We start from the raw sequence: 127,585 nt of genomic DNA, 5'->3' as shown, positions 1-127,585 counted from the left end.
TTTACAGGCTTACTTGGCAAAATAGTCACAACGTTCTAGAGATTATACTAATAAGAGGTGCTTGTTTAACTATAGGGAGTTTTAGTCATGCCTTAGTGTCTAGGATTATGTGACAATGTGTGTGTCACATAGGTGAATGTGTTATGTATGTGTGTCTTTTTTTGAAGCATAAGCATAGTAAAGCCATTGGAAATCTTTTATTGGCTTCAGGACCACTGAGAAACTGGAGTTAACTTTGTGGGGCTTCTTGGTTGTGTTTTCTTGATGAGGACATGGTCTCACTTTGTACTTGTGTTCTTACCATTTTTCACTCTGTTGCCCAAAATGTGTGGAGGAAGATATTTCACTTTTCAGACCTCCCTCTCACCACAGTTAGTGAAGCCTCGGGCTACTGCTAGGTTGAAGATACGCTTTTTGGTGTGCTGCTCTTGCTCTGTCCCTACCTACAAATTGGTCACAAGTTTAAAATTTTAAAACAAATTCAATTACCTCTTTATTAAACAGTGTAATTTGGTATATTATCATTTTGAGGGCTAGAAGCAAGTTAATTGCTGCATAGCCCCCTAGAAAATCTCTGCTCATCTAAAGCTGTTGTTCAGTCCAAGAAGGATTGCAACGATGGGACACTTCAGAGACAGGTTGTTGTTTGAAGCATAGATATTAGTCAAGCTGCCATCCTCTTAAGTGGTATTTTCTAAGTGTTCAGAGGGAAAGCAAACTTCATTGGTGCATTTATTCTCATTTATAGTCCTCAGAAATTTCTAATGATGCTAGCAGTCTTGGGAACAGCAGAATAGTGAGCAAGGCAGGAGTGAATTAATTAAATTACTCTGTTTAAAAAGTTCATCAAACTGGTGCAACTGTCATATTTCTCTAACATAACAAAACACAGTTCTGGTCTGAATTCAGAATTCTGAACAGCATTGCAGTCCATTTATGTGGTAGCTATAATACTCAGCCTTTGCAATAACTTAAGAATGTGTTTTGTTTCTTAGTGCAAATTTTTGTTTGAAATCAGAGGAAGGGGGGTGTATTTTTAACCATTATTGTCTGCTTAAGAAAATATCTGTAAAGGAAAAAGGAAAAGCAGATGTACGAGCAAACTCTAGCTATAAAAGCAGGGAGCAGGGCAAACAGTGACTGCACTGCTAAGTACTAAAACTGCTCAATTACAGTCTATCTTTACTGGGCAGCAAGCCGTCTTCAGATTACTTGCTAACTTCTGGTGACCTGACCCATTTGTATGTGGAGCTGATCTCTAGATTAGTTCTCTGTATACCTGACACTGACAAGAGAGTACTCATTAAGCAAACAGAAACTAATCCTTACCTTTCTCTGTGTCTGAGGTTCTTCTGACAGTTCTCTGTCATAATTACATATAAAAGCATTTGTTTAAATGATGAGGAATAATAAGGGTGCCCAGGTATTTATTTGCAGTTCAGTATATTCACAGACAACAGTTACTGTAGTTTTTGAGTGAAGGAGTTGTGTGACTACAGCTCACTCAAAGTATAACTACATCTGATAATTAAGCCACTCTCTTACCTGTCAGCAAGCTTCTGCACAGCATGATTCAGTCAACTACTTTTCCTCTCAGCTACGTGGTATTCTTGCATCATACTAGAATTTAAGTATTTACAATACTGAGGATATGACTCCCAGCCTTAGTACTATTCCAAGCATACTTCTCTGTCCATAATAACTCTCTATTTCAAGAGATCAACTGAGAAAACTGAGAAACTTCGGTTTGCTCCATTCACAGAACTGTGAAATACCTCTCTCTCTACCTCTGTGTGTACATGAATACCAGAGAGAGTTTTATAACCAGAGATCTATAGCATCTATCCTGATCTGTGTAACAGGTTCACAAAACTGGTACAATTGGTCTTGTGTCAATCCCACTAGCTTGTGGCCACCCAAAGCATTCACTGTTCTTATTGTGAGTTTGCTCAGTGGTCAGGTTTCTCACTGCTATATATCTCCCACTGGATTTTGTTACGTCTATTCCTGTATTATATCAAGAGTAATTGATGATATTGTAAAACAGAAGGAAAGAAGCAGGTGGATCAAGAGGACATTGCTCCAAATTAAAAAAAAATGATGTTTTTTTTTTTCCCCTGCCATCTTTGAATGTCTTTCTAAAACGTAACATATTGGAACAAAGCAAAATACCTACATTATAATTTCAGCCTAATGTGAGTACCTCAGAGGGACAGAACAATGGGAATGTGATAAATTTTGAAACGCCAGCAGTCTGGCAAGTACCCATGTCATAAGCTACACACTGGCAAAAAATACACATGCTGGGGAAAAATGTGCGTGTACTGTAGTTGTTTTCATTAGGATGTAGGACAGTGTGATTGTGGAGGTTTATAAACAACGGGGGGATGAAAATTATTTGTGGTTTGGAATAAGTAGGAGGTAAGTCTCATTGTAAAGCATTTAAGCTATAGACTGTTCCACAGACATCTGAGCATATGAGTTCGCTTTTACCATTTTTGTTAAGAAGCCAGGGGAGGAGGTACTTAATGATGCAATTCACACAAACTGCTTGCTTGAGGAACACAGGAATAGTTAACTCAACCCATATATCCTCGCTTGCTGGGTAAGACTGTCCTTGGGAGAAATACTGTTGCCTTTGAGGAGTCACAGAATCATCTTGCTAGAGGGACTGCAGAAATCTTCCAGCTATACCTTACACAGATTAATAAGAAATAGGGAGGAAAAAATATCTTATGGCCACATACTCCTGATCCAAGAGCAGGCTATTTCTATCCCATTTCTAACAGGTACTTGCCTAAGTTGATCCACTTGCTAGCCATTCCCTCTCCGTTGCAATGGCAAATTGAGAACATCCCATGTTGATTCATTCCTGTGCTGCCGGTGCTGAACTCTCTCTACCAGCAGACAGACAGTTGATGGGTTTTTTTCTTAGTTTACAAACTCTCTTTTGCAATTCAAGCCTGCTTTTTCTTGCCTGTCACCAGTGGATATGGAGAACTGCAAAGAGAAGAGTAGTCAGCAAAATCGTCTCACATAGCTTAAGGCTGTTATAACTTCTTTCAGTGTCTGGATTGAAGATTCCCAGTTCCACTCTTTCATTGTAAGTGATGTTTTCCAGCTCTCCCATCAGCTTTATTGCTCTCTTCTTATTTCAAGAGATGCACTATAATATTACACCCCTGGGCTACGGTGTATTTTTTTTCCACCAAATAGTTCACCTTGTAAAGATGGGGACTTGTGTTGTGCAGCACCTTGCGTAGCAATCTGACTGAGGGCCCACAACCAGCAAACCAGAGCTTCATCCTGCACTTTCAGAAATAATGAAAATTTTGAGAACAACTTAGGAAAGGATCAAACCCTTAAGGATATTTGCATCGTTTTTGCAACAGTTCAGGCAACCCAGTAACATGCTGAGTCTGCAAAGCAGAGACTGGCTTGCATAATGTATTATTGCGGTTAGGAATAGATGTAATAATTTTTGAACACAGAATAGCTGACAGGAAAACGCCTGGATTGTAAATGTTCTTTGAGAAATTAACTGACTCCGGTCCAACTTAGAATGTATGTTGTGGCTGTATCTGGAAGCACTCTCAGAGGTGCTCTTAATTCTCACTTTCCTAGCCTCGAAGACATTAACCTGCATATCATTGCCAAGTATTGTATATGGAAGACAACATAAAGCACTATTCATTCATTTCATCTGTCAGCACAGCTTTAATGTGAGCCCTGAAGCAAGATTTAGAGTCATCCTTTCTGGAAATATAACAGAGGAATTTAACATTTAAAGCTTTTCATTTAAGATATACAATTTTTTAGAGTGAATGCGAGTTAAAACCCACAGAAGGCTTCAGAAATTAGGAAATGGAGATTCATGCAAATAACTTTTGTAGATGTCACTCTGCATCAAGCACTTAACACACATTTTAGTCCTTTCAGTTTATTAAAAGAAATAGGACTTACACGCTAGATAGGAAACTTAGAAACATAGAGTTACTATTACTATGTCACCCTACTACAGTATTTTATATTTTAAGTGTAACATTTTTGAGGAATAAGATATATCTCCTAATACCTTTGTTATTTGCAGGAAAATAAATTATTGTTTCCAAATGTAAACATTGTACTGCCTCCAGCAGTCAGTGGTAGGTATGACCAGTTCACACGTAGAATAGGACATGGTTTCCTAGAGAAAGCAAATGCTTCAATGGACTGAAGTTGTAAGTTAAATGCAAGGTGAAAGATAGCAATACAGAGCATAAACCCCAATGAAAGTCCTGCCTTGCAAAGTTGAGCCACTTCATGAGATTTTACCCAGATATCTCAGCATCTTTATAAAGATCCCACCTGGTCCCTGCTATGTGGACAGAAAGATACAACATGAGAGCAACTTTTTATCTGATTCTTGTTAATTTTAGGCCCATGAGTTGAAAACTGTGGAAATGTGTGTGCTTCCTGTAATATATCAGAAACCAAGTTATTTGCACAGTACGTGGGAAATAGAGACATTTTTGCTTGATCATGGAATAAACAAGTGCAGACAGAATTTTAGGGGTTTTTTTTCTTCAGAGGTGTTGAAAGGTTTTGTGAAAAAACTGTTACTGATCAGAGCTGCTAAATCACAAAGCTAAGGCAGCACTGAATTTGTTTTTCTGGGTTTTTTTTATTTCAGTAATCTGAAAGTTAGGAGAAATTTTGGCTGTAGGCCTCTATTTAATGAGAGGTACCAACGCATGAAAATCTTGACAGCTGATTGCTTCTCTAGATATTATTTCTTTGTGTATATACCTATCTACAGCTTTTCATCTAGGCCTATAGATGGCAAGAAGCCCATAGCATCTCTTTATATATTTACTATTATTTATTGCTACTTGTGTAATCCCAGTTCTTCGTATAGAACTAGTTGATTATTTTGTCATTGTTCAGCAGAATGTGTCCACTCATCGCCAGTGCTGATGGAAATATCCTTTAGTATTAACTTAAAAATATGTGATCCTATCATAATCTCCACAGAACAGAAACTTTCATCCTTCTGTTGTCTGCTGCATCATGATAGTTTTTTGTATCTTTCTACTATTTCCTCTCCATTTTAAGTATGAGTAGCAGCGCACATGGCAACCAGAAAGAGCCTGACTGTCTCCAGTAAAATGACAGTCACCTAATAAAGCTAATAAAAAGCTCAATACCTCACTTTTCCTGCATTGCACTTTCCATCTTGCACGTCAGGAGAATGTACGTCCAAGGCTGTAGGACTGGCCATCTGTTCTGCTTGCACAGTGCTAGTACTTGGGAGCACTGAATTACTCAGATGCTCTAATTTTTATAGACATCTGGAACTGGTGGCTATCTTTAAAAACAAAAAAATGCAACAGCACAGAAAAAATGAAATTGTGCTGAGTGCCCTCCGCATGGCATCACAGAAATTGCAGCACCAGCATTTCCTGGTACCACCTATTCGCCTGGTGATATATGTGCAGCAGAATCACTGTGGTGTTTTTTATAATAAAGAAATATTTTCGTCCCTCAGTATTGAAACTATAGGAAGTTTTTTGTGATTCTCTCTTCTGTGCTTGAAGCAATGATCAAAATAATCTCCAATTGCTTTTCTTTCTAATACAGAATTTGTTTTAGTTTGATTGTGTAGGCAAGTAGAGCAGGGAATTTTGTTAGAGAAGTTTGGAGATCAGTTAAGTTAAAATTCAATCTTATTGGGATATTTCCTGCCAGCAGCCCTGGTTTAGGAATGCACTTGTTCACCTACTTAAATTTAAGTCAGGAAGTCAAATGAGCCAACAGGACTTCATATGGATGGAGCAGGTGCATAACAATAGCAGCCAACACCTGCCATTAAATCACTAATTAAATTTGTGAAATTATTTCTGGTTTATAAAATAATGAAATTATTCTCTTACTTGTACCTCCTGTTTAGTTATGAAAGGCATATTTAAGCTATGTTTTTAGTCTTTTCATTGCAACCATGAAGTCTTAATGTTGAATTTCATTTTTTTTTTACTATTTTTTATTTAATATGGGCTAAAACTCTCAGAACCACGACCTTGCTGGACCTGAAACTGAAAGAAAGAGAGGAAAGCATCATAAACAGAAAATAAAATTGAAAATACTGGCTACACAGCTTAATATTGTGTATTGCTGTTATCTATGCAATGATGCTGCAGAGTGGGCAAGTAGTTTTACACCTGTGGAGCTGGTGATTTCTGGCTTTTTCCTTTCTTTACCAGTAATGGCTTCAGCTGAAACATTTTCACACAAAGTTACCTCCCATGGAGAGAATGTGAACACTTGGGTTGTAACCTGTGAGACCTCAGGAAGTGGGAATTTATGTTTCAGAACTGACAATTCTTTAGCTATATTGCTGTGCAGAGAAATTGTTTACAAGTGAGCTTGTGGACCTCAGAAACATGAAATCAACCTTTAAGAAAAACATTGTAACATTGTTTGCAGGGTCTGCTAAAATAATCGCATAAGAAGTTATATCCAATCTTTTCTCTGAATTATCATAATTTTATTGCTTCAGGTTTAAGTATTAACTGTTGTGAAATAGTGCAGGCTATTATCTACTGCAGGATATTATTCCTAATAGTGCAAATCTGAAGTGACTCATCACTTGCTTTACAAAAGAGGTGTTTGTTCACAGATGTATTAAATGTTCATGAACACGTTAAGTGATCAGTTGGAATTTCTGGCTTTATTGTAGCAAAGTTGTTAAATGCAGGCTTAATATTCATTACATGAGTTGTTTCTTGGGCTTCGATGCTACTATATGAGTCTATAACCATTCCTTCACTGGCTTTGCTGGATCTGGGCTGAGACACTGGGTGCCTTTGGAGACAGAACCCTCCGTGAGCAAGCCACAGATGGCAATTTATGCCAGAATACATGGGTTTATTAGTTAACATCTCAGATGGCTATTTAATTTGTTACCACTTTTGGCTGGAACACTAGCTATTAATGTAATCAAACGCCTGCTTTCTGTCAGACCCAAGGCATTTATTTTCATTACTGGGGTTGCCTCAAACAAACTAGAGGACGGGTGTTGAAATTAACATCTTTGGAGATCTGTATGTCCATCTGGTGTGTCAGTGTGGAATAAATCATTTCTCTATAGTGGAAAGAGGGCCCCATGCATCGTTCAGGAGGTGAGCAAGCAGAATACTTAATAATAGGGCAAACGTTGCCTGTCAGAGGACCACAAGATTTAACTCCATTTGGAAGGATCTTAAGGGAGTGAGGAGTCCAGCAGGCACTGAAATTAAATGGAATTTTTCACTCTCAGCCCCCTCATTTTCTCTGGTTATCATTTTTAGCTATGTTTTCAAATTACGTTCAGTGTGTTTGTTTCTCAAGGCTAGTGTCCCTCACAGTCCTTGGTTGGATTGCCCACCTGTGGCTCCTGGCTTCCATTTTGCTTTCCAGCACACAACCACAGGACTCTGAACCCTCCTGCATTCTTGCTGGCTGCAGCTGCAGGGATTTGAAAAACAAAAGCAGCTGGAAGGAGTAGGGGTATTGCAGAGCACCTGCAGCTCAATACAAAGGAGAAAGAGAAAGAAGACAGAAAATCAAAGAAAATAGAGCAAAATGAGAGGAGGAAAAAATCATGTGAGATAGAGAGAAAGGGGGTAAAAAAACCCCTTAATATTGAAAGTGTCTGAGGGATTCAGTAACCTTTCTGCAACATCTTTTCCAGAGGCAATAGGTAAGGTCCTGCTGATCAGGGAATAAAAGACAAGACAAGGGAGAAAAATCCTGTTAAAGTATGTGTTATTTCTTAGATGAAAATGTAATTCTGACATTATGCTAAGTAACCCAATTAAAAAGTATTAAAAAATACTTTGGATAGAAACAGGGGACAAATCTGTTAATGTTTGCCTAAGGCTGCCAAAGCCTATAGCCATCCAGTTTCCGCAAGGCAGCGATACAAAATAAAAACCAAAAAGCAGGCAAGATGTGGGGAGGAAGGTAGATGTTAACACAAAGCCAATTGTGGCTGGAAGAAAAGTTTTCAACTAATTTCTTTAGGAAACAGTGTCTGTCAGGTGCCAGGTATGTGCTGCACAGGCACTGACATCCCTCTCTTCTCCTGCACGATAGCTGGAGCCCGTGATTTGTCACAAGATATTAAAGGCCACACCTGTATCAACACGTCCCAAACCCTTGCATTAAAGTTAAGTTGCTTTTTCTAAATTATTTTTCTTCCATCCAAACATGCTGGAGGCTTTAGACTAATGAACATGCTTTTCTCACTTAGACCCCTTAGGAAGGGGATCTGAACAGGCTGGACCACTGGGCAGAGTCCAATGGCAGGAGGTTTAACAAGGCCAAATGCCGGGTCCTGTGCTTGGGGCACAACAACCCTATGCAGTGCTACAGACTAGGAGAAGTCTGTCTGGAGAGCTGCCTGGAGGAGAGGGACCTGGGGGTGTTGGTTGACAGCGACTGAACATGAGCCAGCAGTGGCCCAGGTGGCCAAGAAGGCCAATGGCATCTTGGCTTGTATCAGAAACGGCGTGACCAGCAGGTCCAGGGAGGTTCTTCTCCCTCTGTACTCGGCACTGGTGAGACCGCTCCTCGAATCCTGTGTTCAGTTCTGGGCCCCTCACCACAAGAAGGATGTTGAGGGTCTGGAGCGAGTCCAGAGAAGAGCAACAAAGCTGGTGAAGGGGCTGGAGAACAGGCCTTATGGGGAACGGCTGAGAGAGCTCGGGGTGTTTAGCCTGGGGAAGAGGAGGCTGAGGGGAGACCTCATTGCTCTCTACAACTACCTGAAAGGAGGTTGTGGAGAGGAGGGAGCTGGGCTCTTCTCCCAAGTGACAGGGGACAGGACAAGAGGGAATGACCTCATGCTCAACCAGGGGAGATTTAGGCTGAACATTAGGCAAAAAATCTTCACAGAAAGGGTCACTGGGCACTGGCACAGGCTGCCCAGGGAGGGGGTTGATTCACCTTCCCTGGAGGTGTTTAAGGCACGGGTGGACGAGGTGCTAAGGGACATGGTTTAGTGTTTGGTAGGAATGGTTGGACTCGATGATCCGGTGGGTCTCTTCCAACCTGGTTATTCTATGATTCTATGATCAGTGAGTATAAGGCAGGGGTGGACAACATGACAAATGCCAGTTTATTTGTAAATGCGAACAGCAGAAATATTTGCTCATCTATTATATCACAAGCTTATCTAGAAGTGAAGGAAAGTTACCTGGGTAAGTCCAGTCTCTTGGCCCTATTGGCTGAACGTTTTATCTGTTGGAAACTGTCTCTTTTTTACAAGTATCATGAACGGATGTAATAGCCCTAGTCTTGGATAACCCTGAACTCGGCTGAAAGTTGGCTTCATTAAGCTCTTGAGAGCTTTGTAACCCCTTGCAATCATTGAAACATGATAATGACAAAGCCTGAACTTTCAACTAGAACCACAGGATTTATGAAAAAATATTTCAGATTATTCATCTATAGAAAGGTTGAAGCACTGGTCTAGAAGGTCAATAGATCAAAGGTCAATATCCAGTCCTGCCAGCAGTCTTTGTTGTCTCTTTGCCCAAGACCTATGAACTATCTGTGATGTAGTTTTAAAAATGTGGACAAAAGTAAACTGAGGACTTTTTTTACTTAAAGTATCAAAATGAAAAAACATGTGTCATTGAGACCAAATTAAATCTAAAGGAAGTAGTTAAATCACTGAATGAACTATTTTCATCAAGCATTATTACATTTTCAGAATTTTCTGGTTTCCTAGGAAACACATTTTTATAGTCATCCAGTCAGTCTGTGTCCCCAAGCTGGTATGTGAATCAACTGACCGAGCCATGAACCTTTCACAGCAACTCTGGATGGGCACGGCACGCGTCAAACTTCTGCAGGCTCTTGTCTGAGGCTGGAATCAGCAATGTTGCAGGTCACTGCAGAAATACTCGCTAGGACAGAATGGGAAGGAAGACATGAAAGAAGGACATAGTATAGATATAGTTAAGAAATCACAGAAATACTTTCTGATTTCAATTGCAAAAGTCAATAATGCTTTTATTTAAAAGAGTCATTAGTGCTTTTATTTGTGAAATCCTTTCATTCTCACACTTGGCTGTCTTACACTATCTATTAAGTTGGCGTTTTAAAGAAATATTTTCTTTTAGAAGTACTGTAAAGAGAAGATTCCACTATTTTTAGATTGAGATTTTAGAGAGTAACAGGAAAAGCCAAAAACATAATAGTCAAAATTAGGACAGCTTTTATCCTTGTAAACTTCCAATTTTCATAAAATAAATTTATGTAGCAGTATTTTCCTTAAATGAAACATGAGAAATATTTAATATTTGTAAGGATCCTGGGTGGAAATGTATGTCTACTTCATTAAACAAATAGCAATGACAGCTGTCCTCCACTGTCCCCTATCTTCCCCTAGATATTGCATTGGTGACACAATGTCAAGGTGTAGCCATTCTCCTTGGCTCTTATTCAAGTTGACTATTTTAATTCAGACACTATAATAGAGGTAGATGAGTCTACACCCCTTTTGATTCCAAAAGAAATAGCTACCCTGATAAATTCTTGCCTGAAATTAATAGATATTTTCTTTAGACAAATGACAAAATTCTTAAGGATTTTTTGTCTTCATTTTTTAATGATTCCAAAAATAATTTTCAAAATTAAAAAATTGGTGTTCTCCTAGAAGGCATCAATTTTACAGATCAGTATTTTAGGTAATATCTTCAGCTCAAAAAATATAAATGGTTCAAATAAAAAAAATGCTTTCAAATTACAGGAGTGAAACTTTTCAGCTGCACAGAACTGATGGCAAGAAATCTGATATCTGTTCGTTGAAGATTCTTGAAGTGTTGATAGATTGTTCTGATGCACAACATGAAACATTTCCAAAATCTTACAGTTCTTCAGGGAGCAGGAAAAAATCTTCCCACTCAGTTCTTGTTGCAATGGAGGTATTTCATACAGAACTTTCAAAACAGTGACAGATTTCTTCCTTCAGTCAAAGGAAGGCAGTGTGAGTTTATATGTTTCAAAGAAAATTGATATTCTGGCAGACAACATTCATGTCTATGTGTGTATCTTTCAAAATGCTGTTGTCATCCGATGCAATTGTGCTGTGACTCATATCCTGAAGAGTTATATAAGGTTTGGGCTATGAATAAAATTTGGATTTTTTCCAGTCTAGTGAAAATTTAAATTATTTGAGTTTTAGTTGCAACAACTGTTGAAAAGCTGAAAGGAGCCTAGTTATATGAGTTCAGTTTATTGTATTTATAAATGGATAAATATCAGTGTGCAGTGGGTGAGTTTAGAGAACAGCTTTTCTGGCCCTAATTTAGAAAACACTCAATTCTGATGATAAATAAGAAAGGTCCCCTTGCTTATATAAGGAGAAAAAGGAAGCATCTCACTGAATAATCCTGATGGATTATACAGTCCCAGTGAAAGTCCAGTATTAGCCACCAGCCAATAGATTCACATCTGGCATCAGGAGCCCAAAGTCAGAGAGTGGGTGGCACTCATTAAAAATAGATCTGCTGAACAGTTAAGACGATTATTGGTCCTGATTTGCAGGATTAGATACAGGCAGCAGTCTGTCAGGATATTTCTTCACTTGACTGCACAAAAAAGCTGCTCCAGTGCTTGGACAGACATCGATTGTATGGCCAGACTTCTCTAGGGCAGGGAGAGGGCAGGGAGAGGGCAGCGTTTCGGAGGAGGCAAGGAAAGGCACCTTCCCTCAGCTCCTCTGGCTTTGTGCTCCCTTGCATAGCAATGTTTGAAGCCAGTGCTGAGCACATAATCAGTCCTGCAGAGATTTATGTGGCTTAAACACGGTAGATGTGAATTATTAACATGATCTCCCTGCCTGATGCTGTGAAATCTTTGCAGCTGGATTTATATTGAGTTTATTGAAACTGCAGGTGTAACAGGTAATTTGCAGGTTCATTTCTTGGACAATGAGGATGACTGAGGAGAAGAACAATCTGGATACATGAGATAGACTGAGAGTAGTGGATACAATTCATAGATTGAAATGAGAAATGTCAGCAGGACTACCTTTTGTAGTGGTTACCTGAACAGAAATAAAAGTATGCAATAATCTGATTGGGAAACCCTTGTCTTGTTTTTTTCTGTTTCTTCTTTATGTCTTAGGTTTTTTTTTTCTTTTTTTGCGAAAATTCTGTTTTGCAAGAATACACTTAGAAAATAATGGAGGGAAAGAATAGATTTCCACTCAGGAGCAGAAAATTATGCGCTTTTTGTGCCTAAACATACAGACTGAATAACCATGGGTGTTTATTTTCTGTGAGTCCATTTCCCTTCATTTTCTGGGACAGTGATAGAGTAAACAATTTAAAATAATAAGCACATTCAGAAAAACTATAATGTGTTCTCTCCACCAAGGTGGAAAAAGTTTCATTCATCAAAGAAATTATTACAGGTAGTCTGCTCAGATGTTGCTAATTTCAATAGGTACAAGGAATTTCTCATCTCACTCTCACTGTGTGTGTTAACCAATGGGCAATGAATAATCCGTTGAATTGTTTGAGCACTGAGCTTTCAAGTGGCCATTAATTTAACTGCCAGACAACCAGACCTGTACTTCAGAAAGGCAGATTCAGGTGGTTGATTTGGCAATTTTCTTACCATCACTTCCTGCTAAATTGCTACTTGAATTTTGCTTTACCTGAGGCTGTCATCCATACTTACAGTTCAGACCAAGCTTTCAGCTCCAGTGGTTATAAAAAAGTGTCCTTTTTTTAATGCCTCCATCTGTGGCTTGGCCAAAATATTTAAAGATCCTTTTCCACCTTCATTCACACACTCTCTCCTTATAGGTGAGTGTTACTTAAAAAAAAAATAGCCATAAACAGCTGTTGATTCCCCAGTTGCAGAATCAGGTGGAAGCGAAGGGAATCCACGTCTCAGCAGTACCAATAACAAAAGAGAAGCCCACAAACCCCAGTTATTGAAGCCATTCCTGGCAACTACACTTCCTAAGCCTAATGGCTGCACACAGCATGCGATTTGGAGACAATCTCACTCAGTGCTTTCCCTGTAAATAATAAGATACAATGGACTGTGGGAATTAAGTTCTTAGGAGGTGGTGATGTCATCTCTGCAGATTCAGGGCACTATTCACTTGCTTTTGGGAAACATTTTATAGTTATATAATATTCCTCAATCCACACTCTGGATCAGCTTTGTTCCATCAGGCTTGTCCCATTATTCTAATAACTTCTGTCCCCTGCTTCACAAGTTTATTTGAAATATGCAAATGGATTAAAAAAAAAAGTCAGGGAAGCCAGCATCTTCTAAACCATGATCGTTGCTCACATGGGTATAAATAATAGGGGCTGTTTAACTGAGGGCAGCTTATTTCTTATCTGCAGAAATATTAATGCCCTCCCTGTTATCTAATTCAGCATAATGTAAGGGGATTTAGTGGAGATTAAGAGAGAAAGTGGGAGAAGGATTTATATTCTTCTGGGCCATGCTTGTGCTCCCAGGAGTTTTGGCATCACTTCCATTAGAAGAGTTGATTGCTCTCCAAGGAGTTAGAAAGAATTGGAAAGAGAGGTGTGTTCTTATATTGGAGTGAAAAAGTCCTGCAGAAAAAAAGAAGTAATTGTTAAAGTTTCAGACTCCCTGCCCTGCTGCTGGAGGGAAACATCTTTGTTCTCAGAACTGGATCCTGAGAAAAGACTGGTATGCTGACAGCACTTAAATTTTAACAACTCTGTTCCTCTGCTTGGAACAGAAATAGACTCTGCAGAGATTCACTCCCTCTGGATTATATGGCCTGGCCAGACAGTGACAGTGCACCGTTCTATAATATAATATTATCCAATCAGTAAAATTATATATACAACTCCTTAGGGTGCTTCAGCTTCTGGGAAAGAGAAAAGCTGTAATACACACAGGCTATATATTCAACATTCCCTGAATGCATGGATTAAAGTTTATGAAGTGTATCAATTTTATGTGGGTAGAAACTCTCTATATATGTATATGAGGAAGCTTTCTCAGAAGCATGTTTCTATTATTCCTGAACATTTTTATGTGATTTGTGCTGTACCTAAGAATCAAGTCCATACATTTAACATTGCAGTCAAGAATTCAAGGAAGTCTGTGTACCAAAGTGCCTCTTTCTAGTAACAACCTGAAATATTAGAACATCTGCTTAGCTGCTTATCAGTCTCAAAGCATAAACTATCACCTTGTTTTCTAAAGGTTGCTTATTTCCAGAAGCATTTTGGAGAAGTGAGATGAGTCTTTTCACTGCAAACTTATTCTTGATAATCGCTTCTTAAGCAGAAAAATCTTATAAAAGGTCAACCGCTGTTCTGTAGGTTTAGTGAGATTTCAGCTGACACCAATAACAGACTCATGTAGATTGTATAGGAGCCTGATAGTGTTAAACAAGCTACACTGTTTTCTTTAGCATCACTGGCAGCATCTCAGATCGTGTTTAAAATGCAAAATCGACTTTTTTCCCTGCGGATGTGACATTGGTGGGTATGTACAATTATACCTTGATGAGGATGAAAATACAATACCTTCAGGGCAAAATAAAGGCACTGAGCTATTTATGACATTTGATCTTATCGTTATGCTGAACGTCATTACTCAGTTTTGGTTTTAACTGAGTAAAAGCTGGTTAGAAACTCAATACTTCTCATGGTAGGCTGTATAGAGAAACAAATACCACCTTTCTACAACCCCACAGATATAGCAAAGGATGTTTGAAGGGCAGGAACAATCTTAAAATGTGAATTTTCATGGAGGAAGACTACCTATACAGTCATCCTTTTGCATCCTCTGAACATGGAAGTCCATGAGAGTCTCTCCTTCCCAGGACTGCTGCAGACTTCTGGCCATGGCCCCTTAGCTCTGTTATTGATGACCAGGGATCATGAACACTAGGTGTTTTGAAGCAGATAGGGGGTGACTCCGTCCAGATCATTGGCTTTTACAGCACGCTTATTTTTATTGCTTATTATTTTAAGCAAAAGTAGTAATCCTCTGGGAAGTGAAATTAAAAATATAGTTCTGGATAAAATAAATATAGCTGTAACTATACTGTTCGCTTGTTTGCATTCACAAATGGAAACCATTGTATTTTATGAAAGTGACAGTTGCAGCCATTCTCTGGTCAGCTTAACCCAGACAGACATCCCATAATCCATGTTACATTTACTGGTTTCTCCTTCTAATCGGTTTGGATGAATTCTTCCAAATGTTAATGAAAAACAGGGAGCAATCACTCAGGAAAGCAAATGGAAATAAAATCCACATTTCCAGCCATTATTACAGCTAGTGTCTGACTTTGGTTTTATGACATGGTATTATGTTGAGATCAGCTTCCAGTCTGTGTTCTTTTCTGACCTGGAATATTAAAAGTGTTTGACATGACCCAGAAAGTACTTGCTTAGGAAATCAAAGAAACAGCCTCCTATGGAATCCTTGACTACAAAGAAACTTTTTTTATTATTTTATTTCCAAGAAACATGACAATTGGGTGCTATACTTCTGAGCTTCCTGTGTGTATGACCCTATTTTCCACCTTCTTCAAACATGTCCAGCCTTCTTGTTGGGCTTATCCCATGAGCATCTTTCATCTCAGTGTCAGAAAATGAGTGAGATGCTGTCCTCTATTCAATTTCTAATACCTTGAGGTACTCAGAGGGAGATCTGGCAGATCAAACCGGAATTAAATTTTGAGATAGATTAATATAAGACTCAACTAGCTCCACTACTAGGGCTAAACCAGTCCATGACTTGGGCTGAGCAGGCAGTGGCATGGCATGGCATTGTAGAATGTGTGTCACCACCTTGGCTTCTCTGGATCCTGTTTCAAGACCTTTTTGGTGTACTCACAGCTGGCATTTTCTGAGGGGTGCTCATTTCCCAGGAGCACAACATCATTTGATTCGGCTGAGGAGGCTTCTGGCAAGAAAAAATGGTCTATGTTCATTAACCTGATGGAAGAAAAGAGGAGTTTATTTTTTACTAATTTTCCCTTGATTTACTTTCCATCTGAGGGTGTGTTCTTGGATGACTTGTGCTTAATTTGTAATCTTTTGTGAATTAACATATGTGGAGTAATCTGACTTTCACCACATCTGAATTGTGAATCCTAAACCAGGCTTCAGTTTCAGTAGCCTGCAGCAGGTTGCTTCAACAGCAACTTACTTCAGTCCTTCCTGACCAAATTATTAAGCCAGGTACCCCCAGGCAATCCTGTCTGGAGTTACAGGGGTAGGTGCTACTCACACGTATGGATGTTGTGACAGGAGTGGGGACTTATGCAAGAGGGTCTGTAACAACATCCATGCAAGACACACGCAAGAAAGCAGTAAAGAATGTGGGGTCTAGACTGAGGAGCATGATCCACGCAGGCATCTCTAAAAACTCCTGCAAGCAATGTATGTGAAAATCCATTATATTGTTCTCTCAGATCTGTGATGTTTACAACTGTGTCCAAGCTTGAATGCAACTTTCCTAATTCCTTCCTAAAACTCATTTAAATTCCTCTCTGGTTTGTTTTTCTCTTCCCTATAGCACTCCTTGATCTATGTAGTTCAATTAAAAGGCAGCATGAGGGCAGTATCTACAAGAAGTTGTTTATTTCTGCACTTTGTTGGGAACAGAAGTGCTCTAAACGCTTAGCTTCTAAAGCAACGTATTATCCACTTATTTTTATTTCCTTCTCCCCTAAGCTGCTAAAACTTTGCTTTAAAGCTGCAGTGTGGGTTAACAAATGTGTGCCTGAATGCCTGCCTGCTGCTATAAACTGAATGTTCCATTAGTGACAACTCACATGATGTGTCAGGCTAATAGGCCAGATACAGAAAATATCAAATTTGGTTTCTTGATTTTCCACTATGCTCATGGTAGGACTCCAAAGAAGGAGATTTTGCTGGCTGTGTTTTACCTTTCTCTTTCATCCGCACTTCTGGACCAGATACCATTTTGTTTCAACTGAAAAGTATAGCTGCAGAAGAAAAAGCATATATTTAGGTCTCTTTTCATGGCACCATGGTGCATTCGCTGCCTGCTTCATTAGGTGTATGCAGGTTTCACCATGTTCCCATCAGCTGCACCCATGTTTTAATTGGAGGTTAAAGCCTCAGACAAAGCCTCCATGCTGGCTGTGCAGGGCAATGAGAGAAATTGAGAGAAGCAGATGAGCACTAGTTTAAAGAGCAGATACGTTAAGCTAGGGCTAACTTTAAGAATATTCTTGGAAAATCCCCACCAGGTCCAAGGAGTTTGTAATAGGGTATTTCCTTGGTGATGCTGGAAGTCAGACATCTCACATCAGTAGGTTTCTCTGAGACTTAATAAATATTTTGTTTCATATGAGCTCTTTATGAAGTGCTTTTCCCTTGCTTAGTGTACATCATGATTTTTTTCCAATTATGCTTCAAATATAATTGAGTGTTTGTTTACGTCATCAGTTGAAGGGATATGGGAGTCCTCAACCTGTAGTGCTTAGTTTGGCTAATTACTAACCCATTCAGTAATTCCCTTTCATATGTGCAGATTCTGAAGAAAGACTGTTTACTATCAAGATGTCTGCAGCACTCAGCTGTGGAAATCACTGTATGATCATCAGAACAGTCTTTTCATTTCAACTGTGGTGTGACTACTTCATGAGGGAGAGTAACGGGTATGGTAGAAATTTAAGTAGGATTTTTATGATATTGTGTTATTCACACTGCTGTAACTGCTATCAGTGTACTGCTTCTATCATTGAAATGTGAATAGATTTTTATTTTAATGTGAATTTCTGTGAGAAGTTCTTTGTCTTAGAAGGCCTTTGTATTAAGAGATCTCCCAATGTCTGTGTGGTGTCTTCTATTCTCAGATGGATATTCAGTGTTAAAAATGGCAGTATGTCAATATCAGGTTACACATTTAGAAGAATCAGTATATGCTAAAAAAAGATAATCCCATTGCCTTTCATCTTTCCTGTTTTCTTCTCTAGAAATATGGTTTATGTCTGTGGAGACAAATCAGAATCAGAGGTTGTCAATGGGGTGTGACAAAAGTTAGTGCAGATCTTTTAGCTGGCATAGATCGATGCTGTAAAAGGCAGGAAAAATAGATAGTGTCCCAGGTACCTTGCAGTATCTATGCTAGCAAGTAGTACAGGAAAACAGGAACCAATCACTAGAGCCGAGTTGTGGCTAAGGACACAGATATTGCTGGGACTTTATTTATCAATTGCCATTTGGAAGCAGGGCTTCTCAGATAGCTTCTCAGTCTTGAATTGCATAGCCAAATGTTTTCATAAGTCATTATGAGGACAACTGTATTCAAGCAGCAAAGGCTGTATCTTTTCCTATTAAGAAAGCACATACACATGTACATTGCAATATCTTCATTTAAAAAAAAACTTCTCTATTTCGATTGGAAGAGTCATATTCTTAAAAAAATTCTAATACTCTTAAATGTCTCAACAAAGATATCTCCCAATCTACTTCTAAAGTGGGTCTGAGCCCTAAGGCCAGTCCCAGTTTGCAGGGCTGGGCCATGGTTTCAGAAGGTGCAGGATCCTTGTATTCGGGAGCAAGGCTGTTTCTATTGTGACATTTTCTGCACAACAAAAGCACTCATCCTTTCAAGTTAAATCACCAGTTGTAGCAAAATGGCTAACAGGATTGCAGTCAGATTCTCAATTGCCTTTAAAAGAAGAGAAAATGCTATGACATTTGAGGATGACACTAAGAGCATCACTAAAATAAATTACATGAATGTTATCTATTTTTCTGAGTGGCTTTTAGAGTCTTTAGAATGCTTTTGGGATTGTTATTGTTGAGTATTATTAACAAAGTACCCAACATTTATTTCCCTGTAATTCATCTCTTGCAATACTTGATAGTCCTAAACTAATGGAAGAGTCTATTGTAACTGGAAATGAACAAAATGAAGCACCATAAAAGATAAGATGCTATCAAATATGAAAGTAAACAAGTTTCTGAAATTAAAAAATCTGAGTTTGTAGCTTTCATTACTTTACTCAAGCAGGTGTGATAATGTGTGTAGGGTGACAAGAGATTTAACCATGGCTGTTAAGCTAAAAAGAGCTTGTGTATAATAAATAGATTTAATTTCAAAACAAAATTTAATCTCGCTCAAAATGAACACTTCTCTCTGTATTCATCCCCAAATGGTGAATTTCTGTGGAAGGCTTGTGCCTTGCCTTCTAGACCTTCACTGCAGTAGCCTATGGTTCACACTGTCACCAAGCAAGCCTGGCTTTGAGTTTAAAACTAGAGCAGGTGGATTTCAGGGAATTCAAGGATTCTGAACTTTATCTAACGAACTTTGTCTTGGACACTCTGAGCAAAAGAGGAAAATATGTGTTTTGACGTACAGAAAGGATTAAAAGCTAGAGATGACATAAATTGTGTATGATTGTTTTGAGGAAGGGCTCAGTTCTCCAGGTGTGCTCTTCTCAGTTTGCAATGGCAGAGAGTTAAAGAATTTCAGTGACTCCCTTTGACTAAAAAGGTTACACAAGCCCTCGCCCTTGTTCATTTATCAGACTGTGACGCTGTGAGGATCCTACAGCATACAGCATCCCTGAGATGGTGTAGGCCACATTTGTATCTGTCTGGATGTACCTTTTATGTGTTCAACAGCAATATAATCAGGAGCTCAGGCAAAGAGTCCAGTGCTAAGATCCCGTTTCAGCTCACTAATCCAAACTGCACTCACTGTTCTTGCCCCATTTTATGCGTGATAGTATAATGCAACACTTTTCAGCTTTTGATGAGGTCCCAGAGGTCCCTGAATATAGTCCCAGTGAAGAACGAATTCCAGTTCTCATGATCATAGCACAAGAGTCCAGAAAAAAGAGCCTGTTTGTGGAATCACTGCATTACAATTAGTTCAGCACAATCCTTCCATGAGGAATTTGGGACCTTGTTTGCAGCATCTGTCAAAATAATTGCACTTCTCAGTGATTTTTATCCCTCTATTCCCTGTTTTAAGTATATTCATTAATTAAATGGCTCAGCTTATTTCAACATGGCCATGAACTGAAATGAGCAGTACATTGTGCTCATTATCCTCTTGGCATATTGCTTTGAACTCACGCAAACTAAAAGGCTTTCTCTCTGCTCATTCTCTTTCTTCATGCCTTTTCTATTTCTTCATTTGTTCTTGTTACAGAGACAATACTGTAATTTGAAAAGCTGAATGTTACCTGTTGAATTGTAGGTGACAGGAAATCACTGGCTCACCAGAGGGCCAGAATTGCAGGGGTGTGGGCACACAAGGTGTGCAAAGGATCAGGGTTTCTGAAATAGGTTGTTTTCCTTCTAGAGACAGAGGAATGGTGCAGACTGGGGTGAGTTAGGGGATGTAGGGCTGAGGATCTGAGATAGTAAATGGAGGTGTCACGCTGGGAGACAAGGGTTAGAAAGAGCACGGAGTGGTGTTACTTGCTGGAAGGGATGGTATGGAGAGGACAAGGATAGGAAGGGTGCGGGGCGTTTGGCCCAGGGAGATGTTGGCTTGCATGGCAGGACAGCAGGACTTGCAAATGTCACTTCTCTGTGCAGAAGTTTACCGTGTGCTGCTCCTCCAATGCCTCTGCTGAAACCACTCAATGGGAAAAGGCAGATGAACAAAGCTGAAATCATCTGCAAAGAAGCAATATTTAAGGAACGTTTTAATGTAGTAATTTTAATGGCTTCCAATTTCCTGCTAGGGAAATGTGTAACTAATTAAGTCTATGACATTCGTTTAACTCAAACAATAAAACGTGCTTCATGTCATCAGAGGTATTTACTAGACACAGATTTTCCTGGGGGGAGAATTTGTAAATGAAACATGAAAATACCTGTTTATTACCTTTCTGGATTTCTGATAATGCTGTTGTTGGCACTGATTAGTCATGTCGATAAGAATGAGTGTCCACAATAACAGGACTTCTTTGAGATTAGGAAATAATAGGGAAATAATAGTTATTTTAAGGTGACAACTCATGTTTAAAAGTAGTCAAGGGAATAAGTCTTGTAACTCAAATATCAGATCATGGATAAGTGTGTGTTTACATACTCTGTTGCTCATGAGTAGAGACCTCAATGTACGCCAGGATGAGTGAGAGGGTAGTTGGGACTACCCAGTGCTGTAAAGCAAGTAAACTATTACTTATTCCTACAGTGACATTTTACATGAGGGCTGTATACAAAATTACAGCCAAAAAAGCCCTGTAGTATGAAGTCCTGGAAGTCTCAGAATAAACAGTCTCAACTGGTAATCTGAAAATTACAGTAGAGTCTAGGATTAAGAAAGGATTGTCCCATCAAACACTCAGAATAGAAAAGGTCCTGCACAGCTCTGCAAACCAGCCTCAATTGTGACTGTATCATCCCTCTCTGTGTGCATTAAGCACTGCTTTGAGGCCCCTTTGTAGCCAAAATAACTCGCAGTGTCGTTTCTGTGCAGAGGAGCTGCTGACTCTCAGATCTTGTTTTGCTTTGAATGAGTAGATGCTTCTGTGCCACTTGTTGCCCTCTGGTACTGATAATGCCAGTGTCTCACTAATGCGAGAAAATTGTTGTGACTTTGCAGAAGGAGGCAGCTCTTTTCTGCTATGCCAGCAGAAAGCTGGGCGCTGCTGATGTTTGCCCTTAAGACAGTCCCTGCTTTTGTACAAAGCTGAGGAATTTGCTTGGTGTCTTCTCGTGTTGCAAGGCAAGTGTGCCGAGAATTTGACACCCGCACTTCACTGCTGGCCCACATCACGTACTTCCCAGCAAATCTCAGCAAGTACACTTCACTGCTGGCCCACATCACATACCTCCTGGGAAACCTCATCATGTCTAGTCATGCAGAGTAGCAGGGGACCCTTGAGCCTATGTTTTGTTTAGTCTGCCCATTTAGCTTCCATGCTCAGCACTACCTGATTTATGTCTGGTTTCCCAGTAGAATATGTTGTGTCTAATTGGAGATTATTCCAAGTGTCACAACAGTAACCAAATCTGACAGTTCAGCTGAGCACTGAAGTAATGAGTTAAATAATGCACCTTAGAAAAGTTAATCCTTAAAAATCCGTTAGACGTATCTAGTTTTCCAGGTCAAAGCAAAGCTATATTTAACCTTTTAAAGGAATTCACAAATTTGAGAATGGGGGACAAACACTAGACAGAGCAGTAATTCTGTGAAGTGTACAAGCTCATCTCATGGTGCAAACCAGATTTGCCTCTATCGTGATAAATGCAACTAAGATTGGATTTTGTTTCACTTCCCCCAGATCTTGTCCCAGCAGGTGACAGCCAGATACAGAAATAAAACAAAACACCATATTGGAGAGGTATTAAATCCTGCTGCCAACAATTGGCTTCATTTTTCTAGCTATTGATTGCTGTCAAGGTCCTGTCTGGGGAAGGATACAGAAGGTTTATGACAGCTTACAGAAAAAACAAATCTTTAACTTCTTGCTCTGAGCACATTTCAATCTTGCTACTTAAATTCTCTCACAAACACTGTCACTTTATTCCCTAGATCAAGTGCTGCAGGAAGGCACAAAGTTATAACCTATCTCCTCTGGGACAAGAAGGCAGATTGATGGAAATGTCCTGTGGGTCAGTCTGTGTCATCTGAAGTTATGCTACTGAGAGCATGTGTCTGTGACTCTTTCATGCAATGAGCAATGCAGCACATCACAGAGACACTCTAAACACATCAGAAGTCTCAAAACCAAGTTTTTTCTTTACTCTTTGATTTCAACAGCAGCCTCACAGGTTGCCACCTAACTCCCTAAATCCTTTGGATTTGTCCTATGCCATGTATGCCATACATGCCATATAGATCTTGTGAATACAGAAGCTGTCGCATTTCTCCCATCTGGAATCACTTCTGCCTAATCACTTCTCCCAGGAAACTAAAAGAACACATTTTCCCCAAGGAGGTGAAATAAGTTGGCAGAAAACTACTCAGGCCAAATGTTGTAGCAGTTGGGGGAAGGGTGTGTGTGCGAAGCAGTCACAAGACAGCAACAACATTCCTGCATTCCCCAGTTCTTGCAACTAGCCAACATGTACGATCCCTTTACCAGTTGTAGGGAATCCTTCATTCATTGTTTTATGATGTTTGTTCTGTTTTTCTCCATCTATTTCACACTTGGAGGCACAAGCTAGCCCAGTGTAAAACTTTCTTTGAACTGTGCCCCAGAAAATCTGTATCAAGTCAGCCGCACATTTCTAAGGAGATTAAATTTGCCCTTGTGGTTCATCTGAAGCCTGGCAGATCTCCTTTGTGTGTTCTGTGGTACAGCATCCCAAACCAGAAAAACCCTACAGCCCATGTGTAATTTTAAGCATATGAGCCCTCCTTCTATGGGAGTTACTAATTTAAAGTTAAACATGTTTAAAGCCTCATGCAAGTGAAATGCCCTGCATTTATACACTTAGATGTGACCTTTACTTGATGATTATTGAAATGCTCTGGGCTTGTAATTTTTGTTTTTTCTTAGACTGCTTTAAAAAAGTGAAAAGTGCTTGATGTCTTCATGTGAGGAGCTGGAATCTGTTTGGTGTTTTTATGCAATGGCAACAAAAGAACCTAAGTTAGGACATTAGTTCCAAAGGCAAGACAAGGACATAGCTAAGATTTTTTGAGAAAGTTGTACAACACTGTATGTGACACAATATCTCCTCTTTGTCTCCATGAGGTTACAGGCTCAGCCTAAGCTCAAAGGAAGATCCATAGCCCAGGTAGGGACCCGAAGTGCAGGAAAGTGCGAGGACTTGAGGGACGACACTACCAAGGATTGAAGTGATGTGGGACTTGAGACTGTAAGCAAAACAGACTGATTTCCCCAACAGTAATTGGGGAAGGTGTGTTTTGGGGATCTAACACCTAGCCCTGGGTTCCAGGAGTCAGATTTACCACAAAACCAGTTTTTGAAAGAAATAAAGGCTGTGAACCAACTCTAGGTCTACTACACTCAGCTTGCTACCATAATTAACAACAGAAATGCAGTGTTTTCTTCCAAGTCTGAGATATTTGCCTAGCATGGCAAGGAAAAGAACCAAAGAGAGCGTGTAACGTTACAATCCAATGGCCAACATCATAAGAATGTGTTCGTCAGCTAATTTATCCAAACTTTTTCGTGATTGAAAAACAAATCTGAAAGACTGTCGTGCCTGGTGAATTTGGTGTCTTGGCACATTTTTATAAAAATGCCCTTTTTTTCTCTGGGTTGCTATATTTAGCTAAGTATATCCTGCAAGCTATATTTGAATGCCATTTATAGTTGAAAATAGTCTTGTGAGGTCAGTAGCCAAACATAGAAGGAAGCCACCCTCAAAAGTATTCTTCTGGACTGTGCATATCCTCTCTCATCAATGGAAATACTCCCATTGTGGTGCACATCATCCATCTACTAAATGGCAAGTGTCAAGGTAAAATGTTATGAAGGAAGAAAGAGCAAGAGGAAACTATGCCTTGTTTTCCTCTCCTGCACTGTTTTGCAGCCTTTTTGAAAGCTGAAAGTTTTTCAAAAATGTGTTGCCTCTGAATAAGCTGCATGTTTCTTTATGGTTTCTGATGAGAATCTAAGCCACAGATAGCTTTGATTTGCATATTTATTTGGGTTTTTTGCAAGAAAAGTAAAGATCAGTTTCTTGTGTGAATCTGAAATCTATTACAAGCATTCTTGTCTAGGAGGTATTCAGTGAAATACTTTATCTGAAAAATGAATTGCTTTTTCTAATCTTTTCAACATAACAGAAGAAAATAAGATAAGAAAACCCACCAAAACAAAGCAAAATGAAAAGCAACAAATCAGTTTGATTCAAATAGGACTGAGGAAAACCTAAGCTGATGGGGGGGGAAGAAACCCTCGTTGGTGTTATTTGTGGGACCTGCAGCATGGGAAAGCTGAGAGAGATAATCTTAAGGGGACATCTTGATATAGGTCCTAGGACTGAGGGAATAAAGGGATCTCTCTGCTAATATAAAGATAGGAATGAGCAAGTATTTTATACTATTTTGATGATATTGATAAAGCCATTTTGACTTCTTGTTTCAGTGACTTTAAGTGCTGGAATAAGACAGCCCAGAGGGCTGTGCTAACGTGTTATGTTCAATATCAATCCAGCCCTGATGCTTCAAAACCCAGGTCTAACCTCTCTGTCATCTCCTGTGCCTCCACTTCCATATTTATTCACTGCACAGAATTAAACGGCACTGTAGCTCTGAGGAATCAGGAGATTTGTGCTTGCTGCCATCAAGACTGCATTTGGTATTTAATCTTCAGCCTATAAAAGTTGCAACTCATACTACTAAAATACACTCACAGAAGCTGAACTGATTTAGCCATCACTACTGCACAGAGCTAGAAAGGAAGAGAGGCAAGTTGCCATGTTGTTTGAACCCTGCCTCATAAATACCCTTTGCTTTGATGTTTCAGATGGCCTTAACATCTATCATCAGTTACAGCCTTCCACAGCTTATTCAGTAAGCCGATGTTTGTAAATAAAGTGGTAGTTTTAATCCAAAGTAGTAAAAGGTCAGTTTGGAAAGGAAGAATGATTTACATATGGATCCCATCTCTGCTCGTGCAGAAGAACCAGGCAGCCCCTCAGGCTGACTGAGAAAAAATTAATTTAAGTAGATTGTGACATATTTATATGATATCAGGGAAGCAACGGTGAGAAGGAATTTCTGGCAATTTGTGTTCTCTTTTTAGTAAAGCATCTTGTGTAAACTATTCCCATGGTTTTTATTCACAATCCTTTAAAACTCCGGGAGCCCTTCTCATCCCCAGACATCTCTGCCGTTGCTCTCAGTGACCTCCACATGGGAGCTAGCTCATGCACTGAAATACCACTCTCTCTCAATGATTCTCTGTCAGAGGTGGAGGTCACGGCAGGGGCCCTGCAGGGAGAGGTGCTCCCAGCTGCTGCCTTTTCTTTCCCTCTTTCCTTGAGCCACAAGCACTTTGCTGACAGTTTTCTAGCTTTTGTGATGTCTGGAATTCATCACTTGACATAAAAAACGCAGCATTTTTGCAGGAAATGTGTCCTTGGTAGCTCAGCATTGAAGGACTGTGTGTGTGTAAACCATGGATAACCACAGTAAGCAACTCAGAATTTTCCTCCAGGTTTAACACTGATGACAGGAAAGGGAAATCTCCTGTATATTACAGTTCTGCTTTTAAAAGTTTGCCAGCAAACAGCCATGAATCTCCTTTGTTCCTCACAAGGGTCTGGTTGCACAGGGTGCTGGCTAGCTGCTGTGTGGGGAAGGCAGCCCACGAGCAAGGGGGGATGCCTACATTGAAGGTCAGTTGTGTCTCCTCCAATGCAAAATGAACATAACGTCCTCAAAGCCCATGTGATTGCTCATGCAATTGGTACCCAGCATTGCCCTGTTGTTTCTTTCTTCTTGTACCTCTTGTCAGCAATTGTTTCACTCGTGGTCATGAACAGTGAGGAGCAGCACAGAGCTGTCTTACTCCTACAGGCTTCTGTCAATGTGATTTAGCCAAGCATGGGAATCATGGGAACTGAAGGGCCAGATCCACACCAGACTGCCTGTGTGGATCTCAATAACAAATCCCTGTAGCTCTTTTCACTGTCAAAGAGCAAGCTTCTCTATCACTGGCTGTTAAGCCCATTAAAAAAAATAAATAGCATTATTTTAAGCAGTGGTTATTTCATTACTGTGGTGAAAGAGATTGTGGCCATTTAGAGGACCATGATACTATCTGTAATATAATTAGATGATCCTGAAAAAGCAGGACTGGAATTCAATCACTTTGAGCAATCTGCCTGCACTTCCTGAAGGTTATCAATCTCTGTGTCAGGGACAGGCTATTGTTCTCCATCCCCAGAGACTCCTCCTACAACATACAAAGGGCTTTTCTTGTCAGGACCAACAAATCTACTTCCCCAGCTTAGCTAAAGATAAGAAAACAATGCCTGGACTATCCAAACAATTTGTCTTTCTTTAAGCCCTTTGCTTTTCTCTTTCTAGGTTTCACTGTTACCCCAGTTTGGATATTGCTGATGTACAACTGAAAACACTTTCCCTGGGGTAAGACTCTGCTGATCTTTACACCAGTGTAAAAGTGAAAATAAGTGAAAATCGTTCTGAGTTTGGAACAGGATACTGAACGGTAGCATTCACATCTCTCACTCAATAGCTCATATGGATTCGATAAAAAGTTATTAAAAATGTAACGTAGCATCCAAGTTCCTCCTTTGATGGCTGTAATGCAGAATTAGGCTTTTTATTGCCCCTTCCCAGCTGTGTACTGTGAGATTTGATTTGTAAACACTGACCCAAGATTCAACATTCATTCATTAATTCTACCAAGAATGTTCTGTTTTGTAACCAGAAAACTGAATTACTTCCTCTGCTTAATTTTAGTGCTTTCCACCTTTTGGCTAGAAAATTGAATTATCCAGGTTGGTTTTCTTTTTCCACTGTGGCAAAATATATAACTCTTCTCTGTTAAATTTTATACAATGTCCTTCCAGCAGGTAAAATTCCACCTAATTCATACCTGTCCAAGCTTGCTGAGGTTAATAGGAGTTACATTAGTGAAACTGAAGCCAGAATGGAGTTGGTATCTATATTCTGTGGAAGGCCTCCAGGGTTCAGACAACCTGGGAGAATTAAAATGAAGTGTCTGACTCAACGAGGCTACCACTAGCAAATGGTTCTCAATTGCAATTGTTGCAGCTTTTCTAAAGAGAAAACTTTCCTTAAGAATCACATCTCCCCAGCAGCAGTGAAAACTCCAGTAGGCACCCTCCATAAACATGCGATGCCACAGCAGTCAGAGGAGATTAACGGCATTTCCCCAAGGCTTCCCGGTGGAATCAATGCTTGCTAATCTTTAGAAAATTACACTAACAAGCTCCAGGCCTGAACTGCAGGAGTTTGGCACACCAGTCTCTGAAATCATGCACAGGCCATTAATGTATCAAGGTTTTAATGAACCAGAAAATCTCTACTAAGCAGAAGCCAGAGGGATGCTTTAAGGTTCCCACCTCTCCTAAGCTGGTCTTGTGACAGACGGTCAACTTCAAAAGCAAAAAGGTTACATTTGGTACTGATCTAATTTGGGGAGCAGCCCCCCAGTCCTCACAGGTATTTAGGCTTTGAAGTCCATGCAGGTGATGATCAGCAGCCCTTGAGAAATCCTCCCATACATTTCTCTGCATGTGTTGGCACTGATAATGAATGGCCCAACAGAGGGTTTTGCAGGGCATCAATAGGCAGACAACTGTGTCTTATCATCAGGAAAGCCATGCGTATCTGCATCTTTATATGTGGTCCTTATATTTGCAGCAATTAAAAAAAATAACATAACATCTTTTTGTTTGTTCTTTGGGGTCAAGTATTTGACTTTCAAATCCCTAGGGGTCAATTCCTCCAGAACAAAAGGCACTCGATTTCTCCACTGCCCTGAGGTGGAGTCTCAGTTCCATTTTTGTTCTCAGATGTGGGGCTTTTCTTCATCTCTATCAGCATCTATTGTTTCCATTCTGCAAACCCTGTCAATTAAAAGGCTCAAACAACTTTTCATTCAGACAGAAACAACCAGGCATACATCTTAAGAATTTCTGTTTTCCAGAGCTACTTAACCTCTGTGACCTCATTTCTCAGATTTTAACAAGAAAACTTTTATCATTTTTTTCCATATTGCTGATTCTGACAAAGGGGAAGGGTAAGTATTAACTTAAATTTGGCTCTGACTTAAAAATGTTGCAGAACCAGCATTTTCTTTAATGCAGTCTTTGAACAATTGAAATGTTTCCTTGCATAAAACCCTCAATGAAAACTACGTCTGAAGTCAATATTTAACCCCCCTGCAGGGTGTGAAACCTACATATTTCAGCACGGATGCTGCAGCAATCCATGTGCCATGAGAATCAATATCAATTTTACTTGCAATGGGAACAGGATTTCATACTAATACAATGATCACGAAGCAGTTTACTCCAGCTGAGGATCTACTATTAAATGGGAAATTTAACACAGGAGGCAAATAACTTGAAAACTTGCTACTTGAAAAAATGACTTAGAAATAGATTCAGGTTCTTCTCTCCCTGCTGTCAGTTTTCTGACTTTACACTCCCTGGTTTCCTGCTTTATAGGGTCAGGGTTCTCATTTTCTCTGTTGTTTTCTGCAACACACACCCAAGCAGGAGGGCAGTCAGTCATAAATGAGAATCAAGCCCAAAATATTTCCAGGTACAGAGAAGCCAGACAGCTGGATATAGAACCCTCTGATGATGTTCAGGTTTTGTGAACTAGAATTTCACTTATGCTCCACTGTAAATGCTTTCTGCCTATCCTGGGTGGGATGGGGTGGGATTGTTTTACATTTCAGAGTGCCATGACCCAGGGAAACCATCAGAGCCTGTAAACACAAGCTCTGCTCAGTCCTTCCTCTTGGAAACACTCTTCTGCTGTCCACGCTGGTCTGCTGTCAACCATGACTACTCTTCTAGCTTTTCACTATTCACTTTCAATCAGTCCATGACCCCAGCCAGGGTCAAAACTTGCAGACTTCGGAACAGAGGATAATTGCAGTTCCGAGTGCTAATTGTGCTTTGGGGTGGGGACCATTGTTCTGTTCACTTTGCACAGTAGCTTGAACAACAAAGTCTTGCTCTGCAATGAGACCTCCCCGGTGTTACACCCATAGCTTGCAATGTCAGCCAATAAATTTTTTTCACATGGACACATTTTGGGATGTGATGTGGCACTGCTGACCATTAATTCTCAAGGTCCAGGCTGACTGAACCATAAAAACCATCTGCTCTGATTTTAACTGTTTACATTAATGTTTTTCCTTTTCTTGTTCTGGACCTAGTCATAAAGCCCTCTCTTAGTTTTTCTTCTTTCCTTAAATAAGAGTTTCATCCTCTCTGAGGAATTGCCATGGATTCCAGGATTTGCCCTCATCTCCCGACCTTGGGCTTGCAACGCCTTCCTTCGCAGTGAGAAGGAGACAACATGCACCATACAAGGACAAACAGCAGCAGCAACGGGGCTGGCCTACACCCATTTCACTTGGTGGAAAGGCTCCAGCTGGCTCCAGTGGGAGCTGGATCAGTCCCATACAGGGAAGGGTAATGATCTAGCCATCTAGCCTGGCATTTGTTAGACCAGAGCAGCAGCAGAAGTGCAGACATTACTCATGCCCCAAGATATGCAGGGCTAAGGCCAAGATTTCTTGTGGATCTGCAGGCTTAACAGTGTTCACTGGGGCCCTTTCCATGCCTCAGTGGTTTTGCCAGGAACCCAGTAACCCCTCATCTTCTGAGTCGTGCACCAGGGTACTTGCACTTCTCTGATCAGCAAGCCTTTCTTTTCATGGTGGCCCCAAACCTCAGATCTGGAAGGAACTAGTTTACAAACCCTTCAATTGAAAATATGCTGCTCTTGTTTCAGAGAAACTAGAATTCATTCTCTGCATCTGTTTTTCACTGGGTATGGAAATTTAAGCCACTTTGAGCTAGTATATAATGAGGAGAAGGTGAAACCAGCTGAAATGTCTCTTGATGAAACCAGTTGGCAGACTCTCTGCCTTTCTATTTGAAGTTACCATTCCAGGCAAACAGAGTTGAAGCTCATAGGATTTTTTTTTTTTATGAAAATTTGGAAACTGATGAAAAATATTGACATTTGGTTTGTGATATATCCAACAAAAAGATTTTTATTAAGAGTGAATATTATTATCTAAAGTATACTTGTTTCAGTGGTTGCTTTATAAGTAGTGACAGTAATTACTCCCCTTTTGGGGGGGAATGCCATTAGTTATTACTGTGTTTAACATGTATGTCTATGTTTTCAGAAGCTGCTTTTCTTAATTAATCACTGCTTCAGTAGATGTATTGTGTCTAATGTGTTTTCTTATGCATTCCTGAGACTTTGCATTTGTCTCAGCAGTCGCTTGGAAGTTGCTGACCGCAACTCTTACTAACGGGTTGAACTTGCAAATATTCACTTGCAGGAAGTTGCTTATCTTGTCAGTTATTATTCCAATATCTGTTCTAATCTCTTAGCAATTAATTACTTGCAAGGCAATCAGGATGAATCCACGTTACATGTAGTTCTAAATCTAGGTTGGTGTAGAGGAGGGAGAGCAGCGTGTTTTCTTCCTAGAAAGAGAGGAAGACTGTAGGAGTTCAGCTGCTCTGCTGGGTCATGTGTGACTTGTGTGTAAGTTATGGAATTTCTGACCTAAATTCCAATGCTTTCTCATGGGTATAATGGTGCCTTCCTATAGAATAGACTGTGGGAGTGGTTTATTAGTCTTCATTTTCCCTTAATTTGAGTAACTTCTTTCTATTGATTCAAACAATGTTTAAGTCTGTGTTCCTTGATAATTCTTTGAGAATGAGGAGTTGCTTTGAAATAATTAACAATTATTGTAAATAAGCTGATTATTTTAAATAATTATTTAAATAAGCTGATTATTATTTAAATATACCAGTTTAGGTTAATAACAGCAGTGTGAAAAACTGCCTGTATGGAATTCAACAGCATAGTTCCAAACCACCTCTCCTTTAGGCAGCTCAGCAATGAATCCTAAGCTGTTAATTGGCAAGAACCTACTTCAGCCACGTTTTGCAGCTTACGTATTGACACAGAGTTGACTGCAGAGAATGAAGGGTCTTCTGCTCAAGCAATTGTCAGAAAGACATTTGAAGGAGGTACAGAGCTGCCTTGAAGTTTCTAGAAGCAGAACTAACTATTTCCAGCTGGGAATCATCCAGTAAATAGCTATGCACAGGGCGCTTATTGTTACTACTCTTTAAAACCTTATGTTCAAATTAAGTAATGCTTTGCTTTGAAAAAGCTGCCTCAGACTAGCATACACATACACATACATGCTCAGCAAAATATGGATGTGGGGCTTGCAAACCTCAGTGCTCATTGCTCCAACACTGACTTTCAACATTACAATGCATCCTCCTTACAAGGACCCTTCCCGTGCCTACAGCTGCTCCAGAGAGCTGTGGGAGGCATCCTTTGCCTGTCAGCTGAATTAGCCTTACCATTTTGTCTCTGAAGGACTTGGTGGAATAAGAAATGCTTTGAATCTTCTGCTGCAGCTACTGAGCCACTACTTACTCCCAGCATATGGGCTTTAGCATGTATCACTGCTTTGACATAAAGTGTGAAGGGGAAAATGTACAGCAGAAGAGGTTTTCACTCTGAGTGGAAGAGGTGAAGTTCCAAGCACCCAAATGTATGTGGACAACAAAGGAGTTGGTATTTAACCACACAAAAAGCTATGATTAAAATAATCCTCCATTCTCCTTTTTGCAGCTCTTTGGGGGAATTAGATCAAGAAAGTAACAAAAGAATGCCACAGTCGGCCAATAATGTAATTAAGGAGTCAAGCCTCATCTGAGCTTTCTCTTGCCAAAAATCTTGCTGGATCTAAGTTGGAAAAAATAAAATTCAAGACTTTAAAGCGAAGATGAAGAGATATCGTGAAAAAATATTTGAATATTCAGCTATTCACTTCCTCCAGTTCCCTTAATGCTCTTGGGAAGATGAGGCAATAAACATTGATTTGTTAGGGCTGGTTACACTCAAGAACATGGTAATGGCTTTGAAAGAAAGGTAGACTTGGATGGGGATCTGGAACTCAAGCCAAATCAACAGCAAAAATTTATCCCACACTATGAAAATGTACTGAAAGAATGGTCCAAATGAACCAGATGATCTGGTTTGGCCTGGACATTTCTGGAGCCTAATACAGGGGTCAAGCCCCTCACCTTGATGCCTATGCCAGACCATTCAATGTAGACTGAAAATCTTTTTGCCCAGGGAGGTGGTTGAGTCACCATCCATGGAGGTATTTAAAAGAAGGTTTGACAAGGTGCTCAGGGACATAGTTTAGTGGCAGATAGGAATGGTTAGACTTGATGATCCAAGAGGTCTTTTCCAACATGGTGATTCTATGATTCTATGATAATTCTATGGTTCCACTGAAAAAAACCCGCAGTGTCCACCAAAACCTAATTGACCCATGAGATTAGTGTGTTCAGTGGTCTCTAAGATACTTTGAGAATGTTCTCTTGCTCCTAGTTACCTGTTCACAGAGGACTTAGGTTGCCATGTTTCAGGCTGGACAAAATATATAACTACTTTCTCTGTAGAAACTATTGGAACACTGAAATGTGTCCAGAATTGCTGGGCACTAGAAATCTCAGATAAATAAACCCTGAAGTAGCAAAAATGATGTTAATGTGGGCAAAATTTAAGTTCTGTGTAAATCTAAACTCAAACTCTGGCAAGCCGTACACTTACTCTGCAGGTATTAAGTATGCTTCCTGTATAAGGAAGAGCTATAATGAAGCCATCAGAGATTTGATGATGTTGCTCCATTACTTTTTGAAAGCACAGGCTAGAGGGGTGTGAACGAGCAAGAAACGTGCTAGAGATTAAATTTTTATGTAAGTATGTAAACATATATAATCTATAACATCTAAACATATATAATCTATAACATCTATAATTTATGTTTATATAACATGTAGAGTTATATAATAAGTACTATTTAATTAGAACATTGAACAAAAACTAAATAATCGTTTTCCAGCACATAAAATTCACATGGTGAATAGCAAAAGCAGCTGTGCCATGCAGACCTGGGAGTGTACTCTCATGAAAGTTAGAGATGCAACTATCTTCTGTAGCCACATTCAGCACTATGTAATGACAAATCCTAGGTCTGTAATACTGTCTTTTATTTAGCACTGCCTTTAATGTCTGCCTGGTGCTCCTAGGGTGTTTAGAAAGTTTTTGCTTTGCACTTAGCTAACAACATCCAGATTGTTTTGCTGGAGAAGTAGGGGCACCCATTTCTGAAGTCTCTGTGCAATATTCAAAGCATTGACTTTGTAATAGAGATGTCATCATTTCTCATGCTGTTTTTCTCCTGTAATGTAAACATCCTTCTCCGTTCTCCTTTGTCTGCCTTGCCCAAATGGTTTACTGCAGCTGCACAAGAGGGGAGCATGGAAGCAAACTGAACGTGGTAGTGAATGCAAAGCATCAATTGACTGCGGCTGAGGCATAGCACGTCCAAAGTACCTTTATGTTTCCCCTTTATGTCAGGAATGGGAAACGCTGTAATAGGCAGCATCTGTGGCAAAATGCAAGTTACTGTCATCCTAAAAATGAGTGGCTCAGTGGAGGACAATAACTTTCCCATTAAAGAGACTATTCAGATGGAAAGTTTTGTGCTTAGATAAAAGGTGGAAGTTCTCCATGTGCCTCTCCCAGACTCCTGAACAGTTCTGAACTAAATCAGCTGGATTACTAAACCTTGCTGTTCAAGACCTCACACAGAGACACAAGGGGAGGAAACCCCTTCTATTATACTTCTTTCAGCACCTCCAAAAAAATTAGGCTATGCCTGAAAAGAAGTCCCTATAAAAGAAGTACCTAGTTCAGCTGAGGAATTAAATTGGCCAAGATATAAGCTATGAGATGCATCTTCTTGATCAGGGCTGCATACATCAAAAAAAGTACATTACCTGAGGTTTCTTGTGTTTTCCTGCCACACCAAAGCTTTCAAAAAGCTATCTGTCTGCCCAGAGGCCTTTTGGAGAGGGCTTATCCAGCATGTGTGGATATCAGCAAGCAGTTTTCAGAACTTTCTTGCAGGATATTTTTGCTTTGCAATGCCAATTTTGAATCACTTGATTTCTGATTTTAGATGACATCTAATTATAGTTAATGCCCAAGGCAAGAGGGAATTCAAAACAATGCCTAGGGAGAGTGCAGGGATAGAAGCTAGAGCCTGAGCTCCATCTGGGCACCAGGAACTGGTGGTGAATGAGATCCAGACCATTTAGCTGAGCTGTTGGACAGGAAAAAGCCTGCCTGTACTCTTCAAACCAGGCAGATGATGGAAGCGTATGTACCAACATCCAGATGCTCTGCTGGAGGACGTTAAAAGGAACATGCCTAGATAAGCCCAGTCTACAACAGCTCAAAATACTGCTGTCTATCTTCAGCCAGCTTTAGATAAGACTTTTATCAAGAGGTCAAAGGCAAGTGGGATTTTCTGCAGCTTGTTTAACCCTGCTACCTGGACAGGAGAAGACAAAAAAAAAACTATCTGCCTTCTCATAGCAAACTCCTTAAGAGCAATGGGATGATACAGCAAATGTGACACTCAGGCTTCAAAATCCTTGGATCTCTTCTAAGAAATTATGAAGCAATACTCCCAACTGCAAGTCTTTATATCCCCATATGGCTGATGAGCTGCATGATGCTCACTGCCCTGCATGGCAGCTGGTTCCCACAGAGCACTGAGATGGTGGTGTGGTAGAACCAAAGCTCAAGGTTCACATCTATTCTGGAAAGCATTGACATCATCACAGCTGACATAAGGAAATGTAGTTTTTTCAGAGCCATTAAGACATCTGCCCTGTGGTTGGACTTGGGAAATCGCCTAGTGTCCTTGCCAAAGTACTCATTGCCTCAGATCAGCCACAGCAAAGAGTGAGGGAGTTCGGTTGTAATAGTATGTAGGAAGTGAGGTTAGAGGTTTCGGGAAGGAAGTCATATGCAAGCACAATGCTGATATACATCTGGTCCTTCATCTGCCTTGTTCAGTGTTTGCAAGCACCACTGACAGGCTTTTTATATATTAAGTAAGTTTGCTATTTGGGGATGTAGGCAGGACACTTTTGTTGTGGGAAACCATCTGCCTCTGGGGCTGCAGGCAGACAGTTTTCAAACTCTGGGAGACACCATCAAAACCAAAATGTTTGGCCCTGCCTAGTCTTTGTGGGTCAGTGCAGCAATTAGCCACCAAATAACCCATTTCAATCCTTTGTAAAATTGTGAATATTAAAAGGCTTATGCCTTTTACCTGGCTTCATTGGGGTTTGTGCTGACATGACTGCAAGGTCCGTGGCTCTGACTGATCTAAGACCATGGTCTAAGCGAGATATCATGTGCCCCATGCTGCTCCAGAGCCCCCAGTGCACAGCTCTGGGCTTTTTTAGGGCCCGGGGGGTCACTGAGTGTGATCTTGGTGCCCCCAGGGAATTCAGTCTGGCTGCTGTGCAGAACATGGTAAAGAGCTGCAATTTGCTGTAAAATCCATGTGAATCCACAGACCATATCTTTTATTTCAGGGTGAAATTGGTCCTTTGGGGAGATTTCTCTGAGTTTTCCAGTCTTTTACTCTGCTTCTCTCAGCAGCTGCAGAATGAAAACTTCACAGCATGTCCCACCTCATCCAAATATGCAGCAATCTCCACTGGACTGAAAGGAAAAGGGTTCCTGCTCCTCCCCAGTCCCTCCGACCTCCTCTCCCACCTCCCTGCAGGATGCTAACTGCTCACAGAGGCCTCTTTGGAGACAAAAGACTTTGGTACAATGATTCCCCAGAGGGAATTGGCTCAAGGGAGCGTGTGGGCAAGAACCACAGCCCTGGTGGTACACTCAGAGGAATTGTTTGGGATTCGCAGTAGTGTCTCTGTGGACGCCACATCACAGCAGAGGCACAGCCACACGCTGCACCCCAAAGGGGAGCCTCTCCCCCAGACCTTCCTGCCTTGTAATTAATCCAATGTTTTGACTGTAGATTTGAAGATTCCCTACTAATTTTGTTAGCAGGATGCAGCATTTGTGAGAGTGCTACTCTAATAACATTCATCTGCTTAATTTATATCTCATATCCAATAAAGCTTGTTAAAAGCAGACACACTTTATATTCTTCTCTATAGGCCTTTCCAAACAGTCAGGGGCCACTTAACATTGACCTCTGCCAGGCTTTGTGAGGGCTTGAGGCCAGATGCTTAAAGAGAATCACCTGTCTATGTTTTGAATTGCTTTTGATCTTTTATTTCATCCTATAAATTCCCAGTGGAGTTTGCTGGTAGCAAGCATCTGGCACAGACAAAACAGCCAGTTTTTCCTGCTCAGAGAAGGACTGAATCCACATCGAAACCCCAGATTTGGTGTCTTCCTGTAGAGCGGGCAGCAAAATAACTCCCTGGACGAGAGGTTGCATTGTCTGCATTCAGTGTCACCCCTCAAGAGATGTTGCAGTTTCTTTTCTATGTTGTTTATCACGGTCACCCATGTGGGTGGGTACATGTAAGGGACTCCTTTCGCTGCTGGTGCATACAGTGAGCAATCCCAGTCACTGGCTGGGCTGTTAGGCAAGAAAAAAAAGGTAGTGGTTATAATATTGCTGCTTTAGGATTTCTTATAAAAAGGACAGGTCAGAGCGTTGACCATACAGAAGAAAGTGATGCCATCTATAATTGCTGGCCAGCACTTCCTCTAGTTCTCCCTGAATTCACAAGGCAGATGTAGCTGAGGGAAGCTGAATCAGGACTATTTTTTTATTATGCTCATACTCACAACAAAACCACTCTGGATTTACATGTTTTTACCGATATCCTGAAACTGGGTGGAAGTCTGTCTGGTTACACGTCAGGGCTGAGCCTTCCCAAGGCAGCCAGGAATATCAGGGAGAAGCATTAGCTTGATGTTTTTGTCACTGTGATGAGCGGAGTTGTTCTCCTGATGCATCTGACCCATAAGAAGCCCTTGGAAGTGCTATATCACCTTTTGCTGATCCCAGCATGCACCTGCAGTTCTTCAGGCCACATAACCCAGTTCCTGAGGGGAACATCAGGCAGGACCCCCAGGCTGCCCACCAGCATCTGGGTTTGCAGGAGGTGGGAGGAGGCAGAGCAGCTGTAACGTTGCCTTCCCACTTGAACAATTAATATCAACAGTATCTAACCTACTTGACCTCCAAAAAACCAAATCACTCTAATTATTGCTCTTTGCTATTGGCCACAGAACCTAAACAGAGCTTGTGAGGAAACAGCAGGCCTGTAAGCTCCCTGGATAAGGAATTGCAGCATCCCTGGCATGAAGGTACTGCGATTGTATCAAGCTAAAATGAGTCACCTCATGCTGCTTGAAGTTGCGCTCTGAGGAAACGCTCTCTTTGACACAATCTTTCCTTAAAAGTCATATCTTTCCTCTGGGAAAGGGGAAGGCTTGGCTTAGGCTGGCCTACCTCACTTGTTTTTGGCTGGAAAAAGACATTTTTCCTTGGCTGCACAAACACCCCATGACTTTCACTCAGAACCTCCCTGAGAACATTTTTTTGAGCCCATTATTTAATTCACTCTAATCAGGCAGCACGAATCCTGGTTCCAAAAGTGATTTTATTCTCCTAGCCTGATAAAATGCCTGTCCTTTTATCCAGATACATCTTCCTCGCTGTAACAAATGATGCTGAATATTTCACAGGTCCTGGGGAGATGCTCCAGCCTCAGCCACATTCTTCCACTGCTGTCTGACTGCGATTTATGTTACTGCAGAATTTGCCTTATTGAAACCATTTGTGGAATGGAAATTTGCACAGATTCATGCACAGAAGATGACTCTCTGCCTAGTGATGATGTATGAAGCGATCTCATTTAACATCCTTGAAGGCAGCAGGAATTTTGTGTGCACCACAAATCTTGAAGCAGAAAAATCTTGACTTAGTGATGTTCTGCATATTCCCTGGACAAGGATAAGGAAAAATATCTTTTTATTATGAATGACACAACTGAACACACTGTAAATTTTAACTAGGAAAGAATGTGCTTACCTCTTTGTTCACACACATTTTGTGCCTGGCTAGATGTGCTTGTTGGGAGTGTGGCTTTTTGCTTTAATGTTTCTACTGGACTAATTGTTCAATGGATAAGTTATATACATTACTATATTTGTTGCTTTTCTCCACCTGCCAGTCTAACTGCCTGCCTGCTGAATGCCCAAGATTTCATACAAGCAGGAGCCAAATATAGCCAAGGCGTTATAATAACACAAGGAGATCTTATACCAGCATCACTTATACCAATTTTCATAGGATGGCTAAACAGCAACCTTATGTGGATGTAATCATCACCGAGCAAGTTGCTCTGCTTAAATAACAATGTCCCAACTGTTGTATGTAGATAAGTTGTATGTAGGTAAGATATAGTTTAACAATGGCGGTTAATGTTCTTTCTTTCTTGCAATGATAGCTTTAAGAACACCATATGTCATCAAATACCTAGCCTTTAAAGTAACACAACTCAGAAGTCTGCTTAGCAGTAAATTTGAATTTCTGATTATTGTCAATGGTTGCACTTGCTCAAGATTTATGCCTGATTCCTACAACTGCTTCACAAGCTGCTAAGAATGCTTTATACTAATAGCTGGAGTCATAAAAGCGCTGAAAAATGCTTTGTTAAACAAGAAATTGTTCTGACAGTCAAACTGCTTCTCTTCCCCCCACCCTTTTCTTTTCTGAATGAGCAATTTTAAACTGTTCTTGATCAGACACAAACTGCTCTGTAGTGGTAAGGAGGGGCCTCCCTAACTGAACGGACTAAAGTCTCTCTTGGTTTAGATGTGCACTGTGCTCCAGATGGAAGGATAATGTGGATATGAAATGGGCTGCAGCTGTCCTGCAGTTGTCCTGTGATGACACGGTCCTGCCAAGGACTACCAGGAAGAAGAATATCCAGAGAAGGTGAGAAATATATTCTTTCCAATGTTGCCACCTAGAGCAGTTTTTCTTAATCCTATAAAATATATAAAATCTTTTGCCTAGTTTCCAAGACAGATTTGAGGTAGAAGTATGTGAGGAACAGAAACTGGTGGCATGAAGAATTCCCTATTGAATATGAGTATAGAGCACCGAAGCACAGAGCCCTGGCCTAGGCTGAGCAGTTATAACTTAGCAGTTCAGTCGTGCAGGTGGAAGAAGGTCTTATTCTATCAAATCACCCACCCCCGTGCCTCAGTTTCCCCAGCTGATAGTAGGGATAATCCAGTCCAGGCATTGCATACAGTACTTCAGGAAGTTAAGTTGAAATGGTTGTGTGTGGGGGAGGCATGCAAGTTAGAACATCAACAATCATTTTTATGTGAAGACCATGACCAGATGTTGAAATTTGGTATTGCAGGAGAATTCTGCAACTATAATGCACAGACCCTAGTTTCTCCCAGGTAAATGTCAGAATTGTATATCTGCCAAAAGAAAGTCCAGTAAATGGCATCTGAAGTAACTATTAATCTTAAGAATTTGTTGCTCCAAGTCCAGATTGCAAGTACGTGAAACAAATAAAAAGCTGAAAATAAATTAGGGAGATTTATCGTGAACAGTTTGTTTCACACTGGTTTGGGTTTCAGCAAGAGCACAGTCAAATGAAATATCAGCACAAAGACATAAATTATGTAGGAATACTCTAAGAAAAAATGTTGTTTATTCTGTGCGACCAGCTGTGTCATTTGTTACCTTACAACACAGGAATCAGGACACTGATGGGAGCTCCTGGTTGTTCCTGAAAGGTGCTTTATCAAGGTGCAGATATTAATATTGCAACAAACCAGGGAGATTTGTTTTTAAAAAGAATTGGAGGCATCGTGTTGTGTCAGACAAAGTTCTCTGAGCAATAAAAAATAAAGCCACAAATTGAAGTCTTATGGTAGTGATATATTCCTCTCTGGCTGTACTGAAGATATCTGAGTGAGCCTTTCACTTACTGCAGCACAAAGGCTGATTTCAGATAACATTTGGATGAGCTTTGGATGGAGGTGGCAGTGACTTGTAAGGGCTGAGCTCTGCCTTCACCTAAAAGGAACACTACAGCCATCAAGGAGTCACTTTGTGTAGCAGGAGACTGACCCGTGGACCTGTTGTCCACAGTTGTCCTTATTAAATGCAGAAAGAGAAGACAGACTGAGTGAAATGACCAGTTTAAAGGAAAAGTGGGGTAAATATTGTTTAAATGGGTAACTGCAGCTCTGAGAGGGAGGAGAACCAGCAGGATAGTGCGAAGCAGGTGGCAGGGTCCTGGACTCATGCTTTCTGCTCAGATGGTCTTCTCAGCAGCCTGGTGGAGGGTGATGAAGCCTCTGCACCATGAAAGACTTTTCGGCCCAAATGCATGCTCCTGGTCTCTGTCTGTGCCTGAAAATAATGTGGCATGGGGTGCCCCCCCCAGTCCTGTCATCCCCCTAAAACCCTGCTCAGGCTTTATGGAGTAACTGCCATGTTGCATGGAGGAGCAACCTATGGATCAAGCACTGATGAAGATTATACAAATACAGAGCATTATATGGTCAACTCCATAGAGATCCCCTCTAAGAGACTTGCCATCAGATCTCCTTTGGGAGTCAATAGACTCCATGCAGAGGCAAGGCAGCTCCGTCAGGAGCACCTCTTTATATTGCTACAGCTGTGAGGGATGTGACCATCCCCAGTTTAACTCTTCATCCTCTACTTTTCTTCCATAATGTTAGTCTCTGCTTGGCTTTTCTTGCCAGCTAAATTCCATGGCATGAACTGAACAGCTTTTGCTACTAAGATTTCTACAGCAGTAGAAATACTGGCCAAAGAACAGTTATTGCTAGAAGCTCTGTAGACACCTTATCTCTAAATAAATCAAATATATTCCATTGAATACAGAACTTTTAAAACCCCCATCTCACTCATTCTTCATATTCCCATCGCCATATTCTGGCAAGCTTAGAGACAAAATCATTTGGCTACTACCTACATTCAGCCTGGGCACGGATCAAAGTGACTTGCTGCAGCTTTCAGATATAAGGAAGAACTGGGAGATATTTTTGTATTTGTCCACAGGGTCTAACACTCCTGTGCAGACCTATTTTACAGCAGATGTAAAATGAATTAAATGCAGCCAGCAAGCCTCCACTCTGCTCTGCCTGGGCTATAGTTGAAGGCAAGTAGGTCTTTGTGCTGGTATCTCCACTAGTTTTGTGGTTCCATTTCTTCCTTCAGTTCAGGAAGAGGCTCTACAAGCTGCTGGAGGAGAAATTCATGGGGGATTATAAAATAAACAGCCCTCACATTTGGCTCAGGAAGCCCTGAACAACATTATTGAAGGCTGTGAAAGTATCTGCAGGCATATGTATACCTAAGTATATATGTATCTATATGCATGTATTGTAACAGTTGCCCTGTTCTCATGCTTTTTCTTTGGCACTTGCCTCTGCCTCTGCCCCAGGCAGGATGCTGGGATGCTTTCAGCCTAATTTCATTAGTCCATTATTGTCCTTCAGGTACTTGGGTGCCTGAATATCCTTGTAGGTATCTAAAACACCACGTCCAGTCTCTCCGTTTCTTACACTGTCAGGCACAGCCTGACTCACTTCCTCTTCCTTGCTTTTTTCCATTTGGTCATATAATTTCTAAACCACCTTCCTTCCCTTTTCTCCACCCATGCATATGGATTTTTCCCCCCCAGTGGCCACATTGTCTTCCCCTTCTTTGAAATTATTTACAGAAAGCTAATGTCAACTCTGTTTAATTAAAGCTCCTGCTTGTTTATTATATCTTTAAATCATTTCCTTCAAGCAATCTTCATGTGAAGTTATCACTTTGTCAAAAGAAGATCCAAAAACACCGCTCAGGGCACAGTGGGAAGTACACAAAGGGAGAGCCAAGTAGCCTGGAAAGTTTGGGTGAGCTGTTTGCTAGAAGCTGCCGAGCCCACCCCTCCAAGACCTTTATTTCCCCCTGCGGCAGCTGTCATCTGATCCCACGCTATGGCTTTGAATGGGGCTCTCTAAGGATGCCAGATGTTAGGAACAAAGGTCTAAAAATAATCTTTCCAAATAGTCTTCCCATCTATCATTCAAGGAGAGCATGTGCTTTGTCCGAACATGTGAGCCGAGAACCTGATCTAACTTTGAGCAAAGAAGTTCAACAGCAGCTCCTGGCTTCTGCTTGCGAGCTCCTTGGTTTGGGTTTTTTTTTTTCCTCTCTTTCCTTTCCCAGAAGCTGCGCAGTGAAAAGCGGCTCTCACCAGCAATCAGTCCTCGTTTTCCCTCCCTCCCCATCTCCATCCCTCTTTGCCAAGACTCTGAATCGTCTGGATCCCAAAAGCCAGGCTTCTTACTTGATCTCTCCTTAGGAAAATGGATTCCAGGGTGCTGACAGAGATACATTTCTGTAAAAAGATCTTCACTGCAGCCTTGTGTGTCTTAATTTTGCTGCCAGATTTGGGCTGTGCAAGGAATCTGTGGAAGCGTTCTCTACATCTGAAAATGACAGAGAAATACGATGTGAGTAAACTGCGGTGGGGTGATTTTGGGGGAGCTGGGTATGCTCACCATGAAAAGGGAGTTTTCTTTACGTGTGTGTAACATTTTAGAATAACTATTTGAATCCACAGGCTGTCTCTTTATAAAACGATCCAATTAAGTTTCCCAGGCTGTATGAAACTTTTGCCACCTAGCTGCTGCAATGGGAAACTTGTAAAGCACGCTTGGAATGGTAAGAAGACATTGGTCACTGCTTTTCCTAGAGACTTCATAGGGCAGCAAGGAAAGTATGAATGGGGAGAAGGGGAATGCAAAACCTGCATGTCTGGGATAGATTTAATGAAAAGAAGATAATGTGATTTATTGCTTAGAGCAGGGATAGGATTCCCTGCCCAGTTCCTCCACTGCCTTTTGGGGTAACTTAGGGTTAATGTCTCCAGTTCCCATTGATGATGTGTACTAGAGGGATAGTAAAATTGCCTAGAGTTTTGTAAATCACTGGAGTAGAGACACCCCCAGATCCACAGTGTCAGAGTAACGTGCCAACCACCTTAACAGGTGTGAGGAGCCAATCAGGGAAATCCATTCTCATGGCCATGTCTTGCTTGGCATGTTCAGTGGGAGCAGAGGTCCCCTCTGCACCATCTGTCCCTGCCTGATTTTGGTAGACTTGCATGTGGTACTGAATGCAACCACCGTTTCCAAATCTGCAACAGTGCTTAGAGCAGTAATGCTGGAAATTAAACTGAAGCAGCAACAAGTTACCCTAAGCGGAGAAGATAATGGTGCTGGATCTTGTTCTGGTGTGTCTGAGCCAAAAAACTTCTAAAAATGGCTATGAAGGGAATTGATAAATTAAAAAAAAAAAAGCAAAATAATTTGGTAACTTGACTTTCAGAACATGCTGTTTAGAAAAAGGTTGGATTTGAAATTTTGACTTACTCCACTGAAGTCTACTTAGAAGCCATACTGACCCAAGGCTTCTGCCCCTTGAATCACCTAGGTGGAAGCCTCAGCCAGTCTGTTTTCTTATGCTTGGGTTTGATTGCCTCTTCCAGCCTCTGCATGTGCATAAATAGATCCTTGGTGTGACATGGGGATTCCTCCATCTGTTTTCTGCAGCCACATATAAAAACTTTTAAATTAAAAAGGATGCTTTTTTGCCCCTTACATCTAGAGTGACATTTGGGGACAGCTACATTTGGTCTGTGCAATCACTGACTCAGAAGCACGAGACATGTCTTTTGCCCATGCTGAATGAACTGAAATATGATGCTCTTGTCTCCTTGACATTTTACAGAAAACATTGTGCTACTGTTTGAAAGGTACCCCAGTATTTCACAAGACATTTTCTTCACTGTAGCCTCCCTTCGGACAGGACATCATCTGGTTTGAAATTTAATTGGAAAATGGTGACATGTAGAGCTGGATTCCCTGCAAAACCAATCCCTGGAAAGTGTATTTACTAGTATGTTCTTATGTCATATTTCAATGCAAAGCTCAAATTCAATAGGAGCTATGAAGTCAAAGACCCAGAGAGATAGGACAGGAGTCAAACAGGAATTTACATGTTAATCCTCAGATAATGTGCTCTGTAGAGACACAGAGCCTGCTCCCCTGAGGATATGTCCTCTTCTTTCAAGCTGCAGTTCTTCAAAGGACTGTTTTTTTTTCTGGCAGCCATGAATCCAGGTGCTGCTTATCTGGCAAGCTTAGCTAGCATTCTTCATATTGACAGAAACGTCTTATCTAGGGAAAATGGAAAAAGCTTTTCTTTTTCCTTCTCCTAAAAGCTTTGCAAGGAGGAGCATGTCCACTCTCCGACACCAAGAATCTGTTTTGGCAGTCACTCTTGTTTCTGAGAGAGATGCTTTCTTTTCTACCAAACGCTGTATGTTCCCTGCAGTTCAAAAATCAGAGGCTGTGGGTGGAACAGCTGATTTGTGAGTCACTTGGATTGAGGGGCAACAGATGGAGGTGCTCACAGCAACGTGCAGCCACACAGGAGATGGGCCAGAGACATCCCTGTGGCATCCCCACGACATGAGCAAGATCTTTAGGAGGGAAAGGCAGGGTGGGGTAGGGAGTTGACTGAGAGTTATGTTGTCTGAGTCCAAAATAAATGAGTCTACAGTAGGAGGAATGCATCCACAAAACTGCTGGCCACAGAATGATAAGCAGGTGTTTCAATAAGGAGCTGGCTTGAGGTCTTGCCAGGAGTTTCTGGTGAAGGTATCTGAAGAAAGGTGTTAGTTCACAAGGAGGGGTTAAGTGGGAATGGAGAAGGGAGAAAGAGTAGAGACAAAAAAACTGACAGTCACATGGAGGAGCTGGGCTTCCAGCTTTTAGCAAATCTATGTGTTTTACAGCCAGTGGGACACTTGTCAAGTTTAGTGATTTGCAGCTGGTGTTCTGCAGCCCCCACACAATCTGTGGACTCTTCTCTAGGGCAGAGCTAGGGAGCTACCTGACAGTGAGCTTCAATTCACTATTGAGACTCCCACATGCCTACTGGGAAAACCTAGGGCAGTCCTGATTTTATTCCAGTGTCAACTGCATCAAGCATTTTAGAAAAAAAACCCAGCTTTCTTTTAAAGATTTCCAGAAATGAAGAATTCCTCACAGCTGTTGTAATGTTCTTCCAACAATTCATTTACCCTCCAGCTTGCTGTCATAAATCAACACTGAGATACCCTCTTCATCTTCCAGACTGGCACACCTCCCATGCGATTTCTGTCTCTCATGTGCCTCAGGGTAATATATAAGCAGAGCAGCCCTCAGCTTCCCCTTTGAAACTTGCGTGCACACATGTAAGTCTTGCTCTGTATTCCCTGCTTTCCAGTTCTCTAATACACTTTGTGCATCTTCTCTGATCCTACCCTAATTCTGCAACAATCTTCCAGTACTGCAGATACCAGAACTGCTAATCCAGGATAAAGAGAATTGGAGGGCTCTAAATTCCTCCTGACTGTGTATTGTTGCAGAGAAAAGGTGGTTTATGGCTAGTGTTTGGAAATACCTGGCAGGCGCAGAACTGGTGACCAGAGGCTAGGAATAAACTCACGTGTGATCTCGGGGGTAGCCACACAGAATATAAATTAGCAGAGAATTTTTAGTTTGACACAAACCCAGGGTCCTTTTTCAGGAACAAATAAAAGAACAGATCTGGGATTTTTTGAAGTCAGACTGCATCCCACAATTAGTATTGAACATCTGGGTTAAGAGTGAATGATTGCATGTAGTTTTTTCCTAGTCATCTTTACTGACCTCCAGGGTTCCTCAGCTGAACTCTGAACTTTTCCCCTTACTTTTTTTCTGGATACCTCTAAGGCAGATACTGTCATTAAAGTGATTATTAAGTATCCATGGGAACAGCAATTTTTTTCCTGCATTGAAAAATATTCTTAAAGGAAAAAAATTTTACTATTATCAAAATCTATAAAAATAATACATCTGAGCTATGCTCAGGGCCAAACTGTGAATCTTGGGAGAGCTTTTAAAAAAACCTTGTAACCAATACCTGCAGACATCCTTAACCAGGCTGTCTGGGGAACGAGGGAATCCTATTTCCCACTGGGATGGTTTATGCACACATAAAGCAGTGGCAGTGGTTTTATTAGCTGAAATGTTAAAAATATTTTTTTGACCATGAGGTTTTGAAAGAAAGGGGTTCAGAACAATAAGTGAACAGAGAAAATGGGCAGGGAGGTCATGAGGTACAAAGTTATTTGGCTAAAAATATTGTATTGTTCCCAAACGGAAATCTCATTCATTGAGCCAACTGTTCATTGCAGTTTTGGCTTCTTGGTTTCTGAGTCATCCCTGAAGCAACAGCAGTAATTACTTGGGTGTTGGGGTTTTTTTTTTGGTTGTTGGTTTGGGTTTTTTTCTCATCTATCCATTATTTGCCAGTATTATTTTCATCACATTTCAGCCTGCAGCTGACCTTTCAAATAGTAAACTATGACTTTCTAGGATGAACACTCCCTCCACCAAGATGACTTGGTAATGTTTGAAACTGCATAGATTTACTGCTAAATGCTATCTTGTATCCCCAAATCCCCTTTTCTCTACTTAAAATCCAACAGCAGTAGAAAAAAGTTGAACTTGCAATATCTTCAATTCAAAAACATGTGATTTCAAAGCTGGAGTGTTTTCAGCTGTTAAGACATGGGATGATGTGATATCTTACACCTTATTTTACAATTTAACATTGAAAACATCATCAAAATTAGGAAATATATTTCTTCAAACCTATTTTGTGGTTGAAACAGTCTATCAATACATGGGAAAACAACCTCATAGAAGAGTTTTTAAGCAGTTTCTTGATCAGTGAATGGAAACAGCTAAGGAAAAGGTGGAAGAAAATAGTTTATTGCTATTGGGAACAGCGTAGGCTGATACTGAGAATAGGGCTGGAGGCTGTCATTTATGGAAATATTTAGGAGTTCTCCGTCTCTCACACACAGACACATGCACACACATTATTTAACCAGTTATGGATATAACCAGGATATAGATTCTCTTTAGCATACTTCTTGTAACTTAAATGAAAACTTCTAATCATCCTGACTTTCTCTGTACTTCTACATCGGCTGACACTGTGCAACCAGGCAGTGGAGAAATTTCACTGCTCTCCGTTTCCCCCTAGCCATCATTCAACGAACAGAAGTCAGCTTTGGAGTAAAAACACCACCGTATCAATACGATTCCATCCTGTGTAAAATGTGGAAGTAAAATTTGTCACGTCCAATATACTACAAACAATGTGCATCATTATTTCTTTCGGAGTCCCTTGAGTTTGCCTTCATTCTCTACATTGCAAATTCTCCAAGGAAGTGAAGATGATATTATTCTCACTATTACGGATAACTGATTGCTGATTGGTCAAACATAGCAGCAGAGGCCATGCAGGCCAGTGGTCACTCCTCAGGGCAATGGGCCTCCTGGGGCCTCTACTAGGAGATTTTTTTGGACAGTACATGTGGGGACATGCTCTTTTGCAAAGGTACAAATGCTCCACAGAAGCTGTTGGGAGGTTTCAGCATTGGGGACATGGCAGAGTGTAGATAAAGAGGTATATTAATCTCACCTCAAATTTCTCCATAGCCTGATGGTGAAATTTCCTAGAGACCCCCTCGGGGCAATTGCACCACATTGTTTCTGGGAATAACAGCTCCAGTTGTTCATCACTGATGTTGTAACATGACAGTGATTGGGCCAAGTATATCTAGAAACCTTAAACTCAACAGCCTGACAGCAAGTGCATTGCAGTGCGCACTTCATACCTCTCACTAGCTATGAAAATCCAGAATCCATCTTTTGCTTTGATTAGAGCTTATTAATGTTTGCTACTACATCTGAGAACTGATTGCCCTTTTTGAGTACTTAATGCTGTTCTGGGGAGCTGAGCTCAAGCCCACAGATGAGTAGGTTAGCCATAGGTGAGAAAGGAGTGGGTTTGGGTGATTCACTTCTCTGCTGAAGGAAGTTGGCTTCTTGCTAAAACGCTGCCAGCATGAATAATATCTGAATGCTACCACTTACAAATGTTTCTGGTAAAATCCTGTGCCTGTTAATCTACTTTAAATCTGCCTTGTCCTTTTGGTATGCAATGAGCAGCTGGGCTCCTTTCTGCTGTAGTCAAACAAAACCTCATGTTCTTTGGGATTAAACTGACATCACCCACAAGATCTCATCCAGATCATCTCATGTTTTAGAAATGGTCTCTAACCTAACAACCCAGAACGCCGCAGTGGATAAGCTTGGAAGAATTCCCTAGAAGTTCTGGTCCAGAAGAACATGATGAAGGTAGAAGGAGCTTATTGAGGAGACAGATGCTACCTAGGACATTAGTTCCATGTTCCATTTGGGGACATAACCTCAAAACAATAGTGTCATCGATTCCACAGTTTTACTGTTAAAGTGTTTTGATATGCTCATCATGAGGATGCCTGAAGTCTTTAAAGGATTTTTTTTTGTCCCTCCTCATTGTCATTACAGCAATCTTAATTACAAAATGAATTCCACACAATAATTTGGTGGTTTGGTGTTTCCAAAACAATGTGCTAAGGTAATCATATAGCACTTTCTTCAGTGAGCTGAAGACAGGGCTCAGGGATCTGAATGGTTAATTCTCCTCTCTAATGAATACTTGAAAACCATTTTGAAAATCCCTTTTCTGTTTCAACTGATGAGATGTTTGGTATCCACCTTATGCCAAACCTTTGTTTCCTTTTCTTTTCTTTGCAAGGATTATGAGTACCCTCTTCATTCTCACAGTTCCCACTACCAGAAGAACGACCGCTGCCCCCCACCACCCCAGACTTTGCCTGACCGAGCCTGTGAGGTGCCCAGCTGCCGGTCCGATTCAGAATGTGAAAGACACAAGCGCTGCTGCTACAATGGATGCATCTACGCCTGTCTGGAGTCCGTGCAGCCACCACCAGGTAGAGTGGCTCCAGCAATCAAACTGGTAGAGAGAAGTGTGCAGAAATGATAGTAGCCATCCCCATGCGCATTGGGTCTTGGGTGAGAGACGTGGTTGAGTGTGAGTTGAGGATAAAACTTCAGTTCCAGACTTCTGATTTCTGGGATGTCTGCTGAATCAAAAAATTATTTAAGGCTGGCTGATGCTGAGAAATTTCCACCAGCACAAATGGCAGAAATCACTTGAGTCCAGTTCTTTTCCGGGGATTATATATTCTGGAAAAGAAGTTATCCCAGTATGAATTAGTGCTCACAGAAGCGAGCCGGCCATCTCATCTGATCTGTGCCATGGGAATGAAGGATGGGAAGCAGCAGCTGCTTTTGCCTTTATGATGCCAGGTTCTTGTGGCCCTTGATAACACCCATGGCTCTCTCGCCACTGGGACAACAAGAGCTTGAATATAAGTATCTTGCTGGAAATTCAAGTATCTCTTTCAGTACCCTGTCAGCCTCGTCATTGGCTGTTAGAGGAAAATTGTGACTTTTCCAAAACTGTGCGCTCTACGGCTACTCCACCTTGACTGTATGGTTTCTTGTTTCTGTCTTTTACAGTTTTAGATTGGTTGGTTCAGCCAAAACCCCGCTGGCTGGGAGGAAATGGGTGGCTTTTGGATGGCCCAGAAGAGGTCTTACAAGGTACAGTATGTTTTACTGTCTTCTCTGCAACTATACAAAGGCACTAATTAATATGTTCATCATACACAGGGCTTGCCAGGGATGTTAGAATGCTAGGGCTGCTGGTATTAGTCTGGAATTTCCATAGGAATAACGTTGTGTGGTTCTGGGAACTAGTTTCTGGTAGAGTAAATCAGTTGCTTTTTATGCATGTCTTATCCAGCAGGGCACTAGGAATATTACATGAAAATGGATTTGTATCAGTTCATGAAATAAGTAGAAATAAATCATTTTTTTTAGAAAATGGCTTTGTCAGCAAACATATATTTTCTGCCAGATTCCTGAAAGGCTGTGGGTGGACTTGCATCATGAGATCTTTTAATCCATAGTGGCCTCATAACACAAATGCCTTGAACTGGGGCTGGGGCTCTTGGGTCTGAAAGCTGCTTCAAACAAGAGCTCTGGCAAACTGCTGCAGAGTTGTGTCAAGCTCACATGGACCTGGGAGCATCTAAGCTTGGGGACTGTTAATGAAGCTGGACTTCTCAGGTTAATTCCAGAGGGAAATGTGTTAGAATTAATTTTTTCCAATACCTCACATTGAAACAAGGAGGGAGTGGGAGGATAGGAAGAGTATTTTTGTTTCATGAGACGTTTCCAGGTAAATGTATGCTGAAGTTCTTCATTTCTTCATGGAAAGGCTAGTCCAGTTTTTGATCAGCTTTAGTCAGACTCAGGTAGTGCCAATAAATTACCCTCTTTGGTCTTAAATCGATGGTATCAGACTCACTGAACCTTCATTCTCATCTGTTATGGAAACTCCTAGCTCTTCAAGAGAAAGTTCTGGTTCCAGCTTATCAGAGTTGCACAACTAGAAATAGGATAAAATAGCTTCCTCCTCATCCATCCTTGTCATGCCTATATTATTTATTCTTTTCTTAACACCTTCATCTCAGTTTAGGGAGTAATTAGTGAAATAAGAACCATCAGTCATGGCATGAGAGTTACAGCAGACACCCAGGAAATTAAAATACTGGCAAATGAAAGGGTGGAGTGTCCCTGCATAATCTGTACATTTAATGGACTCAAATGCTGACTCTGAATCCTGCTTTACTTTCTTATTCTGCTGTACACTTACTGGATATCCAGGGTCAAGGTGGTTAAAGCCTCTGTTTGCAACAGGGAGTGGTACTGCCTTACTCCATAATGAGTCACATCTGATGTTTAAATTAACCACTGACTTAATGGGTGGGGAGCAAAGAACAAAGCAGCAAACTGTCGGCTTCCTGGTCACATTTCCCTGATTCCTCACCCATCCCTAAGCCCTGGCTTGGACAGACTTATGGATGCTTGGAGGGAATAGCCATGTGGAGGGACCATCCAGCGGTGCAAGCAGGCTGAGCAGTGGTGGTCTGTCTTCTCCGCTCTCCAGCCCTTGCACAGACCCTGCACAACAGGCTGTGGGGATAGTGTCACTACAGGTAACTGGGCCAACCGGCACTTCCCATATTGGACTGGCCTTGTTGGTTTTTTGTGAGGTGTGAACTGAATCATCTGCTCTGTCAGGCTTCTTTGGACGTGTTAGCTCCTTAGTATCCTTGTGTGGGAAGTAGCCTGAGACCCTGTTGGGGAGGAAATACAGAAGAAGGCAGCCGTGTTGTCCTATTTTGGTTGCCCATGAGTGTTAAAGCTGTGATTTGTGACCTGCAGCCTTCTTTTGCAGCGGAGGCCTGCAGTACCACTGAGGATGGAGATGAGCCTCTGCACTGCCCCACAGGCTATGAATGTCACATCATCAACCCAGGTAACACAGCTGAAGGAATCCCTAATAGGGGCCAGTGCATCAAGCTCCGTGGAAATCCAGGTCAGTTGATTGGAAATCTCCCTTCATTTCTCATTCTCTCATGCAAACATCAGCAAGGGGCAGTGCACACTCAACTGGCTTTGAAGGAGATCTGCTCTCATGGGCTTCCTGGGTTTTTTGGCCAGCTCAAGGCCCCATGGGAACATGTGACAGCTGGGCTGGGAGACAGTCCCCACTTTGAGGCAATCTCAAGTCTCTAATGCCCTTGATTTTGGCTGATCTATGTGGAATACCCAAAGCAGGGGAGCACTTCTTGTTTGCTCTGTACACCAGTGTTCTCTGGGATTGTGTAAGCAGAGCAGGTTATAACCTGCTTGTGCCATTGTTGTGCAACAGAAAAAGTAGAAATATTTCTATATTACTACACGCTTAACTAAGAAATATTAGTTTCAAATTCCAGTTTTGACTTCTGACTTTGCTTTCTGCACTCAAAACATTGTTTCCTTTATTCTGCTGACACATTTGCCCAATAAGGGAACTTATACAGGCCAAGCTATTTTCCAGAAAAGCTCATAACATGTCTAGGTATGTGTAACTTTCTTGAATAGTAGGGTATATGTGTCTGCACTGTGCTACAAATCATCTTAGTGTACAGACATGAGACAGCCAGGGGAAGCATCAGACCAGATTCCTGAACTGTTTCCATTAAAGACTAATATTTTTTCCAGAGCTTTTTGATAATTTCTTTTATTCTTTTATGACTTTTTCTTTAATAACACCCACAGTAGCTAATGTAATGTATAGCTGTATAGCTCTTAGACATGAGGTATTTCAAAGAGCTTAAATAATATATAAAGGGTAAATGGAAAAAACCTAGCTAGAACTTGAATTATGTAAAACACTACTAGCACTCTGAAATTTTACCCAAACTTTCTTTCATTTGAGAAAGTCTGTGATTTCTTGACTCATAGCTGCTGAAAAGAACAGAACATGCTACTGGCCAGCACTACACCACTCTCAGGGAAACTGAGTTGTGTCCACATAGTTCAATAATCTAAACAGTTTCATAAGAGATTTATAGCAGCCTGTACTATTTCACATACAAAAATCATCTACTTTGATGTTTGTGATGTTATTATTTCCATATCTATTCCTTCGTGATGTACACAGAAGGCTGGAGTTAAAACAAAGGACAAAGCCTGACTGGATATGTTCTCATTGCATACCTTCTTTTTCAGATGGACGCAACCTGAGACATAAGTATTACAAGGAATATTTTGGTAAGCTGCTGGAAGTGTTTGCCATCGTTAAGCTTTATATTTATTACATTGCTTACAAGGATTTTGCTGCTTATGAAATAAAGTTTTGAAAAAGCAAAATGAGATTCATTGCCTCAACCCCCTATGCCTTGGTCAAAAGATCTTATCTTAATGCCCAGACTGTGAATCTTGAGAATCTGTGTCTCCAGCTGGGACACAGTTTGTTAAGTGGTGGAGCCTTCTGGCAGGGCTTCGTGACTTCAAAACTCTTGGTTTCTGCTAACTCTTGGATCTAGTGGGAAACAGATCAGATTGGAAGTTATATTCAGATATAACTAGACAACAACTTTGATATGAAAGATTTACAAACAGCCAAATTTGGCCAGTTTTGCTGATAAAACTATGAAAGGATTTCCTTTCCTCTGTTCAGCAGGCTGACACAGCTCTCCCAGAGAACTGCTAAATTTTGAGACCAGTAAAATTGTACTGCTTAGAGGATCTTGAGAAAACATTTGCCACAGACTATCTTAAAATCTGTCTTTGCTGAACTTTGTTTTACAGGAAGCAATTCCAACAACGTGGTCGGCTATGTGAAAAATCAGCAGAAGCATTTGGGATAATCAAAGGTGAGTCTGGGTAAGTGTCCTGTGAATAAAGGAAAAGATGGGTGAAACTAGTTGGAGCTTAGCATGCAATTATTTAAAAAAATGTTTGTTTGAGGGTGGAATTACCTCTCATCAAAATGCCAGTATAAGCACAGCACCTTAAAACTATGTACGGGTGCGTACTCAGACTTCATGAAACTCCTATGCTAACAAACAGATGGCGCTGTATAAGTATTCTGAGAACCTTTGGCATTGGAGATTGAGCTCTGCAAATTGTCCATGGAGAAATTAATATCTTTCCCAGCTTTTACTCTTCCCCTCATGCTTTTTATTCTAATTTCATAAGATGCGCTTGATTTCTTTGAAGAGGATGAAGCAATTTTAAGGATGAAAAAGAGATGCTGCAAAACTTTATATCTTAAGACTTTAAGCTTTGTTTAATAGCTTCTTCTAATGCAGATGTAACTGCTCCTGCAAGATAAGCGAAAAAGCTCTCTACTCTGGACTGACTCAGTACAGATCAGTCTTGTAAATACTTAGGCACATGGGTGATTTTGTGGGGTAACTTTATGCGTGTGAACAGTTGCACTGAACAGTGTGACCCACTTATGTGAGTAAACATACTTGTGTTGGGTTATAACGAAGCCATCTAAAAAAAGTTCCAATCATATTATCAGGCTTTAAATTAGGCAGGAATGAAAATATTTATTATTCCAAAGGTTCTGTCCCAAGATAGTTTTCTCAACACTTTCAGCTTCGCTTTAAAACTAACTTGATCTTAGCTGGCAGTTGTGAAAACAAAGCAGTTCAGTGTGTCTTTTTATGTGCCTACGTCAGGCTGGCTGTTAAGATTACACAGCTACATAAGGACAAGTTCTGTGCAAACATTCTAGAAAGGACAAATATTTTAATTCCTCTTTTTTGTTTGATTTTCACCCAGCTGGACCACTCTGTTAAGCAGCTGTCAAGGAATGCATTACTCAACATTTTTCTCTTTTGGAAGAACTCTGGTCCCAAATCTCCACAAGCACATCTCCAGCATTACCCTGATCCCTGCCCTTAAGTGATAAAAAGACTTTGCTATTCAAGGGAGAGGATGAGTCTAGATTTTAAGCCTAGCAGTACAAGGAGAAACATCATCCCCTGAAAGAAACCACACCATTTATGAGCTGCTTTTCTGCCAATGAAATGCAAATACCTCCAAGCACATCCCTACAAGCCACAATGCCATTATCAGACTGCTGGAACAGAGCCTGCCCTTTATGTGCATGTTATATGACCGATTCAGATTTCATGACCGCGAACGTAATTCAGTATCATAAAAATGAGATGATGTCAGAATTTTACGTTAAAATAGGCAAGACTGTAAGACTAAAGGGGTTCTCTGGATGAAATCCAGTGCCTGCCTATGTCAAACTACTTTAAATAAGCCTTTTAATAACTTTAAAGTTCAAAGAAACCTCTAGGTTTCTTCTTTTCCTGATCGTTATTCCTAGGGCTCACCAGGTTTGATAACCCATCTACAAGTCTGAATCTGAAATCTTAAGAATTTGAGGAACCAATTTCTTTTTTTTTGCCAGAAGCAAAACATGTTTTGTAAATGTTATTTTTAGGTTACTTTCCTTTAGCTTCTCAGTCTGGCGAGACGCAGATCAAGAGCTAATGATGGAAGAGATTTCTCTCTGCGATATCAGGCATACATGCATGCCAGTCTTTTTAAGTTTGGGGATTTTTTTAGCCAGCACAATTAATACTCACAAAACGTACATCTGCATTTTTGTCCCTGCAAGACCTCAGCATAGAGGGCTGAACTCTAGATTATTTGTTGCACGTATTAGAAAAGCAAAAGTGGGATAAATTTGTGTGATTAAAAGGATTCTCTGGCAGATGGGAAACTGCTCTTTAGAAGTCATGTACCTTTATGTTGACTTCCGTAAGTCCTTACGGTCAGGTTATTTGTATTTGATTCTTACAATTTCTTTTAGCTGTTTAGCATTATAAAATAGAAAACACATTTTCTATGAATGTTTTCCCTTTCTGTGGCTGTCCTAGAGGGACAGTTGCATTTCATTTTGAGAAATCCGCCAGAATTGCTGGGCAAAAAAATCCATGTTTGCTCCCTTGTTCAGCATGTGTCCCCATCTGCATGTGTAAAATTAGCAGTTCAATATGCAAAGCAGTAGCACCATATATAAATACCCAATTCACTAATATGAGTGCCTGCTTCCACTCACAAACTATGGGAATTCTTTTTTCCGCTCACCAAATGGTTTAATCTGAAGCTAAAATGCCTATAAAACACTTGATACTTTGCATATGACATTTGCAGCTGGAGAGATGAAAGATGCCAAACTGCTTTTCAGATTCCTGTCATAACAGGCACAGTCCTTGATGCTTTACAGAGTAAAGAAACAGATGAAGGGCTCCATATTTTCCTAAATGTCTTGATTTGTTGCACTCCATTCACTTCTTTGTGTTTTTGTCCCAAGTTCTAGGTATTAAATGCAACACAGATCTGTTTCTAGAATTTCATCCTGTACAAGTTCATACAGTGATACCTTAACTCCTGCTGAGAGACAGGAGTCCATCCATATCCATTCTCTGAGTTCCAGACACAGAGATTACTTGACAACTTAAAGTTAGGCAGCTCATAATGGAAGTCTTAGTGCAAAAGTGAAATGGGATAACTTTTTTCAGCATTACTTTTTGCAGAAAAAACAAATTCTGATTAAATGAGCAACGCCTTTTGGTGGTGAGTACTTATCCCCAAAAAGTAAGTTCCAAATTGTTCTATTTTAAATAAAACATTTGGTGCCTAAAATCTGTGAGGACCTAGATGAAAAAAATGTGCTGAGCATTAACAAATTTGCAAGATTAAAGCTTCAGATCTCAGACTAACTTTGCACAGCATCCAAAAATACTCTTTATTTCAATGGATTCATTCACTTCAGTGTCTGCTTTTTTGTAGCTGCAAAAGCATATACCTGACTGCCTCACTGAATGGAATGGCAAAAATATTTTCTACTTGCAAAAGGAATTTTTAAAAGAGGAAATTGACAAATGAATAATTTGCTAATGAATTACTGTTTACTGGGTGTTATCAAAACAACACCCTACCTCATGGTGCTATAATGCTTGGGTTTTTTTCAAGTTAAATCTTTTCAAATTATTAATTGTCAAACTCAGAATCAAAAGCCACAGAAGGGACTTGTCTAAATGCTGTGTTTTTAACGCCGACATTCATCGTACATGAAAGAAAAGCACAGACCAATTAAGTTGTCCTCAGCTTGTCTTCTCTCCAAAGACAAATGCCTTAACAACAGTCTTGTGAAGCACAGTAGGAAATCACTAATGTAGGTTGTTTTTAATGTTACATGTACACTTTAAAGCATGTTTGGTGCTATAATAAACTTTACAAGTGTCACTGTATGCTACCCATGCTCATGGCCTTCCAGATCCTCAAGCACTGCCAGCTGTGCCAGTGGAGCTGCTCTGCCTCACAGCAGCTGAGGATCTGTGGCAGCCTGAGGCAGACCCTTCCCATTTTGTGCTCCTGGTGCTTGGATGTGTACAGGTTCTGCCACTTTGGTGCTCAATAAAAAGTGACCAGTATATTTTTCAACTCTGCCTAGTTTCAGTTGTATGTTCTTGACATATGCTTGGCTTTCAATTATGAAAAAAAAAGGCATTTTTTTTTTCTAATTTTAGTTGTTGGCAAAGCTCAGAAAACAGAGGCATAGGGAGACAAACTTCATTTTGCAGGAATTCATTTGGAAGATGACAGGCCCCCAAAACACACCTGCCACCCATGTCCCCTTTCAGAGGGGCCACCTTTGCGTGTCAGATGCTTACTCAGTTCTTGGTGCCTTCATTTCTATTGCTCAAAGAGAAGCTGATGGACAGTACTGTGAAGAGAATAGTGATGGTGACCCAAGTAGAAGTTGACCCTTTTCTTTGACCAGGTGTTTTCTTGTTGGTTCTGAGCTGTTGTTAGCTGCCAGATGGGTTTCAGCTGCCACGTCAGCCATTTGTGCTGGACAAGCAGCTGCTCATACAATTTTGCAGGAAGCCAAGGCTTGCTTGAAAGGTGAAAAAGTAAAACATGTCAGAGGCCAGTGATGGGCTGGTGCCCACTGCAGGACACTGGATCTGAAAGAGGAGCCTGGTACTAAGAGGTTGGGCTGCTGAGCGCTGCAGTTCCAGGAGCAGGTAAGACTCCACCCACGCCAGTCTCACTCTACCTGCTTATCAGGAGTGGGCAGGAGTCCCTCTGCATTGCTGCCCTTCTACCCTGAAATCATAACAGAGGAATCACAGGCAGAGAAACTGCCCATAATTTAGCCAGGGAGGGAATTGCAGTGAGTTTCATTGCTCTGGAAAGGTTTTCTGTGGGATCTGAGAGGATGCCAGCCAGCACTAGGTGTCAGGGTAGGTGGGCCAAGTGCCTTGGCTTTCAAGAGAAGGATCTATTTTGTGAACACCACAAACTTATGTTTTGATTTCAACTTGTTTCCATGTTAATGCAAGAAAATATAGTTTCTGTTGATGTAGCTGGCTAATGGTCATTGTGGAAAAAACTTTGTGTGACCTAAGACATCATCTGCAGATGACACCGAAGTGCTAATGGTGCATTCATGAACCCAACACCTGGGATAAACAGAAGGACAAACATTATGGTAGATCTTCAAGAAGTCAGGGGTTTGCATTAAAAGCACAGTGTGCATCTCCAGGTCAGCAATCTGAGTGCTAGATATGAGATTAAAAAAACACAGTGATTTTGACATGCCTAGATTAAAGTTCCATTAGGCTTCATAGCGCAGAAGTGTTTTGGTTACAGTCAGGAAGCTGTTCCATAGTTTAATGAGAGGCAAAGAAGCCTACAAGGGTGAGACAATCCATAGAAGAGTTTTTGGAGACCAACAATTTCTCTTTGCCCACTACACAGCAGGGATTTGTTCACACAGGTGGATTTTTACTTCCCCCACCTCACACTATCTATGCAGGGTAAATTTTTCTCTGGAGGTGGTGTCAGGTAAGCATCGATTGTCTTCAGCAGAAGGATTTAGAGCATTGCTTAGCACCCTTTCAAGATAAATAAAGAAGACATCTTTTGCTGGTAAGTCTACAGTGCTGTTTCCTATTTCTTACCATTATTTTCTCATTCTTGTTACCTTTCTATGTAGACAAGTCGCAAGACCCACAGTAGAAGCTATGCAAAACAACAAAAAACAACTTTTGACAGTTTTCCTGGTAGAGATGTGGACGGTGGGTCTCATTTCACCCAGCCTGAGCCACTGCATTTATCCATAGCAATGACAAGATGAAAACGAGCCTTGGCCCAAAACTTTGTTCTTTACCTTTATAACCAAGAGCAGAGGATGCTCTCCCCAGGGACCTGGGAGAAACTCAGCCTGAAAGCAGACTATTTGAATTTTCAGGTGTAGCAAACAGTAAATTCTACCCATGCACCATAGTATTTTTCCCTCAAGGTGGCACAAGAGGAACGAGTGTGATGTGTCCAAGTTATGGAGAGGGAAGCAGGTGAAGGAGCTGTAAGTTTTAAACTGAAAGCAGCCCCCTGTCCTCACAGCAGCAACCTTTTGAGCTCATGAAATCTCACATTACAGCTCCTTTGCTGTGTACATCTCCATAACAGATATTTTCTATTTAAAAAAAAAAAAAAGATAAAAAGGCCAAATAACCTACTTAGAACTGGAGTCTGACCCTGAGATTTATTATCCAATTAAATAGGAAATCCAATGAAAGTATTGTAATTGGGGTGTGTATTATGTTTTTATAGTGTAAAAAGTATGTCTTTCACCAGAATGAAGAAATATAGCTTGTATTAGTGCTATTTTCTTTACATTATAATCTTGATTTAATTTATTCCCAGGGTTTTCTAATTCATGAGATAGCAAAATACATGAGTTTTCCATTAGATTTCCTAACAGGCAGAAAGCAAAAGCAGCAAGAAAATGAAACTTCAGTCCATTCAGTGATTTTACTGAACATGTGGTCAACAACTACATTTTTTTCTGCATTTATTCAATTTCATTGTTGCTAAAGTGTAATTTCACGTTCTAGAACTGAATGAGCACAGAGATGACAGACAAGACCATGGTTCTGAGAACAGACTACACTGTTTCTCCCAAGCTGCAGGTCTGCTACATAACAAACCAGAATACTCAAATTATTATTGGGCATTATTATGCTCATAAACTCATATTTCTTCTTTTCTGTGTCCTGTTTGTCTTGGCATTTTTGTCATAATCCTCACTGTACCTTTCCCCCTTCCTAACCAGGGCTGGAAGGGAGTGTCTTCACACCAGCCTGAGATGTGGCATCTTAACCTCTCTCCGCATTGCGTAGGTTCTGGATTTTGTTCTCTGGATTGTGTAAACAGTACCAAGTTACATGGGTTTCCAGAAGCAGCAGGGTTTTTTTGGCAAGAGGAGAAAGTTAAATAAGGAAACCATCAGCAAAAGCCTGTTGCTCAATTAGCTGTATTGTCAGCAGCGCATGGCTAATAAGAGCCACACTTTGGGACTGCAGATTCCATGTACCCACAGCAGAGCCCCAGGACACCCAGGCTCTTCATGGGCAGCTGCTCCCCTTGCCGTATGCCAGTTGCATGGATGATGGGTGAGGTTTCAGGAGGAGAAAAGCAAGAACAAAACCAAGGAAGTCTTTTTTCCTAGCTGCATAGAGAGGGAGAAGATACGATATCAATATGATCCCAAGGCTATGACTATTACAAACACACGCAGATGAATAGTAGAATGTAATTCCTTGCCAGGCAGTGCCTGCTTTGCTTTATCAGGAGCATGGCAGAGCCAGATGGCTGTGCTCCACATCCTTACAAAGCCTACAGAAGGAGGGCACCAGTTCAAAAATATATGTGAGCTTGGAGATATTTTGTCACCTAATTGCCACACATTTCTATAATGTCTAAATCTCTATATACCTCTGGGAGCTTGAGCCTCCTTCAAGCCCTGGATAAACATCTTTCTTAAACCTGGGCAGGGCCTGGATGTGAGCTGCCTGAAAATCAGTGCCCAGCATAGTCCCTGGATATTTTCCCATGGGAAGGAGGGCTGTTCTAGTGATGCAGGAACTTCCTTCTTGTGCCTGACACATCCAGTTCAGCTCATTATGAAAGCATTTCTCAATCGGGAGCCAAGGGAGTTAGGAAGCCCCAGCTGTGTTTTACAAGCCCAGCTATTTGCAGGATGTTTCCCAATTGCTTCATTTGCTCCTCAGTCGGGAAAGAATCCTTCCCTTCACACTGCTTTGGTGGGACATTGTGTTATCTGTAGCTACATTGTGCTGGTAGGGTGTCCCGTGGGCTCATCAGCCTTTGCTAGAGCTGGTGGTACCTGGGAGATGCAAATAGGCAATACTGAAATGCTCCACAGGAAAACACTAGTTTGGTGAAAACTGGTCAGGCTTTGAGTGTCATGGGCTGTCACACAGGTGAGAGCCTGAGGTTTGGCCTTGTCACGGTCCAGGTGTCACCACCTGAACTGCTCCAGGGCTGTAAAAGAGGCACCTGGATGTCATGGGACAAAACTATTCTCCTGCAGAAATTTGCACATATGTTTTTATCTGACTGGGAATGCCATTTATTCCCTTAACACAGTTTTTACTGTCAAAGAGGATCTTAATCTCATAGTTTACACCTTAGAGACAATTTAAGAGTAAGTGAATCCTGTAGTCATGATGCCCAAGGGAGGATGTAAGTGTCCTACTGCAAACCAGAGCGTGATGCTCCCTGGCAGGCAGCTATAAATATTCAGAAAGCACATAAACAGTTAACTTTAGCCATATGTTGAGATCCACCATGAAAGCACTCCCCTCTAGTGAATGAAAGACTGGGTTTTTTTTATAAGTGAGCATCAGAAATTCACACATGATGTATTTATGCCCTCTCCCTCATGCAGACACTTACAAATACCAGCGTTATGCTGACTGGAGCATTTCTCTAGAAATGCCTGGAAGTATGCAAACAGGCTCGGCCGTGTGCGTAACCCGTCTTGCCTCTGCACACAGTAGCCTTGGCAAAAAAAACCTCCCTATCTCCCTGCCCGAGATGTGGCACCTGCCGATGCTCCTCCTGCAACAATTTTCAGAGGGCGGAGGTAAACACAGAGCTCAACCTGCTTTTCAGGTGCTAGCTGTGCACACATATAGAGGCCACCTCATTCCTTTATCAGCCACAGTCTTAAACACAGACAGGCTTCTCCTGGCAGGGTTTTATAGGTGAAACACCCTGCATTGCTGCTTGAAGGGTGTGCAGCCTCCCTCCAGCACCTGCGGCCGAAGGCGTGACTTGGCGGCAGGTAAATTCTGCCTCTCCCTGCCCGTAACCATAGCCCCGCGCTTGTAGGGGAATTGAAGCCAGCGCTGCCGGCAGCGGGTAGCACCATCCCGGGGGCCTCCGGGCGATTCCCACCGCTGCGCAGTGAAGATGGTAGAAGGAGGTTTCATCAAACCCTTCCAGAAAAGGTCGTTTTTTCGCTTCGTGCAGAAATATCAGCCCCTTGGAAGTGGCGAGCCGGAAGAGGAGGTGAGGATTGCCTATGCCTCTTGCCTGGACCTGCTGAAATAGTTTGTGTAATTGGGGTTGAATTTGTCTACTTTCTCTGCTTTGTCCCACCAATAACTTGATATTGCTGCTGCTGTGTTCTCCTCTCTCTTCACAGTGTGGTAAAACTGGGTACAAGATTAATAATGTTTGCCAGGCAGCAGGGGGAGATGGGGATACTTGTTTCTACGCGATACTCCCAGGACATATAGCTCAGGCCAAACTCCTGGCCAGGAACATTGTTCTCCACACTGTGAAGGATCAAATTTAACAAAACTTGTAGCAGAGACGCTGCTGTGAGGTCCATGGGCTTTCTGGACTTCTTGCACAGAATTCAAACCTTGTCTCAGCTGCAGGGTAAATGCAGAGCGAGGCTGACCCTGCCCCCAGGGGGACCCAGGTCATGGGTGGGTGGGCTGTGACCCCTCATCTGTCTCATCTGTTGCTACAGTTATTACTGGTGAATGTTAGAGAGCTTTAGCTCAGACCTGAGGAGTTCATGTTGAAGTAATACTTTATTTTCTTAAAAAATGCTGATGTATGAACACTGATTTCTTTTCCTCCACTCTTAGCTACCTGTCCTTGGTGCAGCTGGACGAAGGAGAGGCTATGGTGGTTTCAGTGTCACATTTGTTCTCCTTCTTTATTCACCTCAAAACCTTCAGGACTGGGATTATGTTATCATCACATTTACTCTGCACAGGAGCTTATTGCTCAAGCCCCATTTTTTTCTCCCACATGACAATTTGGTTGGATGCCCTCCCACAGAAACCTGATTTATCTAATTCCTTCAGTATACAGGCTTAGCCCTTAGTCTTGCCCCAGAAACCACCATCCACACACATTTGAGATACTCCTGTTCTTTTCCGTGACTGACTGAGGTCTTTTCTCAGATATTATTTCAGCTAATCCTCTGCTGCCTTCTGAGTCTCATCTTTCCAGTATGGGGGTTGGTCAGTACTACAGAGAAGAAAATAAGACATTGGGCAGCGCATTGTGTGATGCTGCTCTACTTAAACATAGCTCAAAATTCCAGGGAAGGAAGCTCTTGTTGAGGTTACAGGAAGTGTCTGTAATCTCACTTTGATGGGAAACAGCAGTTTCTGATATTACATAAGCAGGAGGCTGCCAGCAATTAGGCTGGTTTGTTCTTTGGCAGTACCATTCCTGTTGTGCCAAAGTAAATAATGATATATATTTCCTTCCACATAAAAACCCTTCAATCTTAGTTCTGGTCCATGTAGTGTGATACATTTATAATAGGACAGGGAAATGACCAGCATTTTGGTGCAGGTGGAGGATGTAGGCGGCAATGCAAAAGAACAACAGGAACTTGATAAATCAAGAATGTGTTCTCATGTTATAGTTCAGGCTGTTAAATGACTCACATTTGTACTAGGATGGTATTTTGCTTCTTTATTTCAAAATAGTTGCAGAGCGCTTTGATTCTTACAGATCTTAATTATTTTGATCAAAGGGATGTCCAGGGCCTCAGAGATGTGAGTCCAGGTGAGCTGATGGAGCTCTAGGCAGGATAAATACACAAATTGTGAGTTGTGAAGGAAAAGCCCCAGTGCTGGTAGCCACAAGGCAATGGCCAGCTTGCTGGCTCTGGTGATGGTGTTCTCTGGAGAGGGCAGAACAGTTAACTGTCACATCGAAGCACAAGCACAGCCTGTGTCTAGATGCTGTCGTATTCAGTTTCAACCTTTTTTCTACAGTGGCACATTCAGAACCACTGGGAATTTTTGTGGTGCCTGTTTCGGTTTATGAGATCCATGTGTTTCCTGTAGAAATCTGCAGAACATCCAAAGTTTTTTCTTCTGAGCATGTGTGTGTGTGCACATGCAAAAGCACGTGTACCTGTGTATATATGTGCAGTTGAAACTGAAAAAACCCCTGCGTACTGTGTGGGTGGCATCTCCTTTTCCCTTTGACCACATACACGGTCACCCTCCATGGCACCCAGTGTGCCCAATGGGAATGGTCAAGGACACATTTCCCAGGGACTACAGCCTTCCACTCCCAATAATTTTTAACCTGATGAGATAGGAGGAGTGGTTTTTCCCAGCCCTGTCCTAAATTCAGGGCTAAATCACTATTCCAGTTTGGGTCGTGGTGGGATGTGCAGGTCAGCGCAATGAGCCAGCAGTTTGGGCAGTGCTCACCCAGCCTGAGTCAAACCTCACACACCCCCGAAAGCAAAGCACCAATTTTAAACTTATATCTGCAGGCAGGGAGACCAGAGCCTTTATTTCACATTGAAGGTCTGCAATTCTGTGATGGGGGAATGAGAAACTGTATGAGAGGAGTTGAAACCACAGTGATGGGTGGGAAATGGCTGTGGGGCTCTGATAATGAAGCCCACCAGGGCAGTCCCTTGTTTGCAGGGCTCTATTTTGATCTAGGTTGGTTTCTGGATGATACCTTCACTCTTGAAATGCAGGTCCTCTGCCTGGCCTGTGCACTAAAAAAAAGCAGTTCAAAGGCTTTCTGAGGGAATGGCTTGATTTCTTCTTTTAGCAAGGATGAAAAACATAGAAGAAGAAGGTTTCTGCTTAATGTTTTAAAGGATGGCTAGTTAGACTAAATAACCCAGCCCACTTTTGACCCAATTACAATATTTTAGCTGGTCCAAAGTAATTTAAGATGGAGGAAAAAAATATGCAAAACCTTAGTAAAAGCAGGGGGGGGGGGGGGGAGAAAATGCTGAGAATTAATCTTTTGGGCTGTTTGCCAGACTGTACAGAGAGGGCTATGTACTCTGCAGAAAACCCCACGTTTTCTTCCTTCCCACACAGGCTACTCAGCCTTGACAATTGGTGGATTGTTCTGGGCTGAGGGATGCGGAGGCAGCGGTGCAGGTACCAGCAGCACAGAGCGTGCTCCAAGGTGTGCTGAAGCAGGCTGCTGCAGGGCTCCCAGCCACAACCAGCTGTACTTTACAGCCTTCAGTAGCTCCTGAACCTGCAAAGCAGTAGATAAACATTTTTTTTACTTCTTTCTGCCCTGTTGCATGGATTCATGCACTCTTGTGCTTGAGTTATACCTAAAGGATAAATGGATAATGTTGATAGCCCACATCTGTTTTACAATGTAAATAGGAAACAAAAGTAATGGATAATCAGAGGCTATTTATGAAGAGGTTTGTTCAGGACACTGTCTAGTGCCTAACAGACATGGGGTGGGATGCGTTTGGGGGAAGCATTTTGCAGAGGATGAGGGAGACTGGGTTCTGCTGATGTATTTCCAGCTCGTGTATAGCTGGAGCTGTTTATCTGGTAGGAAAAGCTGTGCCACGTTCATCAAGGGGAAATCACTTACAGGCATGAGATAATCAATGCAAATTAACTCATCCCAGTAAAGCTGTTCATTTTATAACAGCCTCCAGCTGTAAGGAGCATGGAGCTACCAACATTTCTATTGATCTGCAGCCACGGCTGCCAGTGGGTGACTTGGGTGCATTCACATGCTTTTGTCATTCATTTCCTCCATGTTTTTAAAGGTAAATATTAGCAATAGAGCTGGGCTCTGGCTTCTCCCGTGGAATCTGGGGGACTGTAGGCATGCTACTCTTGTGCCTGAGTCTCATCTCACCTTCCATCTCCTTTAATGAAAATTTAAACTCCTTCAAGGCAAGGCTGTATCTTGATACCTGCATCTGTCATTGGCAGCACAGAGGAGCCTGTAGAAATTGTGTTAATCAAATGACACGGTAAATAATATAAGGTGTGTTTCTATATATGACAACCCTGTATTTACTTCCACACAAGTCCCGCTGTCTAAGATGTGGCTTTCAGTCTTGCAGGATCTAGGAGTGAACAAAGTTATAGTGAACTGATGAATGTGTACAAGTAAGACACAAAGTAGAAATAAATTGTTAGTTTTAAACGTGGAAGGACTTTATTACTTCCAGGGTGTCGGCTAAGGAAATGTCAAAATAAGAATGATGTGCAGTGCCAGTACAACCCAAAAGAGTGGAGAAATACTGCAGTTTCTTTGGGAAAAATGCGGTCATCAGCATGAGTGGCAGAGGGAAGCAGGAAAATCCTTGGAAATCTTGGGCAATTTACTGGGGTTTGGGAAAGGTAGGTTCTTGATAGGGAAAAATAGGTTTTAAATGAGCACTGCATAGCCCAAGGGATCACAGCAAACTCCTTTGCGTTTCTGCTGGGAGCAGCCACTGCTGATATCTCATGTGTTAGTGGCTGTACTGTGGGTCAATAAGCAGTGATTAAAAGGGAGATGCGACATATGGAAGCAGTAAAAGCCCTTTTAAGGAGCAGGGCTTGGAGATGTCACATCTGACATGAGCTCTCTAGAAGCCACAAGTTGGAAACCAGTTCCGTTTACCAACATGAGTGAACAGCCAAACAGATTTGATGCTTTTATCTCAGGCTTTAGACTGCAGAACACAGGATGTTCCTAGAATCCTCCTGGATATTCACAGCAGGGCTACTTCTCCAAATACCATTACAGGCACCTCTGAAGTTCCCCAAACCCTTGCTGCTATGAGATGAATGTTTTCCCTAGAAAACACCTCAGTGTGCAGGGAGCTGGTGCCGAATCCCTCCCACCCTGCCAACTTAGAGCTGGTTACCGGGTTGAGCTCTGCCAGGGAATGAGCACCACGTAGTCTCTGGATTCCTCTCTTAATGAACATGCACTTTTGTGTTTTATGAATGAAGTTAAATGGGAATGGATTTTCCTGTCCCTTGGGAAGACTGAAATTTCTCCCTCTCTGTATTTACCTTGCAATAGTGCCCACACCACCTCCATAGTGTGCCTGGATAATATTTCAGAAGACACTGCTACTCTGGAAAGAGTATTTTGGAAAAGGAGGCAGGGGATCTGGAACTGGAAGAGAGTTCAGGGTGCTGAGCCCCTCTATGCTGGGAGGTTGGTGCAGCCCTCGAGCTGCCTGGATGAGGCAGGAAGGGTTTATCCTGCTTGGAGGCGTTTGCAGAGCCAATGGTGGAGGAAAACAGCTGTGGAGTCTGGAGAGAAGTTTTTTGCTTTCTCACACTGGCTCCAAGATTTTTCTGGCTCCTATTTTGTATTCATTTATTATGTCTTTAACAAGTGAAAAGGGTTTTAACTCGCTCTGAGCACTGAGTGTGCAGTGGGCTGTGAGACATTGGCACAGAAAAAAGGTCTTTTCAGGCAGGATACCTGCAAACAGCAGAGCCCTGCATGCTCCTCTGACCGCAGTAGTGGCACATGCTTCTCTTTTGGTAATTCAGCTCCTAAAAGGCTTTCTTCCACTACATGAACGTGCACCTGGCTTTGAGGCTTTAATAAGGCTTAATTAGTGAATGGTATAAAATGCTGTGATTTAGCAAGCATTTTAGCTAACTTTGAAGTCACTGGCTGGCAAGATGAGGGAAGGGAATGGGATTAAGGGAAGAAACAAAGAGATGATGAAATACTTCTATTAACTGTGCTTTCAATTAACAATTTCTTTATCTCGTTTACCCAGATCCATGAGGACTGTGAGTTGAAAATTATTGAGCAGGAGAAGGAGGTGACGGTTCTACCCCCAAAAGATGCATGTAAATGCCATAAAGAAGACTTGGCAAAAGCTTTAAATGTAAGGGTTTTTACAGGTTTTTGTGAACATAGCAAGGCAGTGCATGTAATCTGACTGTGGGAAGAGACTCAGCAGCAAAACTGGTCTTTGGTTTCACAAGCAAACTCCTGGAGTGCCCAATTCCCCTGCCTTTACACGGAATGTATCCTCACATTGGCTACGTTTGAGGCTCAGTGTTTGTGCTTCACTGAAGTGAGTGGCTCTGTGAGCTGTAGGTGAAAGAGTTCAATTGTGCAGCCTGGAAAATGAGATGCTCAAAGTGCTCTGCCAGGGCTGGCAGAGGAGCCCCAGGCACAGGCTGCGCAGCTCAGCCACTTGAATTATTGGCAGCTCCTTGGTGAATGTTGTGCAAATGCACACAGCCCTTTCTCCCCTGCTTTTTGTAGCAGGTTTCATTTCAGAGGCAAAATTCATCATACAGTTTTATTATCCTAGATGACTTCTCAAAGGCTTAGTCACTCACTGAATTGTCAGATATAAATTCACCTTGCCATGCTTACCCCAAGCAAACAGTGAAGCTGTAGCCATCACCCAATTCAGCTTGAGTGCTGAAACCTGTCTGCCCTCGCAGAGCAAACAAGTGGATGTTATTCATTCTCCATTTCTGGTCTTTGAAATTTGTCAGGGTATTTTTATTTTTACTTTTTCTTTAAAAGTACAGTGAAACTAAAAATCAATTATTTCTTTGTCTATCTATTTTAAATTTCTAATTTCTCATTTATTATATGGCTACTCATATGTGGAAAGAGTTTGGGAGGTTTTTTTAAATTAACTTGTGTTTACTTTATGGGTTTCCATGATAGCTTGTGGTGAAGTTTTATAGTTTATCAAAAATAAACAGAAAAACAGTGGATAGTTTTATTTTTATAGGGATCTCTACTGAGTATGGAGCAAAGCTTTGTACTTTGCCCAGTGACTTTAAAAAAACAAACTGTTCACAACTTGTCCAGTCTACTTACAATTTTATCATATAACTAGCTTTGCATTAAGTGTTTTTCTATAACTGTTCTGCAGTCTGTAATGTTTGTTTCTGGTTTGTTTTAATTCCCCTCTAGGTAGATTTACAAACTGGACTCTCTGAGTTTTCTGTACTACAGCGCAGGTTAAAACATGGCTGGAACGAATTTTCAGTAGAGAATACAGAGCCCATATGGAAGAAATATCTAGACCAGGTAAGGATTTTCTGCACAGATTCTCATTTCCTGGCAAAACGCTGCACGGGCAAGCTTTGACGGTGCAATGAAAGGAAAAGAGAGGAAAGCTGTGTCTTTTGGTTTAAGTTTTGTCCTGCTGATGCCATCCACCTCCTGTACAGGGTGTAAGATCCAGCATCAGCCTGACCACAGGTGCTGCACCCACTCCGTTCAGGCAGAGCAGTGCTGCTGGCACAAGTGAGGAGGCTTCCTGCAGCAAAACTGCACGTCCATTCCTTTCATAGGATCGTAGAATGTCCTGAGTTGGAAGAGACCCACAATGATCATTGGACTCGATGATCCGGTGGGTCTCTTCCAACCTGGTTATTCTGTGATTCTGTGTGATTCTGTGATCGAGTCCAGCTCCCGTCCCTGCATAGGGGTTGAACTCTGATGGCCAGCTCAGCTTCACAAACTCCAGATGTAGATTTATATTCCATTTTTTTTTTTTTTACAGTTTAAAAATCCCCTCATTCTCTTGTTGCTGGCTTCTGCTTTAGTAAGTGTCATCACAAAAGAGTATGAGGATGCCGCAAGCATCACCATGGTAAGTGTTACTTCTCCTGCAATCCAAACCTTGGCTCTCTGAAGCTCACGTGCCCATACCTGTAATGCCTCTTTGTTTGCAGGCAGTGCTCATCGTGGTCACCGTGGCCTTCATCCAGGTACGTCAAACAGAGCTCAGCTCTGCTGCCGGGGCTGTCACGAGTGAGGCCGCTCCTGTAACTTGGCTTTCTTCTCCTTTCTCATTTAAAAGGAATATCGCTCGGAAAAATCTCTGGAAGAGCTTAACAAGCTGGTGCCACCTGAGTGCAACTGGTGAGGAATGCCTGGCTCAGTGGGTTTTAGCAGGATGTGGGTTATGAGGGTAGAACGGACAGGTGAGGACAATTACTTCGGGCTGTCATGCATGTAATGAGAACACGGTGCCTGGAGAAGTGGAATCGTGGCAGCATAGCTGTAAGGCACAGTGAAAGGGGATAAAATAACTGAATTTTTAAGTAGGCACCCAGAGGAATTGAATAGATCCTGAGAGATAAGTGGGTCCCAGAAACGTCCTGCTTTCCCCTGCAGCTTCTTTTCTGTGACTCACTGTGCAGGAAAAACCTCACCTGCATTTTTTTTTTGCTTTGGATAGTTTTGCCTCCAGGAGACTGTCACGAAATGGCTCGTGGAAGGAGTTGTTTGTGGGCTGGGTGTCCTCACCCACCCCTCTCCATTGTTGTACATGCTGGGCACAGACACACCAACCCAGCATTTTGGTGCAGATCAGCCACACACAAGCACAATCACACCATTGCTTGTGGAGTAATTGTGGGCTCTGTCACATACCACTTCCTTGACTGCTTTGATATTCAGTGTCACTGCTTTAGAGTAAAAGAAACGCTTCTCCTATTTATGTCTTTGCAAATCAGTTTTGTCATGGCCAGCATAAGCTGTGAGGCTCACGGAAACTGAGAGAAAACTCAGAGAAACTGCCCTGTAAAAAGCAGGTTTTCTTGTTTTCCAGACTTCATCCAGGTTTGGATCTTACAAATGCCAGTGTTTGTTCTTTATTTATTTGTGATACGACACCATAAGCATCTAACCACCTGAAATGCTGTATTTCTAGTACAATAGGTGAAATGCTAGTAGTAAATCTAGCTGTAAAAAGCTTATTTTTTGGTTAATGATCTGCATTGCGTTATTTAAAGCATGAGCCACACGAAGAAACACTATCTTGTTACTCCTATCTACTATGTAAGTATTGTTTAAGTCACTTATTGCTGAGATGCAAGTCTTCCATAACCTGTCTATCGTTTATGAATTAAAACTGTGTCCTGACTGAACGTAATAATTTTTCCTGAGCATTATGAAGGTTTTATGTTCTTATTTACTTTGGAATTTCTTCGGCACGGGTCTCTTGCTTTCCTGCCAGTCACATTCCCAAGCCTGCAGAAGGAATAAAAGCCTCACAGTCTCATTTCCATTCTTCTTTTTCCATTTGTCTAATGTAGCCTAAGGGAAGGGAAACTGCAACATCTTCTAGCACGAGAGCTTGTTCCTGGGGATATCATATACCTCTCTGTTGGCGACAGGGTTCCTGCAGACCTTAGGCTGATAGAGGTAAATACACCTATGTGTACAAGAACCTGCTTGGGAAATATTTTGACTTAACAGTGCCAGAAATGTGCCTTTTTAATTAGGTTACAGACCTGCTGGTGGATGAATCCAGTTTTACTGGAGAAGCTGAGCCTTGCAACAAGACTGACAGTGTATTACAGGAAGCTGGAGACATAACCACGCTGAGCAACATTGTTTTTATGGGGACTCTGGTGCGATACGGGAAGGGAAAAGTGAGTCCTGTCATCTTCAACCTTTTCCTCAGTGTTACTTACAGAATCTCTAGATTTTTTCATCTCTTCTTTTTTAACTCCTTTTCAGGGCATAGTTACTGGGACAGGTGAAAATTCACAGTTTGGAGAGGTGTTCAAAATGATGCAAGCTGAAGAGGTAAAGAGGTCTCTGTGTCTGTTGAAATGGTGGGTATTCTGGATGAAAGTTCACGAGCAGGAGCAGCCCCAAGAAATAATGCTCTGGGTTCATTTCTGTTCCTGCGATGAGACACTGGTGTGACCAAAGTGCCGTGTCCAAAAAAGAAGGTTATAAGGAGGATTTAGGCTTCTAATTTCAGGCTTAGGGTGTTCAGTTTGTGTCTAACCTTGTAGTCACCTAAACATAATTGTTTCTTTTTTTCTCTCTTCCCCCCACTTTTTGCTAGGCACATAAAATTTTGCTTCTGCACATGCCAAATTTGCATGGGTCAGATCTCTGGGTCAGATGAGAGTCTAGAAAGTAGAAAACTCTTGACCCATTAATTTAAGAAGTGACAGCAAAGCAGAAGTGGACATTTCTGGATAATGTGTGTGCAAAGCCTCTGGGACAGGGATGAGGGTCTAGACTTTTTATCCCTTTTCCAGAGGCTCTGCACACACATTATCCAATCCTGGACTCAGTTGCTAAGGTCCTCTTCCAATTTATCCATTATCATGGAAGAAAATAGTTTGGGTTGGAAGGGACCTTAAAGATCATCTAATAATCATCATTAATCTGTCTCTACATTGGCTCCCCAGATGTCTAGGAATATAACTCTGCTCTTCCCCTACCTTTTGCCTGTCTTGACTCTATTGAGGCAGAGACTCTTTCCCTGTGGGACGGTATATGCCCAGCAGACCCAGTTGGGAGTTTCGGATATGTAAGAACTAGAGTATATTAGGTGGCTCTAGGGACCATAGTAATGATAACCAGGACTGTGTGGATTACTTGTTCTGGGCTGACCATCATTTTCTCAGGTCTTGTAACAAGCAAAGAAAACTAACTATTCTCTGATATTTCCAGACTCCCAAAACACCTCTCCAGAAAAGCATGGACAGGCTGGGGAAGCAACTGACTCTTTTCTCCTTTGGCATAATCGGTGAGTTGAACACCATGCTTATACTTGCATGGTCAGCTGTGAAATCCCTCTGTGTTCCAGGGCCACTTTTGTCAAAAGTATTTGTTGATGTGGGTTACCTGGACTTTGGGGATTCAAGCAGATACATCTCAGAAGGAGAGATTTGTGGGGTCTCATTGCATACCTGTTTCCCAACACGAGCTAGAGCAAGTCACACTTATATGAATTTCTTGATTTTTAATGAGATGATTTTCCCTCATCAGGTTTAATAATGCTCATTGGCTGGTTACAAGGGAAGCGTCTCCTCAGCATGTTCACTATTGGAGTTAGGTGAGAACTGGAGAACACTTTTCTCTCTGATTTCTAATGAAATGTGTCCCACAGAATTCCCTGTTCAAAACAACGTCCATTTCACAAAAGGCAACTTGAGTAAGACCCTCCACAAATTCATATTGATCTTGCACTGGTGAAATTTATGTGAGCTTTACAACAGAGTTTAGCATAAAAACCAAGTTTGAGGGTATATTTAATTTTGGAAATCAGTATTTTGAAAATCTTCACTGGCTTTTCCACCTCATCCTGCTGTGAATGTCCTTTCCGATCTGTACTATGAATTCAGTGGGAGTGTAGCAACAGCAAATATTAGTCTTCGCTGGTCTTACAGGATTTACGTCTAAACATAGGAATGTACATTTTATGCAGCATAAAAAGTGTGCACAACCTCTTAATCAAACATAATAAACCCTGTGTTTTTAGTAGTATCCATAAAACCTGTCATTTGGTGTTGTCATGGTGCTAAAATCAATCCTTTGGAAAAAAAAAAAGTATTCTATGGAAATAAAAACAAAAAACCACAGACGAGGAGATTACAGAGAAGCCAAACTGGTTTGGTGCCCACCTTCCTGTCTCCAGGGGGGACATGTGGTGCCAAAGAAGCATGGATAAGCCTGAGTTTTGGAGAGCAGCCTATGGTTTTGAAAGTCCCTCTTGATTACTTTTTGTACATACCTAAAAGTGTTCAGAGTTACCCAAGAAACAACTAAGGGACAGATGCAGACTGTGTCTGGATTCTTCTAGCATAATAGGTATTGCAGGTATTAATGCTGCTCCAATTCAGGGTGCGCAGTAGAGGGACATCTTGGGAGCTAATTCATTCCTGCCCTGGCTTGTGCCCACATGTAAGAGGGGAGACAAGGGGCTGCATATGGCCAGGAGCCAGTAGCTAATGTGCGTTCTGATGCCATGGAATATTGAACTACATCCTCAGAAAGTTAAATAAATGAAATGAAATCCAGCCCTTAAATCCCTCCTTAGCCAGAAATTAATGCTTATTGGCAATGTAAAGAAGAAAAGTAATTGCTCTGTCAAAATAATCCTTCAGAAGGTTGAAGGGTTGGATAAATATCCTGCTTTTGTATTTGCAGTGTGCCAGGAGTCCCAGTGGATAGCACTGCTTGCTCTCATTCAGATATGCACGTATAAGCAGCAAAACTCACTCTGTGGAAATGTCCCTTTGATGATTTTTGTTCAGCATTTGTAGTTTAACCCCAGTGTTGAAGCTGTTATGTCTCTGCTGTCCCCAGCCTGGCGGTGGCTGCCATTCCAGAGGGCCTTCCCATCGTGGTCACAGTAACGCTGGTACTGGGTGTTCTCCGGATGGCCAAGAAAAGGGTGATTGTGAAGAAGCTGCCCATTGTAGAAACCTTAGGTAAGGCTGCAAAGAGGTTTATTACACAGTTTGGTCGTCTGCCAGGCTTCAAAATCTGAGCTGAACAGTAATGGGCTGGCCAAATGAGTCTTGGTATGATTAAAAAAATTAAATTTGGAAAATGCTTACTGGGCCAGAGCAACCCACTCAGACTTAAATATGTTCTCTACCCTGTGTTTCTCACCCTTTTCCCTTATTTTAGTGATTTTAAGACATAGAGGTACTAGGAGTGGTGCAACCCAACCCATGGCACTGGTCCACAGGGACCAGAACACCCTTGCAGGCATGCACGCCTTGCTCGGGCTGAAAGGCTTGGTTTCTCCTTCCTCCCCGTTCTGTGGGATCATCCGGTCCACTTCTTCAGTATCTGGCTTAAAAAATTCTTGCAGACCCTCTGGCTGAGTCTGGTGGCATAAACAAAACCATTTGTCTTTCCACAACCTGTGTGGCCATCTCCCTGATATCCAGAGAGTCATGGAAAATAGGGACACTGAGGACCTTGAAAAGGCATTCTGCCCACCCTCACAACTGCAGGGCAGAATGAACTGTAATGAAATTGCTCTTCCACGTCCCATTATCTTCAAATTGGCCCTTATTCCCAGGTCACTGTGTTCTAGACTTTGCTGCTCTCACTTCGGTCAGTATGGCAGTTACGTGAAGAAGACATTGTGCTGTAGTACCACTCATTAAAAAACCACGCTAAGTGCCAAGCCTGGCCCATTCAGTCACAAATATCTGCTGCGTAGCCAGATTTGTCAGCTAAAATCTGTCCTCCTGGGAAATGCTCCCATTGTTTGAACTGCCCTTGTTTGTTCTGCAGTTGAGAAATCTTATCGCCCTTCTTTTATTGTACCTGCCCTGGCCCAGGACATCTGACATGGCCTTATCTCGTGAAGAATTTCGCTCTGGTAGGGCTGCACCTAGATAGGTGTAACCACCAGATGCCCGGCCACTCAGCAGTGTAGGCACTGTGAGCACAGCAAAACCTGTACCTTCCCATAAACTAATGGGATCATGTCTGTTAAAATTCAGAAAAGAAGAAAAATAATCCTTCTTCTTCATCTGATTCTTTAATTGTCAGTGCCTGAAAAGGAAATATTGCAGGCAATAGATTTGCTCTGGGCTAATTCTTCCAAACTGCAGTTAATTTAATTGCAGCCCAATCTGCTTTATTCTCTCCAGGCTTTTACCTGCTGGTCATCATGCTCGTGGGGTCTGTGCCTATGCAGCAAGGTCATCTCCAGAGACGGGACATATCTAGACTTAGAAGGGAGATGGAGTCTTGATTCTTTTTGCATTAGTCGTTTTTCCCTTCTTTCAGAGTGGAAGCCAGTCTGAATTTGGCAACTCAGCTAATCTACTTCTTTGCTGCATTGTGGTCTAAATGGGCCCTAGAAGAAATAAGCTTTACTGATGCAGTGTTGTCACAAGGCAGAGCACAAGCAGGGAAGCTTTTGCTCTTGGCTGTGGATTTTTACTTATTTTTTTGTAACAGTTTTTAACACATCTAACCTCACAGTCCCTTGGACAGGCAGGGAAAGGCTATTGTCCTTGATTCAGAGAAGTGAGGGTTAAACAGCCCATCTGAAGAAGCATGTGGCAGAGTGGGAATCTGATATGTCTTTTCAGAATATAACAGCTGTTCAGCTGTGTGGTATTGCAGCTTGGAAACATTGATCAACTCCCTGGAGATCAGTGTCTTCTCCGACTGCCCACAGTATGCTGCTGAAGACAACGTGGCCCTCTTCAGATGTCTCCTACCATATCTTGCATCCAAATTATGTGCACAATGCCCTGATGTATACTCAAATACTTTCCTTATAACACCCTTCTAGGAAACTCATCTATTCCTTGCTATTTTCTTCCATTTCTCACTGGTGCAGTTTAAGTAACATAACGGAAACACTTCCTCCCCCTCCTGAATCCCACTGAGCAGCTGCATTATTTATTAATTCTGATTAAAAACTTTCCTGCATCAGGTTGCTGCAACGTCATCTGCTCAGATAAGACGGGCACTCTGACAGCCAACGAGATGACGGTAACTCGGCTTGTGACCTCTGATGGATTTCAAGCAGAGGTATGGCTGAGGTGGTAGTACCCACTTTCTTGTTCAAGTCCAGCAGAGCCAACTTGCTTTTAGTTCACTGAGGCCCGAATGAGGGAGGCCGAGTGAGTCCCAAGCCGAGCAGTTGCTTGCCCATAACTGGTTCCATTAAAGAGAAGGGACTTTTATGGTGCTAGAGACAGGCAGAGGTGGGGCTGAGTATACAAAAGGTGCTCAGATGCCGTACACAAAGATGTTCATTGACATCACTTGCTGTTCTCTGCAATTATTGTAAATATAGAAACCTTCCACAGGCCCTTGTGGGTCCATCTTCTGCATGATTATTTATTATGTGAGTGACTTGATCCTTCTGCTTGGTTCATTTATCTGTGTACAAAGTGGGTGAAAAATGCTGGCATACAAAATATAAGACAGCAAAGAAACAGGCAAATCTCTAGAAGGGTAAAACCAGCGAACTCGCTGCTGCCATAGGGCTGGATCTCTCTCAATTGAGCTGCAAGAGAGTTCTGACCTCATGGTGAACAAGTTCTGCACAAGAAAAGATGATTCTTTCTGTACCTTTACAGCTACTGTAATATTATACTTCTGTTATCTGCCACCTTTCCTATAAGCATTGCTTTGTATTAGAAAGAATAATCACAGGAAGCTTTTAAAATCTGAAATTTGCTACAGTGCACCTTGCTGCAGTATGGTCTGTCCTGGCACTGGGTAATTTACTCTTTTTGTCTCTCCATTCTTCAGGTCAGTGGGGTGGGATACAATGGAGAAGGAAACGTTTATCTTCTGCCTTCAAAGGAGATTCTTAAAGAATTTTCCAATGTCTCAGTTGGGAAACTAGTAGAGGTAAGTATAAATTATCAACCAGTTTGTCCTATTTATATTAAGTCTTCAATTGCAGAGATCGCTTTGAGTAATGAGTGTGGAAAAACAAAACAAACCAAAACCCAAGCACGTTTGTAACCTAAACTGCATTGTCTTGCTAAAGCATTCCTATGGAAAGACTCTGAGCAATTGTGATATGATACCTGAGGCTTATGAGTGAAAAGTAGCAACCTTAAGACATATAAAGAAAGACCAGAGTCATTAGCTTAAAGTGTCAATGATATTCTGGATAAAAATACAGTAAGGAGAAATTGATTAATTTTACCACATTCAGGTTTTTTATGTGGACTGATTCTAGACTTCAGCTAGCTCTGTAGTCAATTAATACATGTGCTGTGATGGTCTCTGGGTTTCATATAAGCATTAAATAATTTTTTTCATTTTCAACTGTAGGCTAAAATAGAGCATTTCAGTAGTGAAATGACCTAAGCTGGTACCTCAAGTGGAGATTAGGTCTTATTTTATCTTTATTGCACGTTACAATAGTAGCAGAGACTGAGTTTTCATTTTCATTATTTATAAAGCTTGTTAGATATAGATTATATTATGCTTGATGTTAATTTATCCAAATTGTAACATTTTAGCAAAATATTGGTGTGTCCTGTGAATTAAATGGGTTTAGAAAGTACAAGAACTGATCTTAAGGGACGCTGGTATACAGAATAGCACATCTTTTGGGATGTGGCTGCTTTCATTCTCCAGTCTTTCAGTATTTCATTTAAAGAATTGAAAAAACTATGAAATTAAGTTATGAAAGAAAATATACACATAAATATGTCCCTTTCTCTAGGCTGGCTGTGTAGTCAATAATGCCATTATCAGGAAAAACAGTGTGATGGGACAGCCCACAGAAGGAGCTCTCATTGCTCTTGCAATGAAGGTAAGGTTGATAAGATTTAAAATTTTCCGTTTTTTTTTTTTTAAAAAAAAAGGAGCTGGAATTGCTCTATCTGACAGCAGTGATTAGACTGTCTTTAAAGGCCACAAACTGGTTTTAGTATCTTCTCCCCAGGGTCGTAGATGTACACCCATCCCATATAAACCTCTCATCATGTACAGATACCTTCCCTAAGCTTCTGTACTAAGAGTGATAATTGTTTTGCGTGGTTAATGTGAACAATTATGCTGCTTAATGGATTTCTTTCAGGCTCAGACTGGACCTACCTGTTAATGTTTTGTGTATATAACAATTAATAGTTCATGAGGAATACAAGAGAGCGAGAAATGAGAAAGAACAGGGTAGACTAGAAAGCATGGCAGAAGGTCATCCTTGATTTGGGTCATCTCCTAGCTTTTACAGCTTCTCTAGTCATGATTACGTAAAACAAGATTTTTCTTTAATAAATATTGTATTCGTACTCATAGGCTGATGACTGTAAAACACCTCAAGATATCACCTAACCAGTGTCACACAGCCTGGTGTCTACAGACCTCATGTGGGCTGTAAAGCACAGGAGGTGCCTGATGAAATGATGCACATGCAAACATCTGTTATTACCTCACATTTTTAAAGCTTGTAATGCTAACAGTGAAACCGTGTTTTTTTCTTTTATGGAACAATGACGTTTTATTTCCCTAAATGCTAAATTAAAATCTTCCTTCTGCTCTGCCATTCAGTAGCCAAGCAGTAGCAGAATACAGGGAGGGCTGTCTCTTCTATTTTCTTTTAATTGTTTTAGTTTGGGGGGAGCTGGGGGAGAAAGAGAGAGTGGAAGCTATTTTTGATCACTACTTCTCCCACAGCATTGTGCATGCTGCTAAAGCCGGCGTGTATTGGTTTGAAGTGTCATGCTTCATAGCTGAAGGGTCTTCTTGTGGTGAATTGCTTTTTGAGTTTAACTCATCAGGAAATAATTTGAAACCACATCCACAATTGACCATTCAGTTATTTGCAATTTTCCATTTCTTCCAAGGGTAGCTGGGAAATAACCTAAGCGGGGGAGGCTGAGCTGGGCTGGAAGAAACCTGCTCTGCCTATTGCTTTGCTGTAGGTTTAAGGAAAAGACTTGAGCTTCCTTTGACTCAAAGCCCCACCAAGACAACAGTGCAGCTCCCTAGTCCTTGTAAAAATGAACAGGGAGCAAGCTTCAAACTCCAGTTTAATTTGTCATATCGGGCACTAAACAGAAAAGATGAGCTTGAAATATGAGTTTTAATTTCCCCATGCTTTCACTTGAGCTCTGTGGTACACGACTGCATGGAAGTACATGGTCAACAGCCAATGTTTGTAAGACAGAAAATATATCTGTAAGCTTTGTTATTGTTCATTATTACAGTGCTCTTTTGTTTTACCTTTCTTTAGATGGAATTAGCTGATATAAAAGATATTTATGTAAGAAAGAAGGAAATTCCCTTTAGCTCTGAACAAAAGTGGATGGCTGTGAAATGCACGCTGAAAAATCAGGTAAAGCAAACAGTAGTGTTGACTGGTTTCATCTTTCTAATTGTGCACCTCAACAATGGGCATGAAATGGTATCTCTTTAGCAAATAATGTTTTCAGAAGTTAACTACGTAAGCAGAAAAAATGGAACAAACCTCAAAATTCCCAACTTGGGTGTAATTTTAGCTTGTAAAGGTGTGCTTGAATGGGAGAAGATAATACTTGTAAAATAGTGGTTTGAGCAGAAAACAAAAGCTTTTCAGAGATAACTGACAGGGGAAGAGAGATACAATATTTGGAAGAAAATGGAGGCCGTTTTTCCCTTACCAGGTTAAGGAGCTCATTTTGGTTGATATAGCACTCTAATTTAAAAACTTGCCAACCATTCTGTCTGTGATGGCTGAACATGAAATACGGCTAGAGCAAAAATATCGCATCCTATAAACAACACATGCACCTGGGCACTTTACAAAACAGGTAAAAAAGCAAACAAAAGATCTTTAAAGCATAAAGCCTTACGGATTATTAGTATTTTTAAAATGTCCTCTTCTCTTTTTTTTTTTTTTTGGATAAAGTATGTTATCTCCTTACTTTAAAGGATCAGGAAGATATTTACTTTATGAAAGGAGCATTTGAAGAAGTTATTCGATATTGCACTCAGTATAACAGCGGTGGCATCTCGTTATCACTCACACCCCAGCAGAAAGCCTACTACCAGCAGGAAGAAAAACGAATGGGCTCCTCGGGTCTACGGGGTCAGTCATTACTGCCTATGTCCCTTAAGCTCACAGGTTATCATACCCTAATATTTTCCTGCTCTGCTTTGGCCAGGATGGACACAGGCTCAATGCTCGGTGTCGCTTGCATGATCTCTTCATAATACTTGCGAGAGTTTGCCAAGGGCCTCGTCTCAGATCTGCTGATTCCTTGCTTTCCACTAATCTTTTTCTTGTGGGGTTTAAATTAGTGAGATTGAAAGGAGCTGAAAATAAACACTGTAAATGGTGAATGTTTTTCCTCCACGGAGCGTTGTGATTGCCTGGGATACAGTCTGAACGCTGCATTGAAAACCTTCACGCTGAATCCAATCTAAGTGCCGCTCTGCCAAGTGTTGCTTTTAAAGAAGTTGTTTCATAGAGCAACAAAAAGCAGATTTGAAAGAGGTTCAAAACATGGATTTGGGCACCAAGATTTTTGTTTGAAGTTTGGTTCAATCCTTTATTAGTACCAAATCTAACGATCTTGATCTCCTTTTGGTCCTGACTGCATGTCAGTGCACAGCCCACAGGAGTTATTATACGCGTGTCATTTCCTTCACCGCTAGAAACATCCTTTCAGAAACATCTTAGATCTCACGTAGTAACAAAGACATTGTTTCTTGTGTGTGTTCCCAAGATGTAGGAAGATGAGAACAAGTCTTGGCAGCTGGGTCTGGAAAATGGTATAGTTAATATACATATTCTCCAGCTCTGTGTCTTGTGGTTAGTAACTCATGTACGGAGCTTGCTTTACAATATCTGAATCATCCGCTGTTGTGAATGGAAATTACTCTTCTGAAGAAAAGCAATTAGCTCGGGCAGCTGTGCGCTTGTGATTCAATCATCAAAGCAACACTGACATGAACTCCTGGAAAAATATCCCTGGGTGATTTAGAAATGATTGTATGATACGGTTAGTAACCCAGAACAGAAACAAAATGTTCAGAACCTTGATGTTTACACAATTGAAGTTTCACTCGTTTAACTGAATTTACATTTCACATTTTTAGATTAAAAAAAATGTTTAAGATTTTACAAGAGCGCTATTGTTTAATCCAGTAGTTTTATAGTGTCTGGTCCAACATTGGACTGTCCTAATTTAATCCATCTGCTTTTAGGCAAGTCATGCTAGACAGGTTTAAGTTAGAAATAAATCTTAAAAGAAACATGAAACAGAAATGCTCTGATTCAGATAAACTGTTGTTATTTGAGTGGGAAAAAAGTCTGTGTCTATACAAGATCTGAATATAGCGAATAATGATCTGGGTTTAATTACTTTTTCTGCTGGAAGTACAGCAAGTTAAGATTTTCTCTATCTCTACATGGTTATTTTGATGTATGGAAACATGTTATTAATAATTTCATCTTGTCTTCTTTCTTCCCCCTCTGTTTCTAGTACTTGCTTTGGCTTCAGGTCCAGAACTTGGCAAACTAACATTTTTAGGTCTGGTTGGAATAATTGATCCCCCGAGGGCTGGAGTGAAAGAAGCTGTTCAAGTCCTTTCTGAGTCTGGTGTATCAGTAAAGATGATCACTGGAGATGCCCTGGAAACTGCTGTGGCTATAGGTAGCAAACTTATCTTCTCTCCTGTGGGTCTATATTATGTCTGTCAGATCAGTTACATGTTATGCCACTTAATAATCAATTTGATTATTCTTTTTGTGTGTGCAACAGAGGCTTTAAATGCCATTAACCGAGTTCTTGCTTTTCCATTGAAACAAATCATATTAAATGAAGTGATAGAGCAGCTATGAACAATTGGCCAAATTCCAGCAGCTTAATTCCACTATTTTAGCACCAGAAATGGCAAAATCTGAGTGTAAGATCCTTAAATGAGACAGATGGCATTGCTTGGATTATAGACTCTACTAAAGTTTGGAGTGCGAGTATCTCCATGGATACAGTCTGCCCAGGGAGGAGGTTGACTCGCCTTCCCTGGAGGTGTTTAAGGTGCGGGTGGATGAGGTACTGAGGGGCATGATTTAGAGACTGGTGGGAACAGTTGGACTCGATGATCTGGTGGGTCTCTTCCAACCTGGTGATTCTATGATTCCGTGCTTCCCATTTTTGCCGTTTGCCATTAGAAATACACAGAGCAATCAGCAGAGAGAGAAGAGACAGATTTAGTATCAGCACTAGCTCTAGGAGTTCTATTGCTTCCACAACTCCAGCTGGAGCATCTGACAGGGTGACCAGCCCAGCTCAGAACCAGAGAGCTGAGTCCCCTGTCAGATGCTCCAGGTTCAGGTATATTTTCCAGTAAATTCTTTTATTGCTGCCTCTGGTTTTTGAGTTATGAAATAGTTGGGGTTTTTTTCCAGAGCTGATGGACAGATCTCATTTTGGGTTTTTCTTTGCAGGACAGAATATTGGTCTCTGCAATGGGAAGCTGAAAGCCATGTCTGGTGAAGAGCTAGACCAACTGTCAGATGCAGAGCTATCATCCACTGTCAAAAATGTAATGGTTTTGATTAAAAAAACAAGGCCTATTTCCAATAGCATCCATCTAAAACAATATTGTATTTTTTGTTTTTCAGGTTTCCATTTTCTTCAGAACAAGTCCAAAGCACAAAGTAAAAATCATAAAGGTACTAAGAGTCTCTCAAATCCATTTTATGCCTCACAAAAGCAAGGTCATAGAATCATAGAATCACCAGGTTGGAAAAGACCCATGGGATGAAAAGAGGGAGGGTCAGTTCTCTAGACCACCTGCTTTTCCAAGGCAGGATCAGCTCAAACTAAAGTATCATAAGACACAAATTAGGGCACTGGCAATATTTACACTGAAGGTATTAGTGTTTCTCTTGCAGATCTTGCCTGGATAATTTGAAAGACATTAGTGAGATATTACCAAGTATTATATCACAACAATATCTGAGGACTTTCCTCTCTTCTTCTAACTGCTTTTACAGTTGTGAGGTTCTCTATACTCCTGAAAATCCAGTCTCTTAATTCTTGGTCTGGGTTTTGTCCTCAGTGGGCTGCTGAGTCTGCTTTACTCTCAAAGTCACACAGCACTTCTGCTCTTTCAATATTATGTGTAAATTCTGTGACTGCTAATAGGACTTGCTTGCCTTCTCCTGGCTTCAGAGCCTCTCATCTCTTCATTCTCACAGGCTTTGCAGAGGGGTGGTGCTGTTGTGTCGATGACAGGAGATGGTGTTAATGACGCCGTGGCCCTTAAATCTGCTGATATTGGGATTGCAATGGGACAAGCTGGCACAGATGTCAGCAAAGAGGCAGCCAACATGATTCTCGTGGATGATGACTTCTCAACAGTAATGTATGCTTTGCAACTTCCTTGCTATCAGACACTTTCTTACTTCAGATATTTTCTGGCTATCCATTGCAATGAGCGTGTTGTGTGACTAGCCCTGGAAATAATGCAAGACGCAGCACGTGTAAGTCAACAGGCAGTAAGTGGAGATACCTAGAGTGGGTCTGGCTCATTTGAACTTGCATATACAGCAATGACTTTTTTTCAAGTGATGGTGACAAAAGCTACCTTTCATCTAAAAGCACTGCATTCTCATTGCTGTAGCTAACTGGGGATTTGAAAGTGCCTTGAAGTCTCGGTAGACCGTAACTTGTGCTCTGTCTCATCCAGGAAGCTCAGAGGAAAGACATAATTTGCAGTGCTCTGTTGCTTCATAACAACATAAAGAATAGGCAGCATAGAGTGAGGATATAAATAGTTCACATGCCTGATTTATGAACTAAGACCTGGCTGTATAAACCAGGCTTTTCAGATCTACTAATCTTGATAATGTCATTTTAACTGAGAAGATGCATTGATGGTCTCCTCGAGCTGGAGTCTGAATTTCAACTGAAATAAGTGCTAGAGAAGACAATTTGTCTTTTAAGTGCTACAGGGAGCTCAGTGTAAAGTAATGTGACTACTAGTCATTTAATAAACTCTCCTTTCCCTTCCAGGAATGCAATAGAAGAGGGAAAGGGAATATTTTACAACATAAAAAATTTTGTCCGGTTCCAGCTGAGCACGTAAGTTCCTGTTTGCTTCAATTCCAGTGAAAGCACTTCTGGGGTGAGGCCATGCAGCGTAATGTTCCTCTGTGCCTTGCAGGAGCATTTCAGCTTTGAGCCTAATTACTCTGTCAACAGTGCTCAACCTACCAAATCCACTCAATGCTATGCAGATCTTATGGATCAACATCATCATGGACGGGCCACCAGCCCAGAGGTATGGAAGAGCTAAATCAGCAAAATACTCTTCATTTTAGATTTTCTGACTTTGGCTTAAGACCATAAGCAGTTATGATTTCTTATCAATGTGCCAATCACTTGGTGGTTAGATAAGACAAGTTTTAAGTTATACTTATGTTCCCTCCTGGTCCCTCCAAAAGCATTTACTACGGGTTTCTTGAGGTTTTACATATTCCTGTTTTATCATGGAATCACTTTAACTATTCTTTTGGACTAGGAATGGTCTCTTGTCCTGAGTGCATCACCTGCTAGCAGCTCTGCAGGTCTGATTGACAAGGGAATACTAGGCTAGAAGGGGGTATATGCCACAAAATTAGAATACGTAGGAACCTCATCCACCTCTGATTACAACTACTGCTAATTACAATTACTACTTCCACAATATGGGAGAGATGTTGGCCACAACCTCACAGCTAGCTCTCCCTCTGGGATACTGGTGTGATGTACCACGGTAACCTTATATATCGTTTTAGCAGCTTATTATGCAAAAAGAGATGTTTGGAGTACAACAGAGAACTTCGGAGCCTTATGTAGCCCTGCTAGAAGGCTAGTGCTGTATTTCAATGAATTTCATCCTCCTGATCCATCGTGGTTTATAAGCAGCATTGTTTCTGGACAATACGCATTATCTAAACATGTTCCTCTGCTTCTCTTTGAGGCAGCTTGGGAGTTGAACCTGTTGATAGGGACACTATCAAACAGCCACCCCGACGTATCACAGATACCATACTCAGCAAATCGTTGATCCTGAAAATCTTCATGTCAGCTATAATTATTATCAGTGGAACCCTCTTTGTCTTCTGGAAGGAGGTGAGAAAAATCTGCAACCGTGTCTTGTTTTCATCAGGGTGGAGAACAAAGTGAAGGGCAATTTCGGAAGTACATGTGAAGGGCTTTCTGAAACGCATCCAGTGGGGAAGGATCAGTGCAGGCAGCAGGTTGGGAAACCAGGGTCAGCTCCTAGCTTCACTTCTGCCTCTCTCTGTTGCTTCTAGTTTAGAGCTTCCTACCTAGAATGCAAAACCTATTACTTGATATGATATCAATGCTTTAAGGTACTTTTCACCTCTAGATTTCCATGTAAGTAGAAATGCCAAATACTATGGATTGCTGCTAGTAAACAGTGACTGTTACTATAACAGTTTAAGCTAGAATAGTCTACTTAAATTCCACATCAGTTTAAGAATTTAAAACACAGCTGATAAGATCATAAACTCAAGTTACTAGAGAGAAATTAATGCTATCTGTAATGGTTATAACCAGATTTATTCCTATTTTACTATCCTTTGAACTGACTGACGTCAATAAAGGGAAAATTTAATTCATATGTTGAACTGAAATATTTTTGTAAGGCTTAACTAACCCCTGAATTTTAATTTGTGCTTTCAGAACCCAAAAAGTGGCATAACTCCTCGAACCACAACAATGACTTTTACCTGTTTTGTGTTTTTTGACCTCTTCAATGCCCTGACGTGTCGCTCTCAGGTGAGAACGCTCTGTCAGCAAAACACTAACATAAACACCACAATACAAGTATTTTGCATAGGAAGGGGGTTTTTAAGTGTCATTTAAAGCAGTGCAATTTTTATCATTTTATTTATGAAGTTAACAACCATAGTTCAACTGTAACTACATTTTCAACTATGTAGCTCTGAGTTAATATTTATGTAACTTCAAAGAGAAATGGAGCATACATACAAAGAAACCAACAGGACAGTGGGAAATGTTACATGTATTTTTTTTTCCCCTTCTCTAGACAAAGCTAATATTTGAAATAGGCTTTTTTCGAAACCGCATGTTCTTGTACTCCGTGCTTGGGTCTTTTTTGGGACAGCTTGCTGTTATATACATCCCTCCATTACAAAAAGTCTTCCAGACGGAGAACTTGAGAGTGATAGGTAAGTTGCAAAATAAGTAATGTGGTTTGTACGTTTGGTTTTTTTGTTGGTTTTTTTTTCCTTTAAAGCTACTTTTAAAAAGCAGATGAGATTTCCAAATTGTTACATGATAGCTCCCACAGATTGCAGGCAGGGGAACTCAATCAACAGCTCATATACCTATATACATAAACAGTAGTGATACACTAACAGTAGTTTTATTTAATTATATCATCCCAGCCTAGGTTTTGAATTTTGATTTGCTGCACGTAAATGCAGACATGCCAAGACTTCCCACAAGCTCCGTGTGATGACACTTCTTTACAGAAATCTATCTAGAATCATTATGCAGTCAATCCGTTCTGAAAAAGCAGGGTGAATGTTTCCTAGCTGAAATGCAATGCGTGTTTTACCATTTGAATCAGTCTATGCAAACTCTCCCACACTACATCGCGTTACATCTACATTAGGAATGTTGTTAGAAGCAGGGTTCAATGACCCCAAATGATTAACGTAGAAGTTTCAACCCATCAAAGTGGACTACACCAACTCTGGGTATTCCTTGTCCATCACATCCACTTCTCTAATTCTACAGCTAGCAAAATCATAGCTAGGACAGACATCTACAGTTACACGAGTACAAATAGCTACAGCAGGAAGGCCCTTAACTGGGGATTCTGGCCCAGCACAAAACCCAGCTGCCCACCATGGTCATCTCTACTCTTTTTCCTCTTGGCAGACCTGCTGTTTCTCACTGGACTGGCTTCCTCAGTTTTCATTGTGTCTGAGCTCGTCAAACTCTGTGAAAAACGCTGCTGTCGACCAAACCACAGAAAGGGATGATGTACCTGATGCAAACTTCCTCTAAAGACATTCTTGGAACAGAGCTGTGATGTTGGATAATTCAAACACACCATTTTCTGATGCTGCAGCTGACATCCTTCCTGAAGATAGTCAAGTGAATCTGTACCAACAATTCTTCCTACTCCAGTGTCTGTTCCACCTACACACTCTATCTTGGCTGTTTGAGCTGTCTACAGAAACCTCCAGCGCTGATCCTGTTTTAAACCAAGATCAGGTATATTTTTATAACATTGATCCATGTGTCAAGAACACTGTGATAGCCCTAGACAAAAGAACAGTCTCACACCTGTACAGAAAAATCTATTATGCATAAACTGAAATTTTATTTATTTAAATCAAAATCATTTTTATTAATAAAAATCTACATTTTAAAATGTTAATAACAAGTATCTGGATGAGACTGTTGATTTAACCCCATGCTTTGGGGAAGAATGGAAAAAGATATGCCTTCTGTTGCACTTCTTTTCCTATAGTCAACCTCTAGTGTTTCCAGATTCCCAGATACCTAGTCTAGACTTTCAAGAAAACTGTGGGGAGATGTCAAACAAAAAGCAGAGAGCTAAAGTGCCAGCCCCCAGCTGTCAGCTTTTGCCAAACACTGTAGTGATTTTTTTTGTACCTATCTGACTAATGGAAGTGAAGCAGAAGGCTTATCTGATGCACAGTAGTGGATGGATTTAATGGGGAAAGGACTCACTTTCACAAGCACATGAGAATAAAGATGACTCACAAATTTAACAGGGATGTTAAGCTTTGCAGTTGGACCAACAGGTGCATAAAATGAGTGAGAGATGTTTAGGTCATAGCTAAGCCCACCGCTGACAAGGGCTTTCTGGACATTTTTAGATGCATGAACACGAAGCACAGACTGCTTAATCATTACGTTAAGAAAGAAAAACACAAACCCTGCTGAGTCTCTTCCAAGCCAATCTTTTACATTTAAAGAACAATTTTGAATAATCCCATCTGCTGGTTTGAACCATGTTCTAGTGAATAATGCTTCACTGATACATTTGCTGCAAGTGCCACCATGTCAGTTTTCTTTGCACCCCAGCCTTTAACACCTTCACTTCAAAGTGAAGATTAAGACTCTCAGATACGAACTTGTCAAAAAACACAATTTCAAAGTGCTTTGCTGATTTTCACAAGGTGATGTTTAAACAGGATTACATTTGGATTCATAGCCTAGAAAAGAATTAGTACAGCTGGTTCTATTTTAAAATCTAAGGAAACTTAGCCACTAAAATATTTTCGGTGAGTAGTAGCTTTCTGCAGTTCACCCTGCCCAGATATAGTCTACAAAGGTGTCCAAAGGTGTCTGCTCATTTTTCTTTTTTTTAAATCCTTGCAAATGCTTTCAGTCTTCAAGTAAAAGTCTCTGCCTTGTAGTGGAAGGAAAAGAAAATCTAGCTGTTTATTTTATGTGTAACTACAGAAATTCAGCTATGTCTCATTCCTGTACACCATCAAGTATTCAGTACACTTAGTGTCTAAGTGAAGAATACCTGAGACTTATGGTAGGAGTTTGAAAATGTTGAAACAAAAGCCAACATCACCACAATTACTGAGAAAGCATCATGTACATATATGTTGTTTATATAGCACTCCCTACTTTGTACCATTTCAAATTCTTATTAAAATATACAGAGAGGAAAAGCATCAGTGTAACTATTTTAATGCTTACATTTTTTTCTATGCACTACAAGCTTGGTATACTATCTGGTTTATTAAGCAAATACAAGATAAAAGAACATTAGCTCAGGCCTTTCACAGCAGGCTCTGTACTGGAACAAATAGCATATATGCCCCAATTATTGGTTCAGGTAGCATACAAAATGCACAGTTGAGTCCTTAGATGTCTGGCTGGAGTGATTTCTTCATGCTTTCGTTTCAAGGCTACATTAATATTTTTTAATTTATTTTTTTAAATGGGATTTATATTAAGGCACAAGTGCGGATTATTCAGAATATTCAAATCTCTCTCTCCCTGTGAAAAACACCAGGTGAAAAAAAAAATCACTTACAAGAAAATGCTAAGGGCAATAATTTGAAGGAAGGCCACAGGATCAGGAATCACAGTAATTTTACAAAATGTTACAGCACATCTTTTGCTCTAAGCTGCACGGAAGATGAACTCACGCTAGGAGTAAGGAGATGTGATACAGTCCTCCTTCTTAGGAGGAGAAAGACAAACACTCATACATACTAATAGCCAAATACAATTTGCTGAGTTAGAAATGACAGTTCCTGGCAGAAATTAGGCTTATTTTTGACAAGTTAATTACACATAGAATTAGCAGGGTCAAACAAATACCGATAGGATTCAAGTAGAAAAAGCCCTGAGTATAAGAGGTCTGACAAAACTGATGCTGACTGTTGAACAGCCAACAAAACAGGGCAAAACCCCCAACCCACCAGTTACATTTCACAATGTGGGCATCTTTTTCCATATACAGTCATGATTAATTGTGTGGAAATGAAGTGTATAGAAGTTTTCCTTAAACTTGTTACAGACATAACCCTGATTATTTTTTTTAGCAAGGTATCTGCAGATACCACTCCCAATTAAATGTGAATTGCTCTTACTTAATTCTTTTTGCAGCCTGATCTTTTACTCTAGTCTTAAGTGAGTACCTTCCCTAGAGAATTTCTGCTGGAGGTATGACCCAGTCTTAGGATAAATATGGCTGAGTGACCCCTGATGTTTCTATCTATTAGGTTTAAAAAGCAGTAAGCAAAATTTTGCAGAAACCTCTTAAGTGAAATACACTAAGCTGTTATAAAAATGGATACTGTATCCTTAGCATCCTGTAAATCTTGCAACCCATAGAGACAATGGCTGAAAATCTGACTTAAAAACCACAAAATACAATGTTTTAACTGGAGCAATGAAAAGTAATGGCATCCTTCATATGGAGTGGAGTATTCTATATAAGACATCATTTTAGTTTGCAAGCTTCACTGACTAATTTCAATGCATGCAAATAAATATATGCAGTTGAGGTATAAGAGCCTTACTTAGTGTCTTTATATAAATATATATCAACTCTCCAAGTCAGTATGTCGTACTGTCTCTAACTTCATTATCTGTTTTTAATTCTGTATGCAGACAGGATCTATCAGGAGCACTAGCAAATTCATATTCAGCTAGAGCTTAGAGATGGCTAATGATTAAATACCTAGTTAATTTTTCTGTCCTCCCCAAACAAGAACCTTTGGGTAGGATATTGTATTGGACTTAAATACTACGTAAGTATGAAGCTTAAGCTTCATCCTAGATAGTTAGGCAAATGTGAAGAAAAAAAAATGAGGAGAAAATATCCTGTCCAAGGAGCATTAACAATCAGAAGAAAAAAAAATTCATGTTACTGTGATACATTTAGTTATCGTCATCCTCCTCATCTTCAACCGGTTCTCGTAGACCTTCACTCTGACGAGTTTTTCCAGCCATTTCTAATAAGGCCTGAGCCTGAGGATCCACATCCAGGATACTCTTCTTGCCTTTTGTCTTGAAAACAAAGTAAAATACAGTCAATTTAAAATGCTATTGTGAATGAATCAATACCAGGCTATAAGAAATTGATGTACTCAAAAGTCCACAAATAATGTTGTTTGCAAGCTTATCACAATGATGTACACATATTTTCCAAGTGAAGCATTTAAGATTCATTGGTATATATCAAAAGATTTTTATTGCTGCGGTTATACAAAATAGTTATAAACTTTTCCTAAGATGGCAGTGAACTCTTTCAAGTTTATTCAAGTTACAAGCCAGCCAGAACATCCTGGTTAACCTGACCTCAGTTTGAAGTGCAGAGAACTTTTTTACAAAGATGATGTTCGTTTACAATTCAACATTTTTTCTACACTATTTGTTCTGTTTCTACTTACAGCTAAGTGTCCTCTGAACAGACAGAGCACATGAATTTAGTGTGAAAAGAAATGAAAAATTTAAAAAAACAAACAATACCAAAATGTGCAGACCAAAGAGTTTAATAAGGAAACAAATTACTGGGACACAGGAAACTGTGAAGAGGTCTCCTACTCACTCCCAGAAATAAAGTAGGTGCAAAAATACTATCATAAATCTACTGGTATAAATTTACTGTAAACCTATGGTAAAGGTAAAGCAATTGATAAAGAAATCTTTTGGGTTCTCTTCCTGAATTATAGCTTAGGCTTTACTTGAGAGCTTCCAGTGCTGCTTCCTGTATTACTAATACTGGGGTTTTGCTAGACCTGGATTCCATTCCTCAATATGAGAAAGGTCTTCTGAAATTCAGAATAAAGCACAGCTCTTCACAGCTCCCAGTGTTATTTCTTGTTGGCACCCTCAAGAATACCACTACTATTTTGCCATCTACTTGCAATAAAACATATGGCTCCATAGCACCAGTTAAAGAAAACATCATTCATTATAACAGAGTGACAGTGTTTAATCACAAAACTGTAACTGCAAGTTTTCCATTTGCACCTCCCCTTCCAATCAGGACACAACTTTACAGACTTCAGTTTTGTTCACCTACCCCTGTACTTTCAGGCGGGTCTCCCACTGCCCAAACTTCCATGGCATCCAGCGTAAAATCCTCTTTAGCTGACAGCTGGGGGCTGTTGTAGGTGGTGCATCGAGGTTTTGCTTTGCTGTGGCCCTTCCCGTAGTCACTGTCTATCCAGAGTCCGAAGTAATCATGTTGTCCACCCATACCCTATGAAACAAAGCAGCACGCTAAACACTTGCTGCACATGTAAAACATACTGGGCAAATTATGAAACCTAGTGTATAAATTGCTATTTTCAGTATTTATACCACATTTCTATGGGTATGTAATAAAGGCTTGAGGAAAAGGAGCTTCTGCCACTGTAAACAGTGTAATTACACAACACCAGCAGCCTACGAGCAACTCTGATACTCTAGTTCTGTTGGGCTTTCTCAGCTTCCATAGTTTAAAAAGCAGTTATTGTGGCAGTGAGAACAGCCAGAGGAGGGATCATCAATTACATAGATCAGGTAGCTTGTGCTGCTCCAATGATGTGGATACACGTAGCTAATTCTTCCAGACACCAGGGAAGGCTGCTAGGAAGGCTTCTGTGATAACCAGACTAGGAAAAAAGATTTCTTCCTAGAACCACCATAAATCTAACCTACATAAAGCCCACCTGCTTGGGTTAGAAACAAGTAACTCTCATCTTAGTTGGTTCAGCACTTCAATATACATATAAGCTTCAAGAAAAGCATAGACTCTGCCAGTGCTGTACGTGGTTCTCGTTATCCATAATTCACACTTCACCCTGATGCTTTAATGCAAAAAAAGAAAAAAGTTCCTACTAAAATTGTGGCACAAACATCACAGAGAAGGGATGAAAACTTCCTCGGAGAACAACAAATGAAACAAATCTGATCACAGCAACAGAAGCAAAAAAGCGTGAAACACTTCCTAACATCAGCCACAAATTCAATTTTCAAATTGTCCTTTCTTGATACTTACAAGTCCATTTGGCATTGTCTGTTGGCCGTGATTCAAATACATATAGTGGTCATTATACCCTGTGTATGTGTATACAGCAAGAGAGGGGAAAATAGAAAACAGGAAGCATCTGTTGTCACCTGTAAACAGAAAAGCATCTGAGGTCAGACAACTAGCCAAGCAATAACTTCCCTACAAACAGAATAGGAAAAAAAATATTGAAGAAGTGCAACTGAATAAATCAAAGACAGCAGGCGTGATCTCAGAAAGCCAATACCTATCTTCCACCAAAATCTAGACCTATTGTTTATTCTCAGTTAACTCTGTGCAGGGTCATAGAAATCAATGTGATTATACAGCTGTGACCAAGAGCAGAGTTAGAGGCATGACTAGTACATTACATTACCAGGTAAGGTTCACCTATCACAGGCTTGCATTGTATCATCTAAAACTGCCCAGCTGCTAGACCTGTTCAAACTGATATAAGTGCAGGCAGCCTTATTTCTGACTTTATTGACATACAGATCAGTTTATGGTTGATTTAGAATACAGTCATTATGCCCAGTTAGGTATTCAGTGCGGTGTGATCGTCTAGTACGCTACATGTGTTATTCCATCAGGAAAAGAAAACAAGGAAAGTGTTGTGTAATCAATGTAACATAACATTATATTAACTGACTGAAGTGGTAATTACCAAATACTAATTAAGTACAGGAATTGAATTTTTAATGTAGCAAAAACGAGGATTCCAAGCAGGACAGATTTTTGGAAAGCTATCACAAAAGTTCTTTCCAGAGAATTACAAAAAAAAATACAAAACTCTTCAAAGGAACAAAAAGTTTAGCTTGTCCAAAGAACCCTTTTGCTGCTGGATTTTGGAAAGGAAACAAAGACAGATGGTGTACAAACTAACAGGAGGCTTAACTTGATCTTTGACTGAGCTGTTCTGAGACAGAAGATTGCCATCTGCTGGACATCTTATTTAAACGCCAATTTATCTTCTATGCTGCATTTTCTTCACTGTCATTTCAATTTCAATCTATGCAACAATAAGGGTTAATAAATTTCACTGAGTGGAAAACTTGTTCCATGATCAGCAAGTCCTGCAATTTTAAAACTCCTATCAAATAAGAGACAAGCCATAAATGTTAATCAGTAATACACCTGCCTGGCTATAAAGCAAGAATAACTGAGCATCTATTTTATATTTTTCAAAAATTAGGGTTATTTTTGGCACAGCAAAACACACTTGTCTGCATGTCATGAAACTAAAATGACAGTATCAATTAAGTGGACAGCACTCTTGTATGTATAAAGAATAGGCAACATTTACCAGAGACATGAGATACTAGAAAAATTAAAATGAGTTTTACCTTGAAACTGTGGTTTCACCTCCCAGGAGTGAGATGCAAACCCACCAAAAATATAACCATCTAAGTCCTTTAAGATCACTATGCAAGGACCTTTGTTCACTATATGTCCACATAACTGTGAAAAGCTTTCTCCGTGAATTCTAGAAGAAAATAAAAGCTGCCACTTGTGCTGTAGCTCTGCAGGCAGATGGGAGTTGATGTACATGATAGATGGGATGTCAAAGAGACTGACAAGTCCTCTTCCTTTGATGCCTTTGCAGCCTGGAACCAGGTTGACTATGTCTTTGGTTTGGTCTGGGAGAGAATGCAGAACATGAAGGCCTTGCCTGATAACAACACTGAGGAAAATTGAGATCTGTGGAACTCGGTACACCCAGTCCTCAATGGCACTTTGATCAAAATTTGTCTCCATCAGCTGAGGACTCACAGGTTTTGTCCCATCTAAATGATAAGACACACAGGAACAGTAGTAAATAATCAGTTGGTTTTTAAGTGTAAACACATTATTCCGTTATTTTAATGAACATGAAACCACATATGAAAGGAGCCAGCAACAATAATGTGTCAACTGCATTATGCAGATGCATCCACAGAAACAAGAAGCAGTGACATCTATTGTTTGCACTGTCAGCTTCAAGAAACAGGGAGTCCCAGTTACATCGTATGAGATGTTCTTTGCAAGAGAGCAAAATCTATTATTACAAGAGTACAAAGATAAACCTATGCTTTGTAAAAGGACAGTCATAAATATGTGCACGTGCATCTGCATGCCCATCACCTGCAAGTCAGATATTTGTAAAATAGGCATGTTCCATGAGAAATAGTCTTGCATGTCCGCTTAAACTGGGACATCAAACCAAAGCTCTCCTGAATTGAAGGGAGAAAGCTGGTAAAGTAAAACAAATAAAATTCCCAAGTCATTTTGCAAAGCACTAGGTTTAAAATATTGGTCTCACCATTTCAATTCAAAGATGCGACCAGAGAGAAAAATTCTTGTGAGATCAGTGATTACGTGAGCTTTGTGCCATTCTGGGACACACTACATCAGTGCTGCTTACCTGCAAGCTTCAATTCTGAGAGCAGCTGAAAAGCCAGAGCCTTTACTCCACTGGCAGAATCCCTGGTGTTCTCCAAACTCCAACCTTTCAGTTCCTTCCTGTAGCTCAGTACATGGACTACAGACATGATTAGATCCTCTGTGAACTTAAAACGTTAAAAAAAAAAAAAATCACCATTTTGGCATTTCTTACATAAAATTGTCCAGACCTTCAAATAGCTTTCTGAAAATAAAGTCAAGTAGTACTAAAGCTGTGATCCCAATGGCAGAAATGTCTCTTCTCATGAAGAGACAGAAATAACAGGTGGTATGTCAGTCATAAGTCTTGAAAAGCATCCTTTTTCAAGACAATTTGTAAATGCTACTTCACAAACCATCTCCATAAAATAAGGTGGGGGGTGTGAGGGGTCGGTGTGCCTGTTCCAAATTTTGCAGTGCGAGGAGCTGCTAGTGAATTACTGTTTTGTGAGATCCCACTCTTTGACCTTGAAAGGTATGTATTTGATTCACACATCTTTCCCTGCAAACAAAGCTTTTGAAAGCATTTTGCTCAGTTACCAGAAGAACCAGCCACACCATAACCCTTTCTGGCTCTTAAACCTAGTCAGTCTCTGAACCCTTCAGAATGAGCCTAGGAGCAGTCAGTGTGCTTCCCAAAATCCAGATTCTGGTTCTCAAAGTAAGCAAGTCAGCATGGAGAAGCCCACAGCTGAAATGGTCATCCATGGTTTGTTTACACTGTTTGTCTCAGATCAGCAAGTCAGTGGTGAAGAGACTAAAAAAAATACAAGTCAGGAATCAGTGTTCTGAATATTGTGCTCTAAAGATTACCTTCAAATTACCCACTGCAGTCTGTGTTCTCTTACTGTCCCCCCAACACACATTTTAATGTTTACCTCTTGGACTTGTTTGCCTTTCACAGGCCCTTCTGTCTTGGAGATCATTCTCATTATTATGGTAATCTTCTCATCTGCATTTCCTTTTAAGAGGTTTGACATAAAAATTACAAACTGCTCCTTAGCGATCTTTTCACCCAGCCCAGATGATTTCCCAGTCAGGTCAATACTTTTCATTCCGTTGTATAACCGAACAGTCATTTGCTCTGGTAACGGCTCCCGCATATATGCCTACAATGAGAAAAAGAGCAAATATTAAAAATTAAGAATAACTAATACATTCCAGGTAATCTGTGCTGAGATATGTCACTATGAATTAAGGAGAAAAAGAAATATCTCTATAGTATATCCTTTCCAATATAATTTAGTGGTTTAAGTTGATGCTATTTTTCTACAAATGCCAGACTGTAAAAAAAAAAACAAACAAATATCGTAAAGCATTAACAGAATATTAGCAAAGGATTTCTACATAATAATTCCATTGTAAAGATTTACAACCCTGGCAGTCCAACATTTAAAACTGTCGTTTAATTCTGCTTTTGGTAGTTGAGCTCACAGATACTTAAAAACAAGAGAAAGTGTTTTCCATGTCTCAGTTTCGGCCTCAAGACAATGCAGGCAATGTGTTTAAACCTACAAGGCACATATAGAAACAATTCTGAGAATTTTCCCACTGCATAGCAACATCTGATTCAAGCGGGTAACAAAATTAAGATCGTGTGATTTTATAAGGCATCCCTGATGGGAATGCAGTTGAAGTAAAAAAAAAATTTCATTTAAATTGCATGACTTTGAATGGAAAGCTAACTGGTATACATCACCATACATCATAACACAGCGGGAAAAACTGACTCTGGATTCAAGAAACTTTCATAGCATTCAAGATAATTACATGGTTTAAAAATAAATAATGTAAAATACATCTACACACTAGGACACGATTACACAGTGCCTTTGGTACATAACGTGCTGAACACCTGACTTGGCTCCCACATACACGGGTGCAGCCCAGGGGGAACTGTGATGAAATCAATAGAGCCCCACCTGCATAAAAGCACCCCAGCCCTATTTGGTGGAGCTGCTACTACCAGTCTATGGCTGGCTCAATCCCACTCCAATTGAAGCCACCAGGACCGTTCCTATTTCACGTTCATGGCTATTGCTGCACATATAGGGTGAGATCCAATATGCCAAGCTCTACCCTGCTTTTGTTGACGTCAGTGGTAAAACTCCCATTGATTTCAGCAGAATTAGCAGCCATAGCCTTGCACATTAGAGTGCTCCACATTGAGGGAGGGATGGTCCTAGGGGGTACAGCTGTCATTAAGAGGCTTTCTAAAAGGGCTACATGAGCCTGAAGTGAGACAAACAGCAGGGAAAATAATTCAAACACTATACTCGAGGGCTTTTTACCTCACACTGCAGCATCTACTCTCCACCCTTCCCCACCCACCACTATCTTTGTTGTGAGTTTTGTTATGTTTATAGTTATTCCAACCAGCAGACCTGGGGTTCAATAAAGGAGGACTGTAAAAAGGTAACCTTTAATAAATATCTAACAAATTCATACCTCTGATAGTTTAGAATCCTTCAAAAAAGAATCTGAAGATACCTGCTCTACCTGTTTTCCAAGCTATGCGGTGCAGTCCAGAAGCTCTGTAGTTTCCTTCTAGTAAAGCACTGAGCTTAAGGTTACCACATGAGGTTATGCTTAGGGCCTTGTCAATATTACCAAACTGTTGCTAGACCAAATCTGCCAGGCATCAATCTAGCTCAGGCACAAGTATCAGCACCTACGAGGCAGGCATATGCCACTGCAATAGTCCCTGCACTAAGAAATTAGGCACCTACAGGCTTCAAATCTTCAAAAGATTTTAATTTAAGTTGGCAAATAAAAAGCAGGAAGGGAAAAGATAAATGTTCATCACGTCACACTAACCTAGAAGCAAAGCTAGGAGAGGAACTTCTTCTAGGACCCAATTTCAAGGACCAGTTTTAGGGCTGAAAAGCTGGGCAGCAGCAACACTGCTTCCAAACTGATGACAGCTCATAAAACAGCCAGGCTGGAGGATGGTTAAAGCTGGTCTGTTTGCATACCCGCTGCTGAATACCTTAGAATAACCTGCTTCTTTCATCAAGTTTTAATTTCATTCCATTAACTGTGTAACTTACATAAAAATGCACTTTTAATACTACATTCATTTGCCCACGTGGTTCCTGCCTAACTGAAATGACATATCAAGTATTGCAACAAATCATTTTCCTCTTCTTTCTTGATTAGAAAATGAATGCAAAGTTAATCAGAAAGCATAATATATTTTAATTAGCTAGACCAGGGAGCCACAGCTTAATCAAGCAAAATTGAATTATCTCCTTTTAATATGAGTGCAAAGATTAGACACAGTGATGCAATTGAGGGAGAAAGATATAACCATATACAAAACGACTTCTTGACAGCTACTCAAGAAAAATCTGTAAATAATCACACACTATAGACTCGAGGGAGAAAAGCATTCTTCCCATTTTTCAAGCTTCTGTACAAATATTTTCCTACATCCCATCTTACTTCAGAATCAGGAAAGCCGCAAATTGACCAAACAATGCAATTTAAGAGAGAAACACAAACCTGAAAGTCACTACTCATGTTAAACTGTAAGAAGAAGTTAAATATCCATTCTGTCCCAAAAGATAAAGTGTTAAACAGAGACGACAAGCATCCCTTAAAAGGTATTTATTGCCACACCTTTAGCTTCTTTCTGGAATTACATTCAATGCACTAAATCTCAGATATATCCGGAATAATAGATCATCTTGCCTGTAGTGCTGACAGAGTCATAGTTTTCTTTGTAGCTTTGCCATTTTTTGCTCCAGCTGAGCCACTTGATCCTGATAAGGTATCAAATATTCCATCTATGTCAGACTGCTCCTCAGGAAGAAATCTGGAAAGGTGATTCTGATAGGCATTGCTTTCTGCATTTCCCATATTTTCAACCTGAAGCAAATGAAAAAGAATAATAAACAAACAAACAGTAAACACAGAAATTTATCACAATGGCTATCAAAGACATGAAACAGACCAACATACCAGCCCAAGTCTTAGAAGAGGAGCAGATTACTACCCTTCTGGGAAACTACTAAATCTACTGTTTAGTCTCTGTATTCACTGGGATTCAACGAACTTGAAGAACACCCATGAACAGTAATCATGCTTTAAAAAATGATGATCTGTCAGCTCTTTGCTAAGCCTACCCTGTCTGCCAATTCAAACCTCATTCAAGTCTTATTAAATGGAAAAACCAATATGATTTAATGATTAAATTAACTGGTACAAAATGTCCACGAGTCTGTCAGCTGCAATACATCAGTAACATAAAGGGAATAGCCTGATTATGGATTATTTGTGGTAGATTATGCTAGATCTTTCTGATGCATTAATGGACTGAAGCTGAACCTGCCAATAACACATGGCACTAAAACACCATCACTGAAAAGTTCTGTAGGTGACATGAGAATGTTTTATTGAAGGACACAATGCAAAAATTATTCAAAAAAGCTGCCAAGAATCACAGTAACAATAAAATGTAACTGAGGGTGGTGGAGAACTGGAAGAAGCTCCCCAGGGAAGGAGTCACGGCACCAAGCCTGACAATATTCAAGAAGCATTTGGACAATGCCCTCAGACACATAGTGTGAATGTTGGGGTTGTCCTGTACAGGGACAGGATTTGGACTCGATCCTTGTAACCACTGTAAATAGCCTTCACATCCACTCAGGGTGGACATGCTCCTGGGGTAAAAACACAAAAAAGATGAGAAGCAGAATAAACCGCTCTTTTGTGTTTTTCTTTCCACTAACTCCACGTCCCTTCTGGCATCTTCTGGATCAGGATTCCCAGTTCCACTGTGTGAGAAACACTTATTCACTGGTAAAATATTGAAAAGGACAAAGTCTTCAAAGCAAAGGCAATAATATTTTTATTTTACAATCCGGTGCTGAATTGGATGCCCTTCTAAAAAAGGCATGCCATCTTGCAAAAGCAGTAGGTATATATACTAGTTTCAGACAAAGAACCATGTAAGTCCTCAAAGAATGTTTATTTTTTTTTAGGTTATCCAACCATGTCTAGAGACGTCCTTCAGGTTATCTCCTGACCCAACCACATCTCACAAATCAATTAAGCACATCAATAAATTCTTGCAGCCCTAAGACAGGTTATCTCTTAGAATCATAGAACATTTTGGATTGGAAGGAACCTCAAAGATCATCTAGTTCCAACCCCCCTGACAGAGGCAGGGAGAGGTCCCACTAGACCAGGCTGCCCAAGGCCCATCCAACCTGGCCTTGAACACCTCCAGCGATGGGGCAGCCACAGCTTCCCTGGGCAACACGTGCCAGGGCCTCATCACTCTCATAGTGAAGAAATTCTTCCTTATGTGTAGCCTAAACCTGCCCCTCTCCAGTTTATACCCATTGCCCCTTGTCCTATCACCACAAGCCTTTGTAAACAGCCCCTCCCCAGGTACTGGAAGGTGGTTATAAGGTCCCCTTGGAGCCTTCTCTTCTCCAGTCTGAACAAACCCAACTCTCTCATCCTGTCCTCATACGGGAGGTGCTCCAGCCCTTCGATCATCCTTGTAGCCTCCTCTAGACCTGTTCCAACAGCTCCATCTCCTTCTTATGTCGAGGACTCCAGAACTGGACACAATACTCTGGATGAGGTCTCACAAGAGAGGAACAGAGGGGCAGAATCACCCCCCTCACCCTGCTGGCCACGCTGCTTTTGATGCAGCCCAGGACACACTTGGCCACGCACATTGCCAGCTCATGTCGAGCTTCTCATCAACCAGCACCTCTTGACCTAAAACACCTACCTCTTACAAGACAATCCAATAAAATCCTGCAGCTCTAAGAGAGTGTTTATTCTTTCAGGCTATTTACCCATGTCTGCAGACTGTTCGCACACCGTCTCTAGATACAAGGCAGATTTGTAGTACAAGATAATGACACAGAGAAACCAGCGGCAGCAAAACTTATCAATTCATTCTCACAACTGGGCCCCTTTTTGCAGCCGAGCCTGTGGCACAGCCCTCCAGCAGCCTCAGGACTTTAGCCTAATCCCATCTTTCTGCCGTTAAGACAAACCGGGAAGGTAAAATCAGTGAAAAGCAGGGAAGCGCTGGGGAGGGGGGGGGCCGGCCGGGGAAGCAGGGGAAGGCGGAATCGGGGCAGGACGGACGGTTCGCCGGGTTATTTGCCGGGATGCTCAGTGCGGCCCCCCCCATCGCACCCCGCGGGGAGGCGAGGAGAACCCCCCCCTGCTCCGGGGCGGGCGGGGCCAGCTCTCTGCTTACCGGCGGGGCCCCTCTCCGCCCCCCTGGATGGGCCCTTGCAGTATCACACACACCCCCCGGCGCACCGGGCGGAGCTGGGGGCGGAGCTGGGGGCGGAGCTGGGGCGGAGCTGGGGGCGGAGCTGGGGGCGGAGCTGGGGCGGAGCTGGGGGCGGAGCTGGGGGCGGAGCTGGGGGCGGTCCTGGGGGGGATGGAGCTGGGGTTGGGGCGGAGCTGGAGCCGGGGGTGGAGCTGGAGCGGGGCGGGGGCGCTGGGGTAGGCGTACCGGTGTTGCCTGTTAAGGGGCTCCTCCGCCCTGAGCCTTCCTCTTAAGGGGAGGAACAGGCGTTGATCCCTTTTCTCTGTGCCAGGCGAGGGTTAGGCTGGATGTTAGAAGATTCTTCACTCGGAGAAGACTGGAAGAGCTTCCCCAGGGCAGCGGCAATGATGCCAAACCTGACAGTGTTCAAGAAGGGGGCTGGAGAGCAGGCCTTATGAGGAACGGCTGAGAGAGCTGGGGGTGTTCAGCCTGGAGAAGAGGAGGCTGAGGGGAGACCTCATTGCTCTCTACAACTACCTGAAAGGAGGTTGTGGAGAGGAGGGAGCTGGGCTCTTCTCCCAAGTGACAGGGGACAGGAGGAGAGGGAATGGCCTCAAGCTCCGCCAGGGGAGGTTCAGGCTGGACATTAGTTAAACATTTTTCATGGAAAGTGTCATTGGGCACTGGCAGAGGCTGCCCAGGGAGGGGGTTGAGTCACCTTCGCTGGAGGTGTTTAGTGTTTGATAGAAATGCTTGGATTCCATGATCCTGTGGGTCTTTTCTGTGATTCTATGACAATGCCCTCAGACACGTGGTGTGGATGTGGGGGTTGTCCTGTGCAGAGAGAGGAGCTGGACCCCGTGGTCCTTGTGGTTTCTTTCCAGCTCAGGACATCCTGTGACCTTCCTTGAGGCCCTAAAACATGGGACAAAAAGGTGAAAATTCAGGGTTGTAGCTGGGGCAGACCAGCTGCTCTGGCTTTCTGGGTCAGAGAGTGCTGAAGAGGCTTTAAAAAGCACTAGGGCAGATCCTAGAGGGTCTAAGGGAGAAGGTGTTGCCAGTCCTGATCCGTGTTGGAAGAACTCTCAGCTTCTGGGAAGGAAGAAGGTGTGTGTGCCTGTACGTGGTACACACGCACCGATGTCATTCTTGAGGCATGCCGGGGGCAGTCTCTATGGCAGGAGATAAAACATTAAAATGTCTCAATGAATAGGTTAAATTTCTACGTTGTGGCTGGCAGAATCACACCAGTTTGCAGGCTGAGAAGTAAAAAGGCTGTACAAGAACTGAAGGACAAATGCAATATAACAGGGGCGGTGCTTAGGGTTGGGTGATGCCTTCAGTCAGAGACACGAATACTTACGGAGAAAAATTATACCCTCAGTGGTTGCAAAATGGGTCCCAGAACTTCTTGATCAACAACTTTCCATCTCAGGTATGTTTCTCGCCTTGTACTTTCAGCCCCAGGGTTTGGTTCCTGTAATGTATCAAGGCCTTTGACTTCATGGCAGTGACACCTGGTTTGTCTGTGGTCTGTCTGATTCTGGTTGGTTTGTTTGCAGCTAGAGGCCAGTGTGAAGCCTCCTTCCAGGGGAAGATGTGCAAATTCTCACAAATCTGGTGTTCTTTGTGTTCCTGCAACCAGATACCATGGAACAGGCTAGCAGCTTTGGCATTTAATTTTCCATTATAGACAGAAAGCACCTTTGTTTCTTCATACGTACAAGAGAAAGAAAATTATCTGTAGCATGGCAGAGCTCCCATTCTTTTGTTCTTTTGCACCAGATAAAAATCCTGATAAAGTTCCAAAAATACCCATTTTTTAAAAAAATCTTGATGGTATGCAAAACTTCCTAAAAAACTGTAGGATATTCTTCTTGTCGCCACCTCAGAATTAGGAACACATTGACCAGAATTCCAGGATGGTCACGTTTGAATAAATAGAGGCTGATTCAGATTTTTTATGGCCATTGCTAAAGTGATGGAAGTTTACCAGTTTGTATCTGCTGGATGAGGGCATAGGAAGCAAAACCAGGGAATGAGCGGGCAGTTCATTTAATATCAGCACAAGTTCAGCAAAGCTCGTGGGGAAACCGCTTGAGACCTATTTGTCCACACGGTGGCACCGTATGCTTGGAAAGTTCTCTGTGCAGCCTACAACTCTTCAAAGTGTGTTTAGATTCCCACGTTTATAGACTGCAGGTTTGTAGAAAACCTCCCTTAAGCAATTATTTTCACCTCTTTCTCATTAACTCTGCAAATGTTCTGTGGACCATGAGAACAAAGCTGCATTGCTGGCAAAGCTCCCTCCCTGGGCTACCTGAGCAAGTCCTGGAAATAGTCTGCTGTGATGGTATTATGAATTTCCAGCTGATGCCTAAGGAGAAAAATGAAACACATAGACTTAGAAACATAAAGCTTTTTCTTAAAGTTAGGTCTTTTTTTCTTTTCTTTATTTTAACGGCTAAAATTTCTGTGGACATATGGTTTCATATGTAAATAGATTTTTTTTTAAGGGTCACATTTCATATTGTAGCGCTATAGGATATCTTTTTAGTCTGAAAACACAGGACTAGAATTTCTAGTCTAACTGACTTTACACCAAGACTGACTGGCAGACTGACTGATCAATATCTTCTTCACAAACGTGATTGCTTCCTGACCTCTCTTCTGTAACTGTTGAGCTCAGAACCAGACAAAAGCATCTGGCCTTCCTTAGCTCCAAGCAGCTGCTTTTGCAAAGAAGAGGTGTGCTGCTTTGCCCTGTTTCATTCAAGTCTTGGCTGTGTGCAGTGGAGGTGACTCTGCAAACTGTGGGTTTATTTGCCCTGCCTGTCAATCTGAACCAAGTTTCCTGCTGCTACTGGGTAGTGTTTTGTCACTTGCCTATAACACTGGGCTGTGATCTGCAAGGCAGACACACTCTTAAAGCCACAAGATGCTAACACTAAATTACAGAGATTATGCTCCAGCTGTAGGGGAATTTCTAGGTTGCAGACTAATACCTTTTCATAGCTTTTTTGCACTGGGAATTTATAATAAGCTAGAAACCTGGTTCATAAGGGTAATTGTTTGCAACACTCTTTAAATTACTCACTTCCTTGTGTATTTTCAGATGCTGTAGCTAAACTAGTTAGGTGTTTCAAGTCACTTTGTTTCTGCCAGTAGGAAAGAGAGAATACACTAAGAAGCCTTTTAAGGACATTCACGAATATACTGGCATATAAAAAAGAGGAAGGAGGCACAAAAAGATTCTATAAACAATTGTGGCTAATTTTGTGAACTAGTGATAAATGTGTATTTGTTTGCTGAGTGAAACAAACCAATCCCACAAATCCTCAAAATATTTTATTTAAAACACGGTACACTTTTGACTTGCAATTTGGTTTCATTAGCTTGCCAAGACTATAGAACATCTAAATAGCCTTAGTTCCAGGTAATGCTAATAATGCTCTCCTTTAGTCAAAGGAATTATTGCCAGTTAACCTAGAATGTAAATGATGAGCTGAGCAGCTGTGTATTTATAGCAAGCAGTTCTCTTTTCACTAGAATATCTTCACTAGAATATCTTCCCATTTCCTTAATTTTTTTTTTTTTTTTTTCCTATCTTGATTTGGAACAGTGAGAAATTTTGCTGGTCATCAGTCTTGTATACATATGTTAAGGGGGATGCCCTCTGGTAGGAGTGATGCAGAGAATCATTCTAGTTCACCTTTGATATGACAAATACCTTCTGCTGTGTTCTTATTAAAGACCAGCTGAGAATGGAACACCTTTGTGCCAGAGGTAAAGAGTTACAGATGATTTCTTTTCCAAAGAGCTTGTAATCGGCTGCATTCACACATGCATTGAGCACAAAACCAGACCTCTCTGGCCAGAGGCATGAGAGAATTTTATGAATGAATTTATGAATGGTGACATCACATCAGTGGCACTTTTCAGCAGGGTACTTTGGGGGTATATTCCCCTTTTGGAGTATAGTGCCCTTTTGGGAATGGGGAGATTGTGACTAAACTTCCAAACAAGCCATTGAGCTTCAGAACTTTCTTCCAGCCTGTAGTCTAAATAAGAATTAAGTCATATGGGGGCAACACATTTTATACTTTTCCCTGTGATTTCTCAGCATTTTAGTTAAATGATATTCTAGAACTGTGGCCTTTGCAAAAGAGGTCAAACTTGACCTCGTTAAAACAGCAGAGCCAAATTATAGATCTTTGTACATATTTTAGGGTCTAGGGAATACAAAATACATTGTATCTATTTTTGATGCCATTAGACTATTTTGGTGGTAGACTTGAATTTTTATAAGCCACCTACAGTCACAGTAATACCTTCATAGTAAATATATATAATAAATATATATAGTAAATATACCTGCATATACCTGCACAGTAAATACCTGCAAAAATGTTGGTATTTGATTAAACTAGTCATAGGGTGAGCCTACTTATCTGTAGTGTGACCTCAGCACAAAATTCCTTTGACTTTAAAGGTATAGTCAAAGCCTACATATTGATGCCCTTTTATATATGTTTTACTCAGCTCTGCATTTAATTGGGTGCTGTGATGACTATAACCTTGCAGTTACATACCTGATTCGTCTTCTGGGTTTTGTGGCATTGCCATATAAGGCTAAAAGAAAGAGTCTGACTGTAATCAGGGCTGTGTCTTTAGGTAGTCACAAAGGAAGTTCTGCATTTTTCAAGTCTTTGCACTTCCCTTTACAAAAACCTCTGCCTGCTAGTAACCAGCTTGCTTCTGTAAAAGGAGAAAGAAAGGGTGCAGTGAAAAGGCGAATCTGATTATGGGTAGAGATAGTAAATACGCAGTATCTTAGAAAATGTAGTTACAGGTAGGATAAAAGCCTGCAGTCACAGCCTATTAACTGAGAGGAAACATATTGTCACTGAGATGGGGCCTCTATGTCTACAACAAAACTGCAATGCCTAATTTTACTAAACTGTAGTATGTCTTGCATAGATTACTCGGGGCTATGGACTGGATTCTAGTGAGTGGAAGAAATGCATGATCCATAGTGAGGGAATAATATGAATATGAAATTCTCCTAGGCTGCCTTAGCCTTTTCTTTCTTGGAATAGCGTAGCGTGTGTTTTGACCAGGAGGTAGATCTAGAGATCCAATTTTATTTTATAAAAACACTGCAAATTATCAGTTAGCCTAAATACATATATAGTTTAATAATCAAAGATGTTGAACTAGGACTTACTTTGTTGTTACTAAGAGATTTACATAAAGAAAAAGCTGATTCCCATGTCTTTAATAAATCAGCTTCCTTTCAGTTTATTGAATACAGGAAGTGCTAGGCAGCTAAAATGTAAAAGAATATAGTTTGCGTCAGGTGTTCACAAAATATATGCATAAACTGTATTTCTGTTTATGTAGCTGCTCCTGCTGTGCATACAATTGTGATTGCTCATTAAACTGAGAAATGTGATTGTGCATCAAACTGGAAGATACAGCAATTATAACTTAGTTCATGCCAAGGCCTGTGGCCCAGGTTGGAGAATGAAACCTTTTCCTTTAAGAAAATAATCTTCATATAAACTAGAGTGAATTTAACAAGGCAAATAGTCTTTAACAAGGGAACCTTTTCCATGAAACATGCAGTCTGTGATACTTAAAAACTGTACACAACCACTTCTGTTTATTTTCTGTTAGCCCGGGATTGAATTAAATACACCAGATTACTTACTGCGTTATCTAACTCTTGTGTATTGTTTGCAAAGGTTTATAAATCTGTGTTTAGTAAAAACTGTAGTGGAGTAGAGCAACTCTGTAACTGAAAAAGAGGTCAAATGGGAGAATTCTGTCTCTCACTGAATATCAACAGTCCTTGATTTCATTTCTTTTCTGTTGGTTTTTTTATTGTATTCTTTTGATTTTTTTTAAAAAGGCTGTTTTCTGTGAAGGAATTTTTGAATTTGTCCAGGGTATTTGTTCTAATAAGGAAGTTTTCCATAACGTCTGACAATTCATAAGTTTAGCTATATATAGTACTATATATAGTACTTCAGGATGAAAAGCAGAGAGCCCGTGTGCTCTGGATGGAAACAGCAAGTCTCATTTCCTCAGAGCACAGCCTGCATTTCCTCTGCTTCAATTTTAGTGTGGGCAACACTACACATAGCAGCACTGTGGCCCAGATTTTTTGGACTGGATATGAACACAGATAGTCTCGCAGTGTGCTCTCACATTGTGTTCTTGTGCTTAGACTGTTTGGTCTACCGATTCAAACCCCTGGAAGTGTTAACATCAGCAAAGACAAAAAGGTAAAAATACAGGGAAAAGCCCCACAGTCTTAGAGCATCATATCTGGCAAACAAAAAAAACCCAAGCGTTTGAGTAGGAGATGGAAAAAATCTCAGTAACATTCCTGAACTCGTTTGCACCCTTGTTCACCTCTTTAATACATACAGACTCTCTTTCTCCAAACACTGGGGGAAACTCCCTTAGAAACATCTTAGATTTGTAGTTACTGGTGAAGGAAGTCTTTTTCAGCAGGACAGCTGTGTTTCTTGGCAATGTACAACATTTATACCCACCATGTAATGAGAAACTGGTGTTTTGTCATTTGTTGTATGGTCAAGTGTTAGGTTTTGAAAAGGAGCGATGGAAACATGATCAGGGCTTGTGTGATTTTAAGAGCCATTAAATAAACTAATAATTTCTTTAGGGTGTTTGCAACTAGCATTGCACTAATTTATTTGTTACTTGAAGCTCTTTTTCCCATATCACTAGTTTCTTCCCTACCACCTAGGCTGGATTTCATCTATTGATTTTCTTTCTGTTTAGTGCAGTTTATTTTTCAACAAAGCTCATCTTTTTGACTGCTTTCTATATTTCTGTCCAGGAGAAATGGAGTGTGCCTATTGGAGTCCAAAGTCCTTGGCTTACCTTTCACTGAGTAAACAAGTGCCTGTGACAGGATAGTTATTGCCAAAAGTAATACTTGCCAAACCAGTGCAGACTATGGAAGCTCCCAACTGTTCCTGACTGCTCAGTGCTGAGATCTCTCCTCCAAGGTATCTGGTAAAATGTACCGGTACCTTCACAAAGAAAGTGTGGCAGATATCTCTCACAGATGCTCTCCGAAGCAGAACGTACCAGCTTTCTCTTTATTTGCTGTTTTTAAGTTGTACTTTATTACATTAGAGTGAAACCATCTTTAACAACAAGTGGTCTTAAGCTGTAAATCTGACTTTTCTCCACAGTATAATGAGCTGTCTTGAAGGTCAGACTGGCTTTTTACACCTTGGGCCCTGTTGTGCCTTACACAAGCAAGAGTGTAACATGTTTTTATGCTGAGTAAGGCACCAGTGAGATCAAGATTGTACCAGAGAGCTGTGATAGCTTTGAAGGGCTGCTATGTAAGTCATCTGCTGCTGGAGGTGACTCGGGGTGTGTGTGTCCCCAGACAGGGCTGAAGTGCAGGTTAAAGTGGTGGTTTCCAACATTAAACAGGAGGTGAATCACAGATCAGAGCCCAAACCAACAAGCTCTACCAAGCCTTTTGGTTGGGCTCTCTGCTGGCAGCTGATGTTCAGAAGAAGCAATTTGAGATTGGAAGGGAAAGAAATTGAAGCAGTGGAACACTGTGTGCAAATGGTTGGGAGCCACTGGGGAAGAAAATTAAGCTCCTGAACTAAGAGGTGGGAAAACTCTGAAAAAAAGCAAATAACAGGTTTGTTTCAAGGGCTGTCCTTGTCTTGCTCCATGGCCTCGGGCAGGTTAGTTGTTTTTGTGTGTGTCTCTAGCTTGTGGAGTCGTGCTGCAAGTGCCACAACTGTACTCAAGTGCTGTAGCAATAGGCTTTCTAACAACATGCGGGAAAAAATAGCATTGTAACAAGGACTCCTGGAGCCCCTTTTTATCCTCATCATGCAGAAGGAAACTCCCTCCCTTAGGTGTCTCCTTCCAGAGCCAGCTTGCCTGCCCAGCAGTGGAGTTGTATAGAACAAAATGTGCTGGTTCCAGTGGCTGGAGGTGCACCATAGATCCCCTCATAAAAAAAACAGCCACACAGCTGGAGGGAGTGTGAGGCCATCACTAAAACTGTGTTAAATGATACCTTATACCAGTCAGGAAGAGCAGGCTGTTTCTATGGCTACTGCTGCCTTTCTCACAAGTACATGTACTGTTGGTTCTGACAAGATCCCGTTGTCTTATAGAAAATAAGTACTTACATACTGCTTTACTCTGCAGCATTTGTTGGGCTAGTGAATACCTAACTTCCTATAATAAAGACATTTTCCACTTGATGTATTGTTATAAAAGGATTTTGCTCATCTCTGATTTATAAATATATCCAGTTTGGCCTCTAAAATCCTTGTTCTGGTTTCCATGGCAACAAGTCTGATTCCTGTTACTTCATCTTGGGTGGGAAAGAGTTGCTGTCCCTTTCAAGTAACAGTGCAATGGGCAAGCAAAATGATTGCCTTGTAGGAAATTCTGGAGGCCTGTGATCAGAAACCAGCCAATTTTTTGAAACCTGAGTGAGAAATGCATGAGAAGAACGGCATTACAAACTTAGCACAGGCTTGAGTTAGATTTTTTTTTTTTTTTGTACACAGAAGGTCAAGAGTAGGTAATGTAGTCATGTACCACACCGTTACGTACTTAACAAACTCATCAGGTAGCTCTGGATAAGGCTGCATTGGCATGTAGGACAATAACCAGACAAAGAGGATCTAGGCAGTCTGTTCATATGGTAACATTATATGTGAATTAGTACTGAATGCACTTTGTTTGAAACAGACTCTCACTGTCTATTTTTTTTCCTTCAGTGGATCCCATTTTCAGTAATGCGCTGCTAGGACTGGCTCTTTCATAGATCATTCATGGGTCACCCATATTCAGTACATTTGAGACTGCGGGTAGTAAAGGCATCATAAATAATCCACAGCTGCTTTGCAAAGATCTTTCTAGTGTATTTTTGCACTTCTGACATTTCCAGGAAAAATGAATGAAAGTAGGCAGCTGCTGGTACTCTAGGGTGCAAGTGGTTTAGTAACTGCTGTTTTATGATGATAAATAGGAGGGGTTTGCAAACTCCTCAGAAAATCCCCAGAGAGAGTATTGGCTCCCTTTTCCTGCAGAAAAGAATCACGATATACATCTTTGTGAGTACTAAGTACCTTCAAATGTGTACTCCATAAGGTTGCAGATGGAATGTTCATCTTTTGCTTACTGTAAAAGTCTTCTAATTTATGTAAACAAAGAAGTTACATGTCTAAAATGGAACCATAACATCTAAAATATCATTGTACTATAGCATTAGAATCTCATCTGCATTTGAGCTGGAAGCAGCATGATAAATCATCTAGCTCCTCCTTAACCAAGTACAGAGTTGCTCCAAGTGTTTAATTCAAATGCTGGAGTTTCCAGCCCATCTTTTGGAGCGGATGATCCAAATCTAGGTAAGGTATTCTCCATTCAGACAGGGTGCAGGAATACCTCATTTAGGCATGTTTTATCAATACTATTGTAATGTGCACAAAGAGAAATCTCATCTGTAATTCATGTTTGAGGCCAATCTTTGAATCCTAAACAAAGAACACGTATTCCCTAACTATACAATACCTAATTTATCTCACGATAGGATGAGATTGCCAACCGTACATAATGATCATTGAAAGCCAAGCACAGTTAAGAGAGAATCAATACCATATACAACACAAAAGTGGTTTAGTGATTGCCTTAAATAACCATGCACAGGTTTTCCTTTTTGTCATGACTAAAACACAATGATCAGCCTGCTGTAACAGCAAGTCCCTTGGTGAGAATGAAGTCATAGCACTGCAATTTCTAGTTGCACAGACAACTTGAAACAATATAAATGCGCTTGTTTTCTGTGCCCTACTGTTACATGTAGGGGATTAAAAAAATGAGTCATTTGCTGGAAAACGTACTGATCCCATGGCAGCAGGATGACTCTTAAGACAGCTCTTGCATTCTGTAAAGGCTAGTTATAAGAGTGGTGGCTGATAAATTTTTGCTTTGACTAAAGCAGGGACATAGAAAGCAGACACAACTGAAAACAATGAAACTTATGTAATTGCATATTGCACTTTTAGCTTTTCAGATATCAACTTTTTCTTCTCTAAATTGCTATCATTCTTGGAACACTTCTGTGGTTTTATAACTCCAGGGTATTCAAAAAGACATGATTTTTATGTGTTTGAGTTTGTCTTTATTTCTCGCGGTACACATCATACAATATTGCACCCCACAGAAGGATTGTGCAGAATTTCTAAATATTGTTTCTGGCTCTGTTTGGAAGTTCCTCCAAATAGTTAACTGAGTCCTGCTTTTCACGTAGCCCAAGGCAAGTTTAGAGGAACTAAATGTAACATGAGTTAGTCATCCTTAAATAATCTTAAAGCAGGGAGCCCTACATTAACAGCAAGCTGATAATAAGCTCTGCAGAGCCATCTCCAGTATGGCTTTTCTCATGACTTGGAATAAATTCATGAGCTGTCATTTATTTCTTTGTTTGCCTTTTCTCAGCTGGAGAATTGGCTGTCTGGTTGCTGAAGAATCAATTATTTTTGTAAAATTTAATAGTACTGTCTTAGGATCACACACATAGAAGCTGGCATAATTTAAGACATGATAAAAATGAATAAGATGCTGACTCTGTTATGACTATGTGATTGGTGCCTCTTTTTTTTTTTGTGCTAAAGGATAACTTCTGTGTTAGAAGAACAGCAAAGAATGGGGTTAAAAGGGACCAGCAGACTTGACTTAAGCCTGTTATTTTTTATTTTTGTGGGCTTCTGTTGTCAGACCATCTGCAGCTGTTGTCGGTCAAGCATTGATCTGACCTCTAAGTGGTAGAAACCCATTCTATTCCCTAGTGGGTCATTCAAGCATTTTGATTCTAGCATTTAAATTGGATTTTGTTCAGGTTTATTTAAATCCATTATATCAACATTTAAAAAACAGAAGCCCTCCCACTCTGCTGTGAGGCATCCCATTGTATACCACTATTTTGTTCTTTTTTTGTGTCCTATACATATTCATTTCCCTTAATCTTTGATGCTAATGCATGTTTCCTTTTTCCATTCTTTTTGTCTTCTTGATTATTATTAAATGTCTGTATGATACTTAAATGTCATAAAAGCACCAAGAAATGTTACACACTGGAGGAGAACACAATAATTTATGTTTAAAAAGCCTTAAGCATGGTAATACCTGCTTTTCAGGTTGTGGAGCTGTTCTGACCATCTCTCAGGAAAAAATAGATCACTTGAGAGAAATAGATTTATGTTGTTGATGGTGTTTTGATTTTGAACTTTGATACTGAGATTGGAGGTTAAGAAATGAGTCCTGTCTTCTCTCTGGTTCATCTCTGCCCTGACTTGATAATGGGTCACTTGGAACTTTTGGCTGGTTTCATTAATTATTAATGGTAACACATGGCAAAAGCAATTAGGAGATGCACTGGATGTGGGGGGGTCTGATGATGGAAATGTAAAAGGGGCAGTTATCAATCTGAAAATAAATTAGAGTGGCAACTGCCAAAGAGGAGGGGTAATCAGCAGAAGGCTTAGGTGTCACTGGAAGAATAAAGAGACATGTTATTTTATTTTACAATCAGATGCACATCTTAAGTTACATTAAAGTGAAAATTCCTGAAGTAGAGCATATAGTTCACATTAGTAGTAGATTACTTAGCTGAACTGTGGTCTATGTGAATATGCATTTATAAACCTTTACAAGAATTTTGGTACTTGTTGAGTGTATAGAAAAAGCAGTAAGGTATTCACTGTTAGGGAACTGCATACCTAGACAAACAAGAATATAACTCCCATCCATGCATTTTAGTAGCTTTCGTATGTATTTATGCTGAGGGGAGAAAACAGAAATCTTGAGATCATGGAATATGAGCTGCTACGTAACATGAGTGCTGTTTGAAGGTGACTTTTTTCCTCCACCAGCCGAGGTAGTCTAATGCACAATGACACCCTGCTACTGTATAAAAAGGTCTGTATGAATTTGCCCCAAGGAATTTTAGAGCGTGAGGGGTTATTTCTATGGTTTCTCCCTCTCTTTGCTGTGTAGACGCTGTGCATCGTAACAAAAGCTCGTGTTCTGGTAGTTTCAAAATGACTGAAAATATCAAGAGCAGGAGGAGTCCATACATTTTCTTTCTATCTCCCTAAAGGAAAAAACTACATTGACAAGCTTTATGTACAGCAATAGCATCTTATTTGAATATCTGAAACAGTTCCTGAGAGAGTGATGTTTTCAAAACCCTGCCCTAGTCTGTGATGTATTGCCAAGGCTTGCTGGCCTCCTCTAGATGTTGTCAGAATTCAGTGTCCAGGAGAGCTTTTCCTCACAGCCACAGCAGAGCCATCTGTGGCACAGCTCCATATATGCCAGCCCAATTCCATTCTGCATTACCTGACCACCGCGGTGCTGGAAGACAAGGCTAGAAAAGTCAACAAGCCCCCATTGCCCCCAAATTTCGAAGGAGAGTTGACACATGGGAGAATAAAACACAAAGCAGCTTTCTTTTGCTTAGGCTGGCACTGCTCATGCAGTGCCATGGATTAATTAAACTCCAGACTGTCTGATGGAGTTTTTCCCACAGAGAAAAATATTAACTAAGTCAATTGATTGCATTTTCATTTCTTGAGGGAGCATTCAGCCCACGCATCCTATTGTATGTCTGATCACAAAGACATGTCTGCTGTAGCAATATTGTGTTATCTCACAGATGCTTTGTGCTACATCTTGAGCTGTTGCCTCTGATGTACAAGGAAATGGAAATTCTTGTTTAGAAGACCTACCTGACAAAGAAATAAATCATTGTAAAATCAGTGTCCCAAACCTAGGAAATTACAGTAGCTGCTGCTGAAAACCACTGTGATAAATTCCCATCCATCTGGAACATTTCCATAATCCACTGTAGATTGCCAATTAATTGCACACTTAGTTCTATGTAATAAGGACAGATAATAGACTGTATTAGTGTACGTCCCCCAGAGGCTGTGGAAATACATCACAATATTCTTAAGTAGCATATTTTTATTAAAGCCTTGCCTGCAAGCTTCTGTCTGCTACTAGAAACCTATTGTGCTAGGAGCTGTACATGTAATGAAAGGCCAGATTTACAGCACATAGTCTTATTTAGTGAAGCACTTAAATACTTGCTTCAAGTACCATTTTAAATAAACCAATCTCATCTATTTTCTAATTAAATGTGGGAAATTATCGTGTGGATGGCTGGGACACAAGTTTTTTAAATTCTCTTCTAGAGCAGGAGAAACCATAAATAACCTGATATATGCTGTTAGGATTAAAAAGAGACTTACGTTATGAGGAGGTACTTTCAAACAGTGGTATGCAAAGTTTTTTGTATTTTGCGCAGATTTTTTGCTAATTTGTGGAGAAGCTTTTGTGGCCAGTCAGGATTTAAACTAAAATTCCTGTTCATTAAACCAGTTACACAATGAGAAGATGTTATTTTTAAAAACACATGCATTTAATTTTATTTGGATTAATCAAGTTTTTCCATGCTCTGCTGAACATAATGTAATTGATGACCTTTTCCAGCTTACAGTCATTTTAATATTTTACTGCAGTGTTTCTAGGAGGCAACTCAGTAAACAGTAATTGTTGTCCAGAGAATAAAAAAGAGGAAAATTTCTGTGTTTTGAAAGCAAGTCGGATTGTCACAGGTTTGTTAGAGTCAAGAAAAAAAAAATGTATCTTCACATTTCCACTGCATATCAGTGGCAGCCAAGAGAGTTGCATAATTTTTTTCCCTTTAAAATTTTTCTAAACATTCTATGTTTGTCTTGTATAACTCGAGATGCAAAGTCCTAATATTAGGTATAACTGTGTAAATCCATTTGAAAATCAGTAGTGTAATACCACAGATAGCTGCACCAGCACAGAGAGTTCATTTTATCTTGAGTTGCTCTCAGAGAAGTCTTACAGGGCTCCCACTGAAATGCCTCCACCTGTAACCATAACCTGACTAAAAACCAGCTGATTTTTTAATTGCTCCTTTGTTTGAGAAGTTTTTCAGAAAGGAGAAAGCTGATCACTTAAAAATGTTTGCGGCTATCAAGAAGAACAGATTTTACTTGTTGTTTTCCTTCTTTTGAGATTATCACATGACTGATGAGGCAAAAATTCTGTCATGAACCACTACATGTGAGAAAAGCCAGACTGAGCCTGGACCTCCCTGCCTCCTCATGTATTACACATCTGAAAGTCGTAATAATTTCATAGAATTCCACTCTCTAAAAATAGTGTCTTCATGACCTAGGGCCTTTAGGTCTTCCTAGTAGCAGGCATCACATAAATTAAGCATTCAGCTCCATCTTCACTTTCGTACTCTAGACTCAGCTTAGCGTAATTCCCAGGAGTACCAAGCATGTGTTTGCCAGTTACAACAGGGGACATTATATTTATTACCACTAGAAGCATGAAGCATTTGTGCCCATTGGGAGAGTCATCTTGCACTTAGCTTCCCACAAGCCTGTGTGCAAGAGACATTATTATTTCAGAATAATTTAGCTTTCTGTGCTTATAAGGAGAAATCATTTCAATAGATTACAACTAGATGAGTGTCTTTCCTCTCTGTTAAATGCAAGGGTGGGTTTTTTGCTGTTCTCAAATAGATTTTTATACTATCAAACTAGGGAATATGAGTCCTGTAATCCAATCAAAGACACTAGTAATAAAAGCAATGGTTACTAACCAAATAGAAAATTGCTGCTGTCTCTTTTCAGTCCTGAGGAGACTCTTCCCTCTCAGCTGTCTCTGAAATCTACCAGTCTGGGAAGCGTCTGCCTCACTTGTAGGCACATGCCTGTCCTTATAGCAGGTTGTGGAAATGCTGATTAGAGCCATTTGATCTGGATTGGTATTAAAGTGCCTAGAGGAACTCACTCCCACGGTGCAAAATAAAATTATTGATTTTTCACATGTGATAATCAGGAGGTTTCTCATACCTTCAAATACAAGAGGAAGGTTTCCCAAGTCTAAGATCTTCTGAATCTTGCAATAGAATTCCATTAGTTTCTCTGCAATAGAGTCAGTTTGCTCCTAGCTAGTCTTTTTTTCCTTTTTAATCAACAAAGAAAGCCACTTCTGAATATAAGACTGGATTTTCCTCAAAATTTGAGACATCTTCTTACTAATTATGGCAAATTACCAGCGTCTTTCTCATGACCGCTTGCAAAGTATTTTAACATCTGATCATCATGCTATGAGAACACCTAATAAGTAACAAATGAATACCTAATGGCAGAAAAGAAAATAAAGCAGGTAGCACATGTATGTGAACATGTCTGTAAGAGAAACATATGTTATAAGCACACATCTACACACACATGCATGTTATTATAGCTGAGTTGGATAGATATAATCTTCTTTTTTCTTTGCTATGTTGATCAATTAATTTCAGAACATATACATCAGGTCCTCAGTCAGAGAAATTATCTGAGTTGTATTGAAGTCCTGGTCATTTAAACCACCCATGTACTTAGATGATGCAAGATGTGGAATATTTTGGAACTTCACAAAGTGAAATATATTTAAGCTAAAATACAGTTAAGTTTCATCTAAGCAGTTGTGGTTTTTTGAAAGTTAGACAGAATGTCCCTCTGATACCACGTTTTCTTTAAAATGGTGTTTTCCAGACATTGTTTGTTCCTCAAAGATGATAACATCTTGTGTTCAGTGTGATCTGTGCTGAACAGATGTCTTTTCTGTAATCGCCTCTGTTCGGAGTTTTTGTCTTACCTGAAAAGGCAAGGTCAAGCAGAGAGCTGGAGCCAGCTCCAAACTAGCATGAGTTTTGACTGTTGCAAAGTTTCATAACATTAAAATTAGACCTTGGAAAGTAATAGAATATGCATGATTTCTGAGAAAATTTATACATGTGCATGTAAGTGGGAAATGTATTCTATAATGAGCCTTTGTCTCGTTGCACATGATTGATGGAGATCACTCCTGCAGGTTGCTCAGGCCTGATAAAGGGTGCTTGCTTTCTAAAACTCCAAATTGAGTCTTAGAGAGTTTTATTTGCCAGCATTTTTGGTATCGTATAGACCTGTATTCTCCCAACTATATAACCACCTATCTGTGCTTCTTATGTACATTTACTGAAATGTGTTGTTCTGAAGTAACATTTCTGTTTTGATGCCACAACTGAGTAATAACAAAAAGTGACAATTTTTTGTGTGTGTGTGTAAATTTACTGGATATTTAACAAAGAGCATTCTTTCTCCTCTCACCTCCACAAACACATGCTTGTAAATCTAAACCAAAGCTGATTCAGGACATTTTATTTTAAGTGGTTTCATCTGACTGTGATTACCAAGTCATGTGAGAAGTAGCTAAACAATTGTCTGTACAACAATGAAGATGAAAGATAGCCTCTAATTAATTCCATCTAGGTTATAATTAATTTTGACTGAGTTGCTCAGGTCAATATCCTTAAGTCTCACAGATTTCTATAAAGAGGACTGATCACCAGCTGCTGCTCTTTGATTTTTAAAGCAGATGGGGCTATTTCCAGACATTGCTTAAAAGGAAATGATGAGGCAGAGGGTATGGAATGATTGATTGGCTTTGAATAGAGCTCAGGGTAAGAATGGTAGAGGGAAAGCTCTGCTGGTAACCTGGTCTGTGATAATGTCCTTTAAAGTTTTTTAGAGATGTTTTGTTGTAATTTGTCTTTAAACTTGTAGGAACTCCTTTTTGCTTTATTAAAATGAAAGAAAAATCTCTAATGCAGTGCCATATCAGTAAACATTTCATCAGATGCTTATGCTGTATATTAAATCTGCTTTGGGTCATAGTGGTGCTAAAGGCAGTGATGTAGTATACAACTATGGATGATTATAGTCTCTGTCATTTCATAAGAAACAAAAGATGTAAAATACCTGTTAAATTGCTATTCTAGTTCTGTCTGTCAATGCAGAGTTTTTCTCTGCTTCATTATACAGGAAGCTTTGGTGAATAATTCATTTATATTAATTTGGCTGAGAAATTCTGCCACTCCCTTTGCTGCCAAATTGCAAAATTCTCAGATGGCTTTGTTATTAGAAATTATTCATAAATTTCTGGAATAAATAAATCCCAATTTGCCAATAGGCTGTGATTATTGGAAGTAACAGCTGTATAAACTGATAATGAGACAGTTTTCTCAAATACCACGGTATTTCAAATTCTTGGTTGGAGAGCTTCCATGACTTGCTAATATCTAGCATGTTCTTAGGCATGCATTTAAATCCAAAAGTGAAAACCAAGGTTGGAAATCAGCTTTCTCTGACTATCTCTAGTAAAAGACTTGTGTAAAAGAGAGTAGGTATGCAACAACTTTGGGGATAGAATTTTCTAAGGGAAGAACCAACACCTGCAGTTGTTGGGAAGGAAAAGTCAAGAAGTTTTCCCCATTACAGTAAGCGTTAGGAATAAATAGAAAGACTAGTGATTTAAATGTTAAATGGTGGTGTCTTAAATACTTTTTCTAGGAACTTCTTAGTATGGAAAAAATATAGAATGAGCAAATTTTCTGCTTCCTGTCACTTTGGTTGCCTTTTCATTAATGTAATGCACACATCATCCTACTAATTTTTAAAGGCCCGGTGCCATGTGCTTTTGAAGGTGAAATTCCCATTTAAAGCAATGTTTAAAAAAATTATATGAAAGATCTGTTAACAGGCAAGATAAGAAACTACTAGAAAAATCTGATGAGTAATCTATGTTTTATGCTGGGCTTTTGAAAGTGGTACAAAATGCATTCATCAGTATATAGTCTTTCACTGTGCATGTGAAAGCTCAAGTCTACATCAATTCTTGTCCTGTTTAGTCTGAGGGGGTGAGCTTACAGTTCTGCTTTCAGGAAAGCATCAGTGTAGCATGTGAAAACACTGCCTGTGTCACCAGTTTGCATTACCTTGAATGTGATAGTTGTTGAATCTGCGTAGGGCTCTCTTTTGTGTTTTCATTCAGAAGACTATTTCCTTGTTTGCCCTGCAGTGCATTGATTTTTTTTTTTTTAAAGCAAATTAGATTGTTATAATGCTTTAATCTGCCTTCTACGTAACGAAGGCCACAAACTATCATCTAATTCTTGCCTTGAACCCAAGAATCATGCCCTGATTATGAATTCCTTCTTTTTCCCCTTAACATGGGTGTCCTTAACCTCTTTGGTTTTCCCAAATTGATAATGTATTTTAGTAAATGAAGTCTTATCAGTGTTGGATAGAACTGGTACACTATTCCGTGAGTTCCCGGCAGGCTGACATCCCTAAAGCAATGTGTAGCAGCCTGAGAAGTTACTGTCTCAAGTGAAGATATAGTTTTTCACTAGCTATGCGATGTGCTGAATGCTTTAAGGATCTTCAACTAGCTTCTCTTGCTCAGTATCATTGCTGAGTTTTGTGGGCAAGTGACACGTGCCATCTATTTTTAAAAGATGTCATAATCCTAGATTATAATCCTGCTGAACATATGTCTATGTCTTGAAATGAGTGAAGACTGGAAGTGGGTCTTTCACCCCTTCAGTTCTCCCTCTTTAGCAATGTCATATGTCCCTTGCTTCCAGTATCGGATAATATAAAGCACTGCATGGGCAGCTTCCCTGTTCTCCAGCAACTTCCAACCTGCCTGGACAACAGGAATAAATTGTCTTCTGACACACTGAAGCAGTGGAATTATGGGGTTTTTTTTCAACCTAATACCAGTCCCTACTAGAGTAGGCGAGCAATTCAATCCTTTGCTTAAATGGAGAGATATTTAAGTGACAAAAATATCTGTTCTTTCCTTCAAAGGATTCTGGAATGCTGGCAAAATACCCCATGGAAAGTTGTAGAGAATATTCAAAGAAGATCTACTGTCCTGACAGTTTGGCATTGCTTACTTCTGGCTTATTCAGGTATGTTGTTAAATTAACTGTAATTCCTTATTACCTACTCTTGGAGTGCATGGTGGAAACAGAAATCCCTCTCCAGGTATTAACTAACTGGCAGAATTGGCCTGTAACTCCTCACTGAATAGGCACAGGAGGACTGTCCTTATCCAGGATTTCCAAGATAATTTCTCATTAAACTCCTTTTAGGAAGAAGAGGAGTCTTTAAAAAAACAAACAAACAAAACCAAAACAGCAACAAAAAATAAAACCCCTAACAAAAACCCAAAGCAAAACAAAAATAACGTGGAAATCTCTGAAATACCCACTTGAGAGCTTTTAGAGCTGACACACAACTTGTGCATCAGGCTGAGATGTAAAAATCTTATGTATGTAAAGTTCCTTAACTATGTTAAGATGCTCTAAACGTTGTCGTGTTGAGAAAGTACGGCTGGAGATGCTTATTTTTGCTAAAGGCATTCAGTAGCTCTTTTAAGTGGAGAGTTATCTAGCTTGAAGTCTTCTGAGGCTGAGGGCATAAGCGGCTTTCCACAACTACCTATGATCAGTATTAATACCTAATTCTGCCTAAGGCATGGTCGTGTGATTTTATGATTTGAATTACTTTATGGTAGTGCCATATTGATGTATTCCTGCCCTTCTTGTTTCTTCCATTTTTCACTTGTTCCTATTTTTGTCCTGCTCTTGGTTTTGTCAAAGGTACTTGTTACACAGCAAAGTGAAACAGGGAACTGATCCAGCTTTCACCTGATTTTAAAGCCAGATCAGGCTCCTGACAACTTCATGTTGTGGCCTTTTGAGCACTTACGAGAAAGGGGTAGTGTTACCATGCACTGTTGACACAGTATGAGGTATTTAGCCACATAAATTCAGGAGTATGTCTGTGTTGTTGGCTGGGCTCTCTGTATCGAACAGGGAATACTGCAACTCTTCTGAAAGCTGTGTTAATGTCTGACCAAGAGGCCAGTTACTCACAAAGTGGAATCATAGCTCTGAAATCAAGCTAAGGAGGGTTGTTTGGTAGGAAGGTACAATTCTACCCAGTGAAGCAATTTGTTTTGTGAAAAGAGTACATGTAAACTCTATCCATGCACCTCATTTTCATTTAGCTTCCTACTCCTTTGAGCTGTGACCCTATCTGTAACGATGCCAAGTACACATGATGCTGGGAGGGAGGTCTGGGAGCACCTCTTGCGTGAATTCATTGTGGGTTGCTTTTTGCTTTAAGTTTGGTGAGGGGCTGTTAGTTTTGACTGTTGCACTGGGAAACTTGTTGAGTCCTGGACTCAGTGGTTTATGGATCTGCCTTGAGATTTGATTGGTACTACTAGCACAGACTTGCTCCCCAAAGGAGTTAGTATCTTGAAAGGTCATAAACTCTTTTCTTGTAAACCCCCAGTTTTGGGGTATTGATTCCCTTCTGCAGTCCTTTGAGACCAATGTCTACACTGAGTAAGTTCATCCTTTGTTCAGTAAGGTTTCCACTGTCTTATTCTTATGCCTCTATACGGTATCTGTTTCCTGCACATCTGTATTTTTAACATCTTATCTGCTAATGCAAGATACTTTTGCTTATTGCATTCATTAGAAACTGGAAAGAATGTAGATCTAATTCTGGCTACTATTTCCGACTCTTCTCCTTTCTAGAATTTGATCTATTCATGGCTAGTGGTGGAGCGTGGCCTTCACAAGCTGTAGTGCCTAGGATTAAGTGTGTGTGGTGAGGCATCCAACAGGCTTCTCCTCTTCTGATTTGCATCCTATAAAAAAGGCACTGGTTCAGTTGTGGGAATGGCTTGTTCTAGGATGGTTACGAGTCCCCTCGGTCAGCTAGCTACCTGTCCTGCTTTTACCTTAGAAATTCCATCAGAAACTCTGGTTGTGGTCAAAAGGGTTTCTAGGGCAAAAGTAATAATAAGAACAGAAATGCTTTATTTTCTAGTCTTGCGAAGATCAATTTTCAGGACTTGAGCTGTAATCTTCCAATGTAATCTTAGGGTGGACAGTTGCGAGAGATGATTAGCCTTCTGACTTTCTCTTTTGGTGAGTCATTTGGGTAGAGGGTGGGTTGAGAGAAAGCTGAGGCATGTTAAAACAAACAAGCTTGCCTGAAATGTTACAGCCAGCTGGGGTAGGCTAGCAGAAATGGACAATAGAACCCGTTTTCTGATGTTCCTCAACTTTCCTTTGAACTATAACTCAAGAACAATTACAAGAGAAATAAGTAAAGAGCGTGTCTCTAGAAATACTTCAGTATTTGTGAGAGAGTTTCAAAATTATAACTTATGGAAATGGCCTGATCACAGCTGATTCTTCTGCAGCCAAGATCATGACCAACTTGTAAGTTTACTATCTTTTCCTGATGTATTTCTGAGATATGCAGAATAGGATTTTGCTTTCCTTGTGAATAATTTTTTCATAGTTTCCAGTTAGTCTTGAAAAGGAACTTAGTCTGATCTTGAGAGACAAATGTGGAAAGGAGAACTAGACAGCCACACCCTGTTTCCACACATCTCTGTATTCACGCTTACTCTGCTCTTTGCAGTCAGTGTGTCAATGTTAGTTGGTTCTCTCTTGGACATATAAAATGATACCAGGATGGCATTTCAAGAAGTAGACACTGAAACTACAGGCCTTTTTATGGTGTCTCAGTTGTTCCTCCTTTGTCCACTTGAAACAGTTTTTTTGAATATAAGAAGCTTACTTAACCCAGGGTTTATTTTTATCCAGCATGAAATGTGCATGGAGAGATGGCATTCAGAGACAGAGGACAGCACTGTTTGTTTTCCTTCAGGGTCTCCTCTATGCTTGGGAGAGCAGAAACTATTTTCTGAAAAAAAAACCCAAACTAGATAATATTCAGATATCCTGCACACCCACACTGTTTGGGTCAACTCTTTAGGGGATAAAGAGGCAGGTTCATATGCAAAAGCCCAGTGGCATAGTCAATTCAAGTCAACTGTAATTCCATGGCTTTAGATGTCAATAATTTCTCCTGAGATTCTGGATCCTTATCCCTGAAATCTTATTTTGTCCTTTAAAATGCATTGGAAATTTCTTCTTCCCAGACCATTGCTCCGGCACTGTTTGTAGTAATTAATAAGAGCCCTCATGTGTTGACCCCACTGGTTAGGTACCAAAATTACGACTATTGTAATACTATAAGTGTAGGATCTTTTTAAAACAGAGATCCATAGTGCAGCTTAGCGTTTAGCAGATGCATTTATGCTTCAGTTCCCCAATACTTATTGGAAATGTTTAAGTGCCAGCTGTAGGGGTGAGCTTTGCAGGATTAAAAAAAACCCCAAAACTGATGCAAAGTCAAGTGACTTGCAAGCTTTACAAGAGCAACAGTGTCGCTACTGTAAGACAACTTCACTCCACCTTAAGGGGAGAAGCGTGTCTGTTGCCATCACGAGCTTTTAATCACTGCAATTACAGTGCTTTTCCCATCCTGACAGCTGGCACACACAGGAGTCCCTTGTTAAGGCTTGCATGAAAGGTGGTTTTGGGTTTGTTGTTTTTTTTCAGTCAAGTAAATGACCACAGCACTGAGCACAGTCCCAACAACACCCAGCAATTTGCCCTGCTGGAGAGTTTGCTGATTTCACACAGCAGATGTTTAATGCAGTACCCACTATAATGTGCACAATAACTGCCCTTCCAGAGTATGCAGCAATAGAAAGCATGTTGAATCCAGGGGGTTCTTAAAAAGCCACTATAACAGAGTTAACATTAAACAAGACCTCTGTTTAAAAAAAAAAAAAATCTGGTTTTTTTTGTAGATGGAGGTTTAGGAACACAGACTATTTGGTTTTTGAGTCAAAAGTGGGTAGATTCTATGGTAACAGAATAAAAAATGCATGTGAGTCAATAGAAGAAAACATTCTACAATGCACATAAAGGATTGACATTGTCTCAAGCATTAGGAGAAGATGTAGTACTTGGCCTTGCTCTCTTACAGCTTCTGCTGAATGGCCACAGTGAGCTGACTTCTCAAGCAAGATCATTGGAATTTTTTAACTAATGGAGGTGAACTCTTTCCCCTTCCTAGTGCCATGAAAAGTTCTGGCATTTTCACTGAAAATGTTACTGCCTAAATACTTAATGAACAAAGAGAAAATCCAATCCCAGCTGCACTGAGAGTTTTCACAGCAATTATAATTTGCTACCTTAACACTCATGTCCCTGAAGTAGCTTCTGGTGCTTCTATAGAAATTGAGTACCAAATCCTGAAGAAGGGCTGTGGATTTTGCACTCCTTGGGGCCTGTCATGACTTTTGATGGGTCAAAGACTGAGTAACTAGCGGAAGGCCAGAGAGGAAGTTTGGCGTGTGTTTTTGTCTTGGTGACAATGCTGACTTATGCAACTTTCTGGTTGACCGTGCAATGTCCTGAACTGTGGAACTGGTTAAGCTGAAGATGTACTTTCTAAAAAAAAATTGGTTTTGGCTTGGTGTTTGGATTTTTTTTCCTTCCAATATAGACTGCTCTTTTCCATTGCTTGTCTCACCCAAACTTCCAAGATACTTCTGGTACACTGAAAGAGATTATTCTAGATCGTACTTAGTTGGTTCTTGCAGCTGTGTTACCCAGTATCTTACTATCGCTGCAACGTCACTAAAATCCTAGAAGTTCCTCAGAATGTCTTCAGAAACGTGTTCTCTGGAAAGCCTCCCCAAATAGCACTGAGGTGAGAGCCCTCACTTAACACAGACTAAATCAGATGTAAAAACCCTATTGGAGAAGAAACAAATCAATGTATTTCCCAACCTGGCCCACTAAGACAAACTGACTAATGTACCAAAACCAGCTGCATTGCAAAGTTCTTTAAAAGCAATAATAACTGACTACTTCCTGCATCCCCATCTCGGCTTTTCCTAGAGAGTGAGTAACCGCTGAGCCAGAAAACAGGATTGTGTTAACAAATGTCAGGTGTTAAGTTACTAAAGAACCTGCCCGAGAAGAATGGGTCTATACCAAGTGCCTTGCAAATCTTTCCTCTTAAGCTCAGCGGGTCTCACAGCTCTGTTCAGCTGGCTACTTTGACCATTTTTATTTTTGGTTTAATATACAGCTTCTTGCTGCTGAGCTGGAGGCTTCCTGGTGCCTTCTCTAGTGATCAGAAAGACTTGCAAAAGTGTTGGCTTCAGTTCCCATACAAATAACAATGAAAGTAGAAGCCAAGAAATGCAAGCAAAACACAAATATCCTGGAGACATGTCATGGCTGTGGTTTTACACCCACCTCCTGTGCCTTTCTTTTCCCTGCTGTGAAGGTTTATTTTAAAGTTGTAGAGTAAAAGTTGCTATGAGTGTTTTCTCATTTATAACAGCGCAGATCTGCTGGCTTGCATTTTTGTATCACGCCAGAGAAACTGCCTGCAGGATTGTGTGTTCACCCTCTATACATCCTGGAAGCTAAAGGTCTCCTTTGGGATTCCAAGTGCGCTTGAGCCAGCAGCCCTGTGGGGCAGGAAGGGGCAGTTCAGTATTCCATCCCGCTCCACTTCCAATCTAAGATTCAGTCCTGCCATCCAAAGGTAACATCAAATTTTCATTGATTTCACTATGCAAGGGTCTAGATTGCAGGATTGCTGTGCCCTGAATCTCTCCAACCAGGCCACTCCATGAATTTAAAAGGCACTTTTTAGTTGTGCTAATTAATTGTACTAATCATTAGCCAAAGTTCATGATGCAGGCAAATTCTTGGTGATGTTGCAGGTTCCCAGGCAGCTAAAGGAGGGCTGCTCTGAATATGTGCAGACCTCCAGAGAGGGCACAAACACTGTCCACTTGTATGTTGCATCAGATCTACCTTTATTCAGAAAGGCTCAGGATTGCTATGGCAACCCCACTCGCAAACTATAAAGGATTCATGCCCAAAAGGCTCATACTTTAAGGGCTTTTCTCTCTTCCTCTCCCTCTCTCTTATTTTCTCCATCACAGAAATCACTTCTGAGCAGATGGGCCTGTAGCAGCTTTATCATGAACCCTTTGTACTGGGAGCCCTTTGTTATCCAGCTTTGCCAGGCTGAGCAAATGCAGCTGGTCTTGGAGCCTGTGGGAATATCAGGTGTTTGTTTTCCAGTCAGTCACATCAGCAGGATCCCTGCAATGAAATCACCCAGTCCAATGGCTCTTTTCAGTTCCAGAATATCTGGATGGGGTGGGGTCTGTAACTGCTGGTCTTGCATTGCTGTCTTTGGAAAGACTTTCCCTTACCATAGCCAGAAAAGCTTTGGTGTATTTTCTGTGTGCCAAAAGTTTAGCGCCCTAGGAAATGAGTTCTGTCAAATCTTGTTGGAGTGGCTTAAGAGGTTATTGCCTCATCTATTCCTTATGCCTTGGTCTGAAAGGTTACTAACCTGATTGCAGAAGCAATTACTCATTAGCTACATGCACACCTCTAGCCTCAGCTGGAAAACTGGACAGGAATTTAGTTGGTGCTTCTCGGACTGTGATGGTTTTGTCTCTAGCTGCTTGCCTGGTCTGATCTTGGATATCTGTTTACAGTGGCACAATCACACTTATAATTTTTCTATCCTTATCCTACTCACACAAATAACATGTTTACACAAAGCTTGGTCCATCAGCTTTGTGATAAACAGGAGATTTGGGGAATTCCTTTGCTTGCTCACAATGCAGCAGACTAGGTCAGGGAGATATCATATTTTGTTCTTTATATGCTGAATGCACTTCAGAAAAATCTTCCTCTTCCTGAAGTGAAATGTGAAAAGCAATTCTGTCCAGCCCACTGACCTTCACGGCCTTGCCCCTGGTGGACAGAAGGAATTCCTACACAGCTAATATTTTCTCTGCTTCTGAGAAAAACTTCTCCTTTATTTGCTTTGAGTCACATTGGATGTTATCAGTGGCTCCATGGTTACACAATTAACCCTTCTGCTACCTGCCTAGAGTTTACCACAAGATGATCAATTGGCAGAAACTGGAGAACCTTTATAGGTGTGAACCTGAATTTCCCTGGTTTATTGCAGCTGATTTGCTGAAACATGTCCCCATAAGTCCATCCAAGATTCCACTCAACTGGATGTGGTGTGCACAGCTTAC

The 127,585-nt window shown here is 40.8% G+C and overlaps 3 protein-coding genes across 7 annotated transcripts; 2 read left to right on the top strand and 1 right to left on the bottom strand.

Moving 5' to 3' along the window:
- Window positions 1–42,426: 42,426 nt before the first annotated feature.
- On the top strand, window positions 42,427–57,500 carry WFDC1 (WAP four-disulfide core domain 1). Of its 3 annotated transcripts, none has more exons than XM_069868631.1 (8): window positions 42,427–42,519; window positions 42,972–43,122; window positions 49,355–49,550; window positions 50,143–50,226; window positions 51,929–52,069; window positions 53,248–53,289; window positions 53,830–53,904; window positions 54,814–57,500. In XM_069868631.1, exons 2-7 carry the CDS (start codon window positions 42,976–42,978, stop codon window positions 53,886–53,888), a joined length of 669 nt encoding a protein of 222 aa, XP_069724732.1. In that variant the 5' UTR covers window positions 42,427–42,519; window positions 42,972–42,975; the 3' UTR covers window positions 53,889–53,904; window positions 54,814–57,500. The 3 variants fall into 3 exon arrangements, with proteins under 3 accessions (XP_069724732.1, XP_069724731.1, XP_069724733.1); XM_069868630.1 differs by lacking the exon at window positions 42,427–42,519 and adding an exon at window positions 42,569–42,798; XM_069868632.1 differs by lacking the exon at window positions 42,427–42,519 and having other exon boundaries at window positions 42,814–43,122; window positions 53,830–53,894.
- A 611-nt stretch (window positions 57,501–58,111) lies between these two features.
- ATP2C2 (ATPase secretory pathway Ca2+ transporting 2) lies at window positions 58,112–90,015 on the top strand. 3 transcript variants are annotated; one of them, XM_069868625.1, is made up of 28 exons: window positions 58,112–60,032; window positions 60,176–60,238; window positions 67,937–68,047; window positions 69,103–69,219; window positions 69,698–69,787; window positions 69,870–69,905; window positions 69,998–70,059; window positions 71,238–71,346; window positions 71,427–71,576; window positions 71,665–71,733; window positions 72,619–72,694; window positions 72,937–73,003; window positions 74,257–74,381; window positions 76,361–76,458; window positions 77,188–77,289; window positions 78,119–78,208; window positions 79,631–79,732; window positions 80,308–80,464; window positions 81,864–82,034; window positions 82,829–82,926; window positions 83,006–83,056; window positions 83,585–83,751; window positions 84,402–84,470; window positions 84,553–84,669; window positions 85,355–85,502; window positions 86,082–86,177; window positions 86,449–86,590; window positions 87,309–90,015. In XM_069868625.1, the coding sequence occupies exons 1-28, from the start codon at window positions 59,964–59,966 to the stop codon at window positions 87,410–87,412; spliced, it is 2,856 nt and encodes a 951-aa protein (XP_069724726.1). In that variant the 5' UTR covers window positions 58,112–59,963; the 3' UTR covers window positions 87,413–90,015. The 3 variants fall into 3 exon arrangements, with proteins under 3 accessions (XP_069724726.1, XP_069724729.1, XP_069724728.1); XM_069868628.1 differs by lacking the exon at window positions 60,176–60,238 and having other exon boundaries at window positions 58,113–60,032; XM_069868627.1 differs by lacking the exons at window positions 58,112–60,032; window positions 60,176–60,238 and adding an exon at window positions 62,107–62,439.
- A 328-nt stretch (window positions 90,016–90,343) lies between these two features.
- Window positions 90,344–99,449, bottom strand: MEAK7 (MTOR associated protein, eak-7 homolog). The gene is made up of 8 exons (XM_069868633.1): window positions 99,310–99,449; window positions 99,040–99,216; window positions 96,225–96,455; window positions 95,330–95,474; window positions 94,272–94,712; window positions 92,920–93,038; window positions 91,960–92,139; window positions 90,344–90,941 (listed from the first exon to the last, which is right to left on the bottom strand). Exons 2-8 carry the CDS (start codon window positions 99,205–99,207, stop codon window positions 90,813–90,815), a joined length of 1,413 nt encoding a protein of 470 aa, XP_069724734.1. The 5' UTR covers window positions 99,208–99,216; window positions 99,310–99,449; the 3' UTR covers window positions 90,344–90,812.
- Between the last annotated feature and the right edge of the window lie 28,136 nt (window positions 99,450–127,585).

Source organism: Phaenicophaeus curvirostris, chromosome 14 (assembly GCF_032191515.1).
Source record: "Phaenicophaeus curvirostris isolate KB17595 chromosome 14, BPBGC_Pcur_1.0, whole genome shotgun sequence".
NCBI lineage: Eukaryota > Metazoa > Chordata > Aves > Cuculiformes > Cuculidae > Phaenicophaeus > Phaenicophaeus curvirostris.
Note: the sequence above shows the minus strand (reverse complement) of the source record. Positions and strands in the feature narration are given on the sequence as shown.

Bases quoted from the DNA above. Each gene is read 5' to 3' on its own strand.
- MEAK7 (XM_069868633.1), bottom strand. From the start codon at position 99,207: ATGGGAAATGCAGAAAGCAATGCCTATCAGAATCACCTTTCCAGATTT. The intron at 93,039-94,271 runs GTAAAACTCATT...TTCTGTTTACAG, and splicing joins GGTGAAACCACAGTTTCAAG to GTGACAACAGATGCTTCCTG. The intron at 92,140-92,919 runs GTAAGTATCAAG...TTTGTTTCATAG, and splicing joins AGACAATGCCAAATGGACTT to GGTATGGGTGGACAACATGA.
- ATP2C2 (XM_069868625.1), top strand. From the start codon at position 59,964: ATGAGCACAGAGATGACAGACAAGACCATGGTTCTGAGAACAGACTAC. The intron at 74,382-76,360 runs GTAAGGCTGCAA...TTCCTGCATCAG, and splicing joins GCCCATTGTAGAAACCTTAG to GTTGCTGCAACGTCATCTGC. The intron at 77,290-78,118 runs GTAAGTATAAAT...CCCTTTCTCTAG, and splicing joins CAGTTGGGAAACTAGTAGAG to GCTGGCTGTGTAGTCAATAA.
- WFDC1 (XM_069868631.1), top strand. From the start codon at position 42,976: ATGGATTCCAGGGTGCTGACAGAGATACATTTCTGTAAAAAGATCTTC. The intron at 50,227-51,928 runs GTACAGTATGTT...CTTCTTTTGCAG, and splicing joins CCCAGAAGAGGTCTTACAAG to CGGAGGCCTGCAGTACCACT. The intron at 52,070-53,247 runs GTCAGTTGATTG...CTTCTTTTTCAG, and splicing joins CAAGCTCCGTGGAAATCCAG to ATGGACGCAACCTGAGACAT.